Source organism: Sorex fumeus, unplaced genomic scaffold, assembly GCF_029834395.1.
Source record: "Sorex fumeus unplaced genomic scaffold, SorFum_2.1 ptg000047l, whole genome shotgun sequence".
Lineage (NCBI taxonomy): Eukaryota > Metazoa > Chordata > Mammalia > Eulipotyphla > Soricidae > Sorex > Sorex fumeus.
Genome location: NW_026606104.1, coordinates 31,714,691 through 31,836,088, shown reverse-complemented (window position 1 = coordinate 31,836,088; position 121,398 = coordinate 31,714,691). Strand labels below are relative to the sequence as shown.

Here is a 121,398-nt window from a genome sequence, read left to right as displayed (position 1 = left end):
TAAAATAGCAGAAATAGAAACTGCAACAGTAATACAGTGGTCAGACACTTACCTTGCAAGGTTCAATTCCCGGCACCCATATGTTTCCCTGAGCACAGTCAGAAGTGATCCCTGAGCACTGGGTCAGGAGTAACCACTGAACATTGCCAGTTGTGGCCTAAAGACACGAACAAAAAAATATCAAACAAATAGCAATAACTGAAGTGATAATAGTAGGAACAGCAATAATTGATAGGGTTTTTTTAGCATTTACTATATGTGAATATCAATGTTTTCTTAATACACATAGCTGAGGCTGGGAGAGGGATAAATCAAAGGAAGATCAGGATAGTCATGGGTGCTGCGGTCTAGGGAGGACCATGACAAGTAAATCTCAAAAGCCATCAGGTATTACTTAAAGTAGGTTTAACTTTTAAAACAGTATTGCAGGGGCCAGGAATCTGGCTCTGGGGGCAGGAATGCATGTTTTGGATGTAGGGGCCTGAGTTCGAATCCCAGCACCACACTTCTCCCTGAGCACAGCTGGGAATGACCCCCAGGCACTCAGCCAAAAGTAATCATTGAGTCACTGTCACTGTCACTGTCCTCCTGTTGTTCATCAATTTGCTTGAGCGGGCCCAGTAACGTCTCCATTGTGACAATTGTTAATGTGTTTGGCATATTGAATACATCACCAGTAGCTTGCCAGGCTTTGCCATGCAGGGGAGATACTCTCGGTAGCTTGCCGGGCTCTCTGAGAGAAGCAGAGGAATCGAACTCGAGTCGGCCAACTCGGGTCGGCCATGTTGGCTGCTTGCAAGGCAAACGCCCTACCCGCTGTGCTATCGCTCCAGCCCAATCATTGAGTGTGGCTCAAAATTAAATAAATAAAAGTGTTAACCACCTGTATTAATGTGGAGAGCTTTGGCGTGAATGTTATCTCTGTTTTGTGGATGGGATTAACCACAAGCCCACAAGCAGCCCATGCTCAAAGCATATGCTCCCACCCCACCAACAGTCTTGTGGCTCCCCCAGTAAATCACACACTTCCTGGGAGTCTCAGTTCCTTTAAAATAAATTGGGCACAAGCTTAGATGAGATCATATCCACAATTCACATGGTTGATAACAAAGTTGCATTGTAATCATTCATCTTATCAATCTCATCTGCCCCTCCTAACACATGTTTCTTCTCTTGAACATCACATGTTCCTTGAGGATTCTGATGTTAGCTGTGAGTCAGGAGTGCCTGCTGATACGAATTGTAGCATTTCACAAGTCAGAATGTGGAAATGAAGCATGTGCAAGAGAGGTGCGCATGGGGTGGGTGACAGTCCTTCCATCCTCACATTGCAGATTAGTTTCGAAAAGTTCCAAAGGACTTAGTGAAACTACCCAATCCAGTGCATTGGAACCTCCCATCTATCAAGGGAATAAAACGATGGGCTAGTTATGAGAGATGTTCTGGGAGGTTTTTGGAATCCTAAAAGTTATCCCTGAAATCTATCACCATCAGAATCAGATGAATTCCTCCGTTAAGACAACAGGCAAAGAGCCATTTACTCTGGTTTAGTTATTAAGGATAGCGATAGCACAGCGGGTAGGGCGTTCGCCTTACAAGCGGCCAACATGGCCGACCCGAGTTCGATTCCTCCACCCCTCTCAGAGAGTCCGGCAAGCTACCGAGAGTATTCGATGTGCCAGACACAGTAACAACAAAGTCTCCAATGGCGACGTTATTGGGCCCGCTCGAGCAAATCGACGATCAACGGGAGGGCCTTTACCTTTACCTTTAGTTATTAAGGATAGCACTGCACTGTAGCACTGTCCTCCACTGTTCATCGATTTGCTTGAGCGGGCCCAGTAACGTCTCCATCGTGAAACTTGTTATTGTGTTTGGCATAGTGAATACATCACAGGTAGCTTGCCAGGCTTTTCCATGCGGGCGAGATACTCTCAGTAGCTTTCTGGGCTCTCTGAGAGGAGCAGAGAAATCGATCCCTGCTCGGCTGGCTGGTTGCGCGCAAGGCAAATGCCCTACTGCTGTGCTATCGCGCCAGCCCTAGTGTAAACAAAAATTAGCTCAGAGTTTTCTCTCACACCATACATAAAAATCAATTAAAGATGGATTAAAGACCTTAATATATAAGACCTCAATCCATATGGAGATTAATTAAATAAATAACATTGGCTTTTTTTCTTTTTCTTTTTCTTGTATTTTTATTAGTGAGACATCATGAGGTACAGTTGTAGACTTACAAATTTTTATGCTTGGGTTTATTATACAATGATGAAATACCCATCCCTCCACCAGTGCCCATTTCCCACCACCACGGATCCCAGTATCCCTCCCACCCCCCCATACCCCCCATCCCACCCTGCCTCTGTGGCAGGGCATTCCCTTTTGTTCTGTCTCTCTTATTGGGTGTTGTGGTTTGCAAAAGAGGCAATGGGTGACAATCATGTCTGGTCTATAGTCTACTTTCAGCATGCTTCTCCCATCCTGGGAGAATCCTTCCAACACCCTTTATTTGGTGTTCCCTTATCTTTCTGAGCTCCCTTTCCCCCTAGCATGTGTGGTTGGCCTCCAAGCCATGGAGTAAAATTTCTGGTACTAATCCCGGCCATTCTTGGGTGTTAGTCTCCTATTTTGTTACTTTATGTTCCCCAGATGAATGCAATCTTTCTATGTCTATCCGTTTCTTTCTGAGTCATTTCACTTAACATGATTCTTCCCATATAGTACCACTTGTATGTAAATTTCATGACTTCGTTTTTTCTAACAGCTACATAGTACTCCATTGTGTAAATGTACCAAAGTTTCTTTAACCAGTCATCTGTTCTCGGGCACTCAGGTTTTTTCCAGATTCTGGTTATTGTAAAGAGTGCTGCAATGAACAAAAATTGCAGATATCACTTCGACTATACTTTTTTTGCCTCTCTGGGATATATTCCCAGGAGTGGTACTGCTGGGTCAAATTGGAGTTCAATGTCTAATTTTTTGAGAATCGTACATACTATTTTCCAAAAGAGCTGAACCAGTCGGCATTCCCACCAACAGTGAAGGAGGGTCCCTTTCTTGCCACATTCGTGCCAGCACTGGTTGCTTTTGTTCTTGTGGGTATGGGCCAGTCTCTGTGGTGTGAAATGATATCTCATTGTGGTTTTGATCTGCATCTCCCTGATGATTAATGATGTAGAGCATTTTCTCATGTGCCTTTTAGCCATTCGGATTTCTTCTTTGTGAAATTTTCTATTCATTTCATCTCCCCATTTTTTGATGGGGTTGGATGTTTTCTTCTTGTGGAGTTCAACCAGTACTTTGTATATCCTTGATATCAACCCCTTATCGGATACGTATTTGGCGAATATCCTTTGCCATTCTGAAGACTGTCTTTGTATTTTGGTCACTGTTTCTTTTGACGTGCAGAAGCTTCTTAGTTTAAGATAGTCTCATTTTTCTATCTCTGTTTTCACTTGCTTGGCCAGCGGCGTGACATCTTTGAAGATACCATTAGCTTCTATGTCATGCAGGGTTTTGCCACCTTTTTCCTCAATGTACCTTATGGATTCTGGTCTGATATTGAGGTCTTTAATCCACTTTGATCTTACTTTTGTACATGTAGTTAGGCAGAGATCTGAGCCCACTTTTTTGCATGTAGCCGTCCAGTTTTGCCAGCACAATTTGTTAAAGAGGCTTTCCTTGCTCCACTTCACTTTTCTTGCCCTCTTATCGAAGATTAGATGGTCATATGCTTGGGGGGAGATGTCAGTATATTCAACCCTGTTCCATTGGTCTACAGCTCTGCCTTTGTTCCAGTACCATGTTGTTTTAATTATTACTGCTTTGTAGTAGAGTTTGAAGTTAGGGAGGTTGATTCCTCCATTTTCTTTTCCCCAAGAATTTCTTTAGCTATTCGTGGGGGCTTATTGTTCCATATGAATTTCAGGAGTGTTTGCTCCATTTCTTTGAAGAATGTCATGGGTATCCTAATAGGGATCATGTTGAACTTGTACAGTGCTTTGGGAAGTATCGCCATTTTGACAATGTTAATTCTCCCAATCCATGAACAGGGGATATTTTTCCATTTCCTCGTATCCTCGTTTATTTCCTGAAGTAGAATTTTGTAGTTTTCTTTGTACAGGTTCTTTACTTCCTTAGTTAAGCTGATTCCTAGGTACTTGATTTTCTGGGACACAATTGTTAACGGGATTGTTTTCTTCATGTCACTTTCTTCTCTTTCACTATTTGCATATAGGAAAGCCATGGACTTTGGGGTATTGATTTCATAGCCTGCAACTTTACTATACAGATCTATTATCTAGGAGTTTCTTGGTAGAGGGTTTAGGGTTCTCTAAGCATAATATCATATCATCTGCGAATAATGAGAGCTTTGATTTCTTCCTTTCTTACCTGGGTGCCCCTAATATCTTTTTCTTGTCTAATCACTATTGCAAGTACTTCCATTACTATATTGAACAGCAGTGGAGAGAGTGGGCATCCTTATTTGGTCCCTGATCTTAAGGGGAAGGCTCTTAGTTTTTCCCCATTGAGCATGATGTTTGCTGTAGGCTTGTGGTAGATGGCTTTAACTATATTGAGGAAAGTCCCCTCTATCCCCATTTTGGCTAGGGTTTTCATCATGAATGGGTGCTGGATCTTGTCAAATGCTTTCTCTGCATCTATTGATATGATCATATGATTTTTATCTTTTCTTTTGTTGATGGATTATAACATTGGCTTTTCTTTTGTTGATGGATTATATCATTGGCTTTTTTTAAGGAAAGATCCACAGAAGGAAGTGTAAAGTTGATAAAAATAGATTGTTATTGGCTGACTAAGGATATATTCCCTTTTTTTCTTTCATAGAAGCTAGATTTTATTTGGGTACCTTTCCTTGGTGGACAGTCCATCCTGGAGGTGGAAATGATTAGATTCATGCTATCCAGAGCTGTGAGAAAGAGGATGAGGAGAGTGTGAATACAAATCAACATTAATTTTTGTGAGGAACAGGTATTCATGAAAACTTTATGAAAATATCAGAGAGATGATGATTTTACAACTTTATAGATAGACTTTAATACCCCATCACAAACACTTAAAATTGAATTGAATTGGTAAGCCTAGCATTATTATTTTTCATTTGTAAGGGCAGTCAGACACATTTCACTTGCCATTGAATGAAAGAACTGAATATACAGTGCAATGAGTTGAGTAGTGATTACACCAGAAGGAAGCAGAAGGTGAAAGCATTGCAGAATACATTCTTTTGACCTAAAGTAACTTCTGGTGTCTGTCAAATGGTAACCCAATATAGGCTGCTGTTTCTTTTCCCTTCAAAGTTATTCTTGGAGAAGCTCTTTAAGAAATACACCGTGGCTTCCATAAACTAAGAAAAACAATGAATAACAACAAAAAAAGTGAGAGACTTCTGCTGCAGGCTCTCCCAAGGTGTTAAGTGAGGATGTTGGTGATTCTAGATTGGTAGAAACTGCCAGAAGTGGTAGAAAGCAGGTTGGAGGCAAGATTGGAATTCTTTCCCAGACTGCCTTGGATTGAGTTTCATCTCAGAAATGCCTGGGGTCTGGTGTCTGAGAGTACCACAGATCCCTGCTGGACTGAGGAATTGATAAAAAAAAAAAAGGGAGGGGAGGAGCTGGACGAATAGTACAGCGGGTAGGGCATTTGCCTTGCACGCAGCCGACCCAGGTTCAATTCCCAGCATCCCATGTGTCCTCTGAGCACCACCAGGAGTAATTCCTGAGTGCACGAGCCAGGAGTAACCCCTGTGCATTGCTAGGTGTGACCCAAAAAGCAAAAAAAAAAAAGGAGAAATGGGTGTGGGGGTCAGAGCAATAGTACAGCAGGTGGTGTGCTTGCCTTGCATATGGCTGACCCATGTCAGTTCTGACACCCCATCTGATCTCTGAGCCCAATCAGGAGTGATTTCTGAGTACAGAGCCAGGAGTAAGTCCTCAGCATAGTTGGGTGTGGCCCCCCCAAAACAGACAGATAAAAAAACAGGTGTTTACCAGAACTGAAGTCACCAAGCAGTGAGGGGAGAAGTTTTGGGGGACAGAAGGAAAAGGTGAACTAGGGTGACAAGGACAGTGGTGGAGGGACTTTGGCTCTTTGGTGATGGTGTTGGTGTCGTAACTTTGTATATCAAACAAAAGTATAAACACTGACTCTATTGTAACTGTTCTTATCATCATACCAAGGTGACTTGGGTCCCCTGGTGTGTTCAGGACCAGTATCCAAAGCAATATTTTACTTACATATAAAAAATCCAGAGCCATCAGAAGGTTTGACTTTACAAGTTTACCATGTCTGATTTGGAGATATTTGTGATTAACAGACAGGGAAGAAGAACACAAAGGAGAAGTTAAAGATAAACATGGAGGTTGGGAGTGCCCCAGTGGAATTGGGTGTGTCCCAGGAGCACTAGAGTGGATGTAATGCAATTAACCTAAGCTCCCTGTGGGAGGAGAAAGGACAACCCAATGTTAAACCTAAAATGCTTGGAACTATAATCCAACAGTAACCATGTTACTTTAACTATAATCTTATTTTTTATTTGAAGCACCATGATATATAATCACAGTCACTGTCACTGTCCTCCCGTTGTTCATCAATTTGCTCAAGTGGGCCCAGTAACATTGTGAGACTTCTTACTGTGTTTGGCATATCAAATACGTCAAAGGTAGCTTGGCAGGCTTTGCCATGCGGGCGAGATACTCTTGGTGGCTTGCCAGGCTCTCTGAGAGGGGCAGAGGAATCGAACTCGGGTGGGCCATGTTGGCTGCATGCAAGGCAAACACCCTACCCGCTGTGCTATCACTCCAGCCCATGATATATAATAGAGCTAGTAAAAGAGTTTCTTGCAAACAGCATTCCAGCATCACATCATTCAGAGTGTCCACTTCCCTCCATTTCTGTCTTCGAGTCCCCCTGTTCCCCACTCCTGTCCTTGGTAAGCCTAGTTCCCGGTTCTGTTGTCTTTGACCCTTTGTTATTTCCCATATTATATTTCTTTGTATTCCCTCATGTGAGAGAAATCTCTATCCGTCCTTCTCCTTAGGACCTACATAGGTTTTTTTTTGGGGGGGAGGGGTGCACCTGGATATTTTCAGGAGTTACTTCTAGCTCTTTGCTCAGGAATCAATCCTCAAGGTGCTCAGGGGACCATATGTGATGGGGAGGATTGAACCCAGGTCAGCCTCCTGCAAGACAAATGCTCTATCCTCTGTACTCTCACTCCAGCCCAACTTTTATTATTATTTTTTAAAGGTATAGACAAGGTGACTCCCCCTGTGACCAGCTGAATTCTATTCTCTGTTTCTAATCTTCCTGCTCTGGCAGTTCTGAGCCCAGAAGAACTTCCCCCTCTGCATGCTGTTTCTTCCTAAGAGTTTAAAGTTATAAGGATTTATAATGTTAACTCTATGACTGTGGCATTTATCAAGCAATAGGTGATGACAAAAAAAACCAGGCAAATCAAGAAGCTGAGTTAGAGATTTAAAAACAACCCTCAGAGAAATTGGTAGGGCATATTGATATGCATATTTAGACATATCATGGGCCTTGACATATGCACACATGTTTATATACATACATATTTATATAGCTTGAATTTATTCATTGTATTTTTCAGATCTTTGCTACGTGTAATGTGTAAAGTGAGAAAGAAGTGTACACCAAAACCCAGGACATACCATCTTATTCTGCACATTTTCTGCACATTTTTGAGTGCATATGGAAAAAATATATATAAAAAGTATATATAAACCAGACCATAAAAGAAACCTTAATAATTTTCAAAAGAACAAGATGATACCATATCAATCATGTTCTTCAGTTATGATCCAATAAAATCTGAATTTAATAGCAAAGGATGGCCATAAAAATCCATATGCTTGGAAAACTAAAGAATATTAAGGAACGTCTTAAACTATAGTGGAAATAAAAGAAGGAAATCAAGAAATTCCTATAACAATGGTTATGAAAGCATTTCTTCAGAATATTGATAACCTGATAAAGACCCTTTATTTTATGACCAGTGCTAGCATAGCTTATCCATTGGCTAAAACCTCTTGTTTGAGAAAATTTTTACTTATTTTTTTGGCCACACTGGGCAATGATCAGAGGTTACTCCTGGTTCTGTGCTCAGAAATCACTCCGGGTGAGCTTGGGGAAACAATATAGGATGCCAGGGATCGAACCTAGGTTGGACCCATGCAAGACAAATGTACCATCACTTTGGCCCCATGAAACTTTTTTGTTTTAATGTTTCCCTCTCTTTGTTGTTGTTAGTGTGACAGGGTCACAGGATCACAAACTTAATTGTGGTGCTGCCAGAACTACATGAGCTATTTGGATTACTGCTGAGGCTCAAACCCGAGGTCTCACACATGGCTCAGTGGTTGAACAGGTGCTCAACCCAGATTCCCTGATTTCTAACATGGAGATTGTAAGGGACCTGAATTTTTATGGATGCTAAACAGTAATACATGTGGTACAATCACTGAGTATGCTTCCCAGCCCCCTCTGAAAACCAATAATTTTCTAGAGTAATCAAGAAATAACTCCCCAATGCATTGTTTGGAGTAAACTCGACAACACACCCAAAGCTTTAACCCAACAAGAAGAAGTACTTTCTCTGCCAGCAATATACAAGGAAAAGAGAAATTCAGATGTGATCCCTTTCCAAGTGGAAACAGAATCTTCCATAATGAGTGTGATAGGCTAGTTGGAATAGCCAGGGATGAAAGCACTGGAAAATGACTCCCCTGGGAGATGTACTCAAAATTTTGGTACTTGTTTGAGGTGCATATTCATAGCTTTATGATAGTCACCAAATGCCTGCTGCCATGTTCAAAGACAGAAACTGTTAATGAAGAATTTCTAATTAGATGTAAGAAATGGCCACAAGTGATTTTCCCTGCTAGACATCATGACCCTCTTCCTTTGATAATAACATCCTAAACTTGTGTGTGCGTGTGTGTGTGTGTGTGTGTGTGTGTTAGGAGGGTCACATCTGACAGTGCTCAGGACTTACTCTTGTCTCTGTGTTCAGGGGTCATTCCTGGCAGTGCTCGGGGGACCATATAGGACAAGGATCAAACCCAGGTCAGCCATGTAAGTACCCTACTGACTGTACTATCTCTCTGGCACCCCATCCTAAATTTTCTTCAGGAGATGATTCTCTCTCCTTTCAGGGCCCATGACCCACAAGGATGCCATCTGAAGTTGAAAGAATGGGTACAAATCCAAGCCAGTTCAGTGAGTTCAGCATTTCTTGGGCACTGTGATGGTTTCAGAGGTCCACCAACTTATTTAGTTTCCTTTCAGAAAAAAAAAATCCATGACATTCTCCTTGAAGTCTACCATCTTTGAGTGAGCACACCAAAAGCACGGCCCCATGCATCCTGTGCATACTCATCCTCCTCAAACATTCTAGTATGTCCCTCCCCACTAGGGGTGGGAATGGTATCACCCACTTTGGGATGTACTAGTCTAGGAAGCTCCGTCGGACCTGTGGGAGATTTTTGTGTGGCATTTGTTAATAGTTTCTGTCCACTTGAAAGCTAGCTGAGGAGCAATATGGGTTTAGAAATGTTTTTGGTCATCTTTGGACCACTTGGACAAAAGGCCTAGAATGAAAACAACTCCGGGACAACAAAAGGAGGAAGGAGATAAAAAGATACAGCATAATGACGACATCATTTAGGCACCTCAAGTCCTCCATGACTCCAGTTCAAGTATACCTGAACTTCGTGATTTCCAATCTTGTAAATTATTATTTTTTTTAATTTAGCAATTTGGAGCTTATCATTTGCAAGAGGAAATGCATGAATATGAAATTTAAAAATACAGCATCAACTGGATTTGGAACCATACTTTGGATTTAACTTTTCCATCACCAATAAACTATGGAAACCTGAAAAGAAAATGAAACAGCCTTAACCTGTTCACTGATCCAAAAACTCTTGTACTTACTTTTAAATTGTGATTTATTTTCTTTACATATCACATAACTATAATGAATTTTAGAGTATATTGAGCTCAATCTGGAGAGTTGCCAAAAGTCCATTAAATATTGAGCAGATGCTGCTAGTTTGAGAAACCCTGGCAGGGGTTTTGCCCTTAAAGTGCCCCTCCTCCCTTCCAAAGTGCATTCAGAGCATTCCAGCCTGGGTTGGAAGAATGGGTTTGGGCTTTCACAAGGCCAGTGAAACACATTTAACTGGAAAGAGAAATGAGAAGACTTTTCCTTATGCAGACATATCGTCTCTTTCTCTGGTTTATGGGCATTTTCTGGGGTGCGCCTTAGGCTTGCCTTCCTGATACTGACTCCAAGTCACACTTTCTGCGCCTCAAAAACAGTCTTAAAAAGAAAAGGATATAGGACTATGGGAAGGAACAAAGAACACATGTATTAAATTCTGAGCATATTTGTACGCATGAGTGGTTCTTGACAGGGTAAAACCAGATTACATATCAATATTTACACGGGAAGAGCAAAAGTACCATCCAACTTAATGAGAATTTTAAATCTCTTCATGCTGTCACTCTCATTTACACTTGAAAAGAGCTGTCAGTCAAGGAATTCTCTTTGCTTACTGGAGATGATTCTCCTGGAAAGCTAGGCTTTTCTTTTTTTAGGCTACAACACGTTTCACAACTTGAAAGTGTTCATCTTGAAATCACGTGGGTTTTACAGCTCAAGACTTGAATTATAGGGATATTGCCTGGATAAAAATATATCCATGGGAGAAAGGATTATTTGCAATGCAGAAATGTTAGCTTAGTCCGTTGGTGCTGTCCAAGAGAGAGGGGACCGATATAGTAATCTAATTTATGGTTTTAAAAACCATAATTGTTTTGCTTAGAGTTGTGCAAAGATCAGCTCTTTCCTGACAGCTCAGCGGGTCTCTCAAGCTGTGATTGTCAAAATGATAGAGATGGGAAGGGGGGGCGGAAATCATTCCCAAACCTATGGCTAAGGGATTTTCATTGAAAGAAAGAAAGAAAGAAAGAAAGAAAGAAAGAAAGAAAGAAAGAAAGAAAGAAATTGACCCCAGGACACCTGAATACTATCTGTAAGGTGTGAGAAGCATCAAGGTTTGGGGCCACACCCAACAATGCTCAAGGCTTCACTCAGGAGTTACTCCTGGCAGTACTCGGGGACCATATGGGATGCTGGGGATTGAACCTGGGTCAGCCAGGCAAGTGCAAGGCAAGGCAAGTGCCCAACCTTCTTGACTATTACTCTGGCTCAGCAGAAAAGACATTTATAACAAAGTGGATTCCAAGATTTTTGTTCAAAAGATACACCCCATCCGCTACCACCCCACAGCACCCTGGTCTTTTCTAGAACATTGTTCTTCTGCAGCCACTCCAGGGTTAAGACATTTAACAACTCATTAGTCCATAATTGTTATGTGCTTTCTTTTTCTTTGCTTTAATTGCCATCACCAGATGCTTTATTTCCCTCTGTGTATTCTCCGTGTTTCAGTTCTGAGTTTACTTTGGGTTGGCTTTGCCAGTCCCGCAGCAGGTAGCAGTCACAGGGTGGTTGGGTACCTGGGGCGTGAGCAGTCCCATCTGCCCTTCTCCCTGGGGTTTTCCTGAACTCCCCTGTGGTTGTCGTTCTCACGACCTGACCTCTGCATCTCAGGTCACCTTTGCTCCATGCTTTGAATTCCCCAGTGCGGTGCAGCACCCACGGTTTCCGCTCTTGACCCACTTGGAAATGAGAGAGTAACACAGACCTGGACTGCCGCCTCCCATCTCCCTTGTATCCCAAAGTCTCCTGCTGGCGTCCACACTGTGAGGTAGTATGCTGCACTTTTTCCCAGTAAGGACCTGGGCTAAGGTCTTCAGATAGCACTCCATTGTCCTTCTGATCCCTGCTTCCTTTCCCCACCCTTTGTGTAACTCGCGGTATTTTTTTTTTTTTTGTGACGGTCCCAGGACCATATACAGCGCCATGAATAGAACTAGGGTAGGTAGCAAGCAAGGCAAGTGCCTTACCCCCGCCCCCACACACACCCTCCTCGAACTATCTCTCCAATCTAAACTTTTCCTTTCTTTAAAATATTATGGTGGTGCAGGACAAAAGAAAGATGCTTGTCTTTTGAAGTTGGGCCCAATTTGTGCAGCGAGGCTATTTAACTGACATTTAACAGCCAGGCTATTTAACTGGTAAGTTTCTTTCTTACAAGGTGATAGTGAGGATAAGATAAAAATGACTGCTGAACATGGTGGTACTCAGAATTCAGGGTCAAGGTTATGTGTGTGTGTATTGATGGAGCAGAAATAGCATTAGCATAAGGTTTTTAGTTGTTTTAATTTATATTCTATTTAATTTCTAATCTATTAAATTTCTATTCCTAATGTCGGGCATTAACTACTGAATTACTTTAACTTGATCTCATAACTAGGACCTTGTTCTTCCAGGTAGCACTGAAAAAAAAACTGTAAGAATGCGCCCTCTGGTGGCTAATATGAAAGTTGCAATGACTTTCTGTTTATCCCCATCTTTTTCCTCCTTTGTCAATTGCAGAAAAATATTCTTTTATTTCAGAACTTTGTGATATGTCCAATTCATCCCCAGCAACTTAAAACGCATAAATAGATTAGTCCTATTAGACCTTAATAGACCTTAAGCTTTCCTAAACCAGGGCAAAGGTCACTTGTTCACATAGAGCAATGGTGTATTTTTAAATACTTTTTACTGAGGAACCATTGATTTACAACACCAAATGTGTCTACTTTTATCAAAGATGAAAATTACTTTATGATCTAGATGCTGGGTCCTGGCTAAGGTAGGCATGAGGTCACAGGATGTCACTGTTGTATCAAGTAGATTTCCCCTCTGTCCATCAGAGTCCAGGTCTCTTACAGTGACTGAACTACGGGGCTGGACTTTCCTTGGAACAAGAGTGGAGAAAAGATGGGGAAATTTGTGATTCCTGAAATTGTGAGTGGAAGCAGGCTCAGAGGAAGACATGGGGGGTGGGACAAGCTTGGTGTCTACAGACGTAGGAACACAAGGTTCTATGATTGTGCCCAAACAGTGACAATGACATGCTCCATCTCAGCTCCACTTGGATTAGTCTTCATCCTGGAAAGCCCTGGGCAGATTTATAAGTTATTGAGCTATTGGGTTTTTTTCCCTTCTTTGGCAAGATGTCTTAAGGGCGGTCTCCCCCTTACCCGCCTTTACACACTACAGAGCTGAATTGGGAAACTTGGCTTGTCCTTTTTACCCTCCCAACTTCAACATTATAAACAAATTGCAAATTAATATCCCCCAGAATCATTGCCAAAAGGTAAGAGAATAATCATGAATAAGTTATGTGGGGTAGAGGAGAGGCAAAGAAAGATACCAGGTACAACGGAAATTGGAAGGAAAGTAAAGGAACGTAGCACGCAGACCCTGGGCTGGGAATCTGCCAGGACCACACAGTTAACTCTTACCACTGAGGTGCAGGTGTTCTAATGAATGGGGCAGAACAACTTTCCAACCTTTTAATCACTTGTCAAATTACCCAAATGCACTCTTGTTGGTTCTTGGAGGTTGTCTTTGCAAAGGCTTGCTTAGTTCAGTCCTGCCCAGTGGATCAAAGCTGATCAGATTACTAGGTTAAAGGGACAGCTGTTTATCACAAGATCTCAGCATCTCTTTTCGTAATAGCAGTGTTGTAAACAGAATTCTCTCATTTGGTTACTAATCTGGAGTAGTGACTTTCACCTTGAGTGACTTTGTTCCTTTCTATGGGGGAACAGGGAGGTACAGGAGACAATGAAATTCAGACATTTTATTTGTCAGGCTTGCTGAAGGTGATTGGTATTTCAGGGGTAGGAAATAGCAGTTGCTAAATAGGACACTCCCTACCAGTGTCACTTCAACAGTGTTCAGCCTAAGAAGACATGGAGGATGATAGCTTCTTTTAATTTTCTCTTTCTCCAACAGGAGGAAGAACAATCCCACAACTCCATAATGGTAGCAGGCTTCACATCCTTGCCTTGAGGTTAAGATTTCTATTAGCAAGTTGATACAATGAAGCAGTGTTCATACTTTTCCAGAAAGAGTGACCAAAAGCAGAATGTGGTAGAGTGAGTGTGACATTAGGAGATGGATGATTTCATCGAATGATTGGGGAAATGGTACAAAATTGAATTCATTTCATGTATTCTTAATAATTCACTTTGCTTCACACCTGTGCACCTCTGGGAGCAGGTCAAGGGTTCAAGTCCAGGAGGAAAGGTCAGTGGTTAAGTTCAGAGAGTACCAACTCCTTCCAAAAGAAGATAGGAGTATGGAAATAAAGCACTATGAAAATTTGATGAGTAGATCCAAATCTGCTAAATAACAAATGATGACTTAGAGTTCACTTGATAAAATTAATGATATTAACTTAATTTTTAAACAAGACCAACAAGATAATTATAAGCTGTACTGGAAAGGAAATAAAGTTCTCAAATAAACTTTCAAAACACATTGGGAGACATAGTACTAGTACAGTATTGTCCTGTATACAAGTACTTGTACCTTATACAAGCACTTGCCTTGAATACAGAGGTCGAACAAAGGTCTAATCCCAGAAACCAAGCAGTCCCCCAAACATTGTTGCATGTATCCCTGGAGTGACCCCTCTAGCTCCAAGCTCTGCTGGGATGGCCTGTAGAATCCACAGCACTGTGGAACCCAGGAGGCATCCCATCCTAGCATGGGACCACCAGTCAGGTTTGTAGATAATCACCAAAGGGCCCCCCGGGTCATCTGAGCAATACTGGGGAAGTTCCCCACCCCCAATAAAAGCATGGCGTTGGGGATATATCAAGGGCTGATGAACCAGCTATTAGATTTCCCAATGACTAAGCTAGAAAAATTGAACAACAAAATAAACAAGATGGTATTGGATTGTAAACCAAAGTACAGCATAACTAACCACAAGTCCATGCTGATATGAAGAAACATGGAAGACTAAATAAACCTATTTGGGTTTGAGAATTTTTTTTTACTGTTTATTTTCCAATGGGGCCCATTGGAGATATGTTAGCAATGGCAGCTGCCTCTGGTCTTGGTGTCACTGAAACATCCTTTGTTTTTCTTTTTTCCTTTAACATAAGATGAATATAGTCATGGTATCCACATCCTTGTTGTGAGCAAATTAAGCAAGATGGTCCCTGTAAATATTTGGTGCTATTCTACACCTAATTTTTCCAGTTTAAGAACTGCCTCTCTCCCTCCACCTCACCAAGCTCTGCAAGTTTAGTATCATTTGTCAGTTGATTGATACTGGACCTAATTTATAAGAACAAGGTCTGGGTACCACATCTCTCGAACATCAGCATCTGCTCAATGGCAGCTTCAAACAAGCACGTGACAAGTGAGACCAATGAATGAAGGGACATGGTAGTTGTGCTCAGAACTGTAGTCTAACAGGCTGCAGGCTCAGGGGTCAGTGTCTGGGGAGTTTGGAGTGGAGGAAGGTTGAAAGCAGCAGCGGGCTGAGGTCCTCTGAGTGGAAAGCTGGGGAGGTGTGGGTCTGACTGTGTTTAGTAATTAGCCTGACAACTTCTGTCTCAGACAGAGGCCCTGAAACTCTGGTTCTTGAACTCGGAGAGCCTGTGACCTTTCTCTCTCAACTGTGTGTATTGGCAGTGCCTACCGTCATAAGAGAACTCTGTGAGAAGCACAACTTTTAGGTCTGCAGATTCCAAGAATCAAAGACATGAAAGGATATCATTGAGGGAGTATTGAATAACGCTTGACCAACAGCTACTTTCAGAAGCCAAAAACAGGGGGTTGGAGTGATAGTACAGTGGTACAGTGGGTTGGGTGTTTGTCTTGTATGTGGCCGCCCCGGGTTCAATTCCCACCATCCGATATGGTCCCCTGAGCACCGGCAGAAGTAATTCCTGAGTGCAAAGCCAGGAGTAACTCCTATGAATTGCCAGGTGTGTGATCCCCAAAACAAAACAAAACAAACAACCCTCTCCCTCCCAAAAAAAACAGAAGCCAAAAACACAACCATAGGAACTCCACTGCATTGCTTGAATGTATAAATATATTCCAGAAGCACACACATCTATCATTTATAAATATAAAGGAATTACACCATGGGTTTACTATCTTCTTTCTCATTATCTATATTCATACACACATATCAGATCCTAGGACTATAATAGGACAAAGGCTGTATGATAAGACTTTTATTCTTTGATTATGGTCTTTTCAAATGCATTTTATCTTCAATACCTTTTTTTGGGGGGGTCACACCCAGCGATGCTCATGCATTCAGGAATTACTCCTGGCAGTGCTTGGGGGGACCATACAAGATGCCAGGGATTAAATCTGGGTAGGCCTCATGCAAGGCAAATGCCCTACCCACTGTACTACCGCTCTAGCCACAGGACACTCTTTACTAAACAGAAACTTCAACAGTCCTGACAAAACAGGCTTCCCAGGAAACTTACAAGAACCCCAGACTCCCCTGGAATACAGACAACCTTTGCATGGCTGCCACCTGAAAATAATCTACACGCATGTTTATTGGAATGTCAATGACCCCACCTTAAAAGGACATTAAAAAAGCAAAACAAATCCTGGTGATGTGTATGATGCTGTGACTGGGTCTGCATCAAACATTAATGTTAATACTATTGTATGCTGTGATGCGACAATAGGGCATATTTAATTTTTTTTCTTTTGGGGGGCTGGAGCAAAAGCACAGCAGGTAGGGAGTTTGCCTTGCTCGCGGCTTACCTGGGTTCTATTCCCAGAATCCCATATGGTCTCCCGAGCACTGCCAGGAGTAATTCCTGAGTGCATGAGCCAGAAGTAACCCCTGTGCATCACCGGGTGTGAACCAAAAAGGAAAACATTTTTTTCTTTCTATTTATTTATTTATTTATTTATTTATACATACAAAGCCGTTCATGATTGGATTTAGTCATACAGTGTTCCAACACCCATCCCTCCACCAGTGTACATTTCCAGCACCAGTGTTCCCAAGTTCCCTCCCATTAAAAAAAATTTTTTTTTTTTTATAAAAAATACAGATACTGAACTGCTTCGTGAATGCTCAGGCCATCCTTGTTCAAGTGCCTTGCTAATCTCTGTATTGTTCCGACTCTTGTATAGCTATTGAAGCATTAGCACTCAAATAATTCTTTTTTTTTTCTTTTTGGGTCACATCTGGTGATGCACAGGGGTTACTCCTGGCCCTGCACTCAGAAATTACCCCAAGCAGTGCTCAGGGGACCATATGGGATGCTGGGAATCGAACTCGGGTCGGCCGCGTGCAAGTCAAACGCCCTACCCATTGTGCTACTGCTCCAGCCCCTCAAATAATTCTTATTCCTTGACTCACAAGGAACATTTTTATGAATAACCCGAGTGAATTTTCCTGTTTCCCCTCAATTTCTTATTTTTGTTTTGGGGCCACACTCAGCGATGCTCAGGGACTTCTCCCAGAGGTTGCCTGCCATAGTGCCAGGATATAGCAGGCTCCCTGTGCAGAGCAGGCCTCCAGCCCATTGATCTAACCGCTGGCCCCTTAGCGCTGTTTGTCTCTGTAGACCCTGCCCGACATTGTCAACCCTGGCTCAGAGAGTGATTGGTGAGTCTGCTTTAAATTCCAGATTTTCCCTCTCTGAATGTTGGATGTGATAAATGGGCTGGGGTCTGATGGTTAATAATGGCTTGCAAGGAGAGTCTGAGTATCTTGCAGGTTGAATTAGGGTGAAATACTCAGAAACTACTCCCCACTCACAAGCTCTGCGAAATCTGCATATATTAAAGAGTAGATTTCTAAAATGCAACTTTTTTTCCCCATTCTCGTCTGTCCTCATCCCTGTCCTCAATCTTCTTAAGATTCTGCAAGTTACTTAACATTTATTTTTGCACCCTTCAGCATTTTAAATAATGATGTCTGCGTTACTCAGTCAAGAGGGCCAAAATTATGTACTGTGGAAGGTTCCTAAAAAGTGGTTGAGAAATTGAGATGTAAGATACCCTTCTGACAAATGTTCTATTTTTCCTGGCAAATCAAGCCTTCATTAATTCTTGCCACTAGCTGGTGCTAGGATATCATTTAGCAAGCATGCAATTACATGGAATCAGTCACTATTAGTCACCCTAAGTAGGTCGTTCTTCTTTCTTTGACATGATGCCCTTATATCATTTCCACTGTCTGGCGTATCAATGAGGAAGAAGTTGTCTCCCTGATCCTGTCCAGGTCGCCACCTTACAAACACCAGGGAGATTCCTTCTTAAAACCATGTTATTTAAAGATTCTTCCAATACTAGAACTTTCTGATTTTATTATCACCTCCAACACATACACTTACTGTTACTATTCTTGGATCTGATAAATCGTGCATTGGGGATGATAAAGATTTTAAAGACAAAGGCAACCTAAGAAAAATACTAATCTCCAAATTTATATTGTTAAAATTCTTCTTGAAGAAAGCAGTGATGATAGACAGCCAGAAGTCTCTTTTTATTTTGCATTTTTTTACAGAATATTACTAGTGATGTAATTATACCACTAAAATTTTATTGTAAATTCAACATCATATCCTCAATCCAATACCATCAATTCCAATACTTCTCTTTCTTATATATATTTTTTTCTGATTCACTATATTTTTTCCATCTTCTTGAATTCTCTTGGTTTGGATTCTTTTAACAATACTCAACAGTAATGTTGAGGGTGGGTGTCTTTGTCTTGTTTCCAATAGAGAACCCAGAGCTTCTACTGTTAAATGATTTACTGCAGGTTTTTAGTTTTTAAAGCTTCTTTTTTTATAAATACATGCTCAGTGTTATTGAGTCTCTTTCTGCATTGTTGAATGAACCATATGCTTTTCCTTTCTTTTCTGAATGTTGTATCTAAGTTTATTTTGTTTATTTTTTAAGGATAAATCAATCTGGAACTCGACTTGTCATCATATTTTATCCAATATGTATATGGATAATTTTCATTCAATATGTTTATCCAATAGTATAATGCTAGATTTTGTTTGCTAAATTAAAAATAATGTTTTTTGGGCAACGCCCTGTAGTGCTCAGGAGTTACCCCTGGCTTTGTGCTCAAAGATCACTCAGGGCAGGCTCAGGGAAGCATATTGGGTGCCAGGAATCAAACCTGAGTCAGCTGCAGGCAAGGAAAGTGCCCTTTCAGCTCTACTATTCCTCTAGACTCCGGTTTACTAATTTTTAATATGATGTTTGCATGCGTGTCTGTCCATGAGTGATACTGGCTGTAGAATGGAGGTTATGTGTAGCCTCGCACTTAACTGAATCTCCCCTTTGCTGTGGAAGAGTGTGTGGGAGATGGAATAATGTCTTACATGAATACTTGGAGTAAGTGTCTGCTGGAGCCATTTGAGTTTGGACATATTTTTGTTTGTTTGGGAGCTATACCTGGTAGAGCTAACAGTCTATTCTTATCTGTGCAGGGGCAGAGTTTCCTCTTGGGGGCGCTAGGGGTGAGGGAAATCTGTGTTTCTGGGAATCGAGGCTCCCAAATATAAAGCACTGTATACAGCCCCCCGAGGTAACTCTTCACCTATGAGTCTGAAACTTTTATTTTTCAGTAAATGATTATGATGATGCTCGAGCAGGCCCAGTAACGTCTCCATTGGAGACTTTGTTGTTACTGTGTCTGGCATATCGAATACTCTCGGTAGCTTGCCGGGCTCTCCGAGAGGGGCGGAGGAATCGAACTCAGGTCGGCCATGTTGGCTGCGTGCAAGGCACACGCCCTACCCGCTGTGCTATCGCTCCAGCCAGATGATCGGGGCTGGAGCGATAGCACAGCGGTAGGGCGTTCGCCTTACAAGCAGCCAACATGGCCGACCCCGATTATGATGATGATGATGATGATGATGACTGGTTTTGGGGCCATATTTGGTGGTCCTAAGGTGTTACCCCGGGTTTGTGCTCAGGGATCATTCAGGGCAGGCTCAGGGGACCACATGGGGTGCCTGGGTCAGCCATGTGTAAGGCCTTATTCGCTCTACCAGTTCTCCAACCCTGTCTTGAATTTTTAATAAAGTGCTTTACTACTAATTGAATATTTTCAATCACTGTGGATATCTTCAATGTTCAATTCCATATGCATGGAGCACTCCTGCATGCAAAGCCTAGGCTCAACCCTTGAGCTATCTTTCAGCTCCTTATTTCTCTTCAAGTCAATTTTTCTAGGTGATTTTTATAAAAATGTGTCCATTTTGTTTGCATTCTCAAATTTTTCACTGAATTATTACAACTTATTTCCACTTTAATGTCTATGACATTGACATAATATCCTTTTTTATTCTTAGAACTGGTGATATGTGGGTTCTGTATCTCTTTCTCTTTTCAATTATTCTACCCCTTTCCCTTCATTGTTGCTTATTACTGTGATAAACTGTGCCACACACACAACTGGCTATGGTGCTTGTTTATTGTGTTATTGCACTCTGGGGGATAAACTTGCACAGGTTATGGAGCTGGTAATCTAAATGACCGTGGCACTTACTGGGTGGCATACTCTTTATATGCGGTGCTCTTTCACTTTCTGGATGGGTTACTCATTGTGTGTGTGTGGGGGGCGGGTGGGGGTCCATGTGGTGCTCGCAGATGTTTTCCCCAGGCTCAATTTTCCTGACCATGGTTCTTGGACATATTTTAGTGGTGTTCACACAAGCCATAACCCTTTAGTTGTGGGTTTTTCACACCTGTCTATGGTGTGGTTGGAAATCCCTCATGGCACAAAGGATCACAGGCTCAAACAGTGGGGCTACCAATCTTGGTACATGTGGAGTCACCCGGGGTTGAACTCTTGACATCACACTCACAGTGCAAACATCTTAGCCACTGAGCTTATTCCTTCAGTTCTTTTCTCACTTTTAACTACAGAGGGCAATGCTAGGAACTGGAGCAAAAGTACAGCAAATAGAACAGCAGGTAGAGCACTTGTCTTACACATGGTTTACTGGGATTCAGTCCCAGAATCCTCCATGGTTTCCAAGCCATCCAGGAGTGATCCCTGAGCACAGAGTCAGGAGTAAGCCTTGAGCACCGCTGGGTGTGGCCCCATAACCAAAAAACAGAGGCCAATGTTATTCTTTTTAAAAAGATATCACTTTGGATATATTTTATGAATATTGTTTTTTGTTTTTTAAATTTCCTTTAGTTTTGGGTGGAGCTATTTTTCTACTCTACCACTACTATCTATTTATCAATTATAATAAGCTTGCTGGTAAAAATATAATTGCTCGAGCGGGCCCAGTAACGTCTCCATTGGAGACTTTGTTGTTACTGTGTCTGGCATATCGAATACTCTCGGCAGCTTGCCGGGCTCTCCGAGAGGGGCGGAGGAATCGAACTCGGGTCGGCCATGTTGGCCGCGTGTAAGGCGAACGCCCTACCCGCTGTGCTATCGCTCCAGCCCAAAAAATATAATAGGTGTTAAAATTTATTTCCACAGCTGGTTTGGTTGACCAGGAAAATAGCACTATTAGGTTGAAGTTTTGATTCTTTGTTGGGTTGGTAAACCTTATAAAAGTCACTGAGAATCTCTATTAATGTTGGGTCTTTCATTATTATTCGGAAAAAAAACAGAAAAAGTTCAAGTCTTAATATCTGTTCAATAGTACTGTTATCTCAACAAATGAATGATAGGAAATTTTATGCCCAAAATAGCATAAGAGGAGAAAGACTGATCAACACAAGATGACAATTCTCTATCTCTGTGAGCGTAATGTGTACATCAACCTTCAAAACACCTAAATTTTCACAATTGGCATTTCAATTTGTTATTTGCTCATCATGCATTTCTCATTTAAAATAATTGAAAAGGTTAGAAATAACATCGTTTGTAGTAGCTTGAATTAATTTACTAAAATGTAGGCTCTGGTGCTTCAAAAGTAGTTTAGGGTGATTCCTTGTCCTGGGGACCCCAGACAGTCCACGTGTTCATGAACAATGTTGTGTGACGCAGGTTAGCCAGTGATTTGTCAACATTCACTGTTAGATTCCCTGACCCCCAATTATATCTGGAATATTATATCGCATCGGAAATAGAGGGGAAGTGGACAGTTTGCTATTTCAGCTGACAAGAATAGTTTACTCTTCCTCTATTTCCTGGATAACATTGTGCATTACACTGATACTGAGATAGGAAAGTGAGTGGCATGGTTAGAGAATTGGAAAGCCACAGGTTGGAAGAAGGTAAGAACTACTTCCCATGCTATTGATTTTGTAACTTTAGAACATTTTTTTTCATTTTTTATAATTTTATTTATTGAATCACCGTGAGAGCAGTTACAAACTTTTCGGGTCTAAGTCTCTGTCATACAATGAAACACCCGTGCCTTCACCAGTGCCCATTCTCCACTCCCAACAAGTTCAGTATACCTCCATCCTACACCCTCCCCCTACCTGTGGGACAGATGATTTCCACATTATTCTCTACTTTGTTCACATTCAATATTTTGACACCAGACCCACCATTATTATTTGAGATTTTACCCCAACACTCAGATCTGCTGAAAAGGCAACAGTAGACAATTTGTTTTCTATTGCTGGTCATGAATAACATATGATGTCACGTGGCTGCAGTAGTGGCCACGCGATTTTGAAATTCTGAAATTTTAATCTCTTAAATCTGGAGGGATTTCTGCCAAAACCTTCTGGGTTCTGAGATTTGCTCCTGAGTCTCTGGGATCATGGCTGTTAAGCAGCTTGATCAGGAGCCAGAAAGACTGTCCGTGAGTGATGACTTGGGGTCTCATTGGGGTGAGGAGGATAGGCCCAGCTCCACCCCCATCCTGTGAGGCCCAACAAGTTTTTTCACTGCGGACCCAAGCCTGACTGTCCAATGACCTCTGGAGGATGATGGCCACTGTGCAGCCAGGGGGAAGTAGGCGGAGGGACAACACCCTTTCCCCACTGGGGTGGCCCTGCGACAGTAACCTACTTCATGGTCCGGACGCATTTCTGCCAAAAGCCACTGAGTTTCGAGATTTGTTTCTGAGTCTCTGGGATCATGGCCATTAAGCAGCTTGATCAGGAGCCAGAGAGGCCATTCATGGGCGATGACTTGGGGTCTCATTGGGGCGGGGAGAACAGGACTGGCTCCACCCCCATCCTGTGAGGCCCTGCGTGTCTTGTCACTGTGGGCCCAAACCTGACTGTCCAGTGGCTTCTGGAGGATGGTGCCTACTGGACCGCCAGGGAGAACAGGCCAAGGCATGAAACTTATTCTCACCTGGGTTGGCCCAGCACCAGTAACCTACTGCAGAGACCAGTCGCATTTCTGCCAAAAGCCACTGGGTTTCAAGATTTGTTTCTGAGTCTCTGGGATCATGGCCATTAAGCAGTTCAATCAGGAACCAGAGAGGCCATGCCTCCAATTATATAGCTGAGCCAGAGGTGGTTTGTGGGTATGTTTCCCACATACCTAACTTTTGGCAGTTTACTTTCTTGGTAAACTTTGCCCCAAGTTTTTGGGGTCTGACCAAAGGTACAGCAGCAATTTTGGGGTATCTGGAAGTCTGAAGGCACCATGAGGCTGCTGTTGCACTCGCCTCACAGGTTTAGATTGACCTGCTGGCGGCACCATACCCCTTAACTTTAGAACATTTTTAAGGGTTTTTGTTCTTGTTTGTTTTGGGGTCATTCCCAGAGGTACTCAGGGACTACTCCTGGCTCTGTGCTTTGGAATGGCTCATAGTATTGTTCTGTGGACCACATGTAGTGGCAGGCATAAATGCTGAGCATATGTTTAGTTCATTAAATGATCACTCCAGCCCTATTCTTGGGTTTCAGCTTGCCAATGACAGGGGGCTGAAAATTTGAAGCAGTTTACATTTTACTTGATCTAAGGATAGAAAACCAGAATGAGAAGTGTTTCAGCTCAGTCAAAAAATAAAACAAAATCACAGTGACTTGGGAAAAATAATTCTGTCACTCAAAGCCATATGCCAAGATCATTTCCTGATATATCATGGATATATATTTTATTTTTATTGTTTGGAGGGGTATTCCAAACATTAATCACTAGGCTTAGGGGGCCCTCCTGGCAATTCTTGGCCAACCAGGCCAGTGTTTTAATTGGAAGAACCTGCAGTATGAAGGTTTTCTCAGGCAGCCTTGTGATGTATGATGTCACCAGGGCCACACCCAGAAATGCCGGTGAGTCTCCAGGGCTATACCAGGCAATGCTCAGGGAACCTAGTGGTTCTGGGAAACCAAATGACATCAGCTGAACAAACACCTTCATTCCTATATTAATCTCTATGGTTCCAAAAGAGAGCTATTTTATAAATGAATTGATAAAAGCACCAAGAACAATTTTTATGTAATATAGGAAAGAAGAAAATAAATAGGATTTGAAATCCGGAAGTGATGGGGTAGAAGGGGTGGGGATGGGGAGGTGATAATGAATTGGCGATTTGGTTGTTTCTGGACTTCTTTATACAGTTCCTTCTCTGAATCAATGTTAAAATCAGGGTGTAGTTTCCTCAGATAAGCACCAACAATGTTCCCTCACTCTAGAATCTCTATGTTCCCCCAGAATCTGACCATGACAGTTAAAATAGTGCCCTCCTCGCCATCACCCCACCTAAGTAAAGGCTGAATCCAAATTCCAGCTACTTCTGATGGCGATTTTGGGGAAAGCTGCTTCTCTACCAATATACCTAATGCCAGTCAAGTTATCTGCTGGATTGGAAACAGCAAGCTACTTGCATTTCAGTCTGCATTTTAAAACACTGGGAATGACGAATGTAAAGATGTTCACATTTTGCTGGTGAAAATGCAGACAACTCTCTCCCTCTGGTGGATGCACCCCAGTTGTAATAACTGTTAGTGAGGGGCTGGCAGTCAACATTCCAGTCTTTGCCAGAGACAATTTTTGGTAATTTAAGGAAAAGACTGCTGTGTTAGGGAGAGATTTTGTCTCCCGTCTATTTGGCTTCCAGGACATCAACAAGAGCAAATTTTTCTGCCAAGGCCCCCATTAAGACACAGATGGCAATGGCTATGCCTACAGCACCAACCCCAACAACTGTAATCTCATTCAGAGGGGGTAGACTGGGGATAATTCAAATGGTAGAGCACATGCCTTGTTCCTTGGTCTTCCTAAAAAGGATTCTGAACGAATTCTCTTATATGTGAGATGTAAAGATGAAGAGTAAAGTAATAACAAATGATCCAAAGCAACCGATCCTAAGAACTGATCAAGAGAACAGAGTTCTCCATGGTTGTGAGATATGGGATGGTGGGGGTAATAGGGAGAGGATTGAGACAGGGAATGGTAGGGTGGGGGGGGGGGGTTGGGGACAAAGGTGAATGGAAACAGAGATGATGGTGGAAAACACGGTGTTGGAATGCTATATGCATGAAACCCTGCCCTCGGCAGTATTATAAAATTGTAAAGCATGGTGTTAAAATAAAAATAAATGTGTACAGTGAAAACAAATATAGGAATATAGCATGAGAAAATGGAAAATATTTTACTTTTACGTTACACTGGTGATGCTGATGTCATGTGATTGAAACTAGGACAGTGGTCTACTACTCTTTTTTTTAAAATAAAATGAGTGAAAGTTACAAACAGCACATAGAAAATGCAAAGCTAATGTTCCGTGAGGAGATGTTCACTCTTACTTTAAAAGGAGGAATGAGAAATGAGAAAAGTGCAAAGAGAAAAAAAAGATACAACATCGACTTCTCAGACTGGAAAAAATTCAAAAGACTGACACAATGCATTATAGGTAAGAGCTGGGAATGACTCAGATGGTAAAGCACATGCCTTGTAGGTGCAAGACCCTGGTTTCCGTCTCTGTCACTGTGTAACCCAAGGACAGTACCACTGGGTGTGACCCCCATAACAATGAAAAGGAAAAACAATACTATCAGTGAAGGTGTTGGGGAAACAGGAATTCTCAAATATGATTGGTGTGAATACTAAAGAACAGAGGGCAGGGAGGATAGGTCAAAAGGCTAATGAGGATGTTTTGCATGCAGGATGCCCGGGTTTCACTCCCATAGTCTTCGAGTACCTCCAAAAAGTGACTCACCAAGAGATATTCTGGGAGTAGCCCCTGAACACAGCCGTTGTGCCCTTGAGAAACAACAACAACAACAAAAGTAAACAGAAAATCCCAAATAATATGAATAACATAAGCCCTATAAAGGAGACTGGGCCAAATACAATAACATTCCATGTGCATTTATACTTTGACACAGCAATTTTTCTTCTGGGGAACCTACCCCAGTGATTCATTTGTAAACAAACAAAAGAGCTTATTTAAAAGGTACTCACAGCAATCTTATTTATAATAGTAAAAGACTGAAAACAGCCCAACCATCCATCAGTAAGGAAATTATTATCCTAAGTATGAAAAATACATACAGTGGAGTAGAAAATAACACAAAAAAGTGAGGAAATCTTTACACTTAGATGGAATTATACTAGGACCTATTGCTAAAAGAAAACGTCACTTGACAGTATATGCAAAAAAAAGTATATATACTGAATATCTTTGAGTAGAGAAGTGAGGAAATATGAACATCTTCCCTTTTTTTTTTTTTTGAGGCTACACCTGGCAATGTTCAGGACTTACTCCTGACTCTACCCTCAGGAATTACTCCTGGTAAGCTCAAGGAACCATATGGGGTGCTAGGTATCAAACCTGGGTCAGCCACGTGCAAGACAAGCACCCTACCTTCTGTACTGTGGCTCTGGCTAAAAAAAACTTTTTCTTTTGAATTGGACTCACAGATGCCCAAATATACAGTGCTGAAAGTCTTTGCATAAAATAAGTATAGTATTCGAATATAACCAAAACACATCCTGTCATATACTTTAAGTCATCTCTAAATTACTTGTAATTCTTAAGAAAGCAGAGCCCGACAAGCTACCGAGAGTATCCCACCTGCAGAGCATAGCCTGGCAAGCTACGCGTGGCGTATTCCATATGCCAAAAACAGCAACAAGTCTCACAATGCAAATGTTACTGGTGCCCGCTCAAGCAAATCGATGAACAACAGAAGGACAGTGCTACAATGCTACTTAAGAAAGTATAAATACTACATAAATAGTTGTTAAATGATATTACTCAAAATAAAATGACAAAAAAAAAGAGACAGTCTGTGTCTTGTTATTACAGACACAGACCATCATAGACCTTAGTACTTTGGACTTAATTTCAATTCCCAGTTGGTTAAATGTGTTGGCCAAAATGAATGGTAGACTGCACACACATGTAATACACACACTGACTTTCTCATGTATTTCAAAGGAAACCCAAGAGGCATGAACCAGTGGGAGAAATATTAGGAAGAAGGGTCTGAAGCAATAATACAGTGGGTAGGATGTTTGCCTTGCATGAGGCCGACAACAGCTTGATCTTCAACATCCCATATGGTCCACTGAGCACTGCCTAGGAGTAACTTCTGAGTGTTGAGCCAGGAGAAACACCTGAGCATCACTGAGTGTGACCCAGAAAGCCAAAAACTACTCCCCCACAAAAAGAAATATTAGGAAGAAGGGGGAGTGAGAGGGAGGGGCAGGAATGGAAATGAGACTACTCTCAATATGTCTTGTTGCAAAACTTTGATTTGGGGATTATGAACCATTTTAAACATTTTTATAAAAATATTTAAGTTAAGGGGCTGGAGAGATAGCACAGCAGGTAGGGCATTTGCCTTGCATAAGGCCGACCCGGGTTCGATTCCCAGCATCCCATATGGTCCCCTGAGCACCGCCAGGAGTAACCCCTGAGCATCACCAGGTGTGACCCAAAAAAGCAAAAAAATAATAATTTAAGTTAAAAGAAGAGGCAAAGACATCCTCTCCCAAAGTATTACTAAATTATGTACCAAATTTATGACATACCACAAGGTAAACACATTATTTTGAGTTTCTTTTAGGTACAGCATGTGGACCATACATCATTAATGAAGTATTCTAATGCCAACAAGAACTGCAAGGAAAAGTTACATTTCATTCAATAGTCTGGTTAGTCACAATATTGAAACGCACGTTTCTATGTGTATGGTAGGTTAAAAGTCATAGCGGCAAAACAAATTATTGCAAGGAACAAGATTTTTGTTCATGGAAAAGAGTCACAAACATGAAATTAAAGGCATTAAACAAAATCCCAATGAGGTTAAATTGAAGCAGAAATATTGCTATAAATGTTTTAGGCTTTTTCTGTTTTAAAGTGTGCATGTTTTTAAAAGCATGTATTTTACAAATAAACTCAAAGAAGCTGTTTCTAAAGCAGGTCAAGGGCAAAGTGGAAGCAAGGAGAAGAGATGTTCTAGATTATAAAAGGATTTAAGAACCGTAATATTTGTGACGAAGAAATTAGAATATAAAAAGACCAACAATGTGCAACAGAGAAATTAGAATTTAAACAGACTAATTGTTCTCTCTTTACTCTCCTTCTCTTCCCTTCCCTTCGCTAGTGTGATGTCCAGGAGTTATGCACATGGGTGGAGCCTGAGCTCACACCAGCAGTGCCAGGGATGGAAGATGGTGATGTAAGGAGGTGATCGAGATGGAACTCTCCTGCCCTACCACTATGCCACCTCCCCAGTCATGCCTCCCCATCCTCGCCAACAAATTATTCTTAATAAGAACTTTTCACTTGGGTCATAGAGCTAGTTACCCTTACACAAGGCTAACTATATCAGGTTCTGTCTCTGGCACCACCTATGGTCCTCTGAACCCTGCCAAGAGTGGTCACTTAGCACAGAGCCAAAAATAATCCCTGAGCACCACCAGGTGTGCTCCCCCCTTCCAAAAAAAAGTAAACAAATAAATCACTGTCACTGTCCTCCCGTTGTTCATCAATTTGCTCGAGCAGGCACCAGTAACATCTCCATTTGTCCCTGTCACATGCTAGCGTAGCCCAATGGCATCTGTTCATTCTAGGGACACGAAGAGCCTCAAACCGATCGTTCAGGGTCTTGATGAAGAAGTCTGACCATCTGGTAGGTGGGCAGCCACGCAGTCTTTTGACATCCCGTGGAATCCAGTTGGTAGTCCAGCAGTTGTCTCCAAATCTCATTACGTGTCCAGCCCATCTGATTTTCTACGTCTTGGCAAACAAGACAGCGTCCCTGATTCTTAACTGTTGACAGAGGTCAGAACGCTGGATTCTTTCTCTCATTTGAGTGAAACGTGATTCTCCAAGCATAGCTCTTTCGATTCCTTTTTGGGAGACTCAAATAGCGTTCTAGTCCTGTTTTCCTGTTTCCTAGGGCCCAGGACTCTGAGGCATATGTTAATGCAGGAAGAACAGTGGAATCAAAGAGATGTGCCCGGAGCCGGAAGTTCTTTGTCCTCTTAGCTATTTCCTCGACGCTCTTGAAAGCATTCCAAGCTGCTCTCTTCTTCCTGAGCAACTCAGGTTCCAGGTCATTCGTCATGTTGACTTCTCTACCTAGGTACACATAACTGTTACATTCGGAGATGGTCGTTCCATTGAGAGTGAATGGAACATCAGGAATGAGACCGTTTCTCATAAACATTGTCTTCATGAGATTCAGCTGGAGTCTGACCTTTCCACACTCATGGAAATGAGTGGGTGGGTCATGATGGGTCGAAGTTGGCCAGAATTTGTGCTGCTTGGCTAATGTTTGGTGTTATTAGAATGATGTCAACAGTGAAGCGGAGGTGGTATAGCTGCCGACCATCTATCTTCACTCCCATTCCTTCCCATGTAAGTCATCGCATGATGTTCTCGAGGGTGGCACTGAAGAGTTTCCGTGAAATGGTATCACCCTCCTGAGCCCCTCTCTTGACATGGATGATCACTTCTTTGTAGAATGATGAGATTCTGGTAGTGAATCGGTAATACAGCTCATGGAGGATGGTGAGATCCTGGTAGTGAATCCGCAATAGAGCTCACGGAGGATCCTGATGTATTGAGTTTGAATGCCCTGATTGGGTAGGGCTTCGATGACCGCTTCCATCTCAACAGAATCAAAGGCCTTCTTTAAATCAATGAATGTTAGACAGAACGGCATCTTGAACTCCCGAGAAACCTCAATGAGCTTGGTTATCGTGTGGATATGGTCAATTGTGCTGACAATTGTTTAAAAAAAATAAGTTAAAGAAATTTTTAAGTTAAATGAGATGATATTGTGGAATGTGATCTCATGTTTTAGAAATGACTACAGAAGGATTTTAAGGTGAAATGGCATATTGTTGAGGATGTGCTTAAAATTACTGAAAGGAAAATAAAAGATGAAGTGAGAGGAGAGGAGGGTAAAAAATGGTGAGATAAAGGAAACGCGAGAAAATAAAAATGTTTGAATTGCTGAATCACAGGAATGGGCCTTTGGATATTAGTGACATACATACTGTGTTTTTGCAATGAAAATGTTTACTAGAATGGAAAACCAAAACAAAGCAAAAAATCTAATTATGGAAGCACTTTGCCCAAAAGATTTCAGATGGTCAGTATATCATTCTGGATAGTTTTGATAACTATGTTTTCTGCACAAGGGCCCTGAGAGCAACCTACTCAGGCAAGCCAACGATGAGGTACCTGCAAGGATGGGGTGTGTGCTGCTGTAACTTCATTACATAGATGCTACAAAAGTATCTTAGTTGGAAGCCTCTCTTGTCCTTAGCTGATAATTAGCCACAGTATCCCATAGTTTCGAGACTCCTCTCAATTGCTTAAAATTTAGAATAAGATTTGGGTTTTTTTTTCTTAGAAGGGAACAGCTCTTTATTTATTTATTTTATTATTTTTTAATTTATTTATTTTTGCTTTTTGGGTCACACCCAGCAATGCTCAGAGGTTATTCCTGGCTCTGCACTCAGGAATTACTCCTGGTAGTGGTCAGGGGACCATCTGGGATGCTGGGAATCAAACATGGGTCAGCCACGTGCAAGGCAAATGCCCTACCTGCTGGGGAGCAGGTCTTTAATATAGGAACATAAGAAGACAAATGTTTGTATGTCCAGGACTCAGCATATCTAAAAGGCAGTGGGGAACATTGGGCTGGTGTAAGAACAGTAAGTGTGTGCTGAAAATTAACAGTGTGACCTTTGGCCTGTTGGTTAAGGATGTGTGAGACAGTAGGCAGGAGAACCCTGATTCCTTGATCTTTCTGAAGACATTGTCATGAGGGGGTGAGTGTCCACTCATGGGAAGTACATGAACAAAACATCAGCAACAAGACAGAACATGAAGCCAGAAGGTAATTCCAGACTACCCTCCAAGGCTGAGACTGACTCAGTTTCCAGTCTTTCCAGTTAAACTCATGCTTTGTGTATCAGACTGTTCAGTTCATATTTTAAGCCAAAGGACTCCATGGATGTTTGTGGACATATAGAAAAGCTTAAAATACACTCCTGGGGAATATATTCCAGAGAGGCAAAAGGTATAGTCGAAGTGACATCTGCACTTGTTTGTTCATTGCAGCACTGTTTACAATAGCCAGAAACTGGAAAAAACCTAAGTGCCCAAGAACAGATTGGTGCCCGAGAACAGATTGGCCTGAGACAGACTGGTTAAAGAAACTTTGGTACATCTACACAATGGAGTACTATGTAGCTGTTAGAAAAGATGAAGTCATGAAATTTACATACAAGTGGTATTACATGGAAAGTATCATGCTAAGAGAAATGAGTCAGAAAGAGAGGGACAGACAGAAAGATTTCATTCATCTGGAGAACATAAAGTAACAAAATAGGAGACTAACACCCAAGAATAGCCAAAATAAGTACCAGGAGATTCACTTCATGGCTTGGAGGCCAGCCGCACATGCTAGGGGAAAATGCAGCTCAGATAGAGAAGGGAGCACCATAAAAGGGTGTTGGGAGGATCCTCCAAGGATGGGAGATGCATGCTGAAAGTAGACTATAGACCGAACATTATTGTCACTCAACATTATTTGCCTCTTCTGCAAACAACAGCACCCAAGAGGAGAGAGAGAACAAAAAGGAATGCCCTGCCATAGAGGCAGGGTGGGATGGGGGCATGGGGGATGGGGGTGTGTGAGGGATACTGGGATCATTGGTGGTGGAGCATGAGCACTGGTGGAAGCATGGGTACTCGATCTTTGTATGTATAACTGAAACCCAAGCACAAAAAATTGTAAGTCTACAACTATACCTCATGGTGTTTCACTAATAAAAATTTTTTTAAAAAGCTTAAAATAAAAAATATTTTAAAAAATCACTTAAAATTATTAAAATTTTATCTCATGTATCCAGCACATTTCCCAACCTCCCATAGTTCTTTGGGCTTTGTGGTTTGCAATATTGATACTGAAGTTTATCAAGAATATCTCTTACCTACTTTTATCCCTCAGATCTTGTCCAGCATGATCATTCCCAGCTATTATTGTTGTAGTGGTTTCTTCTCTGTCTTACCTAGCCTCAGCCCCCACACACTTGTGGTTAGTTCCAGTCATTGACCAGTCCTCCTAACCCCTGGAAAGTTTTTCTTTCTTTCTCTTTCTCTCTCTCTCTCTTTCTCTCTTTCTCTCTCTCTCTCTTTCTCTCTCTTTCTTTCTTTCTTTCTTTCCTTCTTTCTTTCCTTCTTTCTTTCTCTCTCTCTTTTATTTTCTATCTTTTAAAGCTTTTGGGTTCCACCTGGTGATGCTCAGGGGTTACTTCTGGCTCTGCATTCAGGAATTACTCCTGGCAGTGCTTGGGGGACCATATGGAGTGACGTAGGTTTTCAAATCCAGTTCAGCCATGTGCAAGGCAAGCTCCCTACCCTCTATACTTTATCTCTGGCCACTTCATTTGTCTTTTTTTAATTCATTTATTTTCCCACTGGCTTATTCCAATTCAAAGTCACAGATTCTGGCCATCATGGGTCCCTGCCTTCAAAGGTCATGTTGCACATGCTCCACTCGCTTCCCAGGGAGCAACTTTGAGCTGCCAATGAATGCTGTTTGCACATCTTTGGGGGGTGGGAAGAAACTGGAGTACCCATAGACAACCCACACAGATCTGGGGAGAATGTCCAGCAAATCTGACAGAGGCCTGGTAGAACAGAGTCTGCTGCTCTTCATCGGCATTAGAATGAAATGCCATTGTTTGAGGGTCAGCTGTACTTACCCTCAAATATACTGTATCAATAGATACAGCAGAGGCTCTGCTATGAGAACTTGTCTGTCTTCCATTACACCAGACATTAAGGAGATTTGCAAGAAGGGAAAAACATTGTCACTCTTATCATAACATTGTTTTTTTTCCTGGAATAGTTTTCATTGAAACAAGCAATTTATATTGCTGTGTAATGGTTTAACTATTAAAATTTTCAGTGACTAAACAAACATTATTTCATGTTTTAATTTCCAATATTATCAATTTCGATGGATATACGACATAAACAAAAATCTTCTGGCCCTAAGTAACACTGGGATAAAAAGGACTCCACAGATTAGAAAAAAAAGATTGGAAATCTCTGTTCTGAAGGAGCCTAATCCTATTTTACTTTCAGCCTCTCCATCACCATGAAACATATAATGCTCATGACAGCGCATGTAATGTTCATGTAATGCTCATGACAGCTCTCCAAAGAAGCTACAAATGAAGTCTCCAAGATCAAGTGCCTGTCTGGAGGTCGCCACTCCACAGACTTTCTATCTTCTCAGTAGTCATGATTGTTTCCCATGCCTGCTCTAAATCAATCACTGGTGAGGACAATCAGATCCATGATCAGCTTAGACTGATTGCCAAGGGATTAAGGATGTTGGGGGATCAACCACAGGTTGTCTATTATTTTTTATAAATTACAAGCATACACCAGGATAATGATCAGAGATCAGTGCTGTGTCTAGGTGCAGGTGAGCCTTTCTCACCGTCTGCAGCACACCCATTCTCTGATGTCAGGTCACAGTGGAGGGCTTCCATCACCAGGTAGAAGCCAGCAGAACTTTCGAGTGGGCCAGCACTAACCCACTTCCCTTGTGACAGCCAGTTTGGGTGCTTGGATGATGGCTGGTGATGTGTAGGTCTGTTTAATACAATTTCTTAATGGCATTGCCTCGGCAGGCAAATCTAGAACTGTTGGCTATCCTCGCCACAGCATGAAAATTTGTAATTTTCCAGAGTGCCTGTTCAGTTGAAAAGGTGATCGAGTTTCCATTTCCTGAGTGCACATTCAGAAGCAAGAAAACTGTTTGCTTTGAAGAAAAATTAGCATCAATGATAGGTTATGGTAAAAATCATCAGATAAATTTAGAAAAGCCACGCATGCAAATATTTGTTTGGGTTTTCAGGGCTCAATGCAAGCCTGGAGACACTTGGCCTTTATTCTAAAGGTGCCTCTTTGGAATAATGATAGTTGTACTGAATTTCACCAGGAGCACAAATCCAAATTGTTGCCAGGCCACAAATTGCGTCTGTTAGGCTCCTCATGGCGTTATTTCTGGGAGAGCTGTGGAATTGGTTAACTCAGAGTTTCACTGATCTGAAACCAGAGGCAAGTAAAAGTACCCTAGATCCAACTTCTGCTCTTGTCAATCAACAAGTTTCTCAGTTTAGAAATGGTCTTTGTATGATGTTACCTGATGGTGAAGAAAAAACAAAATGTGTAGGAGGATCAATGAATTGTTCAAGTTGATATTAGTGAGATGCAATGACACTATTTCCAATACACAATGGTTATAATTTGTTCTGTTTTGCGTGAAAAAATTATTTGTCTCCTCATGATATTTGGAAGTTACTCTGGCATTCTTGCTATGCTACCCTCAGTACCTGGTACATGCTTGGCCCCTGACTACTATTTGTAAACACATGAATAGATCTGTGAAAAGGGAGAATTAGATGTGCTCTGTCTGTAGGCTGATGTTGATCTGAGATTTTTTTTTTTGGTTAAAACATTCATAACCAGAGAGTGCATAAGTTGAGACTATACTTGAAGACATTTTCTGTCAGTTTGACATGATTAGGGCATCCAAGTGCAGAATCAGGGGCTGATTTTGTTGAAAAGGGTGTAAAATCTCTACTATAGATCAGTTGGGTATTGTTGAACTTCTTTGGCGAGCCATTTATGGCCTGTTGCGCAAACCAATAATCTACAGTCATCTACAGCTCCAAAATGGAGGGTGTTTTAAAATTAGTTTCTCCATTAGAATCTAAATGTGTATAAAACCCAGATTGCATTTCCTTCATTGCAAACTTATTCAAGTACAATTATAGCTTTCCAGAATAAATGGTGACTGATGAAAGACTAAAGAAAAAAATGGAAATAACATCCATTTGCTTCATTTTAAGTAAGATATTATTCCAAGCTTGTACTATACCCCCTGCCCCGTTGTATATTCTGCAAGTCTCTGCAATACTTACTCAGGCTTTTAAAAATATGATAAGAAAACTTTCTAATCTCAATATTTAGATTTTTTCAATAATTTTGAAGTCATGGTCATAAAAATGTATTTAATAACTTATAGGTTTTATTGATATGATTTACAATAATGCCAATATTAATGTTTTAGAAATAGAATGTGACTGCATCATACCTGCTACCAAAGCACCAACATTCTTCTACCACTGTGTTTATTTGCTTAATTTAAAAAAATTTTTAAATTTAATTTTATTTTTATGAAGTTGTTCACAATGATAGGAAGATAACTGGAATGGGAAGGAATAGGAGTGAAGATAGATGGTCGGCAACTACACCACCTCCGCTTTGCTGATGACATTGTTTTAATAACACCAAACATCAGCCAAGTGGCACAAATGCTGGCCGACTTTGACCATGAGTGTGGTAAGGTAGGACTACAGCTGAATCTTACGAAGACAATGTTTATGAGAAACAGCCTCGTTCCTGATGCCCCATTCGCTCTCAACAGAATGACCATCTCCAAATGCAACAGCTATGTGTACCTAGGTCGAGAAGTCAACATGACAAATGACCTGGCACCTGAGCTGCGCAGGAGGAAGAGAGCGGCTTGGAACGCCTTTAAGAATGTCGAAGAAACAGCTAAGAGGACGGAGAACCTCCAGCTCCGGGCACATCTCTTTGATTCCACTGTTCTTCCTGCATTAACATATGCCTCAGAGACCTGGGCCCTACGTAAACAGGATGAGAATGCTATTCGGGTCTCCCAAAGAGGAATTGAAAGAGCTATGCTTGGAATATCACGTTTCACTCAAATGAGAGAAAGAATCCGGAGTTCCGACCTCCGTCCACGATCAAGAATCAGGGACGCTGTCTCCTTTGCCAAGGTGTCAAAAATCAGATGGGCTGGTCATGTAATGAGATTTAAAGACGACCGCTGGACTAGAGCTGTTACCGACTGGATTCCACGGGATGTCAAAAGACCGCGTGGCCGCCCACTTACCAGATGGTCAGACTTCTTCATCAAGATCATGAACGATCGGTTTGAGGCTCTTCATGTACCCAGAGCGAAAAGATGCCATTGGGCTACACTAGCATGCGACAGGGACAAATGGAGACCTTGCTGGCGCCCGCTCGAGCAAATCGATGACTAATGGGAAGTTAAGTGATTAAGTGATTAAGTGAAGTTGTTCACAATATTTGATTACATTAACTATTTGAACAACAATCCTAACACCATTGTACCTTCCTACTACCATTTTTTGAATATTCCCATCCCGAACCCCAACTCTGCCCCATATATAATCTCATGAACAGCCATGTATTGCGGTTGTACAGCAATTTATTATGTATTGCTTGTTATGAATAATCTACTAAAAATGATCCAAAACAGCTTTCTTAGAGGAAAGTGTGTGAAGATTGTTGTATTTCATCCAGGAGCCATTAAACCTTTCCATAAGAGATTAGTAACATGTTGTCAAAGATTGAGTCTTGTATGCTTATATTTATAGCTGTATAAATATATTTCCCCTAAGATTGGTTGCCTTCTACTTTAAACCCCATCAAATGTGGCGTGCTGTTCTTGGTATATTGGTGGTGTAAAGTATGAGATATCCAGCAATAGATTGACTCATGAGATCGTCTGAGTGTGTGGATAGTGGCTGTGAACCTGGCGACGGTTGAGTTCTGGAGGTTTTCGGCTGCCGGGGCTGGCTCCGTTAGGGCAGGAAGGGGACCTCACCCAGCTCCCTCTGGGTTGCTTCGAATGAAACAGTCTGGAGCGGGGTTTGGTGGCATGGCTATGACGCATCATTCTCTCTTCCGAGAAATTTATTGTTTGAGTCTCTGGATCATGGCTGTTGATGAGATTATATGGTGCCAGAGGTGGCTTGCCACCACTGTGTTTAGGTCCCTTTCCATTGTCTCTATAGCCTGATTTTTAAGATTCAGTCCAATAAACAGGGGACTCACAAACAAAGAAGAAGATTCAGTATAAGACTTCACTTTCTCCTCAAATAAGGAGCAAATATAATCATGGTAAGAGTATTACTGAATAGTCTAGAACACAGAGTCCAAGCTCTGTGATGTATTATAAAGAGATGTTTCAATGGTCTGCAGTTTTTGAATGCAGAATGGCATTTTAAGTTAATGTTTAAAGTGAGATTTCAGGCACCAGGGAGTTACTCAACCACATGCTTGGCCTACCTAAGGCCTGAATTCAATCCCCTTTCCCCATATTTCCCCACTCCTCACAGCACCACCGTATGGCTGTGTGACCCCCTAGCACAGATGGCTGCCCAGAGGCTGGAAGAGATCTACTAGGAGTGACCCCTCTAACAAATGTTAAAATAAATAAATAAAATGAGATTTCCTTGTATAGATGAATTGCTCTAAATGCAATTTTTATTCCTTTAAAAACCATAAAAGTGTTCACTGTCTTGTAATCAATGGTTTTCACAGCATTACATTTCTTTGTCTTGGGCCGAGTGGTATGTATCCCTTTTTTTTTTTTAACATAATGAATGTGGAGAAGTGATTTGTGGGGTCCTACGTGAGAACCACAAAGCAGCGAACAGGTTCCTCATGCTTTCTTATGGCTGCTACCTTGCCTCTGTGTTCTGCTCCGGCCCCTCTGTCCCTAAGTGTTCAGACCCAGAGCTGTCTCTGGTGGGGGTTGGGCTCAACCCCTGGGGTTTGCATTTCCATGACAAGTCTTCAGGGTGAACCTCCTCAGCCAACAAGACTCAGGGAAGCTTTCCAGATGGGAGTTGATGGAAGTGGACTCTGGTGGAAGACTCGGCAGAGGCTGCAGGAAAGAGGAGAGGACCTGTGTGCTTTTCGGCTCTAGGGGCAGGCACGGGGGGGGGGGGGGGGGGGGGGGACGGACAGAGTTTATCTGTTTATCTTCAGAGGCTTCTGTGTTCCCGATAAGGCACAAGGCTCTAGATCCTTCTAACTGCACATGAAATCTGGAATCTGGGACTGGAGAAATAATGTACTTGTTAAGGCACTTACACTGCATGTGACTGACTGGGGTTTGATCCCTGCCAGCACATTGTTCCCTGAACACTGGTAAGGGCGACCCTGAGCACAGACAGGTGTATGTATGTAGCTCAAAAACCAAATTAATGAACAAACATCAAAACCCTGGTAACTTGGTTATGTCAGGGCAGCACAAATCAAATACTCCGGCTGGACAGTGGCTGTGTCAAAGTTCCACTGACCTCACTTCTGTGATGGTGGCCAATGCATCAGAGACAAGTAATTTGGAACCAACTCGTCGCCCAGATGCCCTTCCAGGAGGTCTGGTGTCTTCACAAATCTACTAACTGATGGGGTTCAGTAAGAGTGGGTACTGGAACTGGTACTGGTAAAGGAACTTCCCCCACTTACTTTCTATTTAGGAATAAATCTCTGCTGGTGATTCAGCTCCTGGAGACCAGATAATGGCAGTAAAATGACAAGCAGGGAGAATGTCTTATACAAACAGTCCTACCTTTTCTCTATATGGGGAATGCAATGAAGTCTTTCAGATCCCTGAGGGAACCCATCCTTCAAGGAGAACAGCAGGGAATGTGATATACAGTTCCTGTTCTTTTAGAATCACAATGAGCTAAATAGTTACCCCCTGCCCACATCCCCAGAACCTATGGTTGTTACTTCATATGCCTAAAGGCAAAAGATGTGGTTAAGAATGTTAGGTGCTGGAGTTTACCCCAAAAGGCACAGAGTAAGCTAACTAATCTCTCTCTGCCTCAGTTTCCCACCTAGAAAGCAGAAGAATAAAAGTATTCACCTCCTGGCTTATAGCCTAGATATGGGAGTTGCGTAGAAGGATCCTGGATCAGTGGCATGTATTAGTTAATATTATCGGACATTTAGATGGAGACCACATGGTGAGTGGGAGGGGCTGGTGAGGTATGCTGGGAAACTTCCAGACAGGGAGGGGAAAGATGTTGAAGTCCCAGGCTTCATCCTTTTTATTTGTGTCTCTGAGTCTGTGCTTATGGGAGGAGGAAGTGTCTGGAAAGAGAAATTTGAACTCCTGTGGCATCAAAGGATATCATATTTGTCACATAACTGATCCCCAAGCAGATGACATCTGATAAACCACAAGTGGCAGTGTGCAGAGAAACTCTTCTGATTGTCTACATTGTTTCCATCTGCCTCATTGCTCTTGGAGCTTCAGTTAAATCAATGGGAATCTAGGGGAAAATATTACAATGAGTTTTGTTCTGACTGATATTGTTCCTTGTTTTCTTGCCTGAAGCTAAGATCCACAAAGATGGCTGGGAGGCATCTCTGTTACTCTGATGGGATTCTGAAGTCTCAGATACTCCTAGACTTTGTTTCTGGAAGGTCGTTAGTTTCCATTGCCTCTAGCAAAGATACATTCAGTGAGTGTGATTACAAGTGTTGGTTTAAAAAAAAAACTAGCAGTTTAGGAGTTCCAAGCATGCTACCTCTTTTTATTTGCGTTTATTGGCCATATCCAATGATGCTCAAGGCTCTGTGCTCAGGGATCAACCCTGGCAGGCTTGGGGGACCACCTGGAATTTTGGGAATCTAACCTAGGTCAGCTGCATGCAAGGTATATACCCTACTTGCTGTACTATCTCTTTGGTTTCTGCATGCTTGAATAATATAGATGCCTTATATTATATTAAATACACATTAAATTATATTAAGTCTTATATTAAATATAGATGCCTCTCTGTACTTGATTGATTATAGAGCCATTGATTATAGATACCTCTATATCTAATAGTCACCAACTCCCAGTCCCCTACCCAGGATGCTCAGTGACCAGCACTGAGATGCTTAGGCAGAAGTGATGAGTGCGAGCCTGCTGGTTGTCGTTTACTTACAGCTGAAAGCGGATGAACTAGAAATGCCCCTGGTCTGCAAAAATGCCCTTAAATTTGATTTGCACAAGGACTCTAAGTATTGCTCTAAAACGTAACCAGCTAGGAGGGTGAATAGCGATCTTTGTACTACCAACCACTGTTTGTCACAGAGAGGGGGGCTGTGGGTTTGGTCTGATGCCTAGATCCACAGACCCAGACAAAGAGACACATAGCCTGTGTAATGCAGGATTTATTTACCGAGCAGGCTCCGGACATGACTGGAGGGGGTCATTGCTTCTGACTCAGATCCTTGTCACCGCTGGCACCTTCTCTGAGTCACCACACCCCGTTCCCTGCCCCAGCTTGAATGTTCTACATCTTGTCACTCACCACAACAGCCCTTCATCAACCAGGGCTGATGACTTGGGGTGAGCTGGGACTAACCTGGAGTCTGTTTTAGGGCTTGAATCACGGAAGACAACTTCACCTTGGTGAGCAAAACTTCCCCTTAAATATAGTCATGCTTGGGCCAGGGAGAGGGCTTTGAAGGCTGAGCACATACTTTGTATTCGAAGTCCCGATTTCCACACATGCACCGCCTGGCCACCACCTCCCACAAGCATCACGGGAAGTGTCCCTCCAGGACCCAAATCAGAAAATCACAACAATAGTAGTCATGCATTGTGTGCGGTGTACTGCTGGTGACGGGCAGCAATTCATAGTGAGGCTTTGCATGTTATGCTAAGTTGATCACATTTGGAGAGTCCTCTTGTGGGGGGGCATGAGTGTGAGTGGCTGGGGGTGTTTGGAGTTGATTAAGGAAGGATTTTTAGCCACCTCAGTTTATGCTACAGGAGCCATGACAGATGTTCTAGCAAGTGGATCAAAATTACATTTTTCTAGAGTCTTTTTTTAAAAATATTTTTTATTGAATTACTGTGAGATGGACCCTTACAAAGCTGTTCATGATTGGGTTTCAGTCATACAGTGTTCCAAGACCCATCCCTCCACCAGTGTACATTTCCATCGCATCCCCACCCCTTGCCTTCCTCTATGTCCCTCTATGTCAGATGCTTTTCTTCACCCTCCCTCCCTGCCTCCCTCCCTCCCTCCCTCCCTCCCTCCTCCCTCCCTTTCTCCTTCCTTCCCTTCCTCTCTCCCTCCCTCTTTCTCTCCCTCTCTCTCTTCTTTTATTATGCCCTATCCACTGTTCTCTCTCTCTCTCTCTCTCTCTCTCTTTGTATAATGTCTTAACTTTCCCATGGCTGCTGTAACAAGGTGCCCCATGGTGCTGTGGCTTAAATAATAGAACATGTTCTTTAGCCATTCTGGAGGTCACCCCAAAGAAAGACATAACCAGAGAGTTTAGGGGACACTGTTTTCTGGTCCTTCTAGCTTGAGATAGCTTTCATGTTCCCTGGCTTGTGGTGCATCTCTCCAGCCTCTGTTTCTATGCTCTTTTTGCCTCTTCCTCTTCTATCCATTTCTTCACTCTGTGGCCTCTTCCTCTTCTATCCTCTTCTGTGGCTTCTTGTCAGGACCACCGATGTATCTAGGGTCTTCTTGGCAATCAAGGATGATCTTATCTCAAGGTCCTTAAATTAATGGCATATGCAGAGTTGTCTTTTCCAAATAAATTTTCATTGACAGGTTCCTGGAATTTGGATGTGGACAGATCTTTTGGGCACTCTTGAGCCCACTACATCTAAACCCAGATTCTATTACCAATCTTCTTAAGTAGACCGGGAAGTCCCAAATGGGGACACAATACAAACAAACAAAACATTTCTTTCTGTTCTGTGAGATAGTTTCTCCAATAGCATAGTCCAGGTTCTTGTGAAGTTGAAGGATAAAACTCACTCATGGCGATGGTTGTGTTGGTATATGCTCTGACCAGCCCTAAGTATGTTCACAGGCAGTTCCTACAACCCTTTAACTGCACTTTCTCCTTGGCATCTGTGGTATAGTTTTGCTCTTCCTCTCTTAAAGGACACCCTCCACAGAGGCAACTCCCTTCATTCTTCTGAATCTGCTTAAAGATCCCTTCTTCCAGGTCAAAACTTCACACCCATGGAACTTCTTCAGTAGCAGTGATCTTCAGAATTGGAAGTCACCCCATCATTGGTTGGGATACAGGAAGATTTGAGAACTCTTTTTATTTAGACCATAGCCTCAAAAAACATTATTAAGTCTCGATAATATTCAGTAAGTAAATTAGTAGAGGTTCCTAAATATGCATTTTATAAAGTTACATTGGACTGCCCAGTGTAAAGTTGTCATTATTTGACTCACTGCACAAGGAGTTAGTTTTTACTATTGGGGATCAAAAGTATTTGGGGGCCAGAGACAGTACACAGTAGGTAGGGCACTTGTAGTGCATGTTGGATCCCTGGTACTCCATATGATTCCCAAGAGCTCACCAGGAGTGATCCATGAGCACAGAGTCAGGAGTAAGCCCTAATCACTGCTGCTTGTGGCCCCAAAACCAAACCCCAAAAAGTGTATTTGGTGAGTATAATAAAATTCATGCAGCCTCACTTTGTTTTTCCCTCTTAGGACAAGACCATAAGTGATGAAGGTGAAGACTCAAATCTTTTGTTTCTCTGATTTCTTCATCACCTATCCATAACCCTGAGTTAGCATAGACAGGGACAAACAGAAGCTTTTTTTAAAAAAAGTTTTTTTTTAATTTTATTTTATGTATTAAATCACCATGAGAACAGTCACAAAGCCTATCAGTTCAAGTCTTGGTTGGTCATACAATAATCAAACACCCATCCCTTCACCAGTGCACATTTTCCACCACCAAGAACTCCAGTATACCCCCCTCCCACCCCATCCCCCACCTCTGTGGCAGATTTCCACTTTACTCTCTTTCTCTCTACGTTGATCACATTCAATATTATGACAAAAGACCCAACATTGTCATTTGGAATTTTCACTAACATTCAGACCTGCCACGAAGACATCATTAGATAATTTGTTTTCTATTGCTGATTATGAAGAGCATATGATATCGTGTGGCCACAATAGTGGCCAGGAGATTTTGGATTTATGATATTTTATTTTTTAATGTGGGAGTACTGCTATTTATTCAGTCACTGATTAGCTGATTGAATTGGGCATGAACTCCACCTTACTTTTTTTTCCATAGTTTTATTTATTAAACCCAATATACCCCCATCTCACCCCACCCAATGCCTGTGAGGCAGATGATTTCTACTTAACTTTTCTCTACATTGATTATGTTCATCATTTTGACAAAAGATGTGCCATTATTGTTTAGAATTCCCCCCCGCCCCCCACAATCTGAATTGCTGAAAAGGCATTGTGAAATACTTGAATTTATGATATTTTAGTAATAAACCTAGAGGGATTACTGCCAGAAGCCCCTGGGTTCCGAGATTGGTATGTGTGCTTCTGGGATCATGGTCATTCAGAAGCTGGAGCTGGCGTTTGAGGGTGGTAACCCGGAGTATTGTCATGGTGGGGAGCAGGGCCGATTCCACCACCCCCATCCCATGAGGCCCCATGTGCCTCGTCAATGCAGTCTCATACCTGGCTGTTCATTAGGCTCTAAAAGTTGCAGGCCACCATGCTGCCACCACAAGGGGGGACAGGCAGAGCAACAGACACCCTTTCCCTCCCAGGGCGGCATAGCACCATAGTTAAATGCACAGTCCAGAAGCATTTTGGTTGGGCATTATATTTTCCTCAGAGTTTTCCACTGCCATTCAAGCCAAACAGAAGCTTTTTAAAATTTAAGTTTTGATGCCTAAACTCCTTTTGGAGTCTTGAGAAATAGGAATATCATAAATTTGATACTGAGCTGGGATGGATGAGACCTTGAGTCGAACCCTTGCAGAGAGAGCTAGCTTCCTCAGACTTTTCCCCTCCCTCTCCTTTCCTATGCCATTTCTGCACCTCCTCTGGCCAAGTCCTTCCCTGGAGGAGACGTGCCCCATCCAAGACATGAGAAAAGGAGGATCTTGCTGTGGGTCACCAAAGCTCCAGCTGCCCTTAAGAGACCAGGCGTATGTGGCACCTGATGTCTGAGCTCTGAGGTGTTGGGGTGTGAGTGCCCAGCAACGTTATCAGGCCAGGTGTTTCTGCCACGCTACAGAGACTCTGGGTGCTGAATTCACAGTAGCAATGACTTCATGCTCTGAAACAGGCGAGGAGGTAGCAGTGAGCAGCTACCACAATGGGTTCTCTAACACAGAATTCCAAGTGTGTACCTGGAGCAGTGGGCCACTCCCTGGTTTAATTTTAGAGACGTCAGCAGACCTTCACTTAAGATCTTTCCTTGTGTGTTCCAGTTCCTGGAATACTGCCGTTGGTAATGTTCCTTTGATTCCTGTTCCTTTTCTTTTGGGGAAGCGGTTAGGTAGCACCTGGAAGAGTTTAAGGACTACTCTAGGGATCACTCTGTGCTGTACCAGGGATGGAACCCAGAGCTCCTGCATACAACACCTTCATTCCAGTCCTTTGAGCCAAATCCCTAACCCTTATTCCTGTTTTTTTTTTTAAATCCAATTTCTCTAGATGAGATATAGTAATTCATCCGAGTGGACCTACATTGATATGGCACCTTATTTTTGAGGCATTGGGACATAATGACAAAGTCATGGATTTGGGACTACAGTTATTTCACCTATTGTTGGGATATGGCAGAGTTTACTTGAATTCTTGTGGGTGGGGAGCCAATATTGATGCCTAGATTTCAGGTTGTTAAGGATTATATGTGATGAGTGTAGAGAATCTAGCATATGTCCAGACATGATGGCTGCCAAAGAAGCAATGATTCCTATTGCCATTGTGTATTATTTTATAATTTACAAAATACTTTCGCACACCTTGTTTGCACAGCTAGTCTCGTGAGTTGTATTATTTCTATTTTTTCCTTTTATAAAGATACGGACGAATAACGTGTAAGGCAGGTCTTTTTGCATTTGACTCTATTTCTTGTTCTCTATTGTTTCCCCACTTCAATGGGTCAGATATTCGTTGCCGAGGAGCCTCGTAGCTTAGGCTCTGGGGGAGAGAAAGTAGCCGAGGGGAGGTGAGAGGGAACAGGGTTCTTAATGTTTTCCACAGATATCTCTGCATTGTGTCACTATGTGTTTGGCTGACAACAGTCTGGAAATGCCAGAATTATAGTAAATTAGTCATGCTGGAAATCTGTGAATGAAGTATAACGCCTCAGACCCCAAGCACGCTGTTTTAGCTACAGACCCAAAGGAATGTTTTGATTGTTTCACTTGAGGAATTAATTGAAGAATTTCATCTCACTGTTAACATCTGTGGCACAGAGCCCGATTCACAGGATACTTTCAAGAAAAATTTGTTTCACACTTGTTCAATAGACGTTGGAATTTAACATCTCTGACCTTTCAGAAGTGTGGAGTAAGGAAAGCATTTCAAGACTAGTCACCATGATGGGTGGGGAAATTAGTGCAGTTTGGACTGTCCTTGTATTCCACTCTCCATGTAAGGGTGGGCTCTGCTCATTGTTCTAGGCCATATTTCTTTCATCATGGATTCCTCCAACATGAGTGAGATATTCAGATGACAGTATAGGAAGGTCTAGTAACATCTGTCTGTCACAAAGGAAGCACAGTGGCTGCCAAGCCATTGTTTGCAAGCATCAAGGGGATGGCTCAAGGTCAGCGTGGATGAGGCCAGTGTTGCTCTCCAGCTGGAATGGGCTGGATAGGCAGAGGAAAGCTGCCCTCACAAAGAGGTTAGGTAGGGAGTGTATGAATTTTGAGGGCTACTTTAACAAACTGGGCAGCTTAATCCAGCAGAATGGTGTTTCCTCACCATTCTGGAGGCCACATGTCTAAAATATAGATATCAATGGGCCCATGTCCTTCTGAAGCAAAAGCCTTAAAGTTTAATCCAACTTCTAGTTGTTAATTTATGGCAGCATCACTCCCATCTCTGTCTCCAGTTTCAGATTCTCTTACCTGTGTCTTCTACTCATCTTATTACATTTGTTAATGGGCTTAAGGTCAACATAATTAATCCAGATCATCACTTCTTGAGAATTTTAATTGGTCTGTAAATATCCCCAACTTTTCAAATAAAGTCACTTTTATAGGGTTGGGGAATCAGAATCAGAATTTGAACATTTCAACCCATTATTGGTATAGTTGCTTTCAAAAGATGCTAACAGAATGAAATGTAGAAAAATTCCCAGTCAATATCAGGCTGATTTCTTATTTAAGAGAGAAAACATTAAGAAGGTGCTTATAATAAAGCATTTCCATTTCTGGCTTGAGATATATATATATGTGTGTGTATATATATATAATATATATATATATGTATATATATATATATATAAGACCATGGTTTACCCGAGGGATTTTTCTCAGAGCCAATTTTACAATTAAAAAAATTATTTTGTTCTGGGCTGAAGAGATAATACAGGCGGTAAGGCACTCTCTTTGTGTGAGCCAATCCCAGTTCAACCCTGGCACCACTTACGGTTCCCAAAGCACTGCCAAGGATCACTCCTGAGACAAAGCCAAAAATGGTCCCTGAGTACTGCTGAGTATGACCCAGAAACAAAATAGTGTTTCCCCTCTTACATTTGGGAAAATCTTTTCCAACATCTGATATATCTCCCTTGTAAGTTTTAGAAAGTACTGATTTTTAAATTGACCTTATTTGCATTTTTATTAGAAATAACTAGTCCAAAAATGTTTTTAGGGAAGGTAGAAGAGCCATTTCTATTACTTTGAAAATCCCCATATTTTTCTCCAATGTTAAATGTTTTCATTGAAGAACATAGATAGAGACAAAAGATCATTGTGACATAAGAGAATATTTATTTTTATTTTTTGTGGTGCTTGTTGTTGTTTGGGGAGTCATACCCAGCTGTGCTCATGTAGTCCTGGAGATCAAACCTGAAGTTCCTTTGTGCAAAGTATTTACTCCAGTCCTTTGAGCTATTTTTATAGCCCAGTTATTGGTTACTTAAACACAATTAATTTGATCTTTACATAAACTGTCCTGTCCTCCCGTTGTTCATCGATTTGCTCGAGCAGGCCCAGTAACGTCTCCATTGTGAGACTTCTTGTTACTGTGTTTGGCATACTGAATACTCTCGGTAGCTTGCCAGGCTCTCCGAGAGGGGCAGAGGAATCAAACTTGGCTTGGCCGGGCTGGCTGTGTGCAAGGCAAATGCCCTACCACTGTGCTATATGATACAAAAAAAGAAAGATGCCAAGTATGTCCTACTCTGGATACATAAATATTTAAAGAATTAACTTGGTTTTACTGATTTTTCCTAGATGACAAACTACTTATCTCTAGAAAAATGGAAGGCCTTTCATTATAACCTCATTTGTTACAAAATTGTTCAAAAATTAAAACTTAAGAACATGCCAGTAATCCATGGGGGAGGAGACAAGAGTGGGCTAGTCATGATGTAATTACCTGAAATACTGAGAAGCATTAGAGCTCTGGCATTGCAAGGTTAATATAAGTGAATGGAGATAGCAAGACACAGAACATGAGTTCACGGATAAAGAAGTTGAAAGCATGTGTAACAATGCTATTTCAGATTATAGGCACATATAAATAAATTAAGACATATATGTATATATACATATATTCCAAAATAAAATATACATGGTTAAGAAAATGGATCCCTCTGGGAAGGGAACAAATAGGAAATGGATGTCAGGATGTCAGAAAGGTCCCCAAGGGATAATATGCAAAATATTTTGGTTTTTGAAAATTGTGTAGAAAACAGGATACAGTGATAGATTTGATGGTATATGGGGCTTATTGTTACCGTTTTTTTTTAGTATATCCAAAATATTTTATAACTAGGTCCTCGTTTCCCATTGGCTGAAGAAGCTGTCTTCAGCATGCACTCCTGTTCATGTGATGGGGAGACAATTGATTAGATAAGATGTGAACTAAACAAAGAAGTAAGAGGAGTCTAGACACCAGTGCTCTGGCTGGCTGCAGCCGTGTTGTAACTGTTGTAACTCTGTAATTTTAGGCAACTGTTTGAACCTCAATTTCTTCATCTGTAAAGAGGAGATAATTTCTGTCTTGCCTACTTCACAGGGATGTCGAGAGTGTAAATGAGGTTATGATAAGAGAAGTAAGACAGAGTCATTGGAATAATTGCCACTAATTATTGAGCAGTTACTGGGTTTTCAGTCAGGTATTAAACGTTCATTATTTACTTTAAGGCTGATAACAACTCTATGATGTAGGTATTATTCACACATATTTTCATGTAAAACATAGTAAGGCTCATAAACAGATAATTTTCCCACACTCTTCACTCCAGAACCGCTCTCTGTCAACAAAGACCAGGTAATGACTTGGGGCGGGTGGAAGATCTCACCAGGCTTGCAAACCTTTGTGTCCGGTCACAGGAAGTTCTGACCAACAAAGACAATGGTGAAATGTCCAGGCTACACTGGCCAGGCATATTGTCCTGGGAAGCAGAAGAGAGACTTCGAAATATAGAAAGAATCATTTCATCAATTGCAGTAGCTAAAGATGAGAGAACAGAAGAAAGTTGGTGTGAAGGTTTTTGGGGACCCTGCTAGTTCATATGTGATTTGAGATGTGAGCTAGTGGGAAGTATGAACAGATGGAAAGAAATAAAAGAATAAGTTTATTAATTAGTAGTGACAGAAACCATAGGGCAAAAGCAAATGAGTTAAAAATCACCCTAAGGCTGGACACCAAAAATTGCCATGTTTTGTATTACTTAGGATTCCAGCAGCAAATATATGGGGCCATCTCCCCAAGAAAAAGGTCAGAGAAGAGTTTCATGGCAGGATAATTATCAAGGGCAACATGGGGTTAAAAAACTAACAAGGCTTGCCAAGGCACCTGGGGTAGTAGCCAAGGGAAGCCCTTAATATTCACAGTCCTAAAAAAGTGGAGGAGAGGTTGCTTAATGGAACATGGCCAGGCCTGTGACTGATTCATTAGAGGCTGTATCTTTTGGTTGAGAAACATAACCACCGACAACATGTGACCTGGAAGAAAAGGAGCTGGAGGAGAGCATATCCTAGGGTGTCAATCCTGTTGTCCTTGGATCCCTTCTCAGGGCCTGCCTCCCATTGCGCAAACTCAACCTGACCCCAGAAAACTTGGTTGATTTAGGTCATGGAGGCCAGCTTCTCAGGTCACAGAGCCAAGTGGGGGAAAAGTGGAGCATAGACTCTGAGGGACTCACGAGAGATATCTGGTACAGTTACAGAGGTGTCAGGACTCGGCATGTATAGAAAACTGAAGTTTTCGGAGTGGCTGAAGTTGGTGAGCTCTGCCTCTGCTTGGGAGTTCTGTGGGATTTTTCTTCCCTTGTTTTCACACATATCAGTAGAATAGCTGCTACAGTAACTGCTCAGTAGATGAGTCCTGCTGTCCCAGAGCTTCTGTTGGTTGAAGCTGTGAGAGTAGATCAGTTCTGAGAGGGTGAGACTAGAGAGAAGTGAATAGCAAGTTTTAGATATGCTTATAAGGACAGAGGGTCAAAGTAAGATAAGAATAGAGCCAGTGGGCAAGAAGAGAGAGAGACCCAGGAGAGGCAACCAGATGGTGGCTTGACATATTAACCAAAGGAAGAAAGATGGAGTCAAGGAGGTGAGGAGCCAGATAGTACAGGGACTATGGAGTATGAAATCAACCCCAGTTTAGCTTAGACAACACTTGATGCCTGTGCATCACTGGGTGCAGTTCCAGGGGCCTCCAGCACTGCTGGAATAACTCAGATAAAACCGTGTTACCACAGGGCCTGAGTAACACCACATCCTCAGGCCCTTAAACTGAAGCACCATTCTAGATGGTGAACAGAGGAGAGGGTTCTTTGGGGCCTTCACGCTCAGCTTGGGAGCTCCCTTTCAATAGCAGATCAATAGGACTGGCTGCTGCCTTTTGTTACCAAGGACATTTCTAAGAAAAGACCTTTGGCATTGACAAATGGGAGGACAACGCATTAAGCTGAATGAGTGAAAGCTAGTGAGCAAAAGTAGGTCATATTGGCATTACAGTTGGGACACACAACAAAAGGGCTGCCTGGAGAGGGCAGGCAGATGCCCAACTTAGTGGTAGCTTGATATGCTATCCATTCTCTCAGGTTCAATCATCAGATCTATAATCATATATGCATGAACCAAGTCTGTTCTAAGGCTGTACTTAATGCTTATCAGACTCATTAGGCACTAGTTTGTACTCTACCTGTCTGTCATTTTGGTGCTTTTTAATGAGTGAGATTCTCTTTCCGTGATGGGAATATTTGTGTCCATTGTTGAGGTTAACACCCCATCTCAACATGAAGTTACTTGGAGCTGAATTGATACCCAGAAGTCTATTCAGTCTATTAGAAGAGAACAAAAGGACATGGGTAATGCTGAGCTGTGTCTCCTCCAGATTGTCATAGAAGACTTCTCTGGTATCGTGACTCCTCTCTGCTATCGTGGCCTTTTAACTGTTAAGTCCACCTCTGCTTAAATCTTAGACATGTCCTTTTCCAGTAATACTTGTGCTCTTGGCATTCTCTTTAATATTTACTTTTATCTCTTTAAAGTTATGAACAACACCCAAATTGACTCCAGCCAAATATCTCGACTAAGCTCCAAGCTTCAAGCTGATATCCACATGCCTGCTTGAAACTTCCTCCAGGATTTCTACAGATATCTCAGATTCTACATATTCAACACAAACTCCTGCTTCTTCCTTTCAAACCTGCTTCCAAAGCCTTTCTCGGTTAGTTGATGAAAACTTCATTTTAGATATGCTTAGATCTAAATCCTTGGGTTCATATTGACTTTTTAATGAGTGAGATTCTCTTTCCGTGATGGGAATATTTGTGTCCAGTGTTGAGGTTATCACCCCATCTCAACATGAAGTTACTTGGAGAGTTACTTGAATTAATACCCAGAAGTCTATTCAGTCTATTAGAAGAGAACAAAAGGACATGAGTAATGCTGAGCTGTGTCTCCTCCAGACAGTCATAGAAGTCTTTTTTTTTTTCATCTGGTATGTCTGTTGACATTCTTCAAACTAGATAAATCTCAAGTCACTCCACTTCTTTCATCTTGATCTGTACCACCATCATGATATCTTTTGCTCAGGTTATCACATTGACTTTTTAACAGGCCCAATTTCCAATAGGGAGAAAAAATTATGTTTTCTTTCTTTTATTTTTTTTTGATTTCTGGGTTATACCCAGCCAATGCTCAGGAGTTACTCCTGGCTCTGCACTCAGGAATCACTCCTGGCAGTGCTTGGGAGACCATATGGAATGCTGGGAATCGAACCCGGGTTGGCCGTGTGCAAGGCAAACGCCCTACCCGCTATGCTATTGTTCCAGCCCCCCAAATTATATTTTCTAAACATAGGGGAGTTCATGTTACAGTTCTGCTCATAACCTTCCAAAGGCTGCCCTCATGTCTCTGACATCGTGTCCTACCATTCTCCCCTGTGTTCACTCTGCTCCAATCAGCCTCTAAGCTTGCTTGCTTTCCTGGAATGCCCCAAACACACTAATTCAGATGTTGGTATTCTTCTTTCCAGGAAGCTTTTTCCTCCTTTGTGTCTATTTTATTTAATTTCTCATCTCTTCAGGAACTCTGCTCAAACCTCAGTGAGCCATTTCCCACCAGAGAACCAGTGCTTGTTTCCTGCCCCCACTTCTCTTCTCATGCTGCGTTCTCTTTGCCTCACCACTCTCTAATTTTCACATGCTCTCTAGTTTTATTTATTTGGATTCTCTTATGCTAGAATGTTAGTTCTACACAGGCAGAGAGTGGTTTCTGTTTACTATGTGCTCCCGGGACCTAGGACAGAGCCTGATAATAAATGTTTATTGAATGAATAAATGAATGAGTATTCATGCCTTCCTCTGAAAGTGTATCTCTCCAGCAGCCAATATATCTTTCAATAGAACAGAGTGTTTTTGTTTCTATTTCTTGTTGGATAAACATCCACGTTATGATACCCTTTCCAGCTGAATCCAATTTTTTGATTGCTTCAAAAATTTACATCAGTGGCCACATGGAGGCAGTTGGAGAGAAGGAGGTGGATAGAGAAAAGTGGGAGGAACAAGATTTTGGAATCATGGAAGGAAACTTCTGTATTGTGGCTCAGATCCATTGGATGCAGAAATAGAACACATGGTGCCTTGCATCACTGTCTGATAAAATAATCCCCCGGAGAGAGTAGCACTGCTGAGGAAAAATGTTCGGAGAATCCAGGCTGGCAGTTTGCCTGAATCAGGCAGATACATGTACTCTGGGCTCTTGGGCCAAAAAACACACTCTTCACCCTCCCCAGGAACTCTTCTTTCTGCTCAAAGGTTTTAAGTTTATTCTGCATTACTGCTTCTTAACTGCAGTTACATAATTTATACCTATTGATTTGGATACCTTCTAACCTTATTTTAAGCTCCAGGGGGTACTCAGGCCTCTATAGCTCCCAAGAAGGTAACAGTGAACTCCAAGTATAGGTGTTAGAACCTAGCAATATTTCAGGGAAATTCTCTTCCCGTTTTCATTGCATTTTGGTACCATTTATTTATTTTGACTGAGGTCTTATTAGCTTATAAGAGTATAAAGTTTATATATTTAAGGATAAAATATTACCATGCTTCTACCAAACTCATTAGATTGTTTATTAGAAAATATTAAAAAGTTGGGGCCTGAAGATTAGGCTCATTGGCACACTGAGCACTTGCCTTGTGTGTGTGAGGCCTGGGATTAATACTTTTTTTTTTAGGTCACACCCGGTGATGCTCAGGGGTTACTCCGGGATCTGCACTCAGGAATTACTCCTGGCGGTGCTCGGAGGACCATATGGGATGCTGGGAATCAAACCCAGGTCAGTCGTGTGCAAGGCAAATGCCCTGTACTATTGCTCCAGCCCCCTAATACCTGTTTTTTTTTTAAATGTTCAACAACACTTTTTTTATTTTATTTTTATTTTATTTTTATTAGTGAGACATCATGAGGTGCAGTTGTAGACTTACAAATTTTTGTACTTGGGTTTCAATTATGCATTGATCAAATACCCATCCCTCCACCAGTGCCCATTTCCCACCACCACGGGTCTCAGTATCCCTCTCACCCCCCATCCCCCCCATCTCACCCTGCCTCTGTGGCAGGGCATTCCCTTTTATTCTCTCTCTCTTATTGGGTGTTGTGGTTTGCAAATGAGGCAACGGGTGACAATCATGTTTGGTCTATAGTCTACTTTCAGCATGCTTCTCCCATCCTGGGAGGATCCTCCCAACACCCTTTATTTGGTGTTCCCTTCTCTATCTAAGCTCCCTTTCCCCCTAGCATATGTGGTTGGCCTCCAAACCATGGAGTAAAATTCCTGCCTAATACCTGTTTTTTAACCACAAAAAAGGGAAGTGCTAGTGGCTGAAGCAATAGCACAGCAGGTAGGACACTTGTTTGCCTTGCACACAGTCAACATGGTTTCAATCCCTGGCACCCCCTGAGCACTCCCAGGAGTGATTACTGAGTGAAGAACCAAGAGTAAACCCTTAATGTGGAACCTCAAACAAACAAAAAATTAAAATGCTTTAAAATCAAACTATGGGGCTGGAGCACTAGTACAATGGGTAGGGCATTTGCCTTGCATGCAGCTGACCTAGGTTAGATTCCCTGCATCCCATATGGTCTCCTGAGCACCGCCAGGAGTAATTCCTGAGTGCATGAACCAGGAGTAACTCCTGTGCATTGCCAGGTGTGACCCAAAAAGCAAAAATAAATAAATAAATAAATAAATGAATGAATAAAATCAAAATATGCATTGGGCTATAACTGACCTTATCAAGTGGTAGAAGACTTGTTTTGCTTGTTCTTTAAAAAACAAAAAATTAAACTTTTAAAATATGTATTATTGTTTCTCAAAACATTTGTCCCAAGCAGCTCCATGCCCTGAATTAAAAGAAAAAAATTGACATGAATGTGAAAACAGCAAAGGTTTGAGTTACTCTTTGTCTGTTCATTAAAATTAGTCCAGGAAGCCAAATGAATGAAATTCTGCATTTAATTGGTTCTCCCAGTTTGAAAGGAAAAAAGTAGGGGTTCAGGGGCCATAGAGATAGTACAGCAGGTGGGACATTTGCCTTGCATATGACTGAGCTGGGTTTAATCCCCGGCACCCAATATGCCTTCCCGAGTAATACCAGGTTTGGCCTAAAAACAAAACAAACTCCCCCCAAATAGGGGTTAAAATAGTTTTCAATATGACATAGCTCCAACTCCACATTGCAGACCCTAGATGTCTCTGATGGAAGTTTATTGGAGTCATTTTTTTAAAACCCCAAATGCCCTCGACAGTTCCATTAACTCCATTGAGGTCATCTGTGAGTGATGGGTAAAGAAATATAAATTTACGCTTGATTTAGCTGAGGCTTTTGTTCTCTTTCTTGGTCTGTGAGACTCAATGAATGTGGCTAGCCTTCAGCTTTAAATGAGGCACTTTTTAAAACAACTCACGGATGTCCATCTGAGGGGTTGCAGCCTTAAAGCAGCAAGAGGTATAATTTCTGTGTTTTTTCCACTGCGTTTCACCACTTATCTAAGGAACACATAAGATTTCTGACATCTGGAAAGTTCAATAATCCTGATGGAGCAACAAAATGGTGAGTTGATTATGTGGAAGGCATCATGCTCATGGCTCACACTTCTAGCATCTAACCTTTATGATTGAGGAAGGAGTTTACCAGGAGACCTGGAGGTACTGGATTCCACATGAAGCCATGTGGTGGGAGGCAGGGTCAGAAAGGAATGGGGCACAGAAACAGAGGACCTGACCCATGAACCACATAGAACATTTGTAGCTGAAGATCCAAGGAATAGTGAGATGTCCAGGACTTTTGAAGACATGTGCTACCTAGACCCAAAGCAAAGGAGAACTCCTCACATGGGGTTATATTTTCTGCTCTTATAAACCAAGTCTTTGCCTGAAGTTGGTTTCTCAGGGAGAACTGGCAGCAGTAAGGTCTAATTGCTCCCTCAACTCATCCCACCCTCCAGTACACAGAAATCGGATGTCAAGCAAAACCTTTTTGATCCTTTGTGGAAAGGGTACTGGAGGTCTCAAGTGCCACATACTTTCTTTTCCCATTCTTTCACTTGACTCGAGACCCTCTGCTTTGGCCGAAGGAGTTGTTCCTTTTCTTTCCCATGGTTGTCCTGCCTTATAACTCTTCAGAATTCACTCCCAATCAGGTCAAGAAACAGATGTAGCCATGATGTATTATCTCACTGAGAGACAACGCATGACCCAGACTGAACGACTATTTCCAAACAAAGACTTGACTCATGGTTATACGCAGTCATCTGTTTTATTTTAAAACATGTCTACACTGTATTGAGCACCAACACAGATGTGACCAAGAAACCCACAGTCCCGTCCCAGCAGGCAGTGAGTGGGTCCAGTGTATGACTTGGGATGAACTATTATTTTTCACAACAAGGGGCGGGGCTGGGGTGTGACAAATCAGAAAGATGAAATGAACATTATTCCTAACAACTGTTCAGGAATCTGATGAAACACAAGGTTATTTAACTCAGACGATTCTTCTAAACCCCATCTCTGAATCGGTTATATTCAAATATGGTACTTGGGTTGGAGGTCCAGGTGGACGAAGGTCACCCAAGGACATACAACATCCACTTATTACTGCACAAAGTGCAAAATGGGAGGAACAGACAATACTTTCTAACTTGTCTTATATTCTACTCTTGTAGCATAAACCACAAAAATTTAGAAGTTATCAGATTTACATAGCCACAATCATGACAAAGCATCTGCTCAATGGAAAAACTTGCTGTTTAGGAAAAAGAATTCGATTGATCTCTGGTGACAAGGAGAAGGGTTGCACTGGGTTGGATGGTACCAATACAGAACAGCAGCGTGTGCTGCTTTATTTAGATCTTTTTAATTATGACTCCCCCGAAATGCGTGGCCTATCATTTAGACCGGGAATACCTTTTATTTTAAAATCAAGTTTCTAAATGTAGCTGCTATAAAAAGTTAGTATTTTACAAATTTATTTTTGCTTCCCAGATCTTTTCTCTGTGGCAAGAAGTGAATGTCTAAAAACTAGTAGATTCTATCCCTCATGCTAGAGGCAAGCATCGTTTGGGGACTGTGTGGGGACCACCATGGCTCTAGGTTTTTGAAACACTTGTGCATTTGTGACAATATGGGTCTCTGACAATTTCCTTGGCATTTGGGACTGAGCTGTCCACATTCTAGAACAAAATATAAAGGACTTACATCATTGGAAAGAGGACCAGCGAGCAAACCTCTGAATCATCAAATCATCATTGGAGAAGGCAGTAAAGCAAGTCTAGAGACCAATTTATGGCCTTATTGTGGAAACAAAAAGTTTCCTCCAAAGTATCAATTTCCTGTTTATGGCCCAAAATGGATGCCTTTGAAGTGATTTATGCTGACCAATGGAAGACAGTTGCTCATTCTATATTATCCAAGTTTAGATTTTTCTGCTTGATTATTTACACCAAATGAGACTTCAAAAATAGAGTAAACGCGACTGGAATGTGTACATTTCAAGAGATCAGATATTGCAAAAATGCTTATGCCATTTACTGACAAAGCACTAGACTCAAGGACACTCTATAAATATTTTTCAGATTCCCTTGCATTTTAACAATAACAGAATGGTCAGAATGAAGACATGATTAAACATTGATTGAATTATATTGTCTAATCTTAGTTATAAATCAATTTACAGTTTTGCCCCTTTTCTATGCATTTTGCCTTTTAAATCATCTTTTATAAAATTTTTATTTAAAAAAATTTCAAAAGACAAATGCTGAGAGGAGCAAGTCTGGAGAATCATCTTTTCTTCGGTTGCTTTTGGCAAGAGGAGGGATCACCATGGATTTTGAGGGAGGGGCAAGCATTTCCATGGGTCATCTTCTCCCACATTCTCAGGGATGAGGAGAGTTGAAGAAAATGTTTTTTTAAATATGTTGGTTGGAGGGTACAATCCTTCAGTTCTTTAGGGCCTGTGAAAACAGAGAAAGGTAATTGTCACTTCTTTTACCAGCATTGTGAATGATAATTCTGTGAGTCAAAGTTCCTATTGTCCTTGGTTTAAGTCCTCCAGTTGGGGTTGGAGAAATGGCTCAAGGGGCTGGAGCACATGTTTTGTAGATGGGAGGTTCAGGTCCAATTCCTAGCACTTCATGGTTCCCTGAACACTTTGCAGAGTAACCTTTGCGCACAGAACTAGAATACCTGAATACCACCACGTGTGATCCCAAAACAAAACAAAACAAAACAAAACAAAACAAAGTAAAATGTCTTCCAGCTCTGGGTCCTGATTTTCTCTTCTCCTTTTTCTTCCTCCACACCTGGTCCTCACAAAACTGGGTTCATATTTCCCAGGAATTTCCAAATACAGACATCTGTGATGGTAGTTGTATTCCCTAGGCACCTCCACACTAGTGGCATAGCATATATTATCTGTCTTCTTCCCATTCTCCTCCCTCCCAATACCAATCACATCATCAACTCCTCAAGAGAAGTAAGGGGGTTTCTTCTGACTGAATTTGAATCATCTGAATTCTTAAGAAACTCCCTTCATCACTATGTTGGAAGCAGTGTGTTGTGTGTGTGTGTGTGTGTGTGTGTGTGTATGTGTGTGTGTAAGAGGGAGGAGAGAAGGAACTTAAATGAAAAGACCCCATCACCAGCAGAACTTATCATGAAAATGGAGCCTAGGTTCTGCAAAAGTTACTCAGGGATCAGGATGATTAAGTATCAGTTTAAACTTGGTTGGGATTTTCCATCAAGTCCAGCTGGCTGACAAATTAAGACTAGAGGTCAAATTGGGCAGATTTCAATAGAAGTCAGTGAAAGAGCCTTGTCTGACTAATTCAGACACTTTACTTGGAAACTTCTAAGGCCCAAGTCGATACCCACTCGTCTATAAAAACTTCAGAAACTTACGGAGGAAGGGGGCTTCAGAACATGATCTTTACTAGAATTTTCTATCAGTCCCAATATTTAAGCACTAGGAAGGACAACTTTCATTTCCCTACCATAAGTATCTAAGTGATTTACTTACGAGTACCTTCCTGACATTTTTCTCACAACCACAAAGATGATGCCACCAATAAATCCAATGGCTAGTAAGACCCCAACTATGATTCCAATCAGGGTTGCTGTCGCCAAGCCATCTAAATGAGAGGAGAAAAAACATAAGCCTCAGATAAATAATAATTTTGAATGAAATGTTACATTCATTACAAACAACATCAATGGCCCACATAAATAGAAAATAATGTTCTTTGTGGTTTTTCCTGAATCCAGGGAAAGTTCTCTTATAAGAAGAGAAACTCTGGGTCAGTCTAGTAGCAATTTATGAATGAAGTGATTTCTGAATCTCAGAGTCTATCAGTATAGTATTTATACTGGAAACTTAACCATTCACTATTAAAATTAGCCCTTACTTTCATTATTCATAAAAAAATATATTGTGATAGGATACCATTTCCCATGACTTATGAAGTTAATGGACTCATTGTGGTTTACCCATTTTCAAACACAGGTAAGTTCTCTCTTTGTTATACAGTAGGTTAAAAAAAAAAAAAACCTATCCTCAGAGGGTTTTGTAGTCTGCTTTTCTTATTCATCACTGTATTAGTGTCTTCCCGTTCATCGATTTTACTCGAGCGGGCTCAGTAACGTCTCCATTTTGAGACTTGTTGTTACTGTGTTTGGCATATTGAGTATGTCACGGGGAGCCTGCCAGGCTTTGGCCCGGGTGAGATACTCTTGGTAGCTTGCAGTGCTCTCTGAGAAGGGTGGAGTAATCAAACTGGGCTTGGCTGAGCTGGCTGCGTGCAAGGCAAATGCCCTACCATTGTGCTATCACTCCAGCCCAAAATATAAGGTTAATAAATATAAAATTCAAAGAAACCTTTTTAATTCCTCAAGGAATATTTTCATGCCAAAATCAAGCTTACCTTTCTCAACAATCGTCTCTGTCTCTTCATCCACTTTCTCTGTAAAGAGAAAAATGTAGTGATAGACTTAATAGGATTTAATAGCTATAATTTGATAATTGGCAAAAGATTAATTTACCCTAGTTGGAAGGTAGCAAAACACAAAGCAAAAAGGATAATTTCTCAAACAAATGGAATCAGGGGATTTTTAAAAAGCAAGCTCTGACATGATCCTGTTTTCAAAATCATTATTACTGAATACTTCTATACACCTATGAGTCCAGAGTACTTTTGTGTATGATAATGTCTTCTCACCTACTTTGGAAAGGAATCTAAACTACAGAGAACTTAAATAAATGGTCAGAGGTTAAGGTAACAAAAGAATCTAAGGTTGATGATTCTTTCAAATCAAGGAAACAGAAAATTCACTTATGATGATAAGGTTTACTTTGAAAGAGTTTTCATTTTGAAAGCAATACTGTAATATTGTACTATATGAGAAACATACAGATGTTTAAAACTTTTTTTCAAGCAACCTAATTTTTCAAGACCTTAACATCTCAAGGTAGAATTTATCTAGTTGATTGATGAAGGAAAATTCAAGCTGTGTTTATTAGACAATGAATATGGGCTCTTTTCTAGAATCTTAGTATACAACAGAAAAATACCACCAATTCTTGGCAACTTTCCTAGTCAATGGTGAAAACAGCCCATCATTATTAACAATATGTTTAGTTTTTCCAATGGCTGGGCTGAAAAGAAACCATACTCTTTGCATCATATCTCTTTCAAAAAGGGGAATCTTTTTTAAAAAAAATTTTATTAGTGAAACACCATGAGGTACAGTTGTAGACTTACAAATTTTTGTGCTTTAATTATACAATGATCAAATACCCATCCCTCCACTAGTGCTCATTTCCCACCACCACGGATCCCAGTATCCCTCCACCCTCCACCCCCCCGCCCCGCCCCTGCCTCTGTGGCAGGGCATTCCCTTTTGTTCTCTCTCGCCTTTTGGGTGTTGTGGTTTGCAAAAAGAGGCATTGAGTGACAATCATGTTTGGTCTATAGTATACTTTCAGCATGCTTCTCCTGTCCTGGGAGAATCCTCCCAGCACCCTTTATTTGGTGCTCCCTTCTCTATCTGAGCTGCCCCAAAAGGGGAATCTTCTCAAAACAACTTCAGAGTACAGTCATTGAGTGAAGATTTCCCCGGATGATCTGAATGCATGGCTCTGGAACTGTCTACTTGAATTCTCTGAAAACTCAAGCAGACAGTGCTATCCTATCATTAAACCATGCTGGAGGGCTACTAGGTCTGGGTCTTTGCCAGAACCAAGATGAAATAGAATAAGCTCCCTTCAAATTATTCTTGGTAACTACAAGCACAGATAGTTCAATTATTGGCTTACTAACAAGTGGCTCCTCATAACATACCATTATTACTATCAAAAATTGCATTGCCTGGGGCTGGAGCAATAGCACAGTGGGTAGTGCATTTGCCTTGCACGCAGCCGACCTAGGTTCGATTCCCAGCATCCTATATGGTACCCCGAGCACCGCCAAGAGTAATTCCTGAGTGCATGCATCACTGGGTGTGACCCAAAAAGCAAAAAAAAAATTGCATTGATTACAAAATCTATCATAAAAAAAGAGTTTGGGGAATATTCATTACTAACTTAAAGATTTTAGTCCTGGACAGATCCCTAAATTCCTCCCAATTACATTGGCTGTTACCATGAAAATAAGTTACAACTGTGACCATCAATCACCTTGGGTTTTTCTTGGAAAAGAACTGGACTAATACAATTAGCTCTTAAAAATCAAGTATTTGTAATTAATTTTAAGTCACATGTGAAAATTTCTTGGGACAATGATGTATTAAATAGGAATGGATCATATAACAATTATTATCACATAGTAAGGCAGAGGAAGGGATAGAAAAATAACCATGACTATTTCCAGGTAACTGAGAATGACTTATTTATTTAGAGTAGTAAACTGCCAGACTTGATTTAAAAAAAAAAAGACTAGTCAACCTGGAAGTCTCCATTTTCTTCTCACTGTTAGCTGTCAGTCAGTTCATCTTCCACATCATCAATTATACAAATTTTAAATACCTTCAAATAATCAATTATATTGTTGATTCTTTCCATGCTTAAACAATATGTTTCTCAATAGTATTTAAATGTTAGCTCTTTTCATTATCTTGGATTACCACTACTTTATTTTCAAAGCACTTAATAAAACTATATCTTAATCCCATGTGATAAAAATATACACAGCACAAAATTGACTATCATCACCATTTTTAAGTATACTGTCCAGTGATATATATATATATATTCATTAAGTAATAACTCCCTATTGCCTAGTCTCTGGAAACTACTTTTATATCCTCTGTGTCTGAATTTGACAGCATTATGTACCTCATCTAAGTGCTACTGTATTAAATGGTATTCATCTTTTGGCGAATAGCTTATGTTCTCTTAGCATACTTTTCACTTAGCACAATGTCTTCAAAGTTTACCATATTGCAGCACATGTCATACTTTTATTCTCTTTAAAGTTCAAATAATACAAATTATCACAGCGATAATACAGTGTGTATGACACTCGCCTTATAAGCGGCTAACCTAGATTTGATCCCCAGAACCCAATATGGTCCCCCGGGGCCATCAAGAGTGATGCCTGAGCACAGAGCCAGGAGTAAACCCTGAGTACAGTCAGGTGTGCTTCCCCAAAATAATAATTAATAGTTATATGATATTCCATTGCCTACATATATTCTGTTCTGTTTATCCACTCATCTGTTGATTGATTTTACATTTTAGCTGCTGTGGAACTGTTGCTATAAATACAAAAAAGGGCATATAAATATACATCAAAATCTTCAGAAATGTCATAGAATTTTAAAAACCTGATTGGTTGTTGGGTCTGAAAAACATATACTGAATAATAAAGAATAACTTTCCAGGTGTTCAGCTAAACAACTGACTTGAGGAACCATTGTTATAGTCAAGGTGACTATGCTTACATTTATTTAAAGATGTAAAGAACTTTCTAGATAAAATTTATAATTTTAAGATTACATAAAATTCTAAAGTTAGCAAAACTCAGAACAGTTTTTTGAGGATTAGTTCTTTTTATTCTCTATTCCTATCAACTTACAGTATAAGGTATAGTTTATTTTAATCCTAAACACATTTCTTAATATTTATAAAGAAAGCTCTAGAGCTATACACTCTATTTCTTTCTTTTGGTTTTGGGACCACAAAACCAAAATAAATAAATAGAGATAAAGTTTAAAGAACTTTGTAATACTTTTTTAGCATCAGGTGCAAAGATATTAATTTAAGATGTTAAATATTAATAATGGAATTGACTAAGATTTATACATTTTGGCTGATTTTATGCTGTTAGGTGGCAATACAAAGTTCTTTAAATGAAATAAATTTTGACCCCACCACATAAACTTTGGATTATAATTTGTTCTTACATGCCAAATTGTATCCTATTGATCATTATATTCGTTCATATGTTATTTGGAACACACTGATGAGGCAAAAGAAAATAAACCTCTTTTGAGACAACCAGTTTTCTCACCTGTGGGGTGACTGTGACTGTGACTGTGACTGTGACTAGTGACCATACTCATGGTTGTGGTGATCTGGCTCTCTTCTTGAGTCTGAGTTGTGCCTTCCACAGTTGACTGATCTTCTATGTGCATGTCAGTTATTCTCTCTGGACTTGTTGTTACCTAGTAGAGATGAAAATGAGGTATAACAGAAACAACTATAATGTTTAAAACATCTTCTTATGTTTAAAACATAAATGAATAACAAATGGTTAGTATGCCAACTTCCTATTATCTTAAATCTTTAGAAAATGTGGGTCACTGGGTTTTAATTTTTCTCTCTCTCTTAAACTTGGATCACACTTTTTCCTGTACTATTTACTTGGCACATATGATGTATTACTACATGATTTCATGCCTTATCCAATTAGAATAATATGTAACTTTATTGAGAGATTATTATATGCCAAACCTTTTAAACATCTTCTAGGGAATCCAAAAATATATTATTAAGTAGGTATTATAGTATTATAGAGCAAGGTATAGAACAAGATTAACTAATCTCTCTTGCTCAAATTCACAGTCAACAAGCAAGACTTGCAAGTGAGCAAGAGTGAGAGAAATGGAATTATCATAATATCCAGCAATTCAATATTTGGGCTTATGTCCAAAACTATTGAAAGCAGAATCGGAAAGGAATATTTGCACATCCATGTTTATATCTACATTACTCATAATAACCAAGAGATGGAAACAACCCAAACCACATATTACAGAGGAATGAATATGGTATATATACAAAATGGAATATTACTTGGTCTTTTTGAAAAAAAGAAAGAAGGTAATTCTGCAATATACTACTTGAGGACATTACAATCATCAGGAGACATAACTGTAATATAGTAGATTCCATCAGATAAGATACTTAGAGTGGTCAGTATTATGGAGATAGAAAGAATAACGATAGTGCACAGGCACTGGAGGAAGAAGGAAACCTTAAGCTGTTTAATAGTACCATGCTTTGGATTTGCAAGATTAAAAATATCCGGAGACCAGTTCTACAAGGGGAATAACCGAACAGCACTGAACTATACACTTACAACAGTAAATTTCAGGGCTGAGAAAATAGTTCAAAGGGCCCTAGTGTATGTTCATGTCAAATATGCACAAGATGCCAAATTGTATCTCAGGCAGTATACATCACCTCCACCCCCACCCCAGCACCTATAGCCCTGGTGACCCAGAATAATTCTGAATCCAGGCACTGAAGCATCCTCCAGCAGAAAATTGCTGGGAAAAGCCTCCAGTGGCCCTGAACTGTGATTTGGAGTCAACTCCCAAAATGACACAGTGCTTGTTATATTTTAACACAATAAAATATGCTAATGAGTACTACTATGCCCTTAAGTTTCTAGACTGTGGGGATTTTAAATGTGAGTATTATGAATTTCTTCTCCTCTTGAAGTTTATGTTTGGGAAGGGTGGAAAGCTGTGAATATTCAATAAATAAAGCAAAAATGTAAGTTTAGATAACCTTGAGTGCTTTGGAGAGAATTAAGTTAGGATCAGGGGTTGGTAAAATATTGTAGAAGTCAAATGACAAATATTTTCAGCATTAGAGACCATTGAGTTCTGTTGCAACACACTACTCTACTCTAAGAAAGTATGAAAGCACAGACAAGCCTCATAGACAATTCTCAGTGGAATGGATATTGCCATGTTCCAATAAAACATAATTTATAGGATCAGGGATGTGTGACTCAGTGGTGAAGTGGATGTCTCACATGTGTGAGGCTCTGGAGTCAATTCCCAGAACAAGACATGAAAACCCAAGCAAAAATAACTTAATTTACAAAAATAGGCAGGGAGGTCAAATCTAGTAACAGTTTGTTCACCTCTGGACTAGAGAGTAATTTGAACATGGAAATGGTGGTAATGAGGGTGGTATGACTGTAAGACTCAGAGATAACATTTGAATTTGAGAATCCTAGAATTTGAATGTGAAAATGCTTAAATTTGATAAGTCAGCTGTGGGAAGCTCTGGGGAGTGTATGAAACAAAAGAAAAAAATGTCTAAGTGGGAACATGAGCCCAGGAGTCAGAAAGACTAACATGACTAAAATAAAGGGATAGGGATTGAGATGCAAGGGGGTCAAATAGGAAGGTCTGTTCCAGGTCACTAACTAAAGGATAAGCTTCTCTGAGGTGGACAGTATGGTTTATATATGGTTTATTCCTCAATGTTTCCCAGTGCCTCCCACTTAATGTGCCTAATGCTGCCTAAGGTCAGTGCTGGAGACACTCATGGATTGATTAAAAGTCCATGCAATGAGGAATGTGTCCATTGAGATTCTTACTTACCCTATACCAGTGTTGTCTGTGGATGAGACCCTAATCTATGTTTATGAATTTATATAAGACAGGAACAGAAAAAGACACATTAAAATTTTTATAGCACGGATAGTGCTACAGTGTCTAGGTTTTTATTGTATTGATCTGCTATAGCAGATCAGACAGTTAAAAACCTACCTCCTCATCAGTTGGAGAGCCCTGGTACATGTTCTCAAATCATCTGTGATCACCATACTAGCTACCTGCTAAGTGGATTAAATTAAGTGGTTTCTGTTGCAGGCTATATGAGAATCCCTCTTTTTTATTTCTTTTTTCTGGCTTTTGGGTCACACTGGGAAATGCTCAGGAGTTACTTCCGGCTCTGTGTTTGGGGCTCTATGTGGTATCCACTAGGGATTCGACTCATACTTCCTGCACGTGAAGCATGCACTTTAGTACATTGAGCTATCTCCCTGATTCTGCTCAATTTCTTTGTACGGTGACTCATACAGTCACCATATATATGAAATTCACTATGTCTCACTGTCTATTATTCATCAGTGTATCTATCTTCTCCTGAAATATGATGACATGCTTCCAGACTGAATTTTAGATAAGGCTTCCTGGGACACTCACCAGACTGTGTAAGCTCGTAGAGCCATTGGGCTCTTCAGTGACCCCTGGTGTCACATCGTTATCTTCTGCACCTGTTGTCTCCATGCCATCTTCAATACCTGTGGTAACAATGTGATCCTCTGGATGGGCTGTGGGGGCTGAAAAAGAAAGACTGAGTCAGGACTTGTACAAACCATTCTCCTTGCTGTACCTTTGGCACATCAATGGCCTTCTCCACTGGGGGTGGGTGGGTAAGGGAATGGAAACTAGAAATACAAAAAGAATAAAGCATCCACCCCTTTCTTCAAGCACAACTGATTTGGGCTGGATGGAACATTTACACCCTCCTTTTAAATAATCAGTCATATTTTCATTGGAGCCATTTCATATGACAAATTGAAGTCAGTAAAATACCATCTAGATCTGGAACAACTCTAAATTAACGTCACCTGGAATGATTTTGGAAAATACTCATTTGCAGAATTTATATAAATAAATCTTTAAATCATAATGCCTAAAAGCAGAGTCACTGTCTTTTAAAAAAAAATCAAGATTTTTCTTTTTGATTTATTTATTTATTTATTTTGGCCAAAGGAAGGGCAGAGACCACACTTGGCAGTGCTCAGGCCTTACTCCTGACTCTGTGCTCAGGGATTACTCCTGGTTGAGCTTGGGGACCATAGGTAGTATCAGGCATCAAACTTGGGTTGACCACAAAGTAAGAAAAGCATCCTACATTTTTTTAAAGTTGTTCACAAAAATTTATTACATTCAACATTCCAACACCAATCTCACCACCATTACACCATCCCACCACCATTATTTTGAATTTTCCCAACCACTATCCAAGCCTGTTCCAATAGCAGTCCCTAAATAATTGATTGTGCATTACTTCTTATGAATAATTCACTAAAAGTGATCAAAAAAGGTTTTCTTAAAAGAAAGTGTGTGGAGGTCTCACCCGGGAGCCATTAAACCTCTGTCTAAGAGATTTCTAACATATTGTTACAGGTTGAGCCTGTGTGCTACAATTTTTTAATTGAGATTGGTTGCCTTCTAACTTTACATCCCATCCAATGTAGTGTGCTACTACTGTTACATCAGTGGTATAGAATATGAGATGTTGCATTCTCCAGGAATTCTAAAAATTTAAGTAAGGTGATACAACTGGAGTTAAATTTTTAACTGGATGATGACTTTTGGTTCTGGAGACATCTCTGCAGCTTGTTGATCTCTTCTGAGATTTACTTGTGAGTCTTTGGATCTTGGCTAGTTAATGAGCTTATATGGTGCCAAAGGCAGTTCCTGGGCATGACTCCAGGATCCCTAAGAACTGAGGGATGCAGGGACGTTGCCCATCCTCAGATCTGTGAGAGCCTGGAGATTTCAGTCACAAAACCAAACATCCTACTTTTTGTGCTGTCTTTCTGGCCCCAAGACCTCTATTTATTTAATTTTGAAACTGAAACATATGTACATGATTAAAACCACTAGTTGTGACCAGATAATAGAATTCAAGTTCTCATTTTTGAGTTGAGTGGGTTCGTGTCTTCAAGGATAATATTCAAGAGAATCATTGAGAGATTTATAAATGAGACCCCACTCTCCTGTTCCTGGCTTTCCCCCTTTAATGTTGGCTGAGTTAGACTGTTGTGCCAATGACTTTCAGAGGAATAGCAAATGGGTGGAGGGTGATAACAGACTGAATTCAACAACTGGGATAGAACAGATTATAGCCCTTTCTTCTTCAACCTCTGTTGTTATCTGAAACAAGCATGACCAAGCCCATACATCATCTCAACTCATGAAAAATAGCCCTTTTCACAATTTTAAAATCTGACTCATTGGCCACATGCTTCCTTCCCAAACTCAAGAGCAGTCCTGAAATTCCATGATCAAATACAGTTGCAAAATATAGCATCCCAGAAGCAAGAGGGAGTGAGGTGCTTGGACACACCTTAGTGAAACTCAGAGCAGAGATTTATATTTCAGCAATGCTCAACTGAGCAAACCCGTCCTTGCTTTCATTATTTTATCTTTTCCTAGGCTTAGGCCAGTCAAAGGCTTAGCTAATAAATATTTAATTAAAACTTCTTTGCTTATGCCTAGAGGGAGAAAAACCTCTAGAATAAATTCACAGGTCTTATGAGCATTGTCTTTGTATCTGGAGTCCTAATCCACTGCTGCCGATCAATAGCTTTGGGGGATCTTTGAAGCATATGCATTTATTCTTTAGCTGGGGTGAAAAGAGACTGTCATAGTTAGTAATCAAATACCATAGTGCCTGCAAATGATTTTGTCTCTCCTCCTGGCCATTTGCTGGCCTGGAGGGTGTGTTCAGCTCTCACAAGGATTTATAACTCCATAGTATAGACAAAAGTTGAATGCATTGATCTAGTTCAAAGAGAAAAAAAAATCCTTTCGCTAGAGAGGTAATGCTTATTTTTTTTAAAATAAGAAAAGAAAATAAACTAAGTATCCCAGTTTCCTTTTCTCCTCTTCTGGATTGAACATAGTTAACAAATCATCAGTGAAGCAAACACTTTTCTGGAGTGGTTTAGAAAATTGCTTACTGAGTATCACCCTTAACTTTAAGAAACAAAACTACCCTGGCTTTAAGAAAAAAGAAATATCCAGTACTGAATGAAGGAGATTTGAATTCTTTCATAGAAAGTTCAGTTCATTGAAAGCGTAACTTGATAAAAATTCCTCCTTGTTCTTTTCTGCTCTTGGCCCACAGAGCTAAGTACTAAAATCGCCCTGAATAGACAAAGGGTGTTTTATGAATGACATTCATGATTAAGATGCATGTCTTTTGTCTTAATGTCCTGGCTTTCTTTTTACTTCATGGGAAAGTTGATCTTTAACAAGAGGTCTTCAATTGTCCCTCTTATTATTTTGGCAGAAGGCTTTCCCCAGTGAAGACTTCCTAGGAGCCCAGCTGCCGAGTTTCCAGCCAGCATTTTACATCTTTTGCCACTGAATGGTGAAATTCAAATCATGTATTGATGCCTTTGCTCTCCAATACTTATTATTCCCCCTAAAATGGTTGTGCCTGCGTGCACGTGCACACACACACACACAGACACACACACACGCAAACACACACACTCTCTCTCTCTCATCTGCTTAAATAAGTACATAGTGATGAGCCCACAATAATAATGCCTGTTCTGAATCAGTGTGCCCTCAGGCTCACATGAACACCTTTTCCTGCCACACCCAAACAGCCTCACCCTGCTTATGGTCAGAACCAATGGAAGTTTCCAAATATATCAACAACTCATGCATTTACTTGGAAGATTTTTTTGTGTGTGTGTCATTCTTAAAAAAAAAAGACTAAAATTTATGTTACCTATGAGAAGACAAGGTGCTACATCAATTTAATGCTTTTAAGATTGAGAACAAATAACTGAGGAGATATTTATTTAGATGAATGTGCTAGTTCTGAAGTGCTTTTATCGCTGCATTAAGTCCTAACATCATTAAAAACATTATTCTAGTTTATATGCACTTATGGGATGTTATTTTTTGACATATTTTCTAGAATTGAGATGCAAAAAAAATCACAGTTATTGTAACTGTTTTGTAGTACATATACATTCTTGATAAAAATCTTCTGAACAAGTCTTTCTTCTGTTGGTTTTATTTACATTCTTTGTCTGGTAAGCTATTACAACTGTTTGTAGACCATCCCAGATGATATTCTTTTGTGACCATTTTTATCATAATATTCAACTTTTTATAGTTTTATAACTACTCTCTATAACTTAAAGATATATTCTTTGGAATAGACATCGCAAACATTTTTTTTTACGTGTGGTGAACTATACTATTTAAGTTGTTTTGTATTTTTGAAGTCATACTTACCAAACATAGCTCAATAAATGTTTGTATTCCTTGATATTTTATGATGGTTTTCTTCTACGACAGTAGTATTTCTATTTATCCTGTTTATTTTGAAGTATTATGCAAAATGAAAATACAATTTGGTATTCCCCCAAAGATAAGGAGGTTGTTTCAATAAATTCTCTTCTCTCCACTGTTTCAAAACTAGCTCTTATCAAGACAAATGTCTTCCTTAAGTCTGGGTCATGGGGGAATACTGTAAAGACCTGGGCACTGCTGACTGCCCACCCCACAGCACTCTGTTCACCTCAGCCTCTTTCTGGAATAGATCCTCTAAATCTACACTCTTTTCAGCATTAGTTCCCTTTTCTGCCATGGATCAGCTGACCTCTGATAAGTTAACTCAGGACTAAAAAGGTTACTAGGTAAAAATGGAGTGGAAGATCAGGGAGATAGTGCAGTGAACTGAGCACACACTTTGCATGCAGGAGACACAGGTTCAATCCCCAGAACCTGGACACCATCAGGAGCATCCCCCAAGCACAGATCAGAGTAGCCCCTGGGCAGTGCTGAGTCTGTGTGTGTGTGTGTGTGTGTGTGAGAGAGAGAGAGAGAGAGAGAGAGAGAGAGAGAGAGAGAGAGAGAGAGAGAAACCTAAAGAAAACAGGATATGGAGAGAAACAGAGAGAGAGAGGGAGAGAGAGGGAGAGAGAGGGAGAGAGAGAGAGAGAGAGAGAGAGAGAGAGAGAGAGAGAGAGAGAGAGAAGCGTGCTACTCTGAAGGAAATTCACAGAGGTCTTTCCAAGTTTTAGATTCTACTTAGCAAAAAGGTGACATTTGCTCATCAATGAAGGTTTTACCTGGTGTCTTCTGCCCGACTTACTGGAAAACAGCTCCACAGGTAGGTTTCACTGGCATAACTGTTCTCAGTCACTTATCAGATGAGAAAAAGGAGGCTGGCAAAGGTCTCTCCTTGACCAAACTTAGGTAGGCTGTTTTTGTTTTCATTTTTTAAAGTAAAATAGTTTTATTAAGAGAAAGGTAGGCTGTTTTGACCTTTTTCCTCTTTTGGTTTCTGGGCCATACCTGGTGGTTCTGAGGTCCTGACTCAGTGCTTTGGGATCATCCTAGAGCAGCTCAGGGGACCATATATAGGGTGCTGGGCATCAAATCCAGATCAGTAATGTGTAAGGCCAGCATCCTACCCAGTGTACGATCACTCTGGCCCCATGTTTTGAACCCCTTCTCAACAAGGCCATATCCTTGAACTTCTAAGTCCACGCCCACAGTGAACAGTTTCTGCAAAATTTCTGCTATGTCAGTTTAGAGAAAATCCTCCAGCTTCTAATATCTGATCTAATTCCTCAGCTACCACCTTGATATCTCAGCCTTTGGCAAGAATCCACCTATTCTTAATGTCTCCTTTTCCTACTGGTCTGTCCTTACCCCGTCACCTGATCCTTAGCTACAAAAATCCTCATTACCCTTGCTGAATTCAGTTGAGCTCACTCTTTCCTATGCTGATAGTACTAAAGTCTTCCACCTATTTTTAACAAGTGGCAGAATCTATTTTCCTTTAACAGGAGCAGAAGTTAAATGATGAGGCAAGTTCTCATGGTTGGTAAGCAGACACAAAGTCAAACACTTGGCTGACTCAACTGGGTGCCCCCAAAGCACTTTGTACCTCCGGGACAGCTGTGGGCAGAAATACTGCCTCCCTCCCTGCTTCTGACATCCTCCCTCTTCACCCCTATCCTCATCCTGTCTTAAGTTATAACACCAGAGGTCAGAACCACTGCTTCCTCTAGCGTCTCATCTTCTGTTGTGAAATCCCATCTTGTTAAACTCTTCTAGTCTAATAACTGAGTGATCAAAACTTTGACATCCTCAAATAAGCTCCTTTCAGAACTGGGCTTTCAGAAGAGGCAGATGAGAAGGAAGTGGATTTTCTTTACCGAAGTGTACACCTCTGAGCTACAACTCTCCTTTTGGCTCTGAGAGTTAAGGCAGCAGCAAAGACCAAGACTTCTCAAACCTTGCATAGAGAGATCTATCTCCTCACATTTGCATTTGTTGTAAAAATATCTGCTGTTTACCTACTATGTGCTCAGCCCATATAGGGCGCTGGAGACAGAGAAGAGAGCAAGCCGAGGTCTCTATTTGCAAGGACTTGAGTAGCGGCTACTGTTAAGAGTGTGTGAGACTCCAACAAGCAAACAAGGAACATCTTATCCCCTTCAGATCTTTGCTGAAAGGGTGCTTTCTTCAGGAGTTACCTCCCCATCACAGAAATCTGCACGCAAATCTCCCACACTCCCACATTTCTGCCATACACACGTATTAGAACCCATGAGGTTGTGTTTCCAATCCTGGGTTACTCCATCACAACAGAAATGCAACAAAGACCATTTTATCTCAATATTCCCATTGCCAGGCTGGAGCCATAGCACAGTGGTGGGTCGTTTGCCTTGTACGCAGCCGACCTGGGTTCGGTTCCTTCGCCCCTTTCAGAGAGCCCAGCAAGCCACCGAGAATATCCTGCCCGCACGGCAGAGCCTGGCAAGGTACCTGTGGCGTATTTGAGCTCCCTGTGGCGTATTCGATATTCCAAAAACAGTAACAAGTCTCACAATGGAGACGTTCCTGGGCCCGCTCGAGCAAATGGATGAACAATGGGAGGACAGTGACAGTGACAGTGACATCCCCATTGCCAAAGATAGGATCACATAGATGACACACTCAGTGAGCAATGGCTGAATAAATGAGTTACCTCCAGACAGGAGAAGAGCTGGATCTAAACAACTTGGGAGTCAGAATGAGCTGCTCAGGAAAGGGACAAAATAGGACAATGTGGAAGGTGAATGTTCTGGAACTCTGTGAGTGAAGGAAGATGCCAGTATTAGTAGATGCAGGGAGATAGTTTGGACATTTCCATAGTCCAAGCAGATGGGGCTGCCATGTGAAGGGATAGGTAATGACTCAGAGAATCTGAAATTGTTACCCACCAGCAATCAGAATAAATAGAAGGCCTCAGAGCTAAGAACAAGCTTTATCACAGTGACCACACTGATGATAAACACTTCAGGTATGAATGAAGGTACTGAGTAAAGTAAGATGTTGCTGCATCATTTCCTGAGTTTCTCCTTGTGTTGAATGAGGTGTTGAATGTTGATGACCTACACAGGTCCCTAAAAAGAATGTTAGGGAGTCGAGTTTCTGATTCCCTCTCCACCCATCCATGATGCGGAAATTTCCTTCTTTTTTGCTGATCTGAAACCTCATAATCAAACAACTTGGGCAGTGTTTTCTCTTGAAAGGGTAGAGTTGATTTTAAAAATAACAAAGTCACAAGCTGAGTTACTCTTGGAGTTAAAAAAAAATGTCTGGGGTGTCAGCCAATAGACCAAGGCTGTCTTTCCCGCTGCAGGGTGTGCTCTAGCATCCTGGGTTGCCCCAGCATCTTAATGTGCCTTTGAAGCTGGATGAGCACATGGTGATGGAATGACTTGCAGTCAGAGAGAATTACAACACTCTTTCTTTCCCGTAATGGCATTCCAGCTTCTTCCCCTGAAGAAGAAACTGGAGATTAACAATTAACTTTAGTGTGTCCCCTCCCAATTTCATTTGGAATGAAACAATAGTTTTAGAGGGAAGTCAAAGCACTTGGAAAACAAAACTAAAATTCCTGCTTCTGCTTCTTTGCCCAGACACAGACCTTTGCAAATTATTTTCCTCTCACAATCTCAATACATGCTCAGAAGTCTGAAAATAAACATACCTCAATTTGTACCACCAAATTCCAACATTTTCGAAGGCTCTGCCGACCACAGGCCATGATCACTGAGATGCTCAGATCTTCATAGAGGCCTTCACCTCAGTTCAAAGAAACCCCAGTTTAAGCTGTTTGATGGCGTTCCCTTCCTTGCCGTGATGTGGCTTTTCACAACCAGGAGGAAGGTGTTAGGACTGTACTTTTATTCACCACACCTTTGAGTGACTCCACAAGTCTGATAGGCCACCTCTTTGCTTGATCTTGTGTGGAATCTTTCTTTGAAAAATTATAAAGCGTGAGCTAACCCCACACTGTGTGCTGGAGCCTCAATTCCTGGTAGACTCTGGATTCTGGTTAATATGATCACTGATGTGGCTAAAAGGTTTGTCTGCACATACCCTTTCTGTGGGTCGTGGTACGTTGATTTATGAATCAAAAGGTTGGTCTTGAAAAGACCACACAACTTTGGAGGTCCCTGTCCTCAGTCTACCTCTGACACACACAGTCTCTTAATTGCTCCCCCCACCCCCCAGGTAAATGCCTAAGGCCCATGAGTTCATAATTCCAATGTCTGGCAACATACATGGTTAGTACTTTTTGTAGGGTCTCCTAAGAGTTCTCAGTGCACAAACCCTAGAGATACTTAACCAGGATTCTTGGGCAGTGCTTAACAAGGTCACCCCAGTGGAACCTAGAGAGGACCATGTTGTGCTGGGAACTAAATCCAAAGTCTCTACACACCACGCACGTGCTCCCAGGTCATCTCTCTTGGTCACTGTAATAAGCACTTACATAGTTTGCTGACTTATTTGAACACTTTACACTCAGGTGGGAACTTTATTTAGGGGGGCAGGGGAGTTGCTCAGGGGGTACTCATGGTGATGCTTGGGTGCAACCCTATGTGGTACCGGGGATGGAACCAGAGTCAGTCACAGAGTCAGTATGTGGTGCATTACCCCTTGGGCTCTCTCTCCAGCCCTGGGAACTTTATTTTGAGTTTTCTTAGTGTAACAGTCCTGCCACTGATAGCTACACTGTACCCAGACTTGTTGGACACCTTTCCCTGATGAAAAGAGAACAAATTCCTCTCAGGGTTGAACTCTGATGAGAGGATAAGCCCATATAACCAGCAAGTGATCATGTAATAATTATTCAGAGTCTGTCACTTGCAACCACCGTGCACACAGCCTTCACGTGGGCTCTCTGCAGTTCCCACTCGTAATCCTCTCTTCTCCATAAAGGGATGAAGTAGGATTGAAGCTGCTATGACTAAATGCCAAGGGAATTGCAGAATTCAGCCCATCACTACCAATATCAACCCTTCTACTCTTCTACCTGGCAAAGGTAGAGTTCCTCTCCTCCCAGCACTACCTCAAGGTGCCAGGAGAGAGTAATCTCTCTAAAACTAATATGAGGCCCGATAACCCTGGCATATGTGATTTTGTTCATACTAGCACTTAGAAGCTTCTTGAAGGTGACATCCCATCCATCTCAGTCACTGTCAGAATCTTTGATACATGAAGGAATCGATAAATGAGTATTCACAGTCAGTTGTCACAAGAATGAATCAACTTATCTGCACAGCCCCAACCACAAACAGGACTCAGAATGCTTAAATGCTTAAAACAGGACTCAGAATGCTTAAAATTTGAAACTAGATGGTTGGTTATAATCTCAGCAGATTATAATACTGAACCTGGGAAGATGTCTGTCCCCAGAATATTTTCAGTGAAAAGAGAAAATGAGTCCAAAGGCAGAAATCAATACCTCTGTAATAACTTTTATGAAACCTAGCTGGGGCCAGAGTCTTCCATGAAGACTTTATTGGAAGGATCAGTTAGTATGCAGATAACCAAATGAATAAAGCTTTCTTCATAAATGCTGCCCTGGGGGTGAGAGATAGTACAGGTATTTACTAGGTTTGCCATGCAAACAGCTGACCCTGGTTCGATCCCCAGTATAACATATGGTCCTCTGAGAACCACCAGGAGTAATTTATGAGCACAGAGCCAGGAAGAAATTCTGAGCACTACTAGTTATAGCACCCCCTTGCCTCTCTGCCCCCCCCCAAAGTGCTGTTTAAGAGTGTAGAATCTTGGGGCTAGAGCAATAGCACAGAGGGTAGGGCATTTGCCTTGCATGTAGCTGACCTGGGTTTGATCCCCAGCATCCAGTATGGTCCCCTGAGCACCGCCAGGAGTAATTCCTGAGTGAATGAGCCAAGAGAAACTTCTGTGCATCACTGGGTGTGACTCAAAAAGCAGAAAAAAAAGAGTGTAGTATCTTGAGAAGGATTTGTGGGGGCGGGTTGCATGTGGTGTTTGGGAAACACTAGTGATCTGCTTGGAAATAGAGTTTGATTCACTCAGACCGTCAGCTGAGTGGCTTCTGGTTTTGCAAGAGTGAAAAGAGAAACCCCCTTAGAATTGTGACCTCACTATCCACCCAAGCAGCTGTGGACAGCCCAGCCGTGAGCCCAGGAGGATGAGGCTCTGCAGGAATGTGCAGAATGTGGCTATGTTTCCCCTAGCTGCCCTTGGCCTTGATCCGAAGCCTGGTTTGGGAGTCTGACGTGTGCTTTGATAGGTTTTAAAAACTGATAATTGTCCCAAGATAGAAGTATTTATTCTGACCTCTTAGCCATGTTTTCCTCTTTGTTTTTAATAAATTTGAATATATTTAAAATAGAGTGATAAGAACAGTCAATAAAATCTTGAGAAAGAGCAAACAGGGGAACTCATACTTCGCAGTTTCAAAATCTACTACCAAACTACAGTCATTGAGATTGTGTTGTACCAGTATAAGGGTAGAGGTGTAGATCAATGAAATTGATTTGTGAGTTGAGAAATAAATGCATACACAATATACAACTAATTTTTAAAAGTTTTTTTGTTTCTGTTTAGGGGCCACACCCAGCAATGCTCAGGGGTTACTCCTGGCTCTGTGCTAAGGAATCATTCTTGGAGGTGCTCAGGAAACCATATGGGAGGCTGGGGATTGAACTCAGGTTCAATCATGCAAGGCAAATGCCCTACCTAGTCTCTCTAGTCCCTCAACTGATTTTTTTTTTTTTTTGCTTTTTGGGTCACACCCGGTGATGCACAGGGGTTATTCCTGGCTTTGCACTCAGGAATTACTTCTGGAGGTGCTCAGGGGACCATATGGGATGCTGGTAATCAAACCCGGGTCAGTCGCTTACAAGGCAAATGCCCTACCCGCTGTGTTTTGCTCCAGCCCCCCTCAACTGATTTTTTAAAAATAAAAATTATTTTCTACAAAAGTACAGGACAATTGTATAGATAGACAGCCACAAGCAAAAGGATGAAGTTAGATCTTCACTTCACACTACATGTAAATTAACTCCAGGGGTTGGAGAAAGCTCAACAGGCAGAGTAAATGCATTCCATACAGAAGAAGGGGGTTTGATCCCTGACATTGTGTGGTCCTCTTGGACACTACCAGGAGGGACCCTGGAGCACTGAGTCTGGAGTGGTCCCTGAACACTACCTGCTATGATCCAAAACAGCAACAACAAAAAAATTAAGTCCAAATGAATCAGAAAATAATGTAAGAATTAAAATGTAATTTTAATTGCATTTTACTTTAATTACAATTACATTGGGAGGCAATGAATAAATCTTATTACCTTGGATTAGGAAATTTATTCTTAGATATGACAACAATAGTCTAAATAAATGTATGTGCTTCAGTGAACATTATGAAGAAATTAAAAAGGAGGCTGATAACAATAAGGGGAAATATTTGTAATTCACATGCCTGAAAAAGGTTTAGTATACAGAACAAATAACTCAATAAAGAAAATATAACTCAATTTTAAATGAGAAAGACAATTTTAATGAGAAAGGATTTGAATAGAAATGTCTCCAAAGAAAATACATAATTGGCCAACAGTCACATGAAAGGATGCCCAACTTCATTAGGGAAAGAAAAATGGAAACTAAAATGACATACCATTTCAGACTCATTAGTGAGGCTCCTATCAAAAATGAGAAAATACTAAGTTTTGATGAGTACTAGACAAATTGGAACCTTTTGCATTGTTGATAGGAATGAAGATGGTTCAGCCTCTTAGTAAAATAGCTTCCCTGTTCCTCAAAAAGTTAAACATAGAGCTAACACTTGATCCAGAAATTCTACTCATAAATTTATACTTAATATTTGCATATAAATGTTCAGAGAAGTAATATTTATAATTGGAATGGAATATTTATAATTGGAAACAACCCACACATCCATCAATAGTGAGTAGATAAACAAAATGTGGCATACAATAAGCTACTATTTAGTCATAAAAAATATGAAGTTCTGACATATGCTACAATATGTATGGACCATGCAAACAGGTATGAAGTCAAACTTTAAAGGTCCCATAGTGCCAAATTCCATTTGTATGAAATATCTAGAGTAGGTAAAACCACAGTGAAAGGAAAAATGGGGGAGGAGTAAAGGGAGCAACTGCTTAATGGTTTGGTTTGGGGAGAAGTACTAATAAAAATGTCATTTTAGGGACTGGGCCTCCCCCACCCCAGCTCCCCAGTTTTCCAGCAGCTTGACAGTCACACCTACAAACTGTCCCTGGAGACATATAATCTCATCAATGGCCAAGATCCAGAGACTCAGAAATAAAGCTCCCAGATGAGAGCGATATAGAACGTCCTGGAGCATGTGGCCACATTCACGGCTGCGGGACCTCTTATACTCTAGCCCACTGATGTACCAAAAGTAGCAAACATTTGTTAGGGTTTAACATACATTTTGGTAATCTCTTATACAAGGGCTTAAATGGCTCCAGGATGAAATACAACAATCTTCACACACTTTCCTCTTATTGTGGTGGGAAAGTGCACAGTGGTGAGATTGGTGTTTGAATATGATCTGTAATGAACTATTGTGAACAACTTTATAAACATAAAATAAAATTTCAAAAGATGTCATTGTAAAAAAATGAACACTGATAAAGTGATAAAGGCTGAATAATTTTAACTATACTTAAAACATCAGAGAACTGTTTACTTTAAAAGTATTAATTTTGAGGAAAGGAGGCACATGCCTCCCAATCCAGGCACCTCATATAGTCTCCTGAGCTCCACCAAGAGTGATCCCTGAGTATAGAGCCAGGAGTAAGCTCTGTGCACTGCCAGGTGTGGCCCACAAACAAACAAACAAAAAATTAGTTTTGTATATAAATTTCATATCTACCAGAACCTTTTTCAATGCAGTGATGAATGCTTTAGGAAGTGAATAATGAGAAATCAGAAAATCAGGAAAGAATAAGAAGAAAACAGGAAATACTGAGCTGCATGTCATACTGCCCCTTATTCACAAACATCTGACTTCATTCCTCACTTCTTCTATCATCTCCATTTTTCTGTCACCTTGAGCCTCTTCTATTTTTTATTCTATTGAATCACCATGACATACAAAACTTTCATGACTGAGTTTTAGTCATACAATGATCACACACCCATCCCTCCACCAGTTTGCACATTTTCCACCACCAATGTCCCCAGTATCCCTCCTGCTACCTCAATTCATTCCACTCCCTGCCTTTTTGGCAATCACCTTCCTTCTTTCTCTCTCCTTTTGGGCATCACAGTTTGCAATACAGATACTTAGAGGCTATCATGTTCCTGACCCTCTTTTTGATTTTATAAATGAGGTTTAAAACCCTTCTTGGTTTTATAAATGAGGTTTAATCTGGTAATAGTAATAGCACTGTAGCACTATCCACCCGTTGTTCATAGATTTGCTCGAGCAGGTCCAGTAATGTCTCCATTGTGAGACTCGTTGTTATTGTGTTTGGCATATCAAATACGTCATGGATAGCTTGCCAGGCTTTGCCGTGCAGGCGAGATACTCTCAGTAGCTTGCCAGGCTCTTTGACAGTAATAACATTAAATTTTTCTCTGACAACCACTGCTCATTAATCACCCCACTCTGGTTTTATGTTATTGCCTAGAGGTAAGGATTCGCATCTACAACCCAATTTGGGTACATTCTCCTTGTTTTCTTGCTTCTCTCTAGGCCCACTTCAACTTGCCTCCACCCCCTATACTGGACAACCATTAAAACTTATTCTACGTACACTACTGACTGCCTAATTTCCATCAATTTGTTCAAGAAATCTCTCCTGTCTGGATTACTCTTCTCTGCCACCATGTCCAACTAACTGTACCAGTTTTTCATAGCCAAGATCAAGTCCCATCTTCTCCATGAGGCTTTTACTAGCTTCCAAAGACCACAAAAATACCATCTCTAGCTCCTATCGGTAGATAATTGAGTGTGTGCAACTCAAAATGTGCTATGCTCTCGTATGTTGTTTGGTCTAAATATTCCACACCTCTTTTTTTGTTTCTCTTAGTGAGCTGTGAGTCCAAGTTGTGCATCCTTTTTAAAACGTCAAGGTTTTTAATATGATGTTTTATAGAAAAAAATGTTTATTAATTAAATGTGTATTGAGGTATCATAGGTTACTATACTGTTGAGGTCATTTTCTATCTGAAGATTTTTAAGGGGGCAGAAACTGTGCCTAATTCCTACCTCTTGCCATCTTAATCTTCAACTGGAATGATCTATAAAAAAATAGCAATTGATTTTACTTCTATAAGAGATACTTGAAGAACTCAGCTGTTTGACTTTTCTGTGAGTCCCTATCTTGATACCAAGCATAGCAAGCTGTTTGGTCACATGGCTAAAAGTTTAGACTCAGAATTGGCTGCCAGGATCCAAATGTTACCTGTTTTCTGTGAGCAATTTACAGAATCTCTTTAAGCCTATTTACTTGCCTTTAATATATAAATATTCCTATCATAGAGTTTCGTTGTTTGGCTTAAATGAAAAATCTTAGGACATACCTAGTAAATTATAAAACTGTTATTACTTTTATTAAGTTTTTTTAATTTGCAGCAGCCACTGCTGTTATTAAAATAACCCATCCAGAATCTAGTCCCCTTAGCTTTATACATACAGAAAATTAATTTACTATTAGTGACCCATCTCATAAACTAAACTCACAGGAAACTAGAAAAACTTATTTTGGCATAGAAAATAGTTTTCAAATGTGAGATACATATAATATATGTATATATAAATATATGTGTGTGTGTGTACATACATACATTTGCTCTTCAAGCAAGTTTTCAAGAGTGAAATTGAAATATCTGGGATTCTGTTTACAAAAGCAAAGAAACATTACTTCTAGATGATGATAAAGCAAGTATCCCTGATCTACCCTAGACCAACTTTGATTTCTTTTTGCTTGTTTTTGGGCCATACCTGGTAGTGCTCAGAGTTTATTACTGGTTCTGTGCTCAGGGATCACTCCTGTAGGGGTTTGGGGAACCAGATGGGTTGCCAAGAATTGAACCTGAGCTGGCTATGTGCAAGGCACGCATCATACCTGCTGTACTATCTCTCCAACCCCAGAACCACTTTGATTTTGATCAAAATACCTACAGCCACCTGATATGACACCTTACATACTCCTAGCAATTTGTCTTGCCTAATTATCTCGTTCTTACTTCGGACAACCTGGCAGACTACCGAATGTAACCTGCTCACACGGAAGAGTCTGGCAAACTCCCTGTGGCATACCCAATATGCCAAATACCAGATGATGATAAAGCAATGATGGGTCTCATTCTTCTAACCCTGAATGAACCTTGAATATGGCACTTTTTAAAAGCTCAGGGCTAGGACAAAGGAGACATTACTGGTGCCTGCTTGAGGCAATCGACGAACAACAGAATGATGGTGATCATGAATGCCACCATGGCTAGTTACTCATTAAATATTTGTTAAGTAAATGAATTCCTTGGAAAATGCAGACCAAATCTCATTAAATCCTTATTCCTTTCTCCCCCCATTTCTATATTCTAGACAAACTGTCTCCTCTCATCTTTGGGCAGGACATTCTGCAAAGCAGAATCATAGTTTTGCTTATATTAGTTTATATTCTTCCATATGGTGATTCCAAGATAAATTTGTGAAGATGTTCCATTTATGTTACACACTTTTCTTGTGTAGCACTTCTGGCACCTTCTCTACTTAACTGACATTCCCTGGTAAGCTATCAACATTAACAATGTTTAACAATGGCAATTATTACTCCACTGTGCCTTAGTAATTCTACTTCCTAGGTAATGGGCAGTGCCTCCTGAAATACCATAATCTTTTTGGTTGGTTTGGTATTTGGGTGTTGATTTTTTTTTCTCCTTGCACATCATTTAGTGTTGCCTGATTTCTCAGTTTTTAGCTCCTCAGTCTGTTGACCAGGCTTGTAGGTTTCACCGTTTGGTTTGATTTCTGGTTTCCTGTTTATTTGTTGGTTTGGGGGTCACATAGTGCTGAGAGCTTAGTCCCGGCTCTGAGTTCAGAGATTATTCCTGGCAAGGCTCAGGGACCAGATGCAGTGCTAGGGATTGAATTTGAGTAGTCTGCATGCAAGGCAGATGTTTTACTGCTATACTATTTCTTTCACTCTGAATTGAGCTTGATTCTCTAGCCCTACCCCTAGACTCTAAGGACAAACCCATCTCTTTTGAATAATTCTCCCAGGCAAAAGCACTGGGTCAGAATAAATGGCAGAGAAGCCTGCTCTTTCCAAGAGTTGAAGCTAAAGGGAAAACTTGTCATCACAGGCTGGATAGGTAGGCTCTGGGGTGACACATGGAAGGAAACAGTCACCTCGTTTTCCTGCCTTGTTTGAATCTGGCAGAATTCCAGTTGGTCCCTCACCTGCCTCCGTCTCATTGCCCTTGGATATAATTATGATTCACTATATTTTTCCAAATAGTTTTATGAAATCATAAGGGAAAGGACTACTCAAAAATACAATTAAGAGTTGCTTTATGACTTGCTCATTTCTGTGGGACTTCTAAAACCTTTCTCCGTACTGTACACTCCATCCCTCGATCATTTCATTTCTTTTTCAAACAAAAATCATACTCTCACTGGATTGGAGGATAAGTTTTAGGGTGACAGAAATAGCCAGACCTCCTCAAAGGCCTTGATACTTTTTAGATTCAAGGAACCTATTTAGATTCCCAAAGTAAGTTTCATAAGGAAGAGCAATATTCCATACTGGGTTTCCTCTCTGCCTCTGCCTCAGCCTTTGTCTTTCTCTCTTGTTCTCCCCCATATTTCAACAAGCTGTAACCTGGTGTACCAGTTCTCAGAAGCCAGAAATATGACAAATATTCAGATAAGCCCGTGGAATTTAAAGCATGGGTCTACTGCTTTAGTGATCAGGATTCCAGAGCCTGCTTTACAATGTTAGGTGTGGCTTTCTTAAAAGTGCATCTGGCTCAGTGCAGTTAGCATCAAACACAGGGAAGATGCTAAACCATTATTAGAGAACCATTTAATACATCAAACTTGAATGTACTGTGACATTCCAATTCTTCGAAGAATATTGTGAGACTTAATGTAACGGACATTTAATACCTTAAACATTTTATTTTCCTGTTTAAGGGGATTAAGAAGTTAGCCTTTTGTGTCTGTGTGACAATGTAATGTAATGAACAGAACCTGGCGTTTGGCATGAGATTAATCTTTTGAGTCCAAATTCTGGCATATCTTGAAGATTATAATGTGTATTTAGAGTGTTGTGATAAATAACAGTGCCATCCCTAACACATGGTTGTGTCTGAGAATGGAAGGAAGAAGTGTCCTTCCTATTCAGCCTGATTCGTGTTGTCACACCAGGATTGGGGTTGAGGGGAGGGTTCTACAACATACTACAGAAGCATGTGGGTGCTGCTCTTTTTAGAGGCCAGAGAAAGGGAGATGAGACCCTGTACTTTGGCTGAGTCAGTGTTGAACTCCTCACGTCCCAAATAATTTTTCACTTCCCATGCATGGGTCCTTTTAAAAAACATATTTGCTCTACATGAAATGCTGTTCTGGATCTCATACACTGGTGTAAAGGCTGGATCTTCCTTCCTAACACAGACCCATTTGTTTTTTTCAAACGCCGGGGAGATGCCTGATGTCCAACAAAAAAACTCTGTAACTCACGAAGACGTCAGGGCCGGCCTTTCTCACTGGCAAAAGTTTCGGGGAAATCACAGGGAAATTTGTTCACCACATGATTAATCCTGAGTGGATTGGTCCCGGAAAGCACATGTGGGTTTTCAGCAAGCAGCAGCCTGCAGCAATTCTTAGACTAAACTCTCCAACTGAGAGGCCGAGAAATACATGTTTTGGATAAAAGTTCAGAGTGAAGGTGGGGCCTGAAAATCGTGGAAAATACCAGATGTGGGGACAACAGAGATCCTTTGAATCCACTAACATGCAAACTGACAACACAGGGGCTGAATTATAAAACCGAACTAGATTCTAATGCTAGATGAGAGAAACCCAGCGGGGTGTCCTATCCTCTGAGAAAGATAATAAAATTCATCACCATAATTACCCTCAACCTCACTCCTCAACAAGGGCTGACAGTAATTCAGCTCAATAAAGTTATTCATCCATATTCAAGTCACCTCACTCATTAATCCTCAGACAAAACCTCTTCTGGGCCTCAGCTTCTTGCCAGCAATCCAGCAACTCAGTATCCACACCCAGCCAGCACCCAGCGGGCCCTCTCCCCACTGGGTGTGGCTTCTTTCTTCAGCAATGCAGTTACCAGGAAAAATCTGCTCTTGCTGGAGAAGGCTGATTCCTCAGATCCCACTGCTCTTAAAGGAGGGATCTCTGTCTTTTGTGAACTGCCTTCATTCAGGTAAGATAGCTAGTGCTTCCCTGGGAGAAAGCAGAGGGAGTTCACCCTCACCCCACCCCCACTCCTACCCTTACTGGTGGCTGTCCATCCTTAGCAGGACTCGGATATGGCCCAATTTGCCTGCCTCCCACATCTTGCATGGGCAAGCACAGAACCATGTTATTTGCACATCGCCTCGCCAAAAAGGAAATGTAACCGAAACACAGAATTGTAGGATGGCCCGGGAAAGAGAAGTTCCAAAGATAGGACTACCACAAATAGTCCACAGTCTCTAAAATGAGTTCTCTTCGAAAGCAGACAGCCCAGAGCAGAGTCGTATAGATCGTTTCCTTGAAGGGAAGAGGTGGGGGTGGGTGATGGGTGGGTAGGTCTTGGCTAGGAATGAGAGAAGCTCAGGTTTGAGTCACGCCTCCCTCAAACCGCTCCCTCCAAGAATTCTTCAGGCACTCTTTGGATCCTGAGTGTTCTAAGAGTTTACCTTTTACAGCACAACTTAGCAACCTCTAATTCCAAAGATCACTAGTGAACTTACAATTCCTTCAACCAAGACAGGGAGAGCTCAGCTTTTATTTCACTTGGTTTGTTTGCACCCTACAGATTTAACATTCTTTTTAAAAAGCAAAAAACAAATAGGAAGTTTCTAGCAATTATATGGGGCAAGTTTGTTGACACTGTTTATCAACAGTTTAGATGATGGTTAGCACCTTTTTGCAAGATAGGAACATTGTGCGAAAAGTCTTTTTAAAATGAAAATATGTGCTTCTTTTCAGAAGTACTGTTTTTACATACTACAGTGCAGCGCAAACATAGCTTTCATAGATACTGGGAAGTCAAATACTCATGAACATGAGTTGCGGTGATATTCGCTTCATTAGCTGTGCTTCTGAAACCTGACCTGAGATGTCTCTGAGATGTGCGTGATTCAGTGAGAAACCACTAAATCACTCCACACATTTGTTTTGGCCCAGGGAGTACAAGGCAAGCTATCGCTGTGTCTTTGGGAACTTAACAGTCTGTTGGGGGGAAATAAAACTAATGAAAAACTCAAGGAAAGAAATTTTAAAACATGGACCCAAGTTCATGGACACCATCCACCCAGCACACTGAGCAAAAAAGAGACCAGGGAAAAGTGAAGAATAAAAAAGGAGGGGGGATGGGAAGGATGTAGTTGACCAGCAAACAACTATGTGGATGCAGTCAAGATCAGATCATACAGCCAAAACTTAGGGAATCAGCAGCCCCCAATCAACTTACACCTCAAAGTTCCCAAACATTCTCTAGAACTTCATGCTCCCCAGGCGTTCCTCCCGAAACACAGTCCTGCTAGGCAGGATCTCTGAGGTCTCTTCCAGTCCTGGCTCCAACCCACCAATCCGGAAAGTCGCATTCCACGCCCGATTTCTCCCAAGGCCATGTGGCAAGCTCTGGTACACAGAGGAGCAGCAGAGGCCAAGACCTGTTTGGGGAAGCGCCTAGCTGCGCACCTTCTTCCAACTCCTCTCACTTGGAAGCAGAACAAGTGTAGCAGGTGGGCTGCTCCCTGGAGGACGGACCCCTCTCCCCCCGCCCTACTCCAGACTGTTTCTCTGGGGGTTTGGACTCCTGCTGGCCCTTTAGCTCAGCTGATTCCTCGGGATCTGGCATCAGCTAAGCTGCTGGCCCTTCTCCCTCTGCCCTGGAGAGCGCGCACACACATACACACAAGCGCACACACATACTGGCACGTACATACCCTCAGTTCCCCTCTGCTGTCCTGGGCAACTTCAAATGCCAAGCCTGGCATTTTCAGCAAGCCGGGGCTCGCTCCAGCACCCGGAGGGAGCCGTTCAGCTCGCTCTTACCTCCTTCGGCCGCGATCCAGAGCGATGCGCTTCCCAAAAACAAGAGCAGAACTGGTCCCTTCCACATCGTCTTAGTTGATTTCTTCTCCGGGGCTCGTCTCTGGGCAGTGGGGGGGTGAGGGGAAGACGAAGAAGTCTTTTACCACGAACCCTCTGCTAGCCGAGTGTTGAAGAGGGGTGGGGAGGGGGGAGCTGGAATGCGGGGCGCAAAAGCCTTAGCGCGGGAGGGCGCCCCACTCTCGCTCGGTCCGCGGGAGCCGGAGGGGAGCGAACTTGGCAGTTGGGAACTTTGCGCGCTGGTGGAGTGGGCATTTATCTTGGCCGAGGAGGAGGGCGGGGAGCGCGGGCTGTAAGGTGGTCTCAGTCCTGGGCCCCTAGGACCGCCCTCTGCCTCTGTTTGGCCAGCGCCAAAACGATGACCTCAGGCCAGGTTTAAAGTTACAGGGCCGCAGCTGCGGGGGCTGCCAGGGCTTGCGGAGGCCGCCCGCCCCAGGCAGAATTGGCAGGGATACTGTCCCCCAGCTGGACTGGGGGGAGGGGAGGGGTGTGGCAGGCAGTCAACGGTTTATTATCCCCCCTCCCTCCAATTTTAAACTTTATTATCGTGTTTTAAGAGTAAGGCATAAGTCTACCGGTTTTTTTTTTCTTGGTTGGAGAAGCAAAGTGTGACTTGTGTGGCCGCAAGCATCCCAGCACCAGATTGTGCTTGTAAATATTGAATTGGATGGCTTCAAAACAAAACCAGTCCACCGAGCAGCGGTCCTCCTCTGGGTGGGCGGGAAGAGGCCGGTGTGAAGTCAAGGGTGTTTTGCCCTGGTGAGGATTGGGGGCTGCCTGAGAGGGTGTCCTGGCTGGTAGCTCGGCAGACCTCAGGGCCCAGGCAGTTTAGGGGAAAAGCCCAACTCCAGACCCGCCTGATTTGGGGCATCTAAAGGCAGGGTCAGGACAGTCGAGTGCTCTGGACATCAGAATGCTCCCAGCTCAGGCTCCCAGCTCAGGCTCAGGCCCTTGAAGCCTCTGGTTGGGTTCCCTAACATGCACTTTATCTGTTTAAAGTAATCTCTGCTCTCAGAGAGATATTAACAAGGAGACACTTTTCTTCTCTTTTCTTTCTTCTTCTTCTTCTTTTTTTTTTTTTTTGTTTACCTCAGTTCCTTCTGAACCACTGGAATGTAAGGGTTTTTGTTTTTTTTTTTTGAAGACCTGAGGAGGTGACCTTCTTTTTTTCCACTCCCCAAATGCCACAAATTCCAACAGAGGATAGAACCTGAGGGTCAATACCTCATTCTAGAGTGAATGCTCATTTTCAGTGTCATAGTCCTGACTCCGACTCTACGTTTGCTTCGGAATAAGATTCTTGTGTTTGCGAGGTTCAGACTCCTGGATTTCACCCCCACTCACTCCATGAGTCACGTTGGGAATTCCTATTTTAGGCCAGTGTCCCTGGACAGGGAGGCACAGGTAGTCAGCCTTACTCCTGGCAGTGCTTTTCCAACAACTGCCTGTGAGAGCACCTGGGGTGCTGTTGAAATGTAAGCTGGCAGCTAGAGACTCAGCCTGAGGGAGAGCTTCCATTTCTAAAGATCTAGGAGGTACTGTATTAGTTGTAAGAGAAAGGCTCAGCTCCCACAGAAGGAGAAGAAGGACCCCAGAAAGCCAAGGAGTTGGGAGATTCTCTGTTCCCCCAGATTGTTAATATGTTTCCAGTATCATCAATATATGATGGGTATCGCTGAGCCTGTTGGGGGGAAAACAGATGTTACGGCTGCTCCAAAATATAAAAAGAAAGAAAAATTTGGGGGAGAAGGACATCATAGACTACCTTCTCTTGGAGATGAGTGGAGATGAGCTCAACCCTCAGTGCCAGGACATAGATCACTATTCAAAGTGATGCCCTTCTAACTCCTTTCTCCCCTGATCCCAAATCCCGGTATCTAGTCTACACAGCTGGTCACCTGATTTCTGGAAAGGGGTGGAAGAGAGGATATCAGTGAAGCCCCTCTGGGACTGGGGGAGGTTCCAGATGCTATTATCCAGGCTGTGGTATTAGGGAGAGCAACTGGGCTTGACAGTAGGACCAGCCTTACAATGCAAACAGCAGAGGGGACAGAGGGGACAGAGGAGATTCTGGCACTGAGCAGAGGGTCAATGCCAGGTCACACTGCTTGGCAGTAATATAGGGGTAAGAAATTGCAAGACTGAGACCAGCCCAGGTAAGGAGGAGGAGGGAACCAGCGGAGCACAGGTCAGAGGTTTTTCCATTTTGGTGGAGGGGCTGAGCACCTAAAGATTTGGCCAAGGACACATGAGAAAATGGCTCTACATCACTAATCATCAGGGAGATGCAGATCAAAACAACGAGATATCATCTCATACCACAGAGACTGGCCCACATCCAAAAGAACAAAAGCAAACGGTGTTGGCGCGAATGTGTGGAGAAAGAGACTCTCCTTCACTGCTGGTGGGAATGCCAACTGGTTCAGCCCTTTTGGAAAATAGTATGGATGATTCTCAAAAAACTATAAATTGAGCTTCCATTTGACCCAGCAATACCACTCCTGGGAATATATCCCGGAGAGGCAAAAAAGTACAGTCGAAATGACATCTGCACTTCTATGTTCATTGCTGCACTGTTCACAATAGCCAAAATCTGGGAAAAACCCGAGTGCCCGAGAACAGATGACTGGTTAAAGAAACTTTAATCTACACAATGGAATACTATTCAGCTGTTAGAAAATATGAAGTCATGAAATTTACATACAAGTGGTTCTACATGGAAAGTATCATGCTAAGTGAAATGAGCCAGAAAGAGAGGGACAGACAAAGAAAGACTTCACTCATCTGGGGAATATAAAGTAACAGAATGGGAGTCGAATACCCAAGACTAGTTGAGATAAGTACCAGGGGGTCTGCTCCAGGGCTTGGAAGCTGGCGGCACATGCTGGGGAAAAAGACAGCTCAGTCAGAGATGGGAACCCCAAGTAAAGGATGTTTGGAGGACTCCCTTGGGATGCGAGATGCATGCTGAAAGTAGACTATAGATCAAACATGATGGCCACTCAATACCTCTATTGCAAACTACAAGACCCTGAAGGAAAAAGTGAGCAAAAGGGAGCATCCTGCCACAGAGGTGGGGGGGGGGATGGGGTGTGGGGGTGGGAGGGCTACTAGAATCTTTGGTGGTAGAGAATGCGCACTGGTGGAGGGATGGGTACTAGATCATTGTATAACTGAAACCCAAGCACGAAAGTTTGTAAGTCTACAACTGTACCTCATGGTGTTTCACTAATTTAAAAAAAAAAAAAGATATGGCCAAGGTGACTGCAGTGCTATTTACAGCCTTTTCCCCTGAAGGCCTCAGCTCCACTATCACAACAAAGCCTCCAAACCCCCTTTGGGCTAACACTGATGATTTCCACTTGAATACTAGGAAATAAGTTCTGAGCAGAGGCTTTCAAAGCTAGAGTGATGGGGTGTGGGAGCCCCAAGGCATGTTGGGTGGATTGAAATTGAATTGGCTGAGTGCAAAGCAAGTGTCCTACCTGTTATACTATCTCTCTGGCCCCTGTTTCTGCTCCTCTAATAACATGGGTGTCCTGACCTCACTTTAGAGCACTTTTAGTCCTGGGACTCAATCTTTTGAGGCTTCCAAGCACCCATCTGATCACTCAGCCTCAGCTCCAGCCTGTAGGCTAAAAGTTCTTAACACAGACCCAAGAGAACTGGGTCCCAGATGATAGGAAATTCAGATGCGCCAGCCTATAGGGCTTGGCATCCTTTCTGCTTGCCAGTTCCTCCTCTGCTAGCCAAACCCCAAATTGGGGCATCATTAGGATCCTAAGAGCCCCTATCTCCTTTCCTGAGCCAAAGGCTCCCTCTGTGATACCAGACTGGTTTCCAGTCCCAGGAGTGCTCTGTGCGAGAGGCTGGCTCCTGGCATTCATTCCACAAATAGGCAGCAGATTTCTGACTTGGATTTCTGACCCACTGAGCTGTCCCTCTTGGCTGAGAATCTGACCTCTGGTCTCCCTGAGGTCTCCACAAATGCTGACTGCCCTATTCTATGTTCAGAGTCACACTTCTCTGCCCCATGTCAGTGGGCAGCATATAATTTTGCTTGTAGACCCTAAAGGAACTTTGAAAAATGAGGCACTGTCATCCCAGGAAAATCCCAGGAACAAGTGAATAGAAAAGAGGAGCTTTATTGGCAGTGAAGCAACTGAAGTTGAGAAGGATGTGCACAGCGTAGGCTGCTGAGCAGATCCAAAGATAAAGGATGGGGCGGGGGAGCAACAACACAGCCGCTAGGGCTCTTGACTTGCATAGTGACCCGAGTTTCATCTCTGGCACCCTATACGGTCCCCTGAGCTCCCCAGAATCCATCCCTGAGTGCAGAGCCAGGAATAAGCCCTGAGCACCACCAAATGTGGCCCCCAACAAAAAACAATAAATAAATAAAAATAAATAAAGATGGGGGTGGTGGGTAAGGGGAAGTTTTTTTTTTTTTAATTCCCAGCAGAGATAGAATGATTAACAGCTGACACATTCCAGCAGATTTTAAGGACACTCACACATATTCATGAGGGAAACACCAAGGATTCACCACTGAGGAACAGCCAATGAACATTTGTTGCATGTCTAGGAACTCTCAGAGAACCCTTATGGGGGTGTGTCTTTTAGATGATAAGGAAGAGCATGGACAGAGGCAAGGTGGGGGGGAGGATGGGGGGGAGGGATATGCTGGGACCCATGGTGGTGGAGGATGGGCACTGATGGAAGGATGGGTACTTGATCATTGTATAACTGAAACCCAAGCACAAAAATTTGTAAGTCTATAACTGTACCTCATGGTCTTTCACTAATAAAAAAATTTTAAAAAAAAGAGCATGGAGGTCAAATGTTGAGGAGGCCTCTAAAATGATCTCCGCTGGCTGGTCCGATCCAACCAGGGGCCTGGGTCCCTGTCAATGCAAAAGTGTTCTAAAGATTTCACTTTGGCTCAAACAGAGCCACAGAATATAACACAGGGCAGCTTCTCTCAGAGAGAGGTGATCACGCCCTCTATACTATAAGCCTCAGTCTTGTTTTAGCTTTTCCTACCCCCAGAGAGTTCTACTAAATTTTGGCAAGTCAAGAAAAGGGACAAAGTTATAAAAACAAGAAAAAAAACTGACAGTACCGATGATTCTTCATCATTGACTTAAATAAGTGTGTTTTTTATGGGTGGAAAGACAGGAAATATTTCATAATAAGACATTATTATAGAATGGTCGGGGATATAGCTCAGACTTGAGCACAAGCCTGGAGTGTGTGAGATACTGGATTTTATCCCTGATATCACAGAATAAAATAAAACAAAGCATGAACCCCCACAACTCCTGATAGCCAAACCAACAATACTTTTTTAAAAAAAAGGAATAGAAAATGAGCATAATTTAGAATAAATAGTTTATGACACGATTTGATTAAGATGACTGAATAAGTGCACTGGCCATGAAAACGTTACATAAAATTTATTCATACTATAAAATTTAATTTACACTATTTGACATTGTACAATAAAATCTCTATAAAATGTTTCAGTTTTACTTAAAAGACTCATAATTACTAAGAGGAGTTCTGATTTTTTAAAAAAAAGTGTGCAGGGGGCCAGAGAGAGTACAACGGTGAAGGGAACACTTGCCTTGCACGTGGCTGATCTGTGTTTAATCCCTGGCACCCCATATGGTCCACCAAGCCCTGTCAAGAGTGAACCGCGAGTAAAGCTGAATGTGGTCCAAAACCAAAACCAAATAGATTTTTTAAATGATGTGTACTTAGGGCTGGGGATCTGACTTAGCGGAAATCTTATGTTCATGAGGTCCTGGGCTCAATCCCACACCCACACCCACACACACATCCCTATGAAAAATGATTCACTTTAATTAATTTTTAATATTAATTAAATAAAATGTGGAAAATAGGAAACTAAAAGCTGTCCAGAGATTTCCTTGTATGTTTGTTTGCAAATTTTCCTCTGGACAATTTCAAATTTACAAAGAAGTTGGAAAGACTACTTTTTGAACTCATAACCTATATTAATGCTCACCAATTTGATTATATTTGCTTCAACGTTCTATCACTATTGTTATACATTTGCATATTGCTCCATCTGCTTCAATGTTATGTCAAAATTAATAAACATTTGCATATTGGTTTTGTTCTGAACCACTTGCAAGTGTACCTTCCAGCCCTAATCACGGTGTGAATTTTCTGAGAACAAATCACAGGTAGACTTGTGAAATCATAATATTTTACATTAAAATGAGACTTTTAGTCTAACCCACAATTCATCTTAAAATTTTGAGAGTTGTCAAAAAAAAATCTGTCTTCTATAGATTGTTTCTTCCAAAGTCTCATCCAGGACGGCATTTGACTGTGCTTTCAAATCCTTCAAGACATCCGGACTCTGTTTTAGCCTTTTTGTCTTTCTTGAACTTGATACATGTTGGAAACTGAGTCTAGTGATTTTATTGGATTTGAGTTTGTCTGATCTTTTTGCATGATTAGATTCAGGTATGCACTTTTGGCTGGACAGCTGCAAAGTGATGCTGTGTTTTCTCAGCATATCATCTGAGGAGGCCTGTGATGTCAGTTCCTGGTGCACTTGAATATTCACTTTGACTTCTGGATGGAGGCGTTTTGATTCTGACTTCAGAACACTCCACTATGGGTGAGTTCCACCCTTAAAAATATGTACAAGAAGCAGAAAAAGAAAGACTTTTCAATTAGCGCCTTGGAGCTTAGGAGATATTTATTTTCTCCTGGGTGGTTGGGGGTGGGGTGGGGTGGAGGATGCTTCTTGATAGAATTTGGTTTGCAGGTGAAATTATCTTTCTTTTGTGGAGAGAAGGAATATTGTGAAGCTATTGCAGTCTCCTTATAGCTTTAGTGAGGAAAAAAGGTATGAAAAGTGAGGGTTTGGAAAATGGATCTCTTGCTGGCTGCCCCTGGAAAAATATAGGTGTACGCCCCATTTGAAGAATCCTGACCAATGGCCCCTGCCTTGCTGGAGCTTCTCTGTGCCTTAGGGTCATCTCATGTCATCCTGCATGTTAAAGGTTTGAGCCCAAATGTGTTCCCAATGTTGATGTTTCTCTGGCTCCTTTGAGGATTTCTGAGCTTCTTAAAGCCAAGAACTTACTGATATATTTAGTCATTTTTGTAGCCCAAACCTCTGGCATGGGACATGCTCTAGAATTACTTGTCAAAGGAAAATGCGATCCTAATTACTGGGGACCCAGCCCAGGTCACAGATAGAGTCCTTCATGGAGGCAGAGATGCTACTGGCCAGGCTAACTGTGCAAAGATATGATTAGCCAGTGATGGGTAGCTTCTCAGATTTCCATGAAGCTGAGAAATCCCTGAATGCACCTCACCCAATCTCCCTGCTCGTGCTGACAATAGGCTAATGAATAAAATTCCAGATTCTAAGAATTTAATCTTAAACTAAGGAAGGCCAGCAGAGGACTGGAGATAGTTCAATGGACTGAAGTACATGTTTTGCATGAAGGAGAGCCTGGCTTGATCCACTATATGATATAGTCCCATAAACAATGCCAGGAATACTTCAGTACAGCACGCATGCGCGCGCGCACACACACACACACACACACACACACACACACCTGGGCAGGATGGTATTTAGCGTGATCAATCTTGCAAGAGTTAGATACAAATGGATTTCTGTTTCTTTCCAGAGAGCAGTCTTTTTTTTTTTTTTTAATAGTTTATTTCTTTATTGAATCACTGTGGGAAAAGTTACAGAGCTTTTGGGTTTAGGTCTCAGTCATGTAAGTATCAAACACATTTCCCTTTACCAATACTTATTTTTAACCGTGAACCCCAATAGAACCCCACCTCCCACCCCTCCCAATTCCTGTGAGGCAGATGAGTTCTAGTTAATACTCTATCTACTTTGACTAGATACATTGTTTCGATAGAAGATGCACAATTATTGTTTAGAGTTTACGACCCCCCCCCCCCCCAATCAGATATGCTGAAACAGCGTTGCGAAATGATTTGCTTTCTACAGCTTGGTTTAAGAATAAAATGATGTCGCGCGGCCGCTGTTTTACTTATTAACCCTGGAAGTATTTCTATTAAAAGTTAGATAGTTAAGAGATTGGTTTCTGTGCTCTGGAGTCGTGGCCGTGCCGGAGAGCCGCTCGTGGGGGGCAGCTGGTGACCTCGGTCGGGCGTGAAGGACGGCCCAGAACGCCCCCCTTCCCATGAGGCCCCTGCTGTCCCCTGCCCCTGGCTCAAACCTGCTGTCCACAAGGCTCCCGTGCGGCCGCCATCTTTCTTTCCAGAGAGGAGCAGGCGAGCGGGACAACACCCTTTCCCCTCCGGGCAGGCTTGGTGGCGCGGTTTAACACATAGTCCATTTGCTTTTCTGCTCCAAGCGGCTGGCTCTCTGTGCTAAGTCCTTGTGCCTCCGGGGCCGTGGCCGTGCCGGAGAGCCGCTCTTGGGGGGCAGCTGTCAGAGAGCAGTCATGAGAAGGAATCAGAGTACTAGATTCTTGGATACTCTCAAGAAGGACAAAATGCACTCCATAGAAATGCTGGAACGCTAGAGCAGGGCTTGACCGTTTCATGGTTTTGTTTGGTGGAGCAGCTCACCATTCCTCCTGTGGTTCCTGTGTATCTGTATCTGTAACTCACTGTAACTCACTGATGTGTTCGCCATTCACTGATGGTCCCTGAGCGCCCTGCCACTGTGGCAGGCCCCCTGGCTCCATGGACCCGTGACTCCTTGGGTTTGCCTGGAGCTGGTCCCCTTTTGCTATAGACACAGTGTGGCACTGGCCTCTCTGTATGCAGCTCTGCTTCTCCTCATCTGGGTAGAGGAAGGCTGAATCTCGGTGGTCCACAGGGGTTTCTGTGGCTGCCCTCGGACAGGGGATGAGGTGTGAGGGGTCAGGTTTTCACTGGTCTATTAAAAGTTTTGGGTGTTTGCTTGCAGCAATAAGGAAAACATTCAAGTCTGTGGATCAACAGGCCTCTGTGTTGTTTGTCGCTCTGGGGGAAACTGGGGCCTCTGCTGGAAGTAGAATGAGACCTGCAGACTCTCAAAAAAAGGGGGGAGCTCTGACCTGGCCAATGGCGCCCACATTCCCTTCTCTGGGAAAGGGAAACACCCCATTTTACACGCTCTAAATGTGATGCTGGCACTACCCTGCACCAAAGAAAGCACAGAAAGAACTCACTCAGGCCAGGGGGGAATTTTTTTTTTTCCACAACAACAAATTGCTTATTTACATACTACTATTCTCCACCCTCCTCCACACCTCCCTACCCCTCAAACAAAACTGGCGGCCCCCTGCAGGCAATTTAAATTCAGGTATGTTGGGGAAATCTGGAGAAAAGGGTCACTAATGAATGGCTGGAAGCCTACAGTCAGTTTTTTGTTTGTTTTTTGTTTTGTTTTTAATTTTTTGCTCTGTGTGTGTGTGTGTGTGTGTGTGTGTGTGTGTGGTGTTGTTTTTGGAGTCTAAATGAGTTTTTAAGGACAGACAAGCACTGGGGAAGAGGGATTTTTTTTTTTTTTTTTTTTTTTACAATTCAGAGAGAGACACAGAAAGCTCCTTTCATTAGTGAGCTCAGAGAGCCCTTCATTAAGAAGACTCTCCTCTTGGAAAAACAATCTGAATGAATACCACTCAGTGTGGAAGGTTAGGACATGCTGAGAGGCAACAGGGCCTGGCCCCGCATCTTTCCCCTTCATCGAAGGCTGTGGCCTTGAAGACATTCTGCCTGACCTTTCCGGCCCTCAGATGCCCTGGGTGGAAACCAGACTTGTGAAAACGTGAACTGGTGAAATGACCGCATATGGGTGAAAACATACCCACGAGCCACTTGGCCCTTTATTCTGCCTAGTCATCCCTGTACCGAGAGCGACAAAGGCAAACTAACCCTGAGCTCTCCTGCCCTGGTGCCTGGATTCTTCTGCTAGGTGCTCTCTGACATCCCCACTCCGGCTCCTTCCGCAGGGCACAATCTTCTTGGACTAGTCTAGAATTTGTTAGCATTAAGAAATATTGCTTGTTGAAGTCTCATATCTGTCCCAATCACCATTTAAAAATCAGATCCGAAATTCAGACTCGAGTATCTGCCAAGAAGCAACAGGGTTTGGTCAAGATAGAAAAACAGGAAAAGACTTAAAAATGAATAAAGCTGAAAGAAAACAACTATTCTGGTAGCGGTGCCAGCGGACTGCCATGTCTACCTATGCCCAGGTGCGTGCCCTGCAGCAAGTGGCTCCTTTCATTGCAATAGCATGTTTGTGAGTTCACATGGGTGAGAGGCCCACGGGAGTTTCTGGGAGAAAGTTATGGGAAGTATGTCAATCTGTTTCTTAATAAAGCAGGGAAACCTGATGGCATTTTCCCCCCTTTAAAAAAAAATCACTGGCACCACCAGCAGGGTTTACAGTTAGGCAAATGCTGCTGCCATGTATGACCTAACCATGGATGATCCACCGTATGCCAGGCAGAGCTCAGAGACATCACAGGGCACGAGACATCTAGGTGGCTGTTTTAGAGTCTTTTATGTCAGTGGAAGAAGCAAATGATAGGTACAAAAATTAATCAAGGAAGTACAGGTAGCGGGGGGCTGGAGTGATAGCAGGGCCTTTGCCTTGCGTTGCACATGGCCGACCCAGGTTCGATTCCCAGCATCCCATATGGTCCCCTGTGCAGAGCCAGGAGTAACCCCTGTGCATTGCTGGGTGTGACCCAAAAAAGCAAAAAAAAAAAAAAGGAATTACAAATAGTGCTTCTGAGTATTATTCAGAAAGAAGTTAAGATTCAGGGGAGAGCCCTCTTTAGTGGGTTGTGCATATGAGTTCTCCAAGGCCAACTGGGAAACTGGGCAGCCATGTCCCATATCCTGGGCACAGACAAGGGAAGCTTCTAAAAGACATCTGTGTTCCAATTCTCAACCAAGTGTTCTCTCTGCTTCTCTAGAATTTTCCCTTTAACTTTGTTGTCAAAAGTCCTATTAGACTGCATTTCTTCAGGGACATGTCAACCTCCCCCACACCCAGGTATCACTTTGGGGGAGAAATTCTGAGAAACATTGCATTTCCCCAACCAAAAAGTTGGATATATGCTAAGAGAGAGTCCAAAACCAAAGAGGATCAAGTTAGTAGAACTAGAGTGTTTGAGTTCCTCTCATATCCAATATCTGGATCAAAGTGGGATCATCATTATAAATATGAAGAAAATGTCATTTTCCATTTATACTCAAGAAAGTGTCTGCTACAAAGCAGCTTCCACTAGTGAATAATGAATTCTATAGTGAAAAGTGATTTTTCTTCCTCTTTATAAAACTGTTTAATTAATGTCACGTTAAGGTATAAAATATGAATAAAAATACCAAAACACCATATAAAACAAGTTTTTGTGAATTTATTACATGAGTAAAGAACCAAAAATATCATCAATATACGGGATTTTCCCTCAAGCATCTCTGCTAATCCCAAGAGGTAACCCCATTACAGTTTTTTAATTCATCTAACCCTTGGTTTCCTAAAACTAGACATACATATAAACACAAAAATAGATATACATATATACTTAAACAATGTTTTAATTTGCTTTTTTTAAAAATTGATTAATCTAGCACTATAATTTCAATATCATTTGTTTTTATTTTATTTATTCCCCTTCTTCTTCAATGATGTTTTTGTTGTGATAATTGGAGGTGAGACACAGTTGGCTGTAGTTCCCTGTGGTATTAAGGGCAGGATCACAGAGGATGTGCCCCGGAGCAAAAGATCAAGGACCTCACATGTGCAAGGCAGGGCACCAAGTCATCCCTTGGCTCCTACTTTTCTTGCCTTTGAACGAAAATAAAAAAATTCCTAAATTAGGTATCCTTCTGCAACTTGCTCAAGCCCATTTATAATAATTAGGTTGTCAATATTCATTCCTGTTATACATAGCATAATGTTCATCTATTTGTCACTAGGATGTTACTAGTCCTTTGTGCAGAAATGTCAGTATGTTTCACTTCCTGTTGATGGAAAGTTGGGTTCATGAAATTGTTTTTGCTGTCACAAACAGAAACTGCTTTGAACTATTTGTGTCTTTGGATGCCAACTTTCAAGAATTTCTCTCAGCCAGTCGTTCCTGAAGTATACTTCTTTGAACTTGTTAGAAATGCAAATTCCAGGGCTCTAATCCAGACCTCTGAAACCATAAGTTCTAAAAGTGCAGCCCAATAATTGTTTCATCAATCCCTCCAAACATTTCTGTTACCCAGTAGGACAGCCATAAGCATGAACGTCAGAGTGGAATTAATGTACTATAGGAAATTTGCTTATGTTTATGCATGTCTATGCCTGAGATAGGATGTTTGTGCTCTACCCTCTCCCCCAATTCATATGTTGAAACCTTCTCCCAATGTGAATTGGATTAGTACATGGATAGAAGAGACATCAGAGAGTTTTGTTGTTCCTACTGCTTGCAGGGACCACGTGAAAGGACAGCAGTGAACCAGCAAGCTCTCTTTTTTCTCAAGTGGAGTTTGATGCTACCTTGATTTTTGAACCACTCAGCCTCCCAAATAAACATCTATGGTTTATGAACCACCTAGGTTTAATTTTTCTTCTTGGGTAACACCCAGCAATGCATAGGGGTTACTCCTGGCTCTGCACTCAGGAATTACTCCTGGCGGTCCTCAGGGGACCATATGGGATGCTGGGAATCAAACCCGGGTTGGTCGCTGTGCTATCGCTCCAGCCCCAGTTTTTTTTTTTTATTAGTGAAACACCATGAGGTACAGTTGTAGATTTACAATTTTTTGTGCTTGGGTTTCGATTATACAATGATCAGATACCCATCCCTCCACCAGTGCCCATTTTCCACCACCATGGATAATATCCCTCCCACCCCCATCCTCCCATCCCCCCCTGCCTCTGTGGCAGGGCAATCCCCTGTGTTCTCTCTCTCCTTTTGGGTGTTGTGGCCTGCAAAAGAGGAATTGAGTGGCAAACATGTTCAGTCCATAGTCTACTTTCGACATGCATCTCCCCCTCCTGGGAGGATCCTCCAAACACCCTTTATTTGGTGCTCCCTTCTCTATCTGAACTGCCCTTTCCTCTAGGATACCCGGCTGGCCTCTAAGTTATGGAGTAATGCTCCTGGTGCTGATCTCAGCTATTCTTGGGTATTAATCTCATATTTTGTTACTTTATATTCCCCAGATGAATGCAATCTTTCTATGTCTATCCCTCTCTTTCTGACTCATTTCGCTTAGCATGATACTTTCCATATTGTACCACTTGTATGTAAATTTCATAACTTCATCTTTTCTAACAGCTACATAGTACTCCATTGTGTAGATGTACCAAAGTTTCTTTAACCAGTCATCTGTTCTTGGGCATTCAGGTTTCTTCCAGTTTCTGGCTATTGTAAAGAGTTCCAGCCCCAGTTTTTACTATTTTGTTATAGTAACCCAAAGCATCTGAAACACCAACTTGGTAAAATAATGCTAAATTTTTTTTCCCCAAAGTGAGTCATTGTTCTGATAGACAGGCTTTGACCCTTCCACTTGACCCCCTGCAGCGGTTGAGTTTTCATTACTCCACATCCTGCCATTACTTGTAATGTCAGACTTTTCAATAATACTAGAAACAATCCTTGAATGATACTTTCTAAGTCTTTAAACGTGGTTTTACATTTTACATTTACTCATTTTCATGCATTTCTCAACAATCTTATTAATTAGGTCTTACCATAAAACTCTGCCAAAACTTATAAATGAGATGCCAAGCCTCATTAAAATATTAGGCTGCATTGCTATAGGGTTAAAAGAATAAAAATAGGGGCTGTGGGGCTAATAGGAGCAACTTTCAACAGCGTTTTACTAAGATAATGTCTCATTCTATTAGTAAAAACTGAGGCAATCTTTGTTACCTTCCCAAAGCCTGGAGATGCCATAATGGATCTGGAATTTATGCTCTTAATGCCTGCACTATGCAGACTTAGAGAATATAAAAAGCACAATTCACTGGGCTACACTATGCAAATTAGGATCTGATTAGAACAGATTTTTATCTTTTTTTTTTTTAAGAAACAACATGACTCTTAACAAAACTAGGCACTATCCAATGTGCTTTATCTATTATAATATATATGTATATGGGCTGGAGCGATAGCACAGCGGTGGGGCATTTGCCTTGCGTGAAGTTGGCCTGGCTGAGCCGGGTTCAATTCCTCCACCCTTATTGGAGAGCCTGGCAAGCTACCGAGAGTATCTCCCCCGCACGGCAAAGCCTGGTAAGCTACCTGTGACGTATTCAATATGCCAAACACAGTAACAACAAGTCTCATGTTGGAGACATTACTGGGCCTGCTCGAGGAAATCGATGAACAACAGGAGGACAGTGACAGATATATATATATAAAACACTACCACTTAGTAGTTATCAGATGGATAACTACCTAAATGGGTCACATGATATTTTTTATAATCTCCTATATTTCATACTTTCTATCTCCTTGACTCTGATCTCTGATTAGCATTCTGGATACTTTATTCAGATTATCTTTCAGTTTGCCCATTCTCTACCTTGCTGTTTTAATACACTTGTTGAATTTCAATGATTTTGTTTTCATTTCTGAAAGACTTATTTGGTTCTTTTTCTAATCTGCCTGGCCAATTTTTTTAGTTTCCTACTCTTTCTTCATTAACATATTAGTTTTTCCTTAAGCATTTCATATTAAAAACATTTCATCTGTTTTGTGCCTTTCAATTTCAATATCACAAATTTATGATTCTAAATCTGCACTTGATTAATCCTGCCAATCACACTCCATACAGTTTGTTTCCTTGAGTAAAGACTAATTATTTTATTGTGAGTTTACCTTTGGTTGAACATTATCTGTAGGAATCCTAAGATTCTAAATTGGTGATGTCTTTTTTTTTTTAGGAGGAGGATTGATATTTGCTTTTCTCAAGAGCCAGACGCTGTTATCACACTGGGCACACTTGAGCTCCATTCATAGGATCAGGGCTTAAGGCAGAAGTCTCAGATTTAATTTTCCCAACTTGCTGAGAGCTCAAGGCTTAGTGTCCTGATTCCTGGACTCTTTCTTACATCATCTCCATCATCTCCTGTTGAAACATTTACTGACTATTCACATTCTGCAGTCATGCAGTACTCTCTCATTGCCCAGCAACTTTGAAAGTTCTCATTGTTTTCATGCAAAAGTATAAATATTAAAATATTTTTATTACCATCTTGCTAGGGTCTAGTTATATAAGTGAGAGGGGGTCTTTTGAAGAATTGAACTTTTTCTGGATGGTGGGTGGGAAGGATTTGGACCACACCCAGCAATGATCAGGGATTACTCCTGGCTCTGCAGTCAGGAATTACACTCCCGGTGTTGCTCGGTGGGACCATATGGGCTGTTAGTTGACCACATGCAAGACAAATGCTCATGTCAGCCACATGCAAGGCAATGCCTTACCTTCAGTACTATCGCTTTGGCCCCAAGAATTGAACTTTTTGCAAGAAAATTCAGTTCACTTTTAACCTCTGGATTAAAAGTCTGAATTAAGTGCTTCTGTTTCTTTAATACCACATAACACCCACTAAGAGTCAGAGATTGCACCAGCTATAGTACCTAGCTAGAATTTAATACCATTGTTTTGTTTTCATTATCTTTTTTTACTGGAGGGATTATTCTGGCTCCATGCTTGGGGATTACTCCTTGGCTGACTCAGGGGACTCTATGGGGTACCATGGATCTAACACATGTCAGCTGCACCCTGTCCACTGTAATCTCTCTCTGGTCCCAGATTTTGCAATCTTTATCTTATACTCTACAGCAAAATTATACTAGTTTTCCATTTACTTTAGTGATATACAGTGTCCTTTAAAGAGGAATTAATTTACATGATTCCATTTAAGTTTTGTTGTTTTTGTTTTTGAGGTCACACCCTCAGGGGTTACTCCTGGCTCTGTGCTCAGGGATCACTCCTGGTGTGGTTCAGGATAGTGCTGGGGATTAAATCTGGCTTGGCAACTTGCAAGGAAAGTGCCCTGCCACTGTACTACCTCTCTGGCCCATATATTATTTCATTTAAAGGAAGGTTAAACAAACAATAATAAACGCCATTTATTATTTTGTAAAATCTTGTCTGAGAATGAGGCTTGTATCAATGCATCTCCATAGGTTCCATGTCCCCTAGGACCTTCCCTTTTCAGTCTAACTCCAGTGTTCCCATTTCCTCTGAGCAACTGCTTTACAGCCTTAATTTAACTGCTAATTACCCCTTTACTCTGTGCCATTCCTTGAGAATAATAAAATAAAACTCAAAATCAACTCCCCAGGGGGCCAGTGTACCCACTAGGTATCTTTGTCTTCCCATGAGGCCTTTTTTCTGAAAGAGACCCTGTCTTTCATGTTCCCTCATGAATTCCTCCCATGAGTACTGTTTCCTCATCTCTTCCATGAGATCTTGGCTCCTGTGTGTTCCCACGAGTCTTTGACATCTCCAAGTCCCTGACTCCCCAGATCCCTCATAACGACTTATCTCCTTGTGATACCAAGTAGTGCCACCTAGCTCCATCAGTCCTTAATTCCCTGTGTATCCATATCAACTGTTGTCTTCCCTGAATTCTCTTGAATCCACTTGATCTCCCTTGAGTCCTTGTCTGCCGCTGTCTCTCCATGTGGCCTTGACTATTCCATTTATCACCCTATGTCTTTCTCTTCCTCTGTCTCCTCTTAAGTTCTTGTCTCTCTCTGTTTCACCATGAAATCCTGTCTCCCCATGACTCCCACAAGCCTTGCTCCGTGTTCAGACACAATTGGTGCCCTTGTGACAGTTGGTAAACTCTGATTGGGTTTGGCCACTTAACTGTGTTGGCACAAGCAGGAAGATGCAACTTCCTGGATATAGGGCTGAGAGTCAATAAGAATACCAGAAAGTAACAGAAATTAGCTTTTGCTCCCAGGCAGGCCACAATTTGGATGGAAATATTAAGATCTTCCACAATTTGTCTCTGGTTCTTTTATGTTTTTTCTTATTAGCAAATAAACTCTGGGTTTCTGTTTCTTGGGAAGTGTAGGATAAACTCATCCTCATTGTTCAGTGCTTCCTGACAAGAAGTCAGTTACACAGACCCCTGGCTAACCTTGACTGCACATTTAGGGGAGCAAATTCTCAAGAACTGCGGCTTTGCAGTGATTTTTCACAGACAGCCTGGGTTAAATCATGAAGGCAGCACCCATCAGAGTGGAAATAAGGAATAGTTTTACTTCTATTTCCTGGTCCATACATCAACCTTTTATAAACTATTTTGCAAAATGTTCCCTTCTTCTTCTTCTTTTTGTTTTCTTTCAAATTTTAGCTTATTTCTACATCCAAGAAAAAGTAATGTAGGAATAAAATTTTCTCCAGAACTTGTCATGGTTCAAAAACTTTAATTTCTTAGGTTTTGTTTCCTTTGGTCAAGTCAATCATTATTCTTAAATTCATTTATTTCCACATAGGTTTACCGACTACCTCTCTGACATGGGGTTTAAGAGAAACCCTGTGGGTCAGATCAGCTAGCTTCAAATCCCACTTGTGGTGCTTGCTAACACATTAACTTCTCAAAGATTGATTTTGCTTTCTCTCTCAAATGTGGCATAGCAATAATACTTAATACAGAGGGCTGTGGCTGTGGAGAGAGAGAGTATTCCTGGGAAGAAATCAGAATATTTCTTGACACATGCTCGTCACTGGTGATGGAAGATGATGGTGATACACAGCTCATGCCATGCACTGTGTTAGGTTTTGGAAGCACAAAATCAATTGTTTGTGGAAATACCATTGTCCACAGAGGTATTCATAAAGCATTCATCCGTTATAGCAAGCAGTGGTGGAACAGAGTTGATTGGATCAGATTGTTGGTGAGAAGTCCATTCCCTGGCCATCTTTTCACAGGAGGGCAAATCTGTTCCAGAAGCATTCCAAGCTCCATGAGAGAGGATTGAGCTGGGCTGGGCCACTGGGAGATGTTACTGAGCCTGCCAGCTCAGTTCTCTCTTTATTGAATGTCTAGACGTCACAGTTCATTCTCTGCATCTCTACACGTAAACGTATTACATGCATTACACGTACCTGGTCTACTCTGCTCTTGCAGAGGGTGCTGTGGCTCCCTGACCCTACCTGCAAGGACAAAGGATTAAGAAGCTCATGTGGTCACTCAGTTCACGACACATCCTTGGGTGCAGTTATTTTTCTTTAAGTTTTAAAGCCATTGTTTTGTTCTCCATGTATGTGATAGGCAGCCTGCAAGATGGCACCCAACAATTCCTACCTCCTGGTAATTGTACCTTGTATAGTGTCACATTGTGGCATGAGTAATCCCTGGGGGCTAATGTTTTGTGGGAAACAATGATATCTGTCACTTCTGAGTTCTTTCTCTTTTCTTTCCATCATTTTCTCCAGGGGAGGTCAGCATCCATGTCAAGACCATCCCTTAGGAGAAACCCATATGGTAAGGAGTGGAACCCCTTCCCAGAACTAAGTGAATGAGCTTGGAAGCAAACCCTCCAGCAACAGCTGAGCTGTGGGCTGACCTCTTGACTGCAGCTTTGTAAGAGACCCGCCTCCTATTCACCCTGATTGTCCGTCATCAACTTCTGGGTTCCTGACCCTCAGACAATTTATATGTAGTGGTACTTGAAGCTACTAAATTTGAGGAGATTTTTATTCTGTAGCAACAAATAATGAATACAATATGTTTCTTGATGTTTTGTGCTCTCCTAAAAGGAGTAAAGGGCATTGCTGGCTAGATCAGAGATACACTCTTGGTGAACTTTGACCTGGGAGGAGACAGTGCAGGGGGTTGGAGAAGCCTGCTGACAACAATGAGTTTGCATCATGAATCTGCATTATTTTTTCCTGCAAAATCATAGTCAAGTCATTGAATCCTATTGTTTATTTTTTTGTTCTGTTTTGGGGATACAAATTTTGCTGTGATTGGAGATCACTCCTAACTCTGTAATTCGGGGTACCATATATGGTCCTAGGGATCAAATTCAGGTCAGCTGTGAGCAAGGCAAGTACCTTATCCCCTGTACTATCTCCCCCACCCACACCATTTAGTTCTTCTATGCTTTTGCCTCTTTATTTTTAAGTGGAAGCAATAATATCTACCTCCTAAACTTCTAAGAATTAAATGAGACAATGTACATAAAGACTACAAGGGTAAGTGACGACTCCTGTGTTAGCTATTAGTATGAATTTATGCTGTGTCTTTTTAATAATGATGATAAAAAGTCTTAAAGTAAAGTAAAGGCCCTCCCGTTGATCATCAATTCGCTTGAGCGGGCCCAGTAACGTCTCCATTGGAGACTTTGTTGTTACTGTGTTTGGCATATCGAATACGTCACGGGGAGCTTGCCAGGCTCTGCCGTGCGGGCGAGATACTCTCGGTAGCTTGCCGGGCTCTCCGAGAGGGGCGGAGGAATCGAACTCGGGTCGGCCATGTTGACCGCTTGTGCTATCGCTCCAGCCCTTTACATTATTTATATCTTATTGATATATTGGAAGAAACTCTTGGAAAGAGAAAAAACATTCACAAGGAGTGTTCAGTGTTTTCTTAATTTTAGCATTTTGGGTTGTGTGTTTCTTTTCTGATTGTCTTCTTGTACAATTGTTATCTTATGTACAATTGCATTCATTGATTTTTTTCCACCCAAAAATGAGCGTTTTCTAGGTTACTATATACTTCCCAAAAGGCAATTACTATAGCAGGCAAAAACCTTTTACATCCACTGAACAGGTCACCTATACCTGTTCAGTGGATGGAACATCTATTTTATTACCAGAAAATTCCAATTGCTGCCAAAGGACAAGCCTCTTACTGCCCTCATTCCCTGAGCATACCCCTTACCATTAGTGGGGGAGAGAGGAAGACTCCAGTTTAAGTAGTAAGCTGGCTGTGAATCTAAAGTAGCAGACACATATTTGACTTTTGGAAATGAGCCCAAATCTCACTTTAATCTGTGCAAATCACAAAATAATACTGCATGTACATCACAAATGTGAAGGGGAGTTATTTGACTGGCCTGACTTAGTTGGAAGATATTTGAGCTATCAATCCCCTTCAGGGTGGGTCTTCTCTTTTAAAAATTTTCCAGGGAGGACAGAGACTGACTATTTTATCAATAGTCCTTCCCAAGTGATGCTTCCCCAACAGACATACAGGCGCTTGAAAGCAAGCATAATGCCCCAGTATTAAGCTACTTGGCTAATTTTAAATCTCTGGGCTTCCATCATGTACTTAGCTCTAAATTATATGGTGGATCTGGGTTTTTCTTAGGCCTCATCCATGCGGCAGGTAAATAAAACAGCTCTGTGAAGAAACCATAAAAAGCTATGTAAAGACTCAGTGTTTCTATCCAGAGAGATGTCTTCCAACTCCCGTGCAGTTTGAAAGTCAAGGGACGGAGGGACAACCCAGGATAAATAACAGCCCAGGTGAACGCAGGCCACGAGCCCAGGAGGCCTTCAGCTCCCTTAACCTCTCAGGCTGCCCATTCTGCCTTTTGACCAAATGGCTTACAACCCAGAGTTTTGTTCCTTAGTCTTTGGGAAGAAAACAGTGCTTTGGGGGCAGGTGCTATATCCATTCTGGCCACTAGAGGGCACCGCACGATTTTCTTCCTCGTGGGTGCACTAGCGGAGAGGAAGGGCTTAGCAGGTTCCTTCCTGGCCCCCCCGGAATGATGCATGGAGACAGGACAAATATAGTGTAAACAATACTTGGAGGCTACAATTTAGGTGCCACAGCCTCGGGTGCCAGCTTCTTTCCTTTCTTTTTTTAAAGCATGTAATGAGAGGGAAATGTGCTGGGTTTGGAAATTGAAGACTTCTCTTTCTGGTTCAGGTCTAGGCTCACACTGGCCCCACGGAAGCAGGACTCATACGACATGAATGATACAGTTATCCCTGTACCTGAATGATTAGCCAATACCAGGTCTGGGCAGGGCACCTGGGGGCAGACACTTGTGACATAAATCATTCCCAATCCAACTGAGGAGGTGAGTGCTGCCCTGGGTGGGTGCCAGGGGTCAGCTCAGGGGAGCTAGCCTGCTTGATCCGACTTCCCAGAGGGCTTGGCTTTGAACAATGAGCACAAGGGTACCGGGCAAGGTTCCTCAGCTATAAGACACTCTGTCTGTTCAGACTCAGAGGAGGGTATGAATGGAGATCCTGAGACGCGTGCATTTGCTGTCATGGGTGTTTTGGGCTCACCCTCTGCACCCTTATCAAGTCTTCCTCCTATTTTGGCTCCCTGCTCCCCTCAAACCCCACCATACACTAGTCTCAATTCTGCAGCCAGCCAGATTTTTAAAAACTATTACTCGGATAAACTTTCTCTTTGAATATAATTTCCAGTCACACCTCTTTCACAGATAATTGGATTGCTTGATCTGCCTTTTCTATGTACATGATGTTGCCTGCTTCTCCTGCCCTCTGATCGTCAATGGTCTTTCTAATTCTGGAACTTTTATAAGTCCATCCAACTAGAATTTGGGTTTCTCACACTGACTTCCACCAGGGACTGCTTCTTGGATCCATGGCCCTGGAGTTAGAGGGGGTTGTACCCTGGCCGGTCAGTCTGTAACAACTCTCTTTAATAAAATCTTTGAAATCCTTCTGGGTGTCTTGTGTTTCAATTGTGGACTCTAACAGAAGAGTGGGTGACAGCAAACTCCACAGGGCATATGGGGGCTGGCAGCCTTAGGAACTGGGCCTGGCTGCAAACAAGCGGGTTGTTTTCTTTTTAAAATCTTTGCTCACACTCCTGTGCAGGTCATGCCAGGTGGCTCCCCTTTGCCACAGCAGCCCTGCTTTGCCCATGAGTCCTTTATGTGGTACAATCCTTCCTGGCACGAAACAGCGGTGGAATTCCCGACCAGATCCGTGGAGTCAAATCTCCTCTGATCCAACCTGTTTTCTGACTCTCGGGAAGAAACAACTGGTATTTACTTTCCATGTGGAACCTTTCAGAGGCAGTTCCGGAGATGGAAGGAGGATCCCGCAGCCTGCCAGGAGCTGTTTATAGCTTCCGGGTGCTTGGCAGTTTGATTTGAGTTACTCAGGCTTAAGTTATTAAGTAAGTGTTTGCGTGTGGATCTCCAGGTTAGAATTATCACGAGTCTCCAAGGCATCTGGAACCACACAGCTGTGGCCTCTGAGTCTGTATTTTGCTAACGGATGAAATTTCTTCGGAAATTTACCCAGTGTGGAAGAGACGCTTGAAGTTAGGACAAAGGCTTGTAAGACAAGGAGGATGTGAATTGTACTGTGTGCTTTACATCATTCAGTTAAAAGCACACTTTCACAGTCATTATTGTAGCTCATCAATTTACCAAGAACTAGAGGCTAGGACTATCCATTGGAGAACACGGACGTTTCTTTCAATTAATTCAAGAATCTGTATTGAGTATCAACTCGGCAACCAGCAGGGAGTGGGGCTTGCCTGACTGGGACCCAAAGAGTACGATGGTTTCTGCTGAGGGAGATGTCACCAAGATGGTGAGAGAGGAGGTTGTTGGCTTCACTCCCAAGAGAAAGAACTAAAAAACAGACCAGGAAGATAAGACCTTGAAAAGGTCTGTTGCTCAGGGAGAGGACAAAGAATCTGCTGTACCTCAGAGACCGGCACAGGATGTACTGCAGGGTACAAAGATGAGATTCATGCTTAGCTAAAGAGGAGAAGGGGGTGGGGAGCTGGAGAGAAATTTCCTGAGGCTGCAGCCTTGGGTGGGATACTCCAAGGCTAGCACTGCCAGCCCAGCTGAGGGCTTGAGGGAAGGGCGAGTGAAAACTGTGCAGGGTCCCATGTGCCTGATCATGCAAAGCTGTGGAAAGGAGCCACACAGGGCAGTGAAGCAGAAAAGACAGCAGAGGACTGGAACTATGGTACAGAGGGTAAGACAGGTGCCCTGCATGCAGCCAACCCGGATCCATCCCTGGCATCCCATATGGTTCCCCATGCCCAGCAAGGGTGATCCCTGTGTAGTGCTATATCCCAAGGGGAACCACATATGAAAGCCTTATAAATGAGGGGGCCATGGCATGAGATCAGGGAGCCAAAGGAAGGACAGGGGTACTAGAGGAAGGTCAGAAGGTGCTACATTTGGAAAAAGGTTGAGAAGGGCGGCTCTGGACTATTACGCCTTGTCTCACCCTTCAAGACTAGAGTTGGCCTCATGAGGTGCGCTCACAGCAGACAGACTGACAATCTCGGGCCCATAACCCCAGAGAGGACCAAGATCAGGGATGCCACAAATATGTTCTAGCCTCCCACCCCAGCCCTTCTTAGCAAGTCAGAGACGTGGGTAGATACCTTCATGCCTCTCCTTCACTCAGCTGACACAACAACTGCAAAGGTAGGCCTCAGTATTGACGGAAGCCAGCAGAGACCCACGAACACACAAATACAATCAAATCACAGCTCCACCTGCTGGAAAAGTAAATGTAGTTCAACTCTCTAAGTTGTGGATCCGGATTTTTGGGCCCGTAAAAAAGCTGCTGAAACATCAGGCACACTGAACTTGGCAGACTAGGTAGGTAGGAACTGTGTAATCTCATCCCCTCAGTAGGGTGTCATCATTACCTTCACTGACAACTTATGAATTTAAACCCTAGAAGGAGATGAGACATCAGTCGACTAGCCAGGTACTTCCATGGACAGCTGGAACTAGACCTATCTGGGAAACTTGCTATCCAAGTTCATGACCTCCAACTGGTTATGAGCTGTGGTTTCTTTCCTGAGATGGGGAGAACAATAAGCAACAGATAAACCCTTGGGTTTTGCTTATAACCACCGATGGATCCAACAGCCCTGTGCAAATAGGTCGCTTTACCACTACCACTTTGCTCAGTAATCTTTGGGGAATTTACCCCATTGATTTCATCCACAGAAAACCTGGATCAGTCAACTTTATCTGTGCCGGGAAGGCTACCACAGAGTTGCACAGGTCATATAAGCATATCTCCAGGGGGCTCCATTCACGTGAACTCCTATCCCCTGTAATGGCTAACTGCAGTCTTGTATAGTGTGACCCTCAGTTGCACCTCATTTACCTCGTCAGCTTATTTAAAATAAAGGGAGTGAGAGGGTAAAATGAAAGGAATAGAAAGGAATTGTCGAGAATAGGTGATATCTGGTCAGATCTACTTCAGTGTCAACATGGGGAAGCTTTGGAAAGAGGATCACTTGTATCAGTGTTCTACTTTCTGCATAACAACTTATCTTCAAACATAATAAACTATTATCTCAGAAGGTTTGTGTTTCTGGAATTCAAGAACAGATTAGCTGGGTATGTGTGGCTCAAGATGTCTTTGAAGGTTACTTTCAAGATACTGAATGGGGAGGAATGGAAAGATAACTTAAGGGATTAGAGTTCATGCATTTGAGCCTGGATCTCCCTGCTGAGCTCAGCTGAGGTGGGCCTGGTGGGCTCCAGCACCACTGGGTCCAAACACTGAATATTCAGACCTTCCCAGGAGGACAAATATCAATGGATTGAACCTTCCTGAACACTGTTTGGGATATGGATCTCCAAAAGAATTTAAAAAATAAAAAGATGTTGGGTGGGGCTGTAATGATCTCACTAGAGAATCCCTTAATCCCCTTTTTAAACTCACTTGTATGTTTACTGGCAGGGGGCCTGTTCCTTGCTGGCTATTGGTAAGGAACATCAGCAATTAGCTGCATGAGGTTCTCTATGAACTCCCCAAGCATCCTTACTGTCAATCAACTGATGCCCCTCACCCCAGAGAGAGGCAGAGAGAGGTCTGGGCAGGAAATTGTTATCCTTATAACTTAACACTAGTATAACACATTAGAGATCTTTTCCTCAGTATATCAGGGCTGGAACCACACAATAATAGAAATACGAGGAGCAAAGATCATTGGAGGTCATTAAGAGGACAATGTTCTTGTTCCTGTACAACAGAAACAGAGCATCCTTAGAAAATCTAATTCCAAAACTCATCATTGGATACTCTAATCTTAACTCCCTGAATTTTTTTAGGCATTAGGAGTGAGATCAACAATTGAGTTTTCTCTCTCTTGATAAGTTACCCTCATAGATCTTGTTCTATTTGAGTTTTGGTCTTGTAACCCACTCAAAGTCTCATTCTAGCTATTAGGAAATCCAATAGGTTTCTTAAGTTATTTGGACTGGAGGTCTAAACAGCAAAACATCCCTGGAATGCTCCATAATCACCACCATGCTCCCGGCCAGACCCCACTGCTCAGATGAGCCTAATCCAGAAACCAATTAGTTGAAAAACTCAGGTATGAGTTTTTTTTGACTGAAATTTTCACCTTTCACAGGGTCCATGGATGGGCTACCTCCCCTCATCTCCTTGTACCTCTTAGAAGCCCGGCAGTCATGCTCATGCCCCAAAGCTGCCAGTCAGTTAAGAATTTAACTGCAGCTGCATCACCATGTTAATAATTTTGGACATTCTGGAGAACCTATCAAATTCTATAACACTGATAAACCAGGAGTAGCGCACCAGATTTATTGTGATGTAATATAAAAGGCAACTAATCTCAATTTAAAAAAATATAAGGAAACATTTTTGATCATCCTTTTAACAAATTATTTATAACAAACAATGTAAAATATATTGAGGGCCTCTTCTGGGGGCAGGCTCAAGGTTTGTTGGGAAATTGGAAATAATGGTGGTAGGAAGGTGCGATGATGGTGGGATATAGAATATCTGTAACTAAACTAATGACTTAATAAAGTTATTTAAAAAAATCTCTGGAAAGGAAACTTATTGAAATACAAGGCTGCATTTTGTTTCATTTAACAGCTGAGGTTTTTACTGTTGGGGCTATCGTTTTTGTTGGTTTGTTTCTTAGTTTAAGCCAGATGTCTGTGGAGTAACAAAATGTTTACCAACGGTTGGGGAGAAGGAATACTAAATTCAGAGTCATCCAGACCTGGCTTTGGATAGATCATCGATAAATTATTTAATCTACTTAAACCTCATTATCAATATACAGAACAACATACAGATCAGTTACATTAAAACAATAATACTTAATTTACAGGATTACCAGGGAACTGAATTATAAATCAAGTAAAGTGCTCAATCCAGTGCCCCAAGCTTAGAAACTGCCCAGGAAATTTTTGGTGACATTGAAAATAACCCTACCTATTTTATTTCATGATTTTTGTTTGGGGAGGAATATAAATTTTTAAATAAAAGAAATGAGAAATTTACAATTATGTAAGTAATAAATGGCTGTTGTAGTTTTAGTTGTGGTTGTATTCCATTTAGAATTTAAGAATGGTCCAAAGACTCATTTTTGCAAGGAAAATAATGAACAAAGTAATTTAGGCTGTAAAAATTCCATTTTGCAGTTGAAATTTTCAGAACATATCTCATTTTCAAGTGAGGGGCATATGTATTCAAGATGAGACAAAAGTCCCCTCATTGTCTTTCTGTTCATTCATTTCTTTGAAAGCAGACAATGAGTATCTTTTGGCAAAATAGCTGTCTGTCTACATAGATGATTTCTCAGAAACATTCATCCCAAAATTTATTTTTCTGAATGTCTCATCTTCAAGGTGTTTTCTCATCAAAGGTGTATTTCTATTTTCAAGGCAGCAACTTTTTCTTTTTATTTTTTCAATATGCATTGTCATTCTGTGCAGAGGACTTCCTCCCTAAGTTCTACACTTCAGGATATTGAAAGTCACCACAACTCCAAGGCAAGTGTCACCCATGAACAGCTTCTGAATAACTAATAAGAAATGGGATAAAGAACATTGCAATGCAGAACTCATTTTATGCTTTTATAGTGATCTTGATTAAGTTGGAAGAAAGTCTTGACTCTTTTATTTGTGTCCCTGCTTTTCATTTTCTGGTGGAGGGTAGACTAGATGCCCAGCCGGCCTTTGCCTGTAAGGCCTAGAAACCAGTTGAGAAATTGGTAATAAAATATCACTTCCTAAGATGCTTCCCCTCTCACCTCTTCTCACCCTTTCCTGTGATGAAACCCAAACTCCACTGAAGTAATTTTCTCCTCCAAAGATTTAGACAGTGGGCTTCTGAATAGACACTGGAGAGTTTCCAAATTCAGCATCTCCAATCTGATTTGAGTAGTTCTGCCTAAGTACTTCTCCCCTAAACACAGTGATGATTAAGAACATTTCTGTGATGAGCGAGCCTTGTGATGATTAATTTAAGGACTGTAGAGAATCAAAAACTCAGTTCTGCAGCTTAGAAGTTAGATCCTACAGTGACTTATCCTCCCAAGTCCCTGGTCCAGGACTGGTTCAGGTCTCTGAATACGCATAGGAAATTCTCTGTAACTGCATGCTAGCTGACACGATTTTTATATACAAATAGTCAACTAATTTATTTTTTTTTGCTTTGACAGTTTATTTATTTATTAATTTTTAAATTAATCTTGTGAGATACAGTTACAGACTTACAAACTTTCATGATTACGTTTCAGTCATACAATGATTGAGTACCCATCCCTCCACCAGTGCCCATTCTCTACCACCAATGTTCCCAGTATCCCTCCCACCATCCTCACCCCATCCCACCCCCCAACCTCTCCTCTGTGGCAGGCACGTTCCCTTTTACTCTCTCTCTCTCTCTCTCTCTCCTTTTGGGTGTTATGGTTTGCAATACAGATACTAAGTGGCCATCATGTTTGGTCCATAGTCTACTTTTAGCACTCATCTCCCTTTCTAAGGGAGCCCTCCAACCATCATTTACTTAGTGGTACCTTCTCTATCCCAGCTGCCTTTTACCCCAGCATGTGAGGATGACTTCTAAGCCATGGAGCAATCTTTCTAACCCTTATCTCTACTTTAGATTCCACAGATGAATGCAGTCATTCTATGTCCATCCTTTTGTCTCTGACTCATTTCACTTAGCATGATACTCTCCATGTTGATCCACTTATATGCAGATTTCATGATTTCATCTTTTCTAACAGCTACATAGTACTCCATTGTGTATATGTACCAAAGTTTCTTTAACCAGTCATCTGTTCTTGTGCACTCAGTTTTTTTCCAGATTCTGGCTATTGTAAATAGTGCTGCAATAAACATACAAGTGCAGATGTCATTTGTACTGTATTCTTTTTGCATCTCTGGGATATTTTTACAGAACAGGTATTGCTGGGTCAAATAGGAGCTCAATTTCTATCAACTCATTTATCTTAACCTCTTCCTTTCCCTGAGTAAGTTCATGTCTCCATCCTGCTACCTGGTCACTTTTGAACTGTGTTCTATCACATTAACAGGCCAAATACATTTTGAAGGTAAACTTCTAGAGTGAGAACAAAACTCATGGCAGCCAGAAATGCCAGAAATCATTTGAATCAGTTTCTCCTTCCAAGCTCTGATAAACTTATCTACATTTAAAAAAAAAAAACGGGAAATTGCATGAGTTTGGAATAACAGATGATGGGTGTTTGGAGAGAAAAGAAAGTCCCATTGAAACAAAACTGAAAGTTGTAGTTAAATCCTCTTAAACACACTTTTGCAAGGAATGTTTTGGCCTCATACAGAGAAGGAAAAAAATATATAAGAAGGTTAGGTTTTCCAAGTCATACAAGTAGCAAGTGGTAGAAGCAGAAATGAGAGTTTGTTCATTCATATACATGAGAAATCAGCCACTTCAGAAATTCTGAGTAAGCTCATATTGGTTACTCAGAAGTTCAAACATCTCTAAGGTAGATGTTCCAGACATGTATGTGTTCCCTGGAGCATCCTTATAGTTTTTAATACTGAGTGGATAAAAAATTGCTAGTTCTGGGATTCGAGTGATAGAACAGCAGGTAAGAATTTGCCTTGCCCATGGCCAACCCGGGTTCGAATCCCAGCATCCCACATGGTCCCCTGAGCACCACCAGGAGTAATTATTGAGTGCAGAGCCAGGAGTAACCCCTGTGCATCACCAGGTGTGACCCAGAAAGAAAAAAAAAGGAAAGAAAAAAGAAAACAAAAAGAAAATTGCTAGTTTTTACTTTTATGTTTTCTTATGACATCTTATTATCTCATTCCTACTTTGGACAAGGGCTGGAGCGATAGCACAGCGGGTAGGGCGTTCGCCTTACAAGCGGCCAACATGGCCGACCCGAGTTCGATTCCTCCGCCCCTCTCGGAGAGCCCGGCAAGCTACCGAGAGTATTCGATATGCCAGACACAGTAACAACAAAGTCTCCAATGGAGACGTTACTGGGCCCGCTCGAGCAAATCGACGATCAATGGGAGGGCCTTTACCTTTACCTTTTACTTTGGACAAACTTGCAGGCTATCGAATGTAGCCTGCCCACAGGGCAGAGTCTGGCAAACTCCCCGTGGCGTACCAAATATGCCAAATACCAGTAACAATGATGGGTCTCATTCTCCTAAAGAGCCTTGAATATAATCTCAGGGCTAGGATGAAAGAGACGTTACTGGGGCCTGCTAGAGGCAATCGACAAATAACAGGATGATGAATGAAAATGAATGAATGTTTTCTTTACCTAATTAATGTTTTCTAATAATTAAAAATGAATGCAGGGAAAGATTATGATGAACCACATTTTGTGTTTCTGTTGTGATTTTTCTGACATACCAACTTCATGCCCAACAATTCAATTTAATTCAACACTATTTACTGGGAGTTAGGATCAGATTTAACAAATTAATGACTTAATTCCAACTGCCTCCAACTTCCTAAGTCTTGAATAACCAGCTAAAAATGGGGTCTGTACAGCCGTTTCAGTCCTAATAATTTTCTAGAACAGCATGTTGATCTTAGGAAAATTCCCTTTATTATGAAGGATCACGGCAGAACCTGGCAAGTTACCCATGGCGTATTTGATATGCCAAAACCAGTAAGAACAAGTCTCACAATGGAGATGTTACTGGTGCCTTCTCGAGCAAATTGATGAACAACTGGAGGACAGTGCTATTATGAAGGATAGAAGGCACAGATATTAGTAATACACAAATAAAAGTAATACAAAGGGCAAGACATGGGGGTGGGGAGAGCAGTGGATCTCCATGTTCTCTGAGAGTGCCACCCTCCTGTTATCTTGATGTGCTCACCAACCCAGAAGCTCTTTGAATCAAATTGTCCAAGAACTTTTATAAAGCTCAATTTTCAGTCTCCACTTCCTGAGATCAAAAGCCAAGTTGGAATGAGGCTGAATGTTCCTATACTTAGATCATTGATCTTTTGGGAGATAAGCCTCATACAGAGACTACCTAGAAGTCCCACCCTACATAATTTCATTAAATATAAAGTCAGGTATAACCTAAATCGGCTCCATATGATTAACAAGAGACAATTCTAATTCTATCACCCAGGAAATGCCAGAGTTTAAGGAACTCTATCTATCTTATATAACAACATTTCAGTGAAGAGAGACTGTGTTTCTCCTCACAACTCCAGCCAAACAGCTACTGGTGTCTTCTTAGAGTCACTCAGGTCATGTATTCTGGCCTGAATTATTTTCCTGGAAGTGGGATGGGGCCAGCTAAATTATTCACAACACTTGTTACAACCGTGAGGTGGACTTAGTTTAGGACTATCTTGCTAGATATAGGGACCACTTCACAGGGAATTTATAATAGTGGAGGGAAGTTGAGCTCAATTCCAAATATAACAAGAGCAAATGGGAATTTATAGCAAAAAGATGGGTGGAGGAGATCAGTGGGTGTAAAATTACTGAGAGCAATTCTGCATAAAGGATAAGCAGGATTCTTGTTGATTCCAACTAGGGTCACTAGACAACACCTGGAGGACAGTGGGGACCCATGAGTTTTAGTCAAATACCAGGGATTGAGTATTCTGGCTAAACTGACCTAGTAGGATTCTTGTTAAAATGTTTTGAGGACATGCCCAAGGAAGGGACCTTATAGGAAAATATCTCATAGGATTTGACATGAAAAGAGAACCTGATTAGGTAAATACCCAAAATACAAGACTGAATATGGAGGGACCTGAATTTTCTGACTGGAAAACAACAGGGTGGAAAGAAGAGAAAGTGCATGATGATTAAAAAACATGTCTACCCTGGGGCTGGAAGCAATGACCCTACAGAAGAATAGTGCTCAGTTTCCTCAACTGTGGGGTGCTAGTGGATTGGGGTTAATGTGGATTGTTTTACCTGTTACCCACGTGCCACTAATCATGAAGGGATCCCAGACATCATTCAACCCCCTTGGCAGCCACATTACAAACTTCAGTGGTTGCAGCTTAGATCTCTTTTCTTCAGTGTTGTTGGGTCTGTGATCTGAGTATATAAATATACCCTATATCATTCTCCCAAATCATCAGTATAATCAAAGCCATGGCCCCTGTTTTTCATTACTTCCCTTTTTCATCTTCTTCCTTTGATTTCTTTTTTTCCTGTCTTTCTCCTCCCTAAGTTCTGGGTTCAAGAGTATTCTGAGCGCCCTATTTTTACTATGTTACATTTCTTCATCCAGTTATTCTATATATCATGGATAAATGAGATCATCTTGGGTTCGTCTCTCTTCTTCTGGCTTAACAAACAAGTTTCTTGCATCATCATTGACAATATAGCTTCACTGTTTTGCTTTTACTTTATTCATGAATGAAGGATACAATCAATACTCATGTTGGAACCAGACTCTAGTAGTTCTAAACAGCTTCTTTTCTGAATCTCATAGTGATCAAGAGTCATTCATAGTCAAATAGACTATGGGACAAACATAATGGCTGCTTGTTACCTGTATTGCAAACCTTAACACCCAAAAGGATAGAGAGAGTAAGAGGGATGGTGCCTGTGACAGAGGCAGGAGGTGGGAAGGGGTGGGGGTGGGGGAGGGATACTGGGAATATTGAAGATGGGGAATGGGCACTGGTGGAGGGGTAGATACTTGAACATTGTTTGACCGAAATGTAATTATAAAAGTCTGTAAGTCTGTAAATGTATCTCATGATGATTCATTAAAATAAAAACTTTTTAAAAATAAAAACTAAAAAATTAAAAAAGAAAGTTATACTACAGTAATGTTGATAAAGCTTATAAAGATTTACTAATTTATGTCAGATATAATAATTTGTTAAGTACCCAGATAGGTTGAAACTTACAAAAGTGTAGTCAAAGCTAATAAAATGAATATTAGAGAAAAAAAGTGATTCATAGTCTAATTTTCCATGTCATAGCTGAATTACAGTCATGGGTTTGCTGCAGACCAAGAATTAGGCAAAAATTAGTGAAAGCATTTTAAAATAAGAGAATCAGTTAGCTATGTAGAATTTATAATATGTTATTGTATAATTCATTATCATTTTCAATTACATGCTATACCTCATCTCAGCTGAAGACCTCCGGTACCCATTCAGAGCCATGCTGAGACCACTCTCCACATGCTAGGACGAGCCTCATGCATGAAGGAACCGGCAGAGGAACCCAGGTGTGTGGAACCCGGGGCTGAGATCTCCAAGCCTGCTTGGATTGGGACTGGGCCTCCTCCACCCAGATCCCCCATCTTCCAGTAGCTATACAGTTACACCCACCAACTGCCATGTAACCCCATCAACGGCCAAGATCCAGAGACTATAAAACCAAGCTCCGGGAAGCACGTGGTTGCACTCGCATGACCTCTTATTGTCTAGTTCTTGCTCTCAGAGAAACCAGCAGGCTACTTAGAGTATCTTACCCACATATATGCCTAACTGGGAACACCTGTAAAGGTGATTAGAGACTGTCCCAAAAGCCTCCATCCCTCTCAGAGAGCCCTGCAAGCTACCAAGAATATCCTGCCCGCACGGCAAAGCCTGGCAAGCTACCTATGGCATACTCGATATGCCAAAAACAGTAACAATGATGGTCCTCATTCCCCGGACCCTGAAAGAGCCCCCATAATGTCATCGGGCTACACTAGAACGTAACAGGGATGAATGGAGACATTACTGGTGACCGAGCAAATCGATGAACAATGGCGTGATAGTGATAGTGATAGTGAAATTAATAGGTAAAGGGGGGGTAAAGGCCCTCCCGTTGATCGTCGATTTGCTCGAGCGGGCCCAGTAACGTCTCCATTGGAGACTTTGTTGTTACTGTGTCTGGCATATCGAATACTCTAGGTAGCTTGCCGGGCTCTCCAAGAGGGGCGGAGGACAGTAACAACAAAGTCTCCAATGGAGACGTTACTGGGCCCGCTCGAGCAAATCGACGATCAACGGGAGGGCCTTTACCTTTACCTTAGTGAAATTAAATGGATTTTAATTACCAAAATGTTTTTACTTATTTATGTGTATATGTTTTTTATGGAGAGTCAGATGATTAAACATTTATTATTTCATCACTAGTTTCAACCTGTTCCTAGTGTGATAAGGCTCAACTTAAATGATTAAAGTGCCACAAAGACTTCCCCAAATGTGATAATTTCACTGGAACTGTCATAAACTATCACCAAGACCAATAAATAAAATGTGTGCAGCACTGAGAGTCAGAGTGACTGACACTTCATAGAAAAAGCTGCGTATTCTCACTCAGAATCCATTTAATTTCTTTCTACCTGCAATTGAAGTGATTTGATTTTCCTCACTCAGAGAACCAGCCTCCATTAGAGTTTTTAAATCTCCTTGCATCCAAGAGCTCATGTGATAGGGGGACCAAAAGTTTTGATTTTTAAATAAAGTAAGTAAAGTAAAGTAAAGGCCCTCCCGTTGATCGTCGATTTGCTCGAGTGGGCCCAGTAACGTCTCCATTGGAGACTTTGTTGTTACTGTGTTTGGCATATCGAATACTCTCAGTAGCTTGCCGGGCTCTCCGAGAGGGGCGGAGGAATCGAACTCGGGTCGGCCATGTTGGCCGCTTGTAAGGCAAACGCCCTACCCGCTGTATTGCAGAAAATTCAGTACAAGCCATGTTGACCTCCAAATAGTTGAAGAGTTTCTTGTTTAAATATTTAAAAAAAAGCATCATATAATCTTATGGATAAGTAACCTGGTAGGATTTTCATAAAAGCACCAGTAGAAAGCAATCTCCCCAATCCCTAAAAAACTCATCTGACTGATTATGCTGTCCTAGAAGGGAACACGCACAGTGAAAACCAGACATGTCAAACTTTTCTGTTCTTACCTACTTGAGTAAAGGATGGCTGCCTCATGGTCTTCGGGAGCAAAGTAGGAATAGGATCTTGTATTTGTGAAGCATTTTAGAATTTTTCAGGGGCTCCTGAATGCGATCCCATCAAATTCTCACAGCAAACTTGAGAAGACAATGTTAATGAAATCTCACATATGTGCAAATGTACATTAAGCATGAGGTTCAGCAGGAAGAAACTGGGTATCTGGTCTTATTCATCCCTGTGAAAAATCAGAGATTTGAACTAAGCTGGAAAACAAGCAAAGGTCATAGAATAAAAGTGAGAGTGAAATAGGACTGTAGATTTTCTAATGACTGTTGATGCCTCGAGGTGCATAGGGTGAGTTTGGAGGGGAAGAGTTAAAACTCACATCTGTACTGCTTAGAAAAGGAAGAGAAAGAATGTAGTTTGAACTGATCTGGTCCTCTGGAAACAGGAAGATGTAGGAGGAGGCATTAGGAGAGGGTGGGGTTCCTGTACTGTCCCTTGTCCCTTGTTCTGTCTCTGTTGAGAATAAGAGAACTATCAGTGCACAGGGGGCCAGAACGTATTCTTTATTATTAAGTGGATTTTGGAGAAGGTGGCTTACAACTGAAAGCAAGTGGACATTCTACCACAGAAATGAATACATGAATTCCAGGAATGCCCCATATGGCTGAAGTCTTCCCACTTGTGCCTCTGTAACCTCTATTCAAAGGCTCATCTTTTGCTGAGCAATGGTGAAAAAATGGCTTAGACACACAGTTCCTCTTGCTCTTGCTCTTCTTCTCTGGATTACAAAACTCTACATAGCAATAGAGTTTGCTATGTAGAGTCTGCCTGCTTGCCTCAGTCTCCGGGGACCCAGGGATCATGCCCAGAAACCACCTCCTGCAGGCACCAGATAATCTCCTCATTGGCCACTGTCCATAACTCATGGCTGCTTCTCCTGGAAGGGAGCATAAAATGAGACCCTCATAACCATGCCACTAGTCTCTGTGCCAGGCTGTTTTCACTAGGGACGCCTCAGAGGGGGTGGATGAGAGCCCTCCTTACCCTAAGGGACCCAGCCCCAGCAGCTAATCTGCTGCCACACTCCAGGCTGCTTTCCACATGCTCGAGGAGAGCCTCACATATGAGTGAACATATTCCTGAACTGCACGGTTGCTTTTGTGGCCGAGCAACACATCATAAGATACTCCCTACACATTTTCCATAATTACCACACCATATTTGATGGGGTTCAGACAGTAGGCAACAAATCATAGAGGAGCACCTGTAAAGGCAATTAGAAGCCACCCCAAAAGCTTCCATCTCTCTCGGAGAGCCTGGCAAGCTACCAAGAGTATCCCGCCTGCACAGCAGAGCCTGGCAAGCT

General features: G+C 41.7%; 1 protein-coding gene and 1 non-coding gene across 4 annotated transcripts; both read right to left on the bottom strand.

Moving 5' to 3' along the window:
* Positions 1 to 17,045: 17,045 nt before the first annotated feature.
* On the bottom strand, positions 17,046 to 17,152 carry LOC130032199 (U6 spliceosomal RNA). The gene has a single exon (XR_008793754.1). It is a non-coding gene; the product is annotated as a U6 spliceosomal RNA (small nuclear RNA).
* A 38,345-nt stretch (positions 17,153 to 55,497) lies between these two features.
* PDPN (podoplanin) lies at positions 55,498 to 86,005 on the bottom strand. 3 transcript variants are annotated; one of them, XM_056123145.1, is made up of 6 exons: positions 85,879 to 86,005; positions 65,691 to 65,827; positions 62,753 to 62,906; positions 59,168 to 59,206; positions 58,267 to 58,378; positions 55,498 to 57,202 (listed from the first exon to the last, which is right to left on the bottom strand). In XM_056123145.1, the coding sequence occupies exons 1-6, from the start codon at positions 85,943 to 85,945 to the stop codon at positions 57,196 to 57,198; spliced, it is 516 nt and encodes a 171-aa protein (XP_055979120.1). In that variant the 5' UTR covers positions 85,946 to 86,005; the 3' UTR covers positions 55,498 to 57,195. The 3 variants fall into 3 exon arrangements, with proteins under 3 accessions (XP_055979120.1, XP_055979121.1, XP_055979122.1); XM_056123146.1 differs by having other exon boundaries at positions 58,273 to 58,378; XM_056123147.1 differs by having other exon boundaries at positions 62,771 to 62,906.
* Positions 86,006 to 121,398: the final 35,393 nt, after the last annotated feature.

Coding starts and splice junctions, on each gene's coding strand:
- PDPN (XM_056123145.1), bottom strand. CDS start 85,945: ATGTGGAAGGGACCAGTTCTGCTCTTGTTTTTGGGAAGCGCATCGCTC. Junction 65,828..85,878: donor CTGGATCGCGGCCGAAGGAG/GTAAGAGCGAGC, acceptor TTTCTTTTTCAG/CCCCCACAGCCCATCCAGAG. Junction 58,379..59,167: donor AGAGACGATTGTTGAGAAAG/GTAAGCTTGATT, acceptor CCTCTCATTTAG/ATGGCTTGGCGACAGCAACC.